The following is a 144,179-nucleotide window of genomic DNA, read 5'->3' as shown; positions in this document are numbered from 1 at the left end:
TAGACTTGAATATGCTTATTTCTTTTAACTCCGTGTGCTGTACATCACATTTCTTCCTACAGGAAGCAAGGCTCAGTGTGAAGCTTTCATATACTTTTTACTTTGCATAGTTATAATATAAAATAAATATTAGATACACTAGTCGCTAGAGCTATGTAAGTAACAAGATGGTCTGACACAACATTTATGTGGCAACAAATAGGAAAGAGTCATTGATTTCTTTAGAAGATCAAACCTTTCAATGAGCTTTGATGCTGGGCACTACTTCCTTAATACCAAGACAACATGGCATTTAAAACAATAAAAAAAGATGTCTCTTGGAATCTGAAAATGTGGTTTTATTCTTTTTCAGATTCAAGGGAAAACTGTAGATCATTATGATAGAATCCAAGAAAGTCTATTAAAATATCACACCTGCCATGCAAAGTGTTTGAATTATAAAATAGTTCTGCTCAGATGGATTTTCAGTGGTATTTATAATAATTTATAAAACATTAATTTTTATTGAGAAAAAAAAAAAGAAACAAAAACCAACAAAAACCCCCCAAAACAGAATACCTGGTGTGTCCAAGCTATAAATTTTAGGTTAAAACAGCTGGAGTATGTCACAGCTGAATGTATGTATTCCCATTATTTTACCTAATAAGCAAGGTACCTGGATAAATGTTACCACTTAGTGAGACACACATGTTAAAAATATAGGGACCAGATTCTGCCATCTCACTCAGAATAGGTAATATGTAATTGCAGTACAACTGTTATGATTTTCTTCTGACTTCTTACTGAGGTTAGTACTATACAATATGAACAGATGTGCCATAATTAGCCCTTAATAATATCATCTTCTTTAAGGAAGGCATTCAGATTAGAAATTATGCTTTCCACCCTGTGCTATTATTCTTTACTTTGAGATTTTTGAGTAATTGTGCATGCATGATCTAAAGAAGACCAGATGCTTCATGTTCTTTATTATTCCAAAATCCAAAGTAGGTATCATTGGCAATATAAAATAAGAAACACTTGTGGCATTATACTTATTGGCATTTTAAAATCTGAAATGTGACAAACTCATGAACTAAAATTTCTGAGTGTGTGTTTATGCAGTGTGTAAGGGAAATAAACCTCTTCCCAACACCTGTTCTACTGAAAAGCTCAAAATATGTCTCCTTCTCAAGGAGTAAAAAAATGCCATAGAAGACTCCTTTCAAGCAGTTAAGAGTGTGAGACATCTTAAATTAAATTCTTTCAGAATCTAATATGGAAAAGCTTCTTGAAGATCATTGTTTGAAGTAAAGGCTTCATTTCTGAGTCATCAGGTTTTTGGGGATGAACTCAGCAGTTTTCAGCTGATATGATTGGAAATCTAGCTATTGGCACAGTTTGCCCATTTCTGTGACTTTTCACTTACGCAAGTTAGTTATACAGGAAAGAAGAAATTCTGAGATTGTAGAAGATGTCCAAGGGAAGAAATAAAAGAAAAGGATTTTGAGATTTGTTTGTTTACTTGTTTAAGTAAGGCTGGACAGGATGTCACATGTAGTAGAGAAGTGAATAATAAAAATAATAAAATGTATAATAAGCGTTACAAAACAATTGGTTGCAAAAGAGTCAAGAAAATCATTCTGAGGGTGAATCAGAGCATCCAGAGTTCATGTCCTTGGTTTTAATTTCACAGAAAATAATGAAATGCACAGTAAGGAAATGCACTGCAAAAATAAATAGCTTGTCTGTGGCAGCAAATAGAAGAGCCACTACTAACGGAAACATAATTGTAAAGGGAAGGTGAGTTAAATAAACTGAGCACTGTTACTCCTTGCATTCATTGTCAATGGTGTTTGAAATCAAATAAAAAATGAAAACCAGATAAACACAATGTAATGGCAAAGAAGTTTGACTATTTTTAGCTTTCAACAATACATATTAATAAGGATATTTGTTTGTCAAGGTTTTACTTTCTTTAAGGTAAAGTCTTCATGGTCTGGGTTCCTAGCAGTGTGTTTCTGTAAATGTGGGCTGAGATGCCAAATGTTCAGAAGGTGTAAATCAGCAGATCTTTGTTAAAGTCAGTGGTGGTGCATAAAAACTAGTATATTTTGCTGGTTTGCATTACTTTTACATTATAAAGTGTCTGTATACTTTGGATGTTTAAAGGATCCATCAAACTGAGCTTACAGCTGCATTGATGAAGTAGTGCATATCAGCCAAAAACTTGCTGGGGAACAAGGCTTAATAATTTTTAGGCAGATAATTAACATCTCTGCCCAAATGAAATTAACTGTGTAAAATGAGAAGGGAAAATTCTTTATTCTGGGTTTTGCCAACTTCCCAGCATTTCTGCTTTGGAGAGAAAGCATGTAGCTAAATGTGTGTGCATAAAACCCCTAATTCTGACATAGCTGTGTGCAGCTCTGTGCAGCAAAACTGTTTTTACCTGTTTGTCACTAATGGTTGATGCAATAACGACAGATGTTCAGTTAGTCTATTATCTGTAGAACGTCATGTAACTAATAAAAAATCACAGGCTTCTGGATCTGATCAATTCTTTTCCATGTAATCAAAGAAGTATCATAACTTTCATGCTGAACTTGATTCATCAGTTTCAGTGGTTCCTGATAAAACTGGGGTTTTCAACACATATGAGCAGATATGCAGCTTAATAACTTTTTTTAATGTAGTGATTTTTTACTTCTAATTTAAAATTGTCAGTGTTTAATGTTGACTGTTATTTAGTCAAAAGGTATCTCAGCAACTTTAGCTGCCTTCCTACTCATTTTTTTCATGACTGGTACATGTTACAACCACATTTCACAGGGAATGGCTTTTATTTCAAGTTGCAAGTTGGGGGAAGACTTTGCCATTTATGGTCTAACTTTTTCATTTCTTAGAGAGTTCTTCCTCTCTCTTCTTTGTTCTCCACACTGACAGGTAGAATAAACTGGGATTCTCAGGCTGACAGTTCCCATATTTATTTATCTCAGCTGAAATTTTATAATGTTGCTGGAGAACCATCATCATTATAATTACTTTTCTGCAGTTTGACTGCACCTGCTTCCTTCAAGTTATATTATAAGGTCTATTTAATTGTTTAAGTTTTTATCTGTTGGGTGGGCCAAAGGTTTGATTTTGCTGACTCAAATCAGACTGTGAAGAAGGACTTTGACAACAAAAAAGGATCAAGGAACTCTTATAGGTCTCTAGACCCTAAATAGACTGAGAACAGAGGAGATAAAGATAATATTAATACAACTGTATTAACAAACAGTCCTCTCTTAAAAAATTGAGTAAAAGTTTTACCCCATGTTTCCCCTTATTTCATCAGGAAGAAGGTCTAGATGGTCTATGTGTTCCCTAATGCTCCAGTTTGTTTTGGACAGGTTAATTTTAGTTCAGGAACTGAGGCAAAGAAATACTTTTATAAACCTGATGTTAGCAACCAGCTAAGGATAAGAACATCCGAGTGAAGCCAGGACCAGGTTACATGGGGCGACAGAGAGTCCATGTGGCGCTACATCCCACTAGAGAGACTGAAAGGCTGCTTGTCTCCTGAGGGTTTTTGAAATACTAGCAGGACCAATATCTAACCCAGAGAAATTAGTAAAACAAGCTTCACATCAGTCTAGCTCTCTTTTGTTCACCAAGGCTGTGAAGTGGTTTTTTTTAGAAGCATGCAGTATAGAATCTCAGCTATTGTGTTTAGGAAATAAGAATCCATAATCCATAAGAGGATTTTTGGATGTAGCTGTCTAGAATCCTATTTTATTTATTTCTATACTGCCCATCTCAATATCCTTTCTTCAGAAGTTGAAAGACAATAACAAACACATAGCTGAACAAGTCCAAGAAACATTCAGGACACTTAATGCATAGAGAGAAACAAAGCAAGTGGAAGAAAAAGGAACAGCTAAAGAAAAAGAAAATTCCACTGGTGAAGTAGAAAAGCTCTACACTGACATTCATTTTCGGGTAAGGTTTTCAACATTTTATTTAACCACCATTAATTGGTAGATGTCATTTCTTGCTGGCATATTGAAGTCAGTGCATTCAAAACTGTCCTGAGCAGCACTGAGATCCTTCGAACTGACCAAAACATTACTGATTCCAGCCACAAAGAATATGCTTTATTAGGGCAGTAGGCAGAAATTCTCTGCCTTTTTCTTGACAGTTGAAGAAATTTTCTTATCAGAATATCATTCTGATCTGAACAAACAAAATAGAGTTAAATGTCCAAGCAGTAAGGAAATTTCCCTTTAACCACACTAACTCCTCCAAGAAGAAATACCCATGTTTTTTTGAAACTACACATTGGTTAAAAGATAAGGATAATTCAGAAGCTGTTTCATTTGATTCTATTTATAAAAAAAAATTGAATACTTCTAAATGTTAACACTAAAATAAGTAGACATTGCATATAGTTCCGTCTGTCTTTGTATCTCTCTGGCTGTCATGCCAAGAAATCAATGTCATTAACCATAACAATAACACATAGCACTGTGTCTCTCTTATTTATCAAGAAATCTAAGAGCTTTGCAAAAAGTCCTGATAACAGCTCTTGGTAATTGGAACATGCAGCATCAGCTTGTCTTTGTTAGATCGTTTCTTAATGCCACTCCACCATACAGAGAAATTTTCCCAGAAATCTCTAACCTTCACGGGCATTGTCTGATTTGAAACCTTAATACAGTCTGGGGATTTTCATACAGAGTTGCAGAGAATGCAAGGAAAAGTTCTGATAAGTTTTCTCTGTTGCTATGGTTATCTCTAATTCTATCTCTGTATCAGTTCACAGAAGAAAATTGAGTCTGATTTATTACTCTTTCACTTCCCTTCATTTGCCCCTCATTTGGGAGGGATTTTCATTTCCTTTAGTAAGCCTGAATCAAAACCAAACTTTATATGAAGCATCACAATATTTAGTTAAAATTTAAAAAAAAAATCACTCTTTTTCATTATTGGACATTTCTACACTTCTGAGTCCTGGATGAACAAAATAGTTTGCATTTTGCACTAACTAGCGGTAGTCTCTACAAGAAAGCTCTGCAGAAATTCTGTCTGTGTAAATTGCAATGACATTTTTCCTGATACCAAAACCCTTTACAATATAGAATTTTAAAAAGAAACCTTCTGTATACTTTGGGTGCTTATATATGTCTAATAGGAAATAGAAAACTCTTTTATGGAAACCCTGTCCTACCTAGTGTAGCTGAAAAGTTCTCTCCTATTTTAATAGAAATACTGTTTAACACTAGTCGTGGATCTGCTCCTGCTAGACTCCTGAGTACATTTAATAAATCTGAATTATAGACTTGCGTTTTGATTCTTCAGTTCATTGAGTCACTTCTATGGAACAAGATAACTTCACAGTGAAGTTAGTCACAGTGGTCTAAAATTACTGTCACAGATTAATGAAATAATGCCAGTTTGACCACTCGAACCAGCATTTTGTAAAGACTCTAGTGTAAGCTGTTCTCTGTCTTTTAAATAAATTGGGTCTATGTCTAGTGTTACTTACTCAAGTGTAAACCAGGAGCAATTCCATTAATGTCAGTATAGTAATATCAGTTTAAAATTGTCATGACAGCAGAATCCTTTGTAAAAGTCATAAAACCAGCAGTGTGCCATCTAGCATCAGGCCACAGATGTGATTTTTAAAGGGAAGTGGGTTGCTACATAAAAGGATTCATCCTTGTTTCAAAAAGTGACCTGATAGACCTTGTGAGTCAGAAGAGGTGGGAAAACACCAGTAATCTGATAAGAGAGGATTAAATCATGCTTTGTACAAGGAAGAGTGAACATGTAGAGGCTGAGAACAGAGGAGTGTTTATGGACATTACATATGGCTAAAAAGTTTTTTGGCTCACATATTTGTCTATGCAGATTGATGCTCAAAATAAACCATATTCAAAAAGCACCAGTGTCATTCCAAAGGCTAGCAGTAAGGTTGATATTATGATAAAGACAGCAGCACTAGGCTGCCTTTTTTTTCAAGTAGTTAAACACACACATACACATGCGTGCACACACACATACACAGAATAACTATGACCTCTTGGGACACATATAAAAGCCTGACAAGGAGATAACTTTTTCTTTGAGCAATGTACTCAATATGTTTATCAATCATCAAACAGCATTTCCTCGTCCAGCTGAGAAACGATTAATTCAAATACTTGTATGTGCCAGAAGTTTAAAATTGTGTTCTTTAGATTAATCAAACACCATTCCTCACATAAAATCATATTTTAAGAAGGCATAAAAAGGACACATTGAGGATAATACATGCTAGTAATCTACAGCTTTGTTCTTCATTGAGCAGTGAGACAGAGAAAGCTACAGAGAGCAGATGAACAAGGTGCAAAGGCTCTTGAGCAAAGCAGAGGGAGCAGGAGGTGCATCAGAGGGCCCTGTTCCCCTCCATGAGACAGCCCCATTCTGTTGTAGTCCCTCGTTTCTGTGCAGCAAGTGCCCATTTCTCTGAATGGTTTACACTTTGCTTAGACATTTTTCTATCCCACTGATGCTATAGGATAATTACCCTCTTTAGCTGTGATGACATTCATCTATGCTCCCCTGCCTCTCATGAAGGAGTGGCAGTAGAGCATGTGGCCACCCCTGCACTCCTTTGGGCAGAGGGTGCTGTGATATTAGGAGAAGAGCTACCACACAGGAGGCTTTGAGACAGTGTGCTGCTTCTCCCACAGATCTGTGTGTTTTGCAGGTCCTCATGACGTTTCGTTTATCTCCTTCTTGTTGCCTCAAATCTCTCATGAGGGAAGCATACTTTGAAAATGCCTCAAGCTGAACCTCTCAGTCTTCCTTGTATAGGCTTTCCTTGCTGAAAGTGTGTAATGTTTATTGCTAAAAACCAAAATATAATACTAGAATAAGGAAAGCGATATAAATCCATAAAACAATTGTGTCTCTTTTTCTCTGATTTACTATAGGACACCTACTGTGAACCTAAAGAGCTACAACTATGGCATAAATATAAGGAGATTTGAAATTATAATTACAGTCATATCAAATTTAATTTATCCTAAATTGTGAATTAAATAATTTACTGAAAATATAATTCCCTCTATTTCCTGTCAAGATACACACAGACCTTAACAGTATTGAAACAAGGGGAATTCTTAGGAGAAAAAATACTATGTAAATTCTGATATTGATACACAAAAGAATGTTGTGATTCAAATTGTCTTAGCCATGAAACTTACAGCTTTTCATCATCTGTGGAAATAAACACTCTCAATGGTAAACGAAAGCCATCTAATCTCATATTTCCCTAAAGACAAAGAATACAGAAAGATAGGTGAGGCTTAAGAATGCCTGCCAACATTGCCTGCATTCGATTCTGCGTTATATCTCTATTCAGTGAGTTTGATTACATAAACATTGCTGCCCTGAGCCTGTTCCAATTTCAATGTATGTTCAGATGTGAAATATGATGGAAGTAATTTCAGAACATGCATGTATTCATTATGATGCACTGATACTAGAGGTCATCTATATTCATGCCACTCAAAGTTGAGGTTATTATCACCGTGTAGATAGTCTAGGTTCAATACTGCAGAGCATTCCTAATGAACAAGATCATTGCAAAAGTAGGGCATGAAGTAATAGCATGTGAAGGTTACGGGTCCTCTAACAGGAGAGCCTGAAAGGCACTGCTTTTCTCGGCTAGCCATATTAAAAGAAGTGCTGTGAAAGGGCCTGAAGGCCAAATCATATATTTTAGGAAAGGTCTCCTTAGTTCATCCTCTTCTGTTGACTGAAGGAAGTTCTTTCTGATAGGGTATTAATATTAATATGTATCTTTCAGCTGTTTCTGCTTTTAATTAATTAACTCAAAGAGCAGCAAAGTCCAAAATCAATCTTAATGGAAGTTTTATATCTTAACCTTTCTCCAAGAGTGATCAAGGTTTTTTTACCTTTACAGCTCATTTTTATGCTCTTGTCTGAAATCTTCAATACAGAGATAATGCAGATGAGCAAGCCCTACCCCTATCTATTACAGGTTGTGAAAAAATAATTTCTGAAACTGAGTTTGATTAGAATTCATCCCCTGTAGTTAGGGGAGGAGGTTCCTGTTCCCAGAGGAACTTCCTCCACCGGGAAGTAGAGTGTGTGCCAGGCAGTGTACCATGATGAAGTAGGCTGCATTATATTTTACTATATGATAAGGTACATACATAAACCAAGTACTTAGGAAGGAGATAAATGAACATTTCTTCTTCTCACTTCTACACATTGTAATCACAGTCACAGATGTGCCATGTTTGGAGTTTCTAATGCCTTTTTACGTAATATCTAATGGTGGATATTTGTTTAGATTGTCTTAAACCAAAGAAGCATTTTGTCCTGGTTTAACCAGGATAGGGTTAAGTTTCCCCAGCAGTGGGGGGGAGCTCTAGCCGGGTTATTCAGATACCATGCCGACGTCACATCCTGGCAGGTCACATTTTTCCTGGCGCGGAGCGCGGTGCACTCGTGGTTTTGTACATCGTGCTTCAAACTGCTGTATTTGGTAGCTATTTTGCTCTGTTCATTGCTATCACTATTACTGTTATTGTTATTGTTGTTGTTGGTTGTGTTGCTATTGCATTGTTGTATTAAACCTTTCCTTATTTCAGTCTTGGGGCTTTGTATTTCACTCCCTTTGTGGGGGAGGGGCAGCGGCCGCGTGGTCTCAGACCCCGGCAGGGGCTGAACCATCACACATTTATTTTCCTGTGTTCCCAGCCTTAAGACAATATTTGAGTGTGAAAGGTTCTGTCATTTGGCAGAAAAACAAATAACAAGACAAAAATTAGAAGTAGATGCTAAACAAATTTAGGATTGGAAAAAAATGTTGGTTTGATTGGAAGCATGGTAATGCTTGAAATATTTTACAGAGATCTGTGTGGATTCTCTGTAATGTGAGCTTTTAAGCTGAAGACAGAATATTTTCTGAAAAAACAGTGTTTCCTTTCACACATTATTTACTTTTTTTTTTTTTGTGAGAATTACTTGGAGCAGTTCTATGGCCTCCATTGCTCAAGAGGCCCTTTAGGCCAAAACTCTTACAAACCTATAAATACAACCTCCAAGAATACCTAGTTATCTGTGAGTCTTTACTCAACAACTAACTTGCCTGTTCCTGCCAAACTCTTGCTGCCAGCTTAATCACATGCACACACGGACACATGTGCATAAGAAAAATCTACATAACATGTTGATACACCACAGGGCCTACAGCATGAATTTATGATTTACATATCATGCTAAATGGAGATATTCAGGGTAACTGCAAATCTTTCTTAATTTTTGCACTTAGTAGACTTAGTCCAGTTTTGTTGTGAAACCTGAGTTTTAGTCAATTTCTCTGTGCCCAACTGGTTACTTTTAATAACACAGAAGTTTCTGCAATGACTGTACATTTTTATACAAATAACTAATACAAAGTAAGGGATTTGACTCAAGTAAAGCTTTCCATACATTCTGTTTAATCTAGACACTTTAAGGCTTTCCAAAGCAATAATCTAGTACCAGTGGAGGATTAGAGAAGAAGGTGCTACTTTTTTGTTAAAGATGAGAACTTCATCTCTAAATTTGCAGAAGCATTTACTGACTTTCCTGATTAGAAGACAGGCAAAATAAAATTCCTTAAACAGGATGCTACATCTGCTATGCATCTGTTGCTGGTTTAGAGATTTGTAAAGATATCAGAAAACCTCTTTTATTTCCCTTTCTTAGTTTAGACATTCTGAGATGCAGTTAATAGTGCATCTGTGTATTCCATTATGAACGCTGAAATATGCACTGAACAGATAGCAGATCTGTGGAACTCTACACCAAAGGATGTTATGGATGCTAAAAATTTGTGTGGCTTCAAGAGGAAACCAGACAAATACATGCCAGAGAATCTATTGAGAATTACCAAATACAACCATACCTGACACAGGAAGATACTTAAGCTGAAATTTTTGGAGATTGGGAGAGCATGAAGGGAAAGTATCTTGCAGGTTTGGCCTGCCTTTTCTCTGCTTTAGGTATTTCCTCTCAGGAACAGGATCATGGACCAGAGTGACAGGACCCAGATGGACCTTTCTGTACAGCAGCATCACCATCTATCAAAAATAATTAGCAAGGCCCTGAAGGATCATCAAGGTCTGTTTCATAGCTATCCTTACTTCCATTGCAGAGGCATATAATTACAGCAAGTCACTGAAGAAAGCATTCAGTTGTAATATTTTCTTAGTATTCTTGCCTTTGAAATATACAAAAGGAAGGCACATCACACTCTTCCAAGAATCACCTTTTTTTTTCTTTCAGATTCTCTATATCCAGAAATTCTTAGAGACAAAATCATCTGATTCAAATTAGGGAGCCTTCTTGGAAGAGCAAATGTCCCCTTGGAGAGTACATTATTCGTTCTCCAGGGGACTAGGTAAGGCCATCTCTCATCCTGCAGATAAAGCAGTCCCCACTGACAATTCTGGCTACACAAAGTTATATTTTTTTGTGACAAAAAATTCAGGCACAGAAGCCAGCATTCTGACAGAATATGATAGAAATATAATATCTAGGGCCTAACCTAATTAAAAAGAGGCATATTTGGTCTTGGAATTATTCCATGTGGCTCTCCAGAGAAAAAACTAGTTTATGAGATCTGACAGTTTCAAAACCCATATGTTTTCTTCCTCATTGATATGAATGATGGTGAAGAAAAGATATTCAGGTTTGATAACAGCCCTTTGATATGTGCTAATAAAAATAATGCAGAATAACCTAGACAGATGCGTGTTTCTTCTTTCTCAGTGGTGAGAAAAATAGTTTTACTACACAGTACAACATTTTGCCCTACTGTGTGATTCTAGACTGAATTTTCAAAGCGAAAGGATGGCATAGAGAAAATTGTTTGTGAACTTGCGCATGTTGTTACATGTGTCAGAAAGCTTAAAAAACAAGAAAAGGCTAAGAGGCAGGGTTAGACTACCACTGCACTGCAATATATTTTGGCATGAAAAGGTGATTTCTGAAAACAACATTTTACTGTTAACTAGAATCTAATTAAGCCTGATTAAGCTACTAAAGGCAAAGTCCAAACCACTTTCCTCCCGTAGCTATGTTCCAGTGTTGATCTTGTCTGCCATTAAAAAAATTAAAAAGAAAAAAAAAAAATAAAAAAAAAATAGTGCCAAAGTTCTGATTTGATGAAATGAGCAATGGCCTTTATTATGTTAAAAGAGCAATCACAATATTGTCTTTACGTAGAATCTTCAGCACTGAAAAGGGTAAAGGAGATTTACTGATATTGGCAATGGAGGCATCCTAAGTCTCTTTGCTATTTACAGAAGATTCCTAACACAAGCAATTCTTATCATGCTTGTTTACATGAAGAATACTTACCTAGAACTATTCCCTGTCTCTTTGAACAAATATTTACACTTGCAAGTAGCTCTACTTGTGTGAGTAGTCTCATGTGTGATTTCAGTAGGGCTATCGACATGCTTGCAAAATTAGAGAAGCTTTTGTAGGCTGTGAAAAATTGGTACCTTTTCTACCTATTTCTTAACTTGCTAAAACTCTTCCTATGCACTCTAGTGTCTGAGCAAGACTTGAACTATTCAATATAGCCATATAGACATATTTATATCCATTAAAGCAACCTGGAAAATATAGATTGAGTGTATTTGGTTTAGAAAGTCTGGTTTTGCATTTTTTCTATTGTGTAGCTGATTGTTTATTATTGCAAATGTCAGCAGTAAACCAATATTCAAATATGCAATTTAATGGTATTTATCATATGAAAGAAAACTCTTCTTTTTTCATGTTGTCACATACTTAGAACAAGAAGACAATTTGTAGTGAATGCATTGCCATTCCATGGAATAATGTTCTCTGCCTCTGCACATTCCTGAATCTGCCAGCAATCAGATAGATTTTTTAATAGAAGATAAGACAGGCACTGCCATTCCACAGCAAATTCAAACAAGACATTGTTGAAATATTTGAAAAGAATCCATGAAATATACCACTAAAGATGTTAAGAGTCACATATATTCATCAAATTATTTCAGCTTTCATAGAGCAACTTTAGGTCTGCCTGCCAGATGTACAGGATGCATTTCCTCATGCAGAAAAAAGATTCTTTCAAAAAAGCAGAAGAAAAGCTATTGTGTATTCACACACATACGGAATTTAAGAGTGATAAATCATTAAGTTCCATTAATTTTAGTTTCTCTTTCTTTATCTGATCTTAGGAAATACTATATCTGATTTTCTCACACTTACGGCAACGACTGGGTATATATTGACATTTTAACATCAGACTATACACCTTATGACCTTGGTGGTTTCACTAGCTCTTTGAAGGATAAAAGGAAGGAATTCAAACCTCCCTTGCTGGATCAGCAGAAACCAGCTACCTGGCTCCTTTAGATGAATCTTCAGATTTGGCTAGATATTAAGCTAGGCATGGTAAGGTCCTACTTGTTACTGAAAATTAATCATAATACCATGATGAGTTAAATAGACTTATTTACCGTATACTGTTAACTGTGAAACCATCTAAATCTGTCAAAGTTTTGTTTTGCTCATTGATGGAAAATCTTTACTATATTGTTCCTGTGTGTGCAATTGCAATGGAAGAACCTGACTGAGACACACAAGGCCTGAATTAGATCAAGTAATTATCTAGGGATTCATAGAATAATAGGTCTGGATAAAGCCTCAGGGGGTCATTCAGCTTGTCCCTTTGTCCTGAGGTAGAATCAGCTATGCGTGTGCCATTCCTGTCCTCAATTATCTCTGTCTTAGACATTAAAGCTCTGCATTTTTCACACTCCTCTCTATCACTAAAGTATTTGGAGAATTATTTCTTTTCATTTTAATGACTTCTAATAATATATTATTTTGTCCTCGGGTATTTTGTGGGTTTTTGGGGTTTTTTTGGTTTTTGGTTTTTTTTTCCCAAGATCCCACCTTCCAAAGATAAAAGAATGCAGAAAAAAAAAAGCTTTAGAAAATGTAGGATAATAAGACAGTTATTACTTAAGACAAACTCCTACTAGTTTCAGTGACTACCTGCTATTATAGCAGGATTCTGTGAGCAATAAGTCTGTATTCTTCCCATACACTGCCTTCATAATTTGGTATGCTTTGATCACATCCTTGCCCTCCAAACTGATGATTTCCACCATTTTAGCTCTTCTTCATGGGTGTATATTCCACTCCTTTAACCATTTTATCTACTTTTCTTTGTGTATTCACTAACTCTGTTATAGCCTTCTTGAAATGCAGGCACTGGAACAGCGTACAGTACTCAAGATGTAGAAGATGCCTTCTCTATTGCTCTCAGTAATCTTCCTGGTGCTGTCCAACATTTTGTTGGATGTTTGGCTGCCATTGAACACTGAGATGGTGTTTTTGGAGAACTGTCAATGAGGATGATGAGTTATTCTTCCTAAACTGTAACTGCCTGTAGGTAAGAAAAGATTAATCATGTAAACAATATCTTTTCAGGGATGTTTCATGCTTCTAGCTACTCAGACAAGGTCAGGGTGGTACTAAAGCACAGTAGTTTTGTGCACCAATTCAATTTTCTGTATATTCCAAAGTGGTTTTGTAGAAAGAAGAGTTCTATACCTCTAAAGTGACTGAAAATGGGTGCATTTTTAAATAGCAGAATGTAAGAACATACTATTAAAAAAAAAAGCTTCTGAAGTTCAACTTTTCTGCTCCTACTAAGAAAATGAATCTCATAAAGGCAAGCACTGAAGCTCAAGAAGGAAATTAAAATGTCATGTTTTGTTCAGTCAGCTTCTTTGCTTTAAGATTCTATTTCTCATATAAATAGCGATTCAATACTATTGCTAAGCTCACGACAAGAGTCTATATTTTACTTCTTAAGAACTTTATGTTTTATTTTTTAAGAAGAATTAAGAGTCTCAACTCTGTCTTGTCTTTGAAATAGGAAGAAGTCCAGGAAATCTAACATTATTTGGCATATTTGGAGAAGTACCTTGTATGATGTAGGTGTGGATGGTGCATCTGTTAGCCAGTGAATCATGCAATAACATATTCCTTGTTTTCGATTTTGAAGATGATTACTGTGCCAAGACATATCAAATAAATGAACGTATCTATAAGAAGAAAAGTTCTCACTGTAATATAATTTACTCAGTGACTGAGTAGCAATGGAAGGGAATGGGATGACTGTAGTCCTGGGACTATTTCCATGACACAGAAGTGATATGGAGTTATTCAGGATGTGTAAAAGTAGGTGCTGACGTAAACAATATTCAGATAATATGAGTATTCTTAAAGGATAACTCTGTGAAAGTTTAGTGCCTCTATAGGTCTGATATATTGTCTCTCATGGATATTGAAAGTGGTCTGTCCCACTCAGCACTGATGGTCAAACTATTTTCATTCTCATTGTCAGGGAAATTTGGGATAGCAGAGAGTAGGTTTCCCAGCAGATGCACAGCACATTTACACAAGGCTCAACAAGAAGTCAGGAATTGATAAGGAATTATTATTCTGTCACTGAATGTGTAATGGAGGTCCCTACTTTCATTTGTCTTCTCTGAATTTAGGGGGACAAAAAAAAAAAAAAAGAAAAATAAGTTGACCTGCATTTAAATAGATATTTTTGTGGGTTCAGTTTTGGAAACTGTAAAGCTTAAAGATTATCTAAAATTAACCTTTTTAAAGAAATATATTTTAATAAAGGAAACAAGTAGTGAAGTAATAAATATACATTAAACAAGATTTTTCACTTAAAGTATTGCCTGTATTCTGGTAACTGGTTTTCAACATCTCAACTTAAGATTGTCCTGGGATATAGCTGTAGCTGGAAGAGTCTCATTCTGAACTTCAGTTCTATGCCAGAATAATTCCATTTCTTCCAATGACTTCTCCCAAAATGCAGCAGTAGAAATGAGCATACTACTGAGTTGTTAGCATGATGGTAATACATTTTTTTTACCATTTTATCAATCTACTATTTAATTAAAATATTACTTCACAAAGGGAAGAACTCATCTAGTGTTCAATTAGGTGGCTAACCAGTCACTTAGCTGATACCTATTCAGGCAAAAAAAAACCCCAAGATTATATAAATACCTGTCAAGGGACTCCATTAATAAGATGTAGATGCATTATTTATTGTCTAAATTCTGAATTTTTATTACTCAGTCAGAACATACCGGCTTTGACTTGAAGCATCATTTCATTTGTCTTCTAACTAGAGTAGATGCAAAGGACCAGATCTACTTTTAATGTGAAGCTCTAGTTTGCAGGTTGGTGCAAAGACACTTTATTTGAGGATAAGCTTTGGGGCAGAAATGTTGTGCTTTATATTTTTATGCTTTATAAAGCATTTATGTATATACACTTCATATTATATACCGGAGATAAATTTTGATCAGATGACTACTACTGCTGCATTTAGGAAGTAAGCAGGTGAAATTAAGCCAGCATGACTGCTCATAGGGTTTTGGCTTCTCAGAAACAGAAGAAAAGAGAAAAACAACAGCTGATTTCAGCCTGAGACCTTTTAGCAGCTACTTTCTAACTGGGTCCAGAGGTCATCATCATTAACGCCTCTTATTCTCTTCCACAATTAATAGTGAAATGGTGGTTAAGAGCAGATTCTTGAACTGTCTTTCAGTTGTGATTTTTTCCCTCCTCTAATAGTATCAGAGTGCTTGCCATGGTCAGCATGTCTTTCTGTGGCTGAAAGTGAGCCTTGTTACCCTGAGAACTTGAACTGGTTGTGTAGAAGTTGTCTAATATTGGATAGAGGTTTAACAGTTGAAACAGACAGTGAAACCTCTGTCTCTAAAAGGGAAGTAGAGCTTGTTTTGCACACTTCCTCTTTTAATCCTCTGTAAATTGTGAATACAATTTCAGCTGAGGCAACTTTGAATCACCCTCAGGAATAAACTACCTGTCTCCCTTGACTTTTTGTAGCTCTCAGCCTCATATTTTAGATTCTCTGGCTTGCATCTAAGCTATCTAACCAAAGTAAGTGGAAGATACAGTCAGCATGTCCAAGGAGCACAGAAACTCAAGAAAACAGTGTATGTTTCTAATCAGAAGCTATGGAGAGAGAGTAAGGAGATAAGAGATTTACCTGGCATTTTGTTAAGAAGGACAAAGAATATCACAGTTTTCCCTGATACTTTACATAAGACTTTAATTTAATGTTAAGAGAAACCACTAACAATATGCACATTGTACTTCTCATAGACACACAGCAATAAAACCAGCAGGGAGTGGGGCTTTCTAAAATATTGTTGTTTTGCAAGAGAGTTGGAATGCAATGGAATTTCAGGTAAAATCCTTTACACAAGTAAATACACCACCATATGTATAAGCTGTTTAAAGAGACATGTTTTATTTTACATCAAGTGTACCCTTTAAATTTCTCAAAATAAAAGACCTCCATGGCCAAACTTTGGGCTTCATCTGTTGAATTTCATTCCCTAATGTTTCAACACATTTGTTACTTAGACTGAAATGTTCTTCTTGCTGTTTGAGATTTGCAAGGAGGGGGTTTCAATACCAAGTGGAAGAAGCTTAAGCTAGTGTCAAGTTAGTGATGAAGATGCTGTTTGTAACTGTACAGAAATGCTTGTTTGTAAGTTTGTTAGTAAGAGGCTTTCAAAATTAAGCAGCTATAGTTCAGGGGTTTTTGTTTGTTTGTTTTGTTTCCGGGTTTTGGGGGCAGGGAGGTGTGTTTGTTTGGTTTTTGCTGTTTTGACGGGTTTTTTGTTGTTGTTTGGTTGGGTTTGGGGGGTGGGTTTTTTGTGTGTGTTTGTTTTGTTTTGTTTTAATTAGAGCTTATTTCTTGATATTGTCAATTTCTGAACTACCAGTGATGGAAGATTTCAAGTAATTTAGTTATACAGTTTTATATTTATATATAACTTTTTTAATCTATTTGCTTGATGTTGAATAGTATCTCCTGATTTCAGTACAAAAACATTTCTAGAGAAGTTCAATTGCTGCTTCCTTTTTCTCATGTCAGTATTGTATTCTGGCTCCAGTTTGCCAGCTATAGTGGTTCCAGTGGCAGGAAGCTCAGATAAACAGTCGATGTCATTTGTTTTGTCAACAGATGTACCAGATCTGGAGCAGATCGTCACAATGGTAATCTCTTCTTTCAGAAATCTCAGCCCACGCAGTAACATCCAGAGAGAAACTCTGCCTCAAGAGTTGAATCTAATCAGAGACCAAGCCAGAGAACAAATTCTCCTGCTGCTCACACAGCTATTTCTAAATGCAGAAGCTTATGTGACAAAACTAGCTACAAAACAACATATTTTTCAAAGTCTGATCACATGCTAAGGAAAATAACTTGGAGGGATATGTAGAAAAGCCTTGCTGCTGCTTGTTATTATACTGTAAGCACTGAATCTTGTTGCAAGTATTATGTACTGTAAGAAATGTCAAACTGTGAAAAAGCCTAGGAACCAAATGAGAAAACACTCATGTAATATAAGGGACATTCCTATAGTGAGAATAACTTTGTCTTTATTTTCCAGGCTGGCAATACTGTACTTCCATTTCATGGACCTTTTTTGTGTTCTCTTGGTCTCCTCCAGAGTCTCTGTAACAGCATTTTGTGCGTGGTATGGTTGTTTTGAGGATTCCAAACTTTGATCATCTTATGGCACTGTGACATACTATTGCCTTTTAGCATTGGTGGGAGTTAAGGGCCACTGGAATACAAAACATAACTGTGAGGAACATCCTTTTCCCTCTGACTCATACAATATCTATAATCATTGCATGTGAGTTATGATGTCATCCTCATCTTTCTGCCCAAGTTAAAGGGCTTCCACTAGAAGTGGAATCTTCTGTCAAGTAAAGGTCCACCGCATTCATGTTTAAAATTTATAATTCAAATTAATCTCTAGTATGCTGCTATCAGTGTCCAAGCTTACGGTTTCTTTTTATGGAAATCTTCTCCTGAGCAACTGATTATGAAGGATATCCCACCTGTGTGGTCATTATATTTTAAAGAGCAGACATGAAGAAACCTCAGTTATACACATAGATCTAAATCCATACTTTACATATACACATATATATGTGAGGATAGGTATATACATATGCTTATATAATATATGGATATTGTAATATGAACTCTCATCTGTTTGCTCAACTATATCATTGATAATCCAGAATGAATTTGAGCCTTCTGGGCTATATAGATAATGATTCCATTCCGACATCAAAAATCTCAGGACAGAGGTATTTTAAGACTTCTTAAATGATTATGCCTTAGCTGAAGTAATTTTATTAAAAGCCATTTAAGTAAAACCCAGAATGTGAGCTTTATCATTTAGAGACTTATTTAAAATTTAGATAGTAACAATTCAAAGGAAAGGAGAAACAGCCATCAGGGATTTCTAAAATTCTTTTTATTCAAGAAAGGGTAAATTCTGGAGGATACTCTGAAAACCTGCAACAAAAAGAGCATTCTGGTAGTGTTGCTTTTCCTACTTCTTGTAGCATTCTTAGAAATGACATATAATGAGAAAGGAAGAAAATCTTGGTAAGGGCTTTCAAATCCTCCAAAGAAAAATGGAGACATAAATATTTCCAAGAATATTTTTTTCATCAAATTTCATTCACTTTCTCTGTATTTTAATAGCCTATCAGAATTTCATACTTATGATAGAAGATTGGTACCATCTGAAATGAAAATTTAAATAATAAGATATAGTTTGAACAATTTTTGAACAAAGGGAAACCTATATTAACCAAATTTTTAAAATCTATTTTCTTGATGAAGGATACTATTTCAGAGCACAATAATTATACCGAAAAATACTGTATACAAGAATGTGATCAAGACAAGGCAGATTATCAGTAGTAGAAGCAGTAATAGCAGTAGTAGCAGTAGTAGTAGTAGTGGTTTTAAATTATGATTTGATTAGCCAACAGTTACACTTTAAAAAAAAGGATGACAAACTAATGAGTAAAATTTCACTGTTACGCAAGTGAAGCACTAGATGATTCTTTTATGGAACTGTCCCTAAGATTTCTAAACAGTGGATAGTAAGGGTGACAGCCAAGTCTCAGTTGTAGATGACTTGAGTCAGCACTCGTTCCCTAAAGGCTCTTCTGTTTTCTTCTTGCAGACAGCTCAGCTGTTGATGACTCAGGAATGTCATCAGGCAAACAGCTGACTGTCAACTCTTAAACACTGAAGGTGAATATCAGCACACCAGCTTCTGTCTCACACTCACCGTCTGCCAGGCTGTCACCTCACTCTTGCTGAGCTGCAATGAGATATTGCTCGCTCTGTCACTCCACGTGCCAGGCATCCTGTGACCAGGTCCCTCTGACACTTAGGTCACTTACAGGAAGAGGGAGCTAGGGGTTTGCTACTTAATGGGAGAGTACAGTCCAAAGATCCTTGGGGAAGGTCAAGACAGCAGTATCTCAGACCCACCATGTAATTCACCTGAATTTCACCTCTCATCATATGGCCCAGTGCTGGTGACTCAAAGGTTGAGAGAGGAGAAATTAGGATATCTTGAAAGTGTGTGCTGCAAGTTATTTCTTTGAGAAGTACTGAAATGAGAGATAGGACAGCATACTCCTGTGACCTTAGAAGCAGCATGTTTAAATATTTCCATGAAGCAACTTGTAGATTACTAGTTTAATATATTCAAATATGATTTTTTTTTAATGATGCTGTTTCTTAGTTTGTGGGGTTAGTCTCACTTTTTTCTCTACAAGTCACAATGTGATTTTGTTTGGTTTTGCTTTTTGTATTGGGCCTCAGCCTGTACAAACTACACTACAGAATCAGAACTTGTTTTTACAATGACTGCAACCTACAAAACCGGGCAATTGCAAACACTTCTGGAGTCAGGACTTGAGTTCTAATCCAGTCTCATCATTGAATGTGAGAATTATTCAGGGGTATTCACGTATCTGGGTTACTGTTACTTTTGTCAGCTTTGTTTGTTTACAACAGAAGCTCACTAGAAGAATGATTCAAATCTGATTCAAATCTCCTTGACTCTAATAGATTCCATCTGGAGGGACTACATGCTTGTAAAAGATTTAGTACAATTGGGAGGACCCTTTATGCAGGTACTTTAATGTAGCCTTCTGAAATCTTTAAACATTTCCAATACAGGTCTCTATTCCATTCACTTTCAAATGAGTTATTCATTTCAGTGAGATTACTTCAAGCCTTGCAACATCTTTTGCATGACAAAAACTAAGCTAGAAATCCAGATAGGATCCACATCACAAAACAGCATAATGTTTGGTCTAATGATTAAGCTAAGAGCCAGAAGGAGCTGGTTATGCAAGCTCAGAGACAATGAGCTCTCACTATTCAACATCCCACTTCTTCCACTGATTTATGGCAATAATTCTGTTATTTGGTTTTCAGTATTGCCATTAAATTTGTCCTCAAAGTTGGGCAACAACTCCTGTTAATTTACTGCAGATGGGGTTATTGCATGTGCAACCTTGCTTCTACATATCCTGGATCCTGAATAAAGTATTGACTTCATAACCACACTGTTCTCTTATACACTATATCTCTATAAATGTGAGCTTCTTATCTTAGGACACTTAATAACTTGAGACATACTTAACTCTCTTTAGTTCCCTGAGGGTTTAATTAGTTAGTGCATCACAGGAATAATCAAGTCCAAGACAAGAAAATCTAAAAGCAGGGAAACCATACAAAGACAACAGTGTAACAATATAAAGATACCAAAAAAAAAAAAAAAATCTTACTCTCTGAAGTAAGAGTTTAGGATTTTTCCTGTGATAAACAGATAAATAAATATATAAATAAATAAGCCTGTAATCCAAATACCTGAAGAGCCTTACTCAGACCTATAATTTTTTAACTCACATATTTGACAAATACTTTTAAAGACTTACACTTAAATAGAGTGTTGTGATTCTCAAAAGAATTTTTGATTAAGTACTTCCCACCTGCTTTTATTTTTTTCTTATAACTAGCAGGTTGCATTCTATCTGTAGCTCAAGTGAGCTCTTCAGATCTAGAAGTGTCAGAATTTAAATCAAATTGTTCATTTCTGTTTCCTTCTCTCCAACAGCACAAATAAGTATTCAATGTGAAAATATCTTCTTAGGCAGTAGTGAACCCTGACTGAGCTGGAAGAGCCTGGAGTTGCAGAGGAAATCACATCAGTCCAGAACACCTAGGGTTTGCAAAATACAACCAGCCTCTACATATCTCTGGAGTCCTGACTTCTGACTTTCCAAGCCAGGAACCTTCTCAAGAGTACACTGTGACTTCTGTCCAACCCTTTTCTGAAAAGAGAAGAGGTGTGTGAACAGAAGGGCTGGCATGCATACTGATATTAAACGGATATGGAACTGGGTCTTGTCCAGGGTGTATACCCAGTTCAAGTTCTCAGCCTTTTGGAGCCAGTCAAGGTCTAGAGCTGAAATCACCAGTCCCTGAACACTTGTGTTGCTTGTTCATGACATGCTTAGATGGTGCCAAGCATGTACCAAGGACATGTTTCAGTCATGGCATCCCCCTGCAATGGAAGGATTTGGTCAGAATGCAAGTCTGAATGAGAGATTACTAATATTGGAGATTGCAGCCTGATGTAGAAAAAATTGTCATGAAATGTGTAATCCCTCTTTACCTGTGTTGTTTTACCTGTCAAGTTTTATCAGTGAGATTATGATGGTTAGACTTAAAAATGTGTGTTTATATATGTTATGAAGTATGTGTTTTGATCAACATTTGATTGCCTGTGATACTGTAGCCTCACTGACTATGTCTAGTCAAAAGCTAACAGCTATTCTGGCTACTGTTAAACACCAGCTCTGTTTCACTGGTTGTCTTCCAGTAATTACCTTTCTGAAATCTCTAATAAACAGTACAATCAACGTTTTGTATAGTATCACCACAACTCTAAACATTTTGGGAACTATTGCTTTGATTTTTTGTCTTGACAACTAGAACTATTCTACCTTATAAACAAGCCACAAAAAGTGATATCTGTGTAAATGTTCTCTAAAATTTAAGGAGAATTGAAGGAATTGTCCTTGATAGACTTCTTTCGTATGACTACAGAAATAAATGTGGTCATTACTGCACTAAGAACATTGCAATTATTGCCCTGTGTGGGGGAAGTGTTCAAGTAACATTTATGGATACAGACAGACATACACATAAACACACATATATAAATCCATATTCAAACTATATACATATATATATGTAATATGTACACACACACAATCTGGTTTTGCAGAAAACATCTGTTACTGGTTGTGGTTTGACTTGCTTCCATGAGGCATTAAGTTCTTTTATCATAACCATCTGTCATTTTTGCCGTGTACACTGAATTAATTACAGAATTTTAAACAGCTCATTTAAAACAAACCACAAATAAAATTACTATCTGGTGAGAGCAGTTTATGAATAATATGTGTATTCCTACTGTGAGAACAGTAGCCACTGTTAAAATTCAGTCATTCAACTTGTCTCTGAACTTGTAGGGATATAATATTAAGTCCTGTAATGTAAAGAAGCTCATGCTGTTACAAGCAAACCCCAAATCCTTGAGAACTGCAGAACTACAAACAAATCAATGTAAAGGGAAAATAAATTTAATCCTTAAACTCCATTTCTTCATGCAACAGTGGAACATCAAGCCTTTGAATGGTACTTTGATGACAAATTAACTTTTGGCATAAGTAGGAATAATCCTGAGTCAATAGAAGTATACCGTTTGCCTTTGCTGATGTAGAGCCCTGGATTTACTTTAAAACTCCTTTTTCAGCACAGGTACAGGAGTCTTGTTTTTAGAAAGCTTTCCCATTTTAAACCTCTGTACATTTTAGGATGATTTTAAGTCTTTTTATTATCTCCATCAATGCTATAATATCATGGGGGAAAGAAGCATATTGGCCCCTGTACAACACTTTTTCATTCCAGTTTCATGCAGGACAAAATGGAAGCAAATGCAAGAACTGTGACTGTGTCTTCTATGTGTGAACATTCTTGACTGTATAATAAATATTAGAAATGGTCAAGCTATTTTGTTAAAAGAGAAGACACATCATTCTACATTAATTATTTCTGAGAGAGTACACAGTGGAAATATTTGAGTAAGTGCTTGCCAAGAGTCAGGGTTGAACAGTCTAACTCATTATACTAATTGTGTTCTTTATTCCTTTGTTTTTATAGTCTGTACCAATTACAGAGACATTAGTAAGATTAGATGTCCCCAGTTGTGCCAGTTATGCAACAGTACATCCTGATTTTTGATATGAATATGGTTTCAGTTGAAGAACATATCTAGTGGCTGTTACCCTTCCACTTTTCAAGACATAGCCTCCGACAGGCTATAAACATGTGGTTGGGCTACTTTATGTCTTCATTTTCTCTCTTATAAAAGCTCTCCACCTTCCCACAAATTGCTAAACAAGTAATTGTTTATCATCTGCAATGTGCATTATAATTTCATCACTTTCATTATGAATTTTTGCTGAAAATCACGGGTTCCTTTGATCTTTGAGATAAAAGTAAAATTCTTAGTAAGTATGCCTTTACTGGCATCTTTCCAGCTTTCTTTTCTTGTTCTCTATAACCAAACAACTGCAACCCAACATTTTAAAATATAGAGCTGTCATTATTTTAAGTACTCAGTCCCATTTGCTCTTAATTATTACACATTTAAACTGAAAATTCTCCATTTCTAAAGATGATATAGGCTTGTATATATTCTAATTAGGTAAACTAAATTGATTTTGACTACATAATAAAGTAAACCAAACAAAAATAATGCTAAAGTAGGAAGTAAGTGCACAGAAAAAGCTACTTTATGAGTACATTAAGAACTTTTAATACTAAAAAGTTAGGAAATGTCATAATTGAAGTTGCCTATTCAACAAATAATTTATAGTAGTCTTTAATTGCATGACCTTACAGTACTTTTTCTGCAACTGTGGGAAACACACGCCTTGAAGATATTACTCTGATTCACCTGTTAAAAAGGCCTGATGCTGTTTATTCAGTGATGCAAGCATATTTTTGGAAAAAAAAATAGTGTGACCATGTAATTAAAAATTGTATTGTAAAGTGTACCACAAAAGCACAACCCTAATTTAAACACCTCCTTTTTTGAATGACCTCATAACCCTGACAGCTGTCATTAACAGTTTTATTCTGGTATGTACTGTCTTTATTTAAGACTCTCCTTTTCAAGACTGATATAAAATTCTGTCATATAAAGTTCTATACAGATTACAGGAATAGTGTGAACTTTTATAACCATTTAAACTATGGTCGCTGATGGCTTACAAGGGTGTCATTGTCTGTGTAGGACATAATCAGATTTTGCCAGAAGGTGTCAGAAATATTTGCTCATTAGAGAGCAATTCCACTGGCTTTTCTTACACTGTTTTCTTATAGTACTTTTATCGTCACATAGAGGCCAAGTTCTCTTGCTGGCTTAGTCAGTCTAGGTCTTAAGGTTCACTCAGCAATGTCATGAAAACGACATAGCTATTCCACCTGAACATCCTGACTGGTCCACTGTGCCATCCTGTGCAGCCCATAGGCTTCATGGGTGTGTTCATACCAAGGAGTGTTGCCAGCAGGAATTTTCCTGGACTGTCCATGCTTATCGCAGGAATCGGGTCTGTGAGGTTTACAACACCTCATCTTCACATTTCAGTTTTTTTGAGTACATGGCTTATCTGTAAAGCAAGCCAGCTTCCAATGCCACCAAAAGCTTGCCAGCACAAGCAGCACTCCCAGACCTTCCCATTTTCTACACTGCTTCTTCTGTCACAGCAGCTACAGGTTTCTTCTCTCCAAAACTCTTCCACATGAGACCCACTAAAGGAGGTGACACATACCCACAGAGGACAGAATATTTGTAATCCTTCTCCCAGTGGTTTAGCTTTTATGCACTGCTTTCATCTGTAGCCTGTGGTCTGACTTTGCCTTTGAGCACTGTAGCCACAAATACTGAGAGATTCAAAGTTACCAGGCAACACTGGTCAAACACAATATATGTGCCAGTCAGCATCATACACAAACACTATAGCCCTTAAGCCAGATACCACTGAGACCCATGGCAGCTACTCAACAGTCCCTGCTGTACCTGCCCAAGCCCAGTCTCTCCCTGATGGTAGATACTGAACAGCCCAGATGAACTAATTTTTAACAAGCAACAGCCCACACCTGCAATGGGGACCCGCTCTCCCTCACCAGATGTACAAGAAGAGAATGGTCTGATGAAAAGCAGGAAGAAAACTCCTTCCAGAGTGTGCAGGCACTGCTGCCAAAACCCCAATCCTATGTTAACAGTGCTAATGCAAGCAATCTTGTGCTAACAGTGTTAATGCCAGCAATCCTGTACTAACACTGCTGTTGATACAAGGAGTCAAGCAGAGTCCTGAGGTGGCACAGGAGTGGCTGGATGAACACTGAGTACCGTAAGAGGCTCAGGAAGGCTGAAATTTCCACAGATTCTGGTACATAAAAGACAGCCAAAATATAGACTAAACATTTTCTGAAATGCAAAACTCTCCTGTCTGACTATTCCAGATGAAAGAGTCTCTAGCTTGAAAGAGGGCACCTCCGAGGAAGTTGAAAACCTGACTGACTCCATCTCTCTGTGTTGTGCAAGACTAAAAAGACCATTCTTTCAGACAAGGGCAGCCACAGTACAGTCGTGTGCATGTGGAGCATATAGTCAGCTATAAAAGACAATGACAATGGAGCTTTTTAGCCAACAGGTCATTATCTGTGCACACAATTAATATAATCTGTATGAACTGTATATTAATATAACCACCATGACAGTGGGTTGTAGTTACAGAAGAAATATTTGCATTTTTAACTGACAGATAAGTAGTGAAGGTCTTCACCTAGATCTGATTTTATTTTTCATGTTCTATTTATTTATAATTCTGTTGAGATATATAGTGCATAATGACTTTACATTTTGCTCTCAGATAAATATATTATGAGGCTGCACACTGACATTTGTACAATTTTATACCACATGGCACATACAGAATAGACTAGGGAAATTAGTCTCAGATTTATAAACAAAACTTCTTACACAAGTGACTCATTTTAGTTGAATGTGAATGGTCTTTAATGGGAACACATATGTTTATGCTAAATAACCTGTATTACCAACTGAGGTGGCACAATTCTCTCCACCATTAGGAAGATTGATTTTGCCTTGGAGTGCCTCTACTCAACAGAAGTACCCTTCAGGTAAGTTGAAAAAGTTATCAGGCATGTAGTGTAAATGAGCAGTGGAGATTCTGAAGATGGATGAAAACTGTAGCATGCCATTAAAAAGCATTTTCTGTTCCCTAAGATGTTAAACATTCAGACATTAAAAAAAATATAAAAAAATACTATGTAGCTGTGATGACTAAATGTTTCTTATAAATTGCCTAACAATTAAGGCATGGAAGAAGAATTCTGAAGTTGAGAAAAAAACAAAACAAAACAAAACACCAAACCTCAGAAATACTGAAATTTAACCTTTCAAATCATAAAAAATAGAAAGTATTTAATGACAGGTATAGGCAACCATAGGACAAGATTAATTCTGCTAAATTGCTAGCAATACCCCACAATAAATCTCACGTGAGATCAGATTAAGTTTAGATTAAATATAAGGTAGTTGTCAATATGGAGGATCTTGGAAGATGGTTTTTGGTTAATAAAATGCCTAAATGAATATGGAAAATTTGACAACATAATTTTTTTGGAGTTGTTTTCAAACACTGTAGTCTAGTTTCAAATAAGACACCTAATAATCATGCAAGGTCAAAATTGCTAACAAAAACCATAGGAAGGTAGAGAAGAAAGAGAAAGGAAGGACTATTGTACTATTTGTTTTTCATTTTTATATATTTAAATTAAGTTATTGGATTCTAGTTCTTGCAACCACTTTCTCAGAATCTCCTATGTCCAATCTTATCTCTCTGAGACCTTTTGTGAATTCAAAGGATGAAGTGTAGATACCCAGAGGGACTTGATATATATTTATACATACATATCAGACACATCTTTGAGATATAAATGTATTCCACAGGGCTGAATTACGCTTTTCTGTATGGACTTATCAGCACTTTGATTCAATAAACTTCAAACTCTAAACTAAACTGTAAACCCTCTGTTAAGAGATATGTCTGAGGTTTTATTTATTTATTTACTTACTTTTACCCTAAAATGTATGCACAAATTAAAATAGTAATTTTATCTCACTACCCTGTTTAATTTAGGTCCATGAGGTTTTGGGTGAGAATGGAGGAGCAGATAAAGAGGTAAAAATCATGTTCAGGCATTAGTTTGTTCAGACCAAAAAAAGTGTTTTCTACTCTTTCAGAAAACAGTCTTTTCTTTTAGCAGGTAACACTATTTTTTTTTTCATCTGTTCTAAATTTTTGAAATTGTTTTAACTTATGTTAAAACTAAGTGGTAGGAAAATAAAATACTCCACAGGTCTGTCACATTCTAAGAGAGTAATTGAATTCTGTGGAGGCATTTTTTTAGTTTTCTTGAGACATAGAAACCATGTATTTATCCTATTGCAAGAAAAAATTCCCTTTGCTTCTTGTTTTTCCAATTATTCTCACAGAATGAAAAGGGATTGGGGTGCAAGAGCAAAGAATGGGAAACTTGATGCAATCCCACAACTGTCCAACACAAAAATAAAGATCTTCTGTCCCAGGCCAGTTAAGTCAAACCTTATTAATTCTTGAAGATGGACTGTAAAGTCTACCTGTTATCAGACAGATCTCAAAACTGAATATAAGTCAAGACAGTCTCCATAAACAATTTATCATATATTGAAGAGCATGATTATTAGTTCAAACATAGACACCAAATCCACTTAGTGTTTGGAAATGTGATGGATAGGAGAAAAAAAGGTAATCTAAGCAACCAGGAAGCAGACCATATCAGATATTGAAACTCAGTTGTCAAACTTTGTAATAATAATAATAATAATAGTAATAGTAATAGTAATAGTAATAGCAATAACAGCAACATCCTAATATGTCGGTGTAGTCTTTGAATAGTACTGTAATGTATTCCTTATGCTAATGCCTGTAAAATGTTGACTGCTAACCATCAGTCATTGGCATGTTCATTTAAGACCCAGACATACAGGACAAGGACAACAGCTCCGAAGTCAGGAATAGGGACCATCTATATAGGGTAAAAAATAGACATAACAGAATGACAGATTTTTTAAAAAATCTTGTTTATTTGTATTAAAGAGGAACAATCTTTTCCAGACATGGAGGTCTTCACGCTGTACTGCTGATATTCACTTGTTATTTATTTATTTAAATCAAAGTGTGCCTTTGGACCTAAAACATATCTGCATCCATACTGTCTTCAAGTTTCACATGCAAAAAATATGTTTCATTTCTAAAAAGGCAAAGTAACCAAGAAATTAGCAATAATTTGCTGGACACCACTCCTCTCCTCTGCACCTCTTTGTTGAAGCACACATCAGAGCTCTGCCCTTTTGGAACTATTCAAAGAATTGTTCACAGAATTGAATCTGTATGTAACCACAGTCAGTCATGTAAGTAGCTGCCAGGCAATTTCAATGAGTGAATATTATACAATATATTTGTTATTATTTCTCATGGAGACTTTACCTCTCATCTTCTAAGGGGATTACTCACATTTTTACACAGAACAAGAAAAGATCTGTGGGTAGGAGTATGATCCTTTCAACATGCAAGCTTCATCTTGTATATTTCTTTAGAGTATTCCAAATACAAACAAGTCTTCAGAACCCAGTGGAGCATTGCATTAGAGACCTCTGAGCAAGCTGGTATGTCTACACAGTGAACTGGCATGCTGAACATACATATTTTTCAAAACAGCACAGCAGGATCAGCACAGTGTTATGTTCCAGATAAATAGATCTGCTTGTTAGCAAGGCTTATTAGCTCTGAGCAATCACAGGCATCTATGCATTTAAACATCTTGCAGCTCTGGAGTTTAAACATCTTCTACTAGCTTGGGGACCTCTGTACTGCAACCTGCAGCAAAGAGTAAATGCACCAATCTCCTTTGTATGGCCACAGAGCTCTAATACAGAGCCTGCAGAGCTCAAAATGCAGAAGCACCTCAAAATTTCCAAGCTTATTTCCCCTGCCAACAAAAAGCAATTTAAAGATCTCCATGATTAACGAACTCCAAAGACTCAAGTTAGCAAGTTGCTAGTCCTCAAGTTACAGCCAGTATTTTGCAGTGTATATTAGAAGTGCTACAATGTTTAGATCTACATATAAGATGGTGATCTGCTAGACTAATAACATTCTCTCCCTGTGAGACATCATTTTTCCATCCACGGAAAATATTTGATAAAAATGTGCAGATATCTACCATAAACAGCTATACACTGATTGTGTCTAGAGGAAATTCTACCTTTAATAATTATCCTGTATATAAATGTTAGTTCTAAAGCTCAACTTAGCATCAGAGAGGACCTTGGGTCCTCCCACAGTTTTTCTTCTACATCTATAAAATATGGATCTAATATAAAATGCATTAGAAAAGTTGTATCTCCCGACTCTATATGGCTGACTTTTACTAATAAGATTTTTTTTACCCTTAGCTCTTTTGGTTTAGCTTTTGGAAGATAACATGATGTACTTACTGTTATCATTGCTTAGTGTGAAAAACTTACTCCGCAATTTCAGAAGCAGCTATTGAACATATCAATTAATGTGCACATTTTATATCTGTATATTTCTGGGTCTTTCTAGTTGATTTATTCAGTCTGCACTCTGCATATCTGCAAGGAAATTGTTTTTCAACAAAGACATGCACCCTGATCCTCTGAACAACCACAGTTCAAAGGATGTGGGCCAACAGACAAGGAGCTTCAATACACAGTTGCCAGATGTGCAAGTATTTTCAAACACAACTGCTGCACTTTCACTCATTGTTAGAAAATTATCTCAGAAATCTGCACTAGTATGTATTAAAGAAATGTAGTACCTTTCATTCAGTGTTTTTTTTTCTGTATCCATGGAGTAGGACTAGACAGATACTGAAATATTCAACTTCTCTTGCTGCTTGAGTAGTTTCACAAATACATAACCCAGACACAAGAGCAGTAAGCTATTTTTCTTTCTGAGAGCACTGCCTCTGAAAGGTATCACTTGCAGGAATAATGTAAAGAGAATGGGAAATCTGTTCTGCTTCAACTACCAGCTCTAATTCAGCTTTCTAGAGCTATTGCTTTGATAATGCATTGGGATGGTGCTGGAATGCTGAGCCCAAGTCCCCTTACTGCCAGCAGTAGACATTACTGTGGCAAGTTGGTATTCAGTTTTGCTCAAAAACAGCATAATGAAATTGAACTTTTGGTAGGCAATGTGAACAATGTGAATGCTGATGAGTAGAGGTAAAGACTGCAAACTAGGTATTTCTCAGCAAAGGATGAATCTATAAGATTGTTTTTACACTTCTTCCTAAACTAGAATGGAACAAATTAAGTTTCTAAAAGTCTTTTCCAGAAACATAAATCCAGTGTTCAAAGTGGCTATTCAACTGTTTTGTCAGAGGTTATAGTAGAAAGACCTGCACATTAAAATTATTGTCTTCAGTTTCAGCAGAAAATATCCAAAAGAGAATTAAGTATTTGAAAGAACTTTCTGTATTTGACAGTAAAACAGATGCTGAAGCCAGCTATGGCAGTATTTTTACTTCTCTAACTCTGTCTTGTTTAAAGCTCTTCTCATCTTCATTTACTGGCATGGCCCTTTGGGCGTCCGTGAAGCTCTACTGATTTAAGTGACAGGCACAGAAGTCCACACTAGCAGATCCAGAGGCAAGATCAGGGCACAAGGTGGTTCATAAATAAATGTAGGAAAGTCAGGTACCTCTTGGGCCTGTGAGATTTGCAGCTACCAGTTTCTCATTTGGGAGAAAAAGATAAGTCTTAGCTTTCAGTAAATACAGAAAGTTAATATAACTGCTCTTCACAAAAATGTAGGTGTACAACATAATGATGAAAACTGACTTTAGTCAGTGTGGTGGTTTGACCTTTGTTAAATGCCAGGTACCCACCAAGTTGCTCTATCACTTCCCCCCCCTTCCCCCTTTTTTCTCAACAGGGCAAAGAGGGGAAAGAAAATTAGATAGGAAAAAAAAACCCAAACCAACCCTTGTGGGTAAAACAAAAGCAGTTTTAATATAAGCAAAGCAAAACAAAGGTCCACGCGCGGAAGCAGAAAGAAAACAGATTTATTCTCTGCTTCCCATTAACAGGCGATGTCGGGCCTTCTCAGGAAGCAGGGCTCCAATACACGTAGTGGTTGCCTCGGAGGACCAAGGGCGACCCCGCTCCCTTCCTCCTTTTTCCCAGCTTTATACTCGAGCAGACGTCATATGGTATGGAATATCCCTTTGGTCAGTTCGGGTCAGCTGTCCTGGTTGTGTCTCCTCCCAAGATCTTGCCCACCCTGTCCCACTGAGGGGGGAAAATGTCGGAAAGAGCCTTGGTGCTGTGTAAGCACTACTCAGCAGTAACCACAACACCAGTGTGCTATCAACACCCTGCCAGCTCCCAACATAAAACACAGCACCATGAGGGCTGCTTACAGGGGAAAACCAATTCCAGCTCAGCCAGACCCAGTACAGTCAGAATGAGCTAATTATATGCTACAGTTGAATAGGAGTCCTGGACACTGAGGCTGTGACCTTTCAGCAGGAACTGTGCTGTAAGGTACACCAGCCTACCCTCACCCCCCAGGCTGTTTGTGCTCCAGGAGCACCTGCTCAGCACCAACACCAGTGTTTATGCAGCCACAGAATGGATTGGATTGATTAACTAATTTATCCTAAATTATCTCTGCAAAAAATGTTTGAGCTCTTTTATAGCTGGATCAATTCCCCAGTTTGCTGCATAAACAGCTGGATGCAACTGTGAGTAGCAGCAAACACAGAAGCCAGCTTGATGGTGGGAAAAAGTGCCTGGCAACAAGGTCCGTATTAGCTTACACAGCCATGTCACAATGTGAATCCGCAACCTAGCAAAAGAGAAATGCAACCTAGGAAATATATGATAGATTAAGATGCTGCTGTGATAGAAAATGTGATACATCATAGCTTTTTTAAATTTAGTTATCTTAACTAAATTCTAAAGTTGCAACTTCTTTTGTAAATCTTAAAGAAATTTAGGATTAAGTTGGATTCAGTCATCAGCCATAACTACTACTGTCTGTTATTTGTCAGGTAACAATGGCTACGTAGCATCATTCAGTAAATACAAATTTAAACATATAAAAGAAAATTGCATTTAAATCAAGGTATATTAGGACATAAATATTTATATTACTATTTGTATTTGCTCCATAATGTTACATATAAAAACAGTGCATTTGAAAAGAAAAGCAAAAAAGGACAAAAAAATCTTCAGTGAGGGAAGCTGTTTATGGTACTTAAGTAGTAATGTGATAATTATCCATGCATAACCACTCCATTATAAATATGGAAATATTTAATTAATATATTAAATTAATCATAACACAGAAAGATATCAAAGGCTACATTGCTGCATATAGCTAGAACTTTGTGGTTTGTGTACAGCTGCACTGATCCTGGAAAAATTGAAGGTCAAATCATAACTAATGGTACTACAACTTCTTATCCAAATCCTCCGATATAGAAGGACAGTACTGAAGGCATGTGTCCCCTCACACACAGTGTTGAGGTGTTTTATGTTGGTTCTGAAGGGAGATGGGACCTTGGCTTTTCCAGATTAGTTAAACACTTGCGAAACACTTTTTTTTTTCTTTTGTTTTTCATGTTCCCAACTGTGGGAATGCTGATTCCTCAAGGTCCTCAAGAAGAGAGAAGTTAGGGTAAAAATATTCTACATCTTCCATACCTGATGCTTCTGCAGGGAAATCAGGAGAATGCTATGAATGAGCTATATAAATGTTATTTACATTGTTCTTACAATTTTAGTGAAACTGATTGATTTCTGCTCTCAAAAAATCTGCAAATACTCATTTACATCTTGAAATCAATCACTGTGCCTCCACATTTGCTTCATTTGTATCTCTGCTGCTGTTCTAACTAATGATTTTGTTGGAATGAATATTCGTGGAAACAGAGTTTTAAGTAAACATTAGGGAAAATTATAAAATTTAACTTTGTATTCATACTTGTACGCTTATCCTGACTGTCTGATTCCAGGACAGTATTGATTCATATCCTCTGACCTGTCTAAATTGACCAACTAAAAATTTCACTATCAAGACCTTACAAAGAAATGCCAAAACAGACACTTCAATAAAAGATGTCACTGCCAGCTGGTATGTTGTGCTTGATTTGGGTAGTGCTTGCATGAGACTGGTTCTTTAAGGTGAACAGGTTTCCTGAAGCTCAGCCAAGGCAAGACTGAGGCAAGAAAGCTGAGGCTGGAGAAACAGGTTGGGAGGGAGAAATATTGCTCTCATTGATTTAATAGTTAATTACCATGTTGTAGTTAATATCAGGAATTACTAGTACTTACAACAGAGGCATGATTTTAAACTTCCAGCTGGCATCTGAATTGTTATACAAGTGTTCCAGTCAGGTTTTTATCTTCTGCAGTTAAGTTTGTGATACAGATTCAGTTTCACATGCTTTTATTTTCTATACATTGTACAACTGCACTGTACAAATTATACCATGAATTTAACACACTCTACCATATAGTTTATGTATTATTCTATTACACATAGTACAGATCAATACTAGAATACCAATGTAATGGAAGTATGCCAAACAATGTCTTTGACTAAAAACCACCCAGCACTATACCATACCGTAGTACTATTCAAAAGGTGAAAATAGTGAAATGCAAAACAGATGTTCAGAGATTGTCAATGATTGTCCATTCATCTTTTCATGGAATATAAAGGCTTGGTTATGATATATAGCAATTTGAAGTGGCCTGAGATAGTTTATAAGAGAAATCACTTCACTCTCCCAATACTATTACCCATTGGGTCAGCAGAAGTGCTTTAGATTATTTTCTTTCTTAATAAAAGAGCAGAAGGTCAGTAGCTGGAGCTTTATGAGGCAGACTGGACTTTTGAAACTGCCTTCCTTGCTTGAACACAGTCATTCCAATATTGTGATTATTCAGGAGAAAAAAAAAAAAAAAAAAAGCAAGTGTTGAAGTGTTGAGGGTCTGTTTAATAAATTATGAAATAAGGATAATGATTTGCAAAGTTCCTACGGAACAGGTCATTTTTTTATTTCTGAGATTTACACTAATTATACTTATTCCACAATGACTAACAAGTCTTCATTATTACAGAAAGTAAACAACTCAAAGACATAAATACTAAAACTTAATTTAAAAAAGACGAGATTTGATGTATTTTTTTAAGTTGCCTAAATCTTTTCCTGATACTGCTGTTGAGAGTTATTTTCCATGATTTGCAGTAAGATTTATGCCACAAATTGAGTAAGTCATATGTCAGAATAACACATGGTACTTTAAGTCACATAATTTCATTTCTTATCATAACAACTTATGAATTTCAGAAAAGATGACACTGCTTGTTAAAGTCAGAAATTGTCTGTAGTAGCAGTAGTAGCAGCAGCCATTGCTATGACAGCAACATTGTCAACTTTTGCAGTTAGTTTCATGTTGTTAGTAGTCTGCTATGCTCTCTTCAAACCCTTCTGGGCCACCAAGCTGGGGCCATGATATGCATAGTTGTGTATCTGCCAAAAGAGTGTCCTTTCCAAAGAAGGATGTGTGAGTCTCGCTTTACACCTTTATTGCTGGAAAGGAAAGAAAAAAAGTAAAAATCATGTAGAAATAAATTAATTTAATTTGATTCCCAGACCTCAGAAAAGCACTATGAATGTGTGATCTTCCTCATCATACTGGTCTGATGATAGGCAAGAGGTGAAAGTCATAGTTATCTAATATGCTGTGTAACAATTTTTAGAGCATTCCCATTTTTACACAGGCCCTTCTTGAGGATGCTGGTTTAATAATATCATTATCTATGATTACTAGAGTTCCAGCTATACATAGAGAGCACTAATAGAATCCTAATATGATAATATAAATCAAGGCAGCTATTAAGGGAACGTGCACTTTCCTTCAAGAAGAAATGAGTTTATACATATGGTGACTCTGTACCTATTGGGTCCTACAGAGAGGCAGGGACCTCAGGGGGATCTGAGATGGTAAGGTGTGGATAGGCAGCAACCTCAGGGAAGGATCTATGGGAGGGCCTAAAGCAACAGTCCTACAGGGGATAATCTCAGGGTCTGTGCCAGTCAGATCACTAGAAGCCCTTTGGCACCATTAACTGCCAGTCACCTCTTTCTCCATCAGGATCTTCACCTCTACTAGGCCAGTACATGGATGACCCTTAATTAGGGTAAGCAGACCAGGTGAAAGTACCTTTGTTGCACGCCCTGGCTGTAAATTCATGCTAGAGGTTCCAGTTGAATACTGTCCATGAAATGATATATGCCAGTGACATACTTTTCAGACAGGCATACATGAGGCAAGATGTCAAAACCCTGCAATTTTTGGTGTTGAAAGGTAGCTCTTGAATTGTTAACATAAATGTTAACAATACGTTACATTAAAATGCATACATGTTACACGTTACAATAAAAACCATAAAGACAAATAGTTGTCTGTGGTAAAAAAAAAAAAATCAGTGCTAAAGAGATGAAGTTTATGGAATATTTTCATTGCTACAGATTTGTGAAAAACAAGTACAAGTTCTCAGTCCACCACATAAGATATTATTGTGGCTTTTTGGCCTACACGCAACTTCAGTGACAGTTTTCAGGCATTTGTACTTCAGTACTTGCTAAATTGGGCTGAAACATTCAATAGCCTTAGTATAGGCTACCTGCAGTTCCAAATTCTTACAGTGTTCTATTTTAATTATTTACAAAAAAAGTTATAAAACCATGTAAATTCCCATGTTTTGCTGTATGTGGATGGCAGTTATCAAAATAAAACTGTAGTCTCATTACCCTCAAATGATCTTTCTCGAACTAAGTACTCCCAAAAGAAAAGGGTTTCAGTAAAAATCACTCTATTTTCACAGTGTTTCCTTATGTATGTAACTTGCATTACTTGAAACTCATTGAATCCATATTCAAAAGCTGTGTTCAGAGCAGCATTCAGAAAAATTAGAATGCTACATGAGAAGATGAAAACTCTACATGCACTGAAAGTAATCAACCAGTCTGTGGATACTGACGTGAAATTTTCTGTTGTTTAATGTACAAGTTAGAAATGATAGCAAAAATGAAGACCAAAATCTGATATTTAAAGAAGTCATAAATAAGAACACAATTAATATAAAACCAAAACAAAACAGAAAGCAAAACAAAAATATACACCAAAAAAAAACAAACCAAAAAAAAAAAAAACCACAACCAAACCACCAAACCAAACAAAACGAATTGGGATTTTTTTTTTTTTCTCACTTATTTTACGATATTTTGAAAATTGTACTTCTTGGAAATTACAAGTATTATTGGGTTATAAACTTGTAAGCAAAAGACCTTCGTTTATTCATATTCATGAGAGATAACCAAAGAAAAGAAAGTTAATACCATTTCTTGTACTGAGTTGTCTTAGTGTCATCTCAAAGCTGGAAAGAAATCCTAATTTTCTTTATCTCAAAGAGTAAACACATTTTCTTTGATTTTTCTCTTATCTGAATAGTACTGAATACCCTTAATGGCATACTATGATATGGATTGTATGAGATACTTGCCATTCTGCAGTTATTTAAGTGTGTCATTATAACTCTGAAATTAGCTGCATTAATCATATAAATCTTAGAGAATATAACACTGTGATATGTACATTATGTTATATGTCGATTAGCTTGGAAACAGGGCCAATGACCATTTGCATAGTAATGAAGCATTCTTTCATAAAGGTGTCAAAAACAATCTAAAAGGCTAATGAAATTTTATTCAAACCACCTGCTGGTCACCTTCACTTCAATTAAATGCCTTTGGTGGAAATGGGAGAACCTTTCTTATTAAACACAAATTAGAATGCAGATAAACAAAAGGCAAGCAATAAGTAATGAACAGAATACAATGTGAAGAAATAAGACCACTTGTGCTGTATAGAACATTAACCATGATTGCCCTATAACAAGAACCACATTTTGTTATTGTTGGGGGATTTAAAGAACAGTAAAGCCACTTCTGTGTGTCTTCTGTCAGCAGCATCACTACAAAAATGGCTAAATCCAGAACAATAATTCTGTCATCCTGGATTTTGCATTTCAAACAGGATTTTTGGTTTCTGTAAATGGGTCAACGCCAGATCACAGAAAAGTACAAAGAACAGCAAAAGAAAGAACAGAACAAACAAACAAACAACAACAAAAATATTGAGAATTCAACCTTTCCCTTATAAACAAGAGAGTGTTTTCCTGGCTAAGACATTTTCAAGGACACAGATATTCAGAACTACAACATCTTATCACAGCCCATAGGCTAAGAAAAAATGTTGTGTACTTACTGTGTCCTTTTAGAGATATTTAGATTTTAGGTGGGCAGCAATATCAGTAATTTCCCATCGTCATATACTACCATCATGAGTCAATTTTCACTCAATATGAATTTTATCTAGGTATTTAAAAGTACATCATATCTTAACACTGAAAAACTTTGAGCAAGATCACTCAGTAAATGTTCTTAAGATTTTGCGGATTAATAGTCAGCTAAAGGACTTGGGAAGAAAGGGGTAAATAAATTATCACTTTTCAGGCACAGCCCACAGGGATTTGTGCCTGAACTTTCACTGTTCACCATATTGAAAAATAATATGTAGAAGGGTGTAATTAGAGATAACAAAGTTTCCTGGTGGTTCAAAATTACTGAGGATAATAAAAACAGCTGGCTCTAAAGAGCTACAGAGAATATCATGGTATCAAGAGACTAAGTGATTAAGTGGCAGATGATATTCAAGAATGATAAATTCAAAGTAACATACCTGATGAAAAGTAGCCCTAAACATATGCACTGGGTGACATGGTCTAAGCTACCTACTTTATACAGGAAAAAAGTTGAGTAATTGTGAACAGTGTTAATCCAAAAAATGGTCACAGTGTAAAAATTATTCAGAAAAGAATAGAGAATAAAACACTACACATTATTATACAACTGTATAAATCTGTGATGGCCTGTGTCTCGAGTGCTGAGTAATGACAGCTTGATCCCCACCACTTCCAGGAGGAAATAATTGCCTTTTCATAAGTAAAGATCAAACTGGAATAGGATGTTGAAAAATGAACAGTGAAGGGGAAACAACTATATAGTCATGGCAGGTGTGCAGAAATGGAATGATTATGCAATATTTCTGATAATGAAAGCACTAAAATTAATACAAAGAAATCATTATGTGGAGGTTTAAAACAAAAGCAAGTACTTGTTCCATACTGCAGATAGACTGTGGAAGAGCCTTGTAGCAAAACGAAGTAGTTAATGTCAAATTGTAAATAGATACAAAAAGCAATTAAACACATTAATGAAGGAAAAATTATTTAAAATTTTAAACAAAAAGATAATATCCATAACTTAAGAAGCTTCTAAGCCAAAGAGTGCTGGAAGATGGGTAAGCATTACTATATATTTTATATTCTTTGCTTGAGGACTGTTATCGGCTGCTGCCGTAAAGTAGATAACAGCCTTTCCTGGTCCAGAATTACTTATTTATGGTTCTTTATACTAACAAGTCATACGCCCTTGAGAAGAGAATTTATATATTCTTGTGGGAAGCAATTGTGAAAGAAAGAAACAAAGGGCCTCAACTTTATACGATCATGGAAAAACGTTTTTCTTCTTTTTGTCATTTACCTTTACACTTTGGCCATTTCAGAATTTTATCCTGTAATAGTCTTTATGAGTACTTTTAAAGTTTAACATCTATTACTACTGTGTTATTATTGTTTATATATAGAAAAAAACCCACTTATTTTAAGTCTTAAGTAGTGAAGTACTATAACATTTAGGGAAGCATTTGAATATGAACATTTTCCATGTTCTGGCTATGCATTTATGACTGCAAAATAAATAACACGTGATTCAGTTAGTTTTCTTGTGTGCTTAAAGACCTATTATTTACCTATAAATAGTTTTAGTAAAGAGATGCATATCTGAAATTTGTGTGTGTAATTTGGAGATCTGGAACAATTACATATCTGTTCTTTACTTTTTAAGTAGTTTGAAAATTCCTTAATCTGAATTTGGAAGAATTTACTGTAAACTTTTTCAAGTTATTTTGTTTGTTGCCCTGTTTGAATACATGAAAAGAAACAAAGCATTCCTTAGAATTTTAGAGAGAGCTTAATAAATGTGTACTATTATCAAAGGATTCTAGTCATGATATCAGACATGAGATTAAAATAATTGAGAATTTATAAATATTAAAAGGACAAAATTGATCTTTTCATGTTTTTAAGACACCATTACAATTAACAGAAAATGAAAAAGTGTCAGCTTGTAAAACAAAATGACTTCTACCTGGAAGCTTGTTCAGTGCTCCTTGAAGGGGAAGGAGAAGGAGAACATCCTGTCTTATAGGAGTTCTGAAGGTTGGTATCTGCATGAAAAAAATATTCGATTTTGCAGGCTGTAAGCAGAAGTTTAGGTGTACTGGATTTGTCAGACTACCATGCCTTGACATTTTGCCCAGAGTTCAAGGGAAAGTTACCCCAGACTAAAAAAGTGTTTTAAAATTTCTGATGGAAAGAAAAGAAGAAACCAATGATTCTTTCTAGCTCTATTAAGGCTAACTTCAGAAGCGTGTAAAGAAAGATAAGTACTTAAATCTCCTTTTGCCTGTTTCTTAAAGTACTGTCCCAATAACATAGAAATTATAATAAAATTAACATAGTAAATGGAATATTTAGTGAGATAGTTTATTGGATTGGTTCAAGTATCATTTCCAGTTCTTCTTTGTTTATTTTAAATTGCTTCTAAGCAAGCATTTAATATGATCCAATACTGTGTCTAGGCACCAGTTTTTGGAGCATTCCCTAAATTCAAGTCTGATCCTGAGACTGAATTACTGACAGGAGAAAAGAAGGGGTGTTCCCACCATTTCCCTTATCCTGTCATCTCTGCTCAGCAGTTGCTCCTTAATGTTGCTTAGTGTCCTTCCATGGTTAACTGATACACACACACACCATCTGAGGCACCAGAATACAGTTTTCTTTGTCACAAATATTCTCTCACAGGCTTGTACAAGTTTCACTACTTAGTAATCTTGCAGCCAAATCATCGTTAAGCACAGTCCATTGATGCAAATGCCACCAATTTAATTCACTCTATTTGCCCACTATGAAAATGTCACCATAATCATATTGTGATAGTGGAGATATTTACAGAATATCTATCTACATTACAGCCTACAACAGAATGGAAACTTTTCCCTCAAGTATGGAGAACACTGACCAGAAAATACAGAAATCTGTGTGCTCATAGCATTATAGTTAGTATGCCTGCTCTGTAGAAAAAATGACATTCTTCCTGTCTACGTTTATCCAGGCTTTACAAATGCTTGCTTAAAGCAAAGGAGAAAGCACATAGTAACTCACTGGACTTTTGGTAAAAAAAAAAAAAATCCACAGGATTTATATTCACCTGAAGCACAGCAGCACATCTCTCCAGTTCAGTTGCAAAATATGTAAATTCCAGGCAACAGAAAGCGATTAGGAGATGCTGGGATTACCTGCATTATGAGCCTACTGAAAATTACATTAAGATAGACACATTGGTGGTGAGGAATATTAATGGATTTACAAAAGAAAAATACTACATATTTCCCTCAAAATTATTCCTCAGTTTAACAGCTCTGAAAGGAGTAAGAGAAAATATGGACACAATCCATTAAAAGCTGATCACCAATATAGAAGAATATTTAACTATAAGCTTCTATCTAGCACAGAAGTTTACTGAAAACAAGCCTAATTAGCACTGGGAAAGTTTTCTTCCCTAGAGGTTACTTACATTAATGGAAAAAGAAACAGAGATATGTGGAGTATGCTCCAGAAATGCTGCTCTTATCAAAAGAGCAACAAAATCAAATTATGTTGTGGTTCAGTGACTGCAGAAACTCTTAACTAATCTTTAACATCTGTTTTACCACTGTCTCTTCCAAGGCATTTTTCAAAGCCTGTTCTGCTCATTCTGAAAGCTGCTCTGAAAACAACATGAAAGACTCAGTCCTGAATTCATCAGCTGGATTCTCTTCTCTTACCAGTTTTACATCACTGTAACTCCTGTGATTATACTGGGGTTGGTTATGAATTGAAAAAACATGCAGACCGAACACACTCTGATATATTTTCTATTTTTGTTCCCTTTCTTCCTCATATTTGTTACATTACTCCAAGTGAGATGGGGGATTCCCTTCTCCTCTATGTACGGATGGAAAAGAGACAAACAGTATACTACAGATTTTACTGTCTGAGCACATAAAGGGTGCTGGAAAATGCATTACCAACATTTAACAGTTTTCTATCCAAAGCAGAGATAAGAAGCTAGATAATTTTTAGTGGTTATTTAGATGCTTACTTTCCACTGACATTTCAATATTGGAATAATTTTAAATTTGAAATTAAAACTGAACTCAGATCACCTAATGTTTCTTCTCTCAATATTTTACTCACCAGAAGTTTTCATTAACTAGAATGATGACATAGTGTATAAAAATATCTTTCATGGCAGAAATAATTAAGGAAGGAAATAGAAATATTCCAGCTTCTTCATAAACATAAGCTTTTGAAAAATTATGGCTTGGCATCTAAATTAATTTTTGGAATAGGAAGACAACAAATAGAAATAGAAAAACATTTGAAACTGACTTTTTTTCTGCACTGGATTCACCACATAAATAGTATCTCCATATCTTACATGTTTTAGAAATGCCAATAAATCTTAGGCTTAGTTGAGACAGATTTGCGTTCTGTGGTTCTACCTCTGTCATGTACTTCCTTTCAGTACTGAGCACTAACCAATACTTTAAGCCTAAAAAATTGCTGCTGATGATATCACCATTAATCAGGAATGATTCAGTAATCCTGGCACCTTCACTCACACAACATCGTTGATCAAACCAAAAAGGTTAGACGTGTAGCAGATGAAAAGAAGTATGTTTCCATTGCATTAGACAGACACATTATCTACAGTAGCAATAGGTAATATCATTACCGTCTTCACAAGGTAACATACTATCTTCTCAAAAAAGCCTGGGAGTTTAATGCTGCCAGTAGTCATTGCTTCCAAGGACATCCAGTTACTACAAGCTGGTGTGACCCCAGCTTGTGAAACCACATACTGCTTATTGTCTGGGAGAAGGATGTATGTCACCACTAAGCATTCAATTTCTGGTTCACAAAAGAAGGATCTTACAGTGTATTCACATACTAGAAAATTACATGTTAAAAACTTGGCTGGCAGCACCTCCCTTTTTGATCATTAACTAATTGCAGTGTCTTTCTTTAAGGAAGGCCTCCTAACTGCTTTTTGCTTGTTTCTTTGCTTTCTTGTTTTTTAGCAGAGAAAGAAATTCAACGTTTTCTTTCTCTTTCAGGAAATAAAGACTAACCTGCAAGTTATGCTCAAACAGGCCTCTATATCTGTACTTGTACAGTGAATGAGAAAGGAGCAACTTTTATCTGCCAGATAGTTTAAGAAGTTCATGGAGCTTAATGCCTGATTATCCCATCATTTACACGTTGAAGATCTTAAATTGTGTGTAAGTGGTGACACACAGATGGGCTACCTTCATGTTAAATCAGTGGGTCTGTGTAGAAGGACCATTGCTTACCATGCAAACAAAAAACAGATGCAGTTTTGAAGTTTCAGTTGTATCAAGGAAGGGGATAGAAAACGGAAGCCAGAGTTCAAAAATACAACCCCTGAAGTGAAAAGTCAGTGGGTGCATATATATGTATGTATGCACATGCATGAATTCATGTGTTTACACAATAATGAGGTGTAGTAAAGTTGACTCATTATATAAGGTGTGCATTATTTTACTATAATTCACAAACTTCAATAACATCATGGAAAAAGCAAAAACAGAATCACGTTTTTCTATCATATTAATGAAAATAAACTCCATCACAGAATCCTCAGGAACAGCTATCAACGACAGGAAATTGTTAACATCCCATTTAAAATACGTTATGCAGACTTCTTACTCCTAAGGAGCTCCAGTTAGGGTCTGGTGTGACAGAGTAGCATTGGCTCAGCCTGGGGCATTGTGGGGGGGTGAGCACATTTCTCTTCAGGTTTTTCCAGATGTATGTCCATACACATATGTTTCTTATAGGGTAGGCTTATGCTTTTCAATCCAGGGTGAAAACCTAAGATGACAAAAGAGAAAGGTCTTCCCTTTCATAAGCACTCCTAGTGTTGACCTCCGACACTGAGAGGCACTTGAGGCAGGACCCTGGCCAGCCCAGTGACTTCCCTGGAATAATGAGGAAGCAAGAGGCAATCCCAGTCTGGTTCAGTCAGTGTCTTCTGTATCCTGGCACATTTATGTGGCCCTGGTGTGATGTCACCCTGTCCTCTTGTATTCACTATCTGTACAGAAATCTAGAAGATTTCAGATTTCCCACCTCTAGCAGGCAGGATCCACTGCACGAGTAGAAATGTAGTACTTCAGCTGCCTGTTGCCTATGTCCCTACCCCTACACCAAAGAACTCTACACAGTCCAGCACAGTACTGTGCACAAGCTGGGAGCTGGTTGAGAGTCAATACACAAGCTGTAGAGCTGTTTCACCATATAAACCTACAGCTTCTTGAGTATACCAGCTATAGGGTGATCATTTAGGTCCCTTGACTCTACATACAGTAACCATGTAGCATGTAATGGATAGCAAATCAGCTGAAGGTAGACTATTAAACACACAGAGGCCCTGAATTCCTTTACACCCTCCTGAGAATACACTTAGGCAAAATGCTGGAGTGGAGGAAGAAAAGGCCAGGTACAAGACACTACTTGTAGCCATTTAGTGTGGGATCATGTTTCTTTCTTGCTCAGTCTTCAAGTATTGCCAAATCCTTTACCAAATTCATTATTTTCTTCTGATTTTAATTAATGCTTTATCATGAAACACACTTTGTAAATTTTATGTTCTATTAGTTAATGTTACTTATTACTGTTTATTACTGTTGAATGGGCAGCATTTTATTAGACGCAACAGATCCAATCCTGCAACTACTATGGCCATGAAAAAGATAAAAAGGGGTTTAAGAAACATGCCTGCAATAACAGAGGTCCTCAGAGGAGAAGGTAACTAATCCACCTGACCACTTGCAGTTTCTTCCAGCTCATGTAGGTAGAGAAGGTATAACCATGCTATGTTGCACTCTGACCATCCTAAACAGTAGAAAACATATTACGGTATATATAAAATACTGTTAAACTTGGAGCTGATCTGAATTGCACTGATGGTCAGATCCTGAAAATTTAGAGGCTCAGTGGCATGTGGGCAAAAAATGGTTTCCGATAATCTACTTTAAAATTGCATGTATGTAAAGGATAATAATTTAAATTTGACAGTAGACTTAATTCTGAAATTTCCTAACTTTAAAACATTTTACAACCATAGTGTTCATTTACCATTCTTATCTTTTTGGTAAATTCTAAACATAACAAGAAATGTTCTAGCCACATATACAATGGCACATGAAAAACTGCAGCACTGAGCAATATTCTGCTCTGCTTTGCAGTATACACTCTACAAGGAGAAAGCAGTAAGTGCTCGTTAGCAAGTTCTTAGTGATTTATGATAGTATGCTTAAGATGAGAAAAAATAACAACCCTACAAAACAGCTATCTGCCATGGAATTAAAAACGACCTGTTCATGAAAAATAATTAAGGCACTTTCTTATTCTTTGTTTCTGTGAAGTCATCTGAAAAATGAAAGGACATATCATGTATAACAACTTACAAGGGATTCCGTTACACTTGCCACAGAGACACTCTCCAGACAGTCTGGCACCTTCATAAAATGGTGACAAAAACATCCGAATGGCACCTTTAACTGGGCGTGAACTGGGGCACAACAGACACCAACACCCATAAACCCACACTCAGAGAAAATGTTATCACCTGGAAAATGCTTTGTGTCACAGGGACGTCAGTCCAGTCCAATGATTTGGTCACTCATTGTGCCCAATTTCTGGAGCTGGAACTATCTTTTTGCTGTTCTTTTTGAAGTCTTTGTTCCACAGTCCAAATACCTAAGGATTAAAGAGATCAGGAAATTTCTCTATAAATGATTGATGATTTTCTGATATTTAGGTCTGTGATACGCAGTACTATCATTTTCTCTTTCAGCAATATTGGTAAATGAAAATACAATATTCCTTAAAAAATTCATTGCCATCTTTTTGGCATACATCCATTTTTTGTTTTAAAAGGTTGCTTAAAAATTTTAAAAAGATAATCTTAATTTCTAGGGGTATGTTAAACTATTGGAAGCATTGCAGTAAGTAAGCAGAATTTTTATATGCTTGCAAGGTATCCTGCATCAAATTTTGATGCCACCAGGCACATAGCAGTCTGACATTTCCCAAGAAATGGAAGAAAAAGGCTTCTTGCTTATAAGTCAATTTGGGTTTGGGGCTTTTTTTGGAGTGGGGATTGGTTATGTTTCCATGATGTGGAGAAAAAGAGAAGAGAAAGCTAAGTGGAAAACGTAAACACTCTTTAGAGTCCCATATGGGCTTCTTTCTTACTGTAAATGATAAATCTGGGAGATTTGTAAATATTGTACAATTTTCTTTTTTCTTTTTTTTTTTTCTTTTCTCTATGGAATAGCTAAATCTTTAATATGTCAGAAGTACATGCACTTTCCCACAAAGAAAGAAGCATTAAGCTTTGAGTACATTTACAGCCAAAGAATTCAAAAGCTATGACATGGAGTAAGAACAATTATCATGTTAATGATAATGGTGTAGAAAGTTTATCATGTGTCTGTGAGTGGTGGAATTTTAGGACAGACAAACACCAAGTTATCTGCACGAGACTAGCCTCTAAGCCAAATAAATTCCTTTGTATGACTTTACTAATATTAATGGAGTTGTATCAACAGTGAATATGATCCTCTTTATTTTGGTGCCTCAAGGTCAAACAAAGCATCCTTATCATGCAGCAGACACAAACTGTATTTCCCTTGTTTGTGAAATTTGTGGTTTGCTTTTTCTCTGTACTTTAATTTCCTTGCAATCTTTGGATGCTGATTCTCGTATCTGAGATATAGCTTTCCCAGGTACTATACTAAATTTTCTCAAGCTAAATCGTATGGAGCAGTGGAAGTTCAGGCTGAAATGTAGTAGAACAAGCAAGGGAAAGTCAAGTAAATATAATTTTGTAATTACTAGTAAAATGCCACAGGCTTTTACTAACATTGCAGGGTGTCAGGACTTGTACAGTAGGGCTGATGGTTGGACTTGATGATCCCAAGGGTCTTTTCCAACCTGAATGATTCTATGATTCTATGATTCTATGACTTGTTGGGCTTATCTGGGCTTGAATTCTTTTTAGCTTGTTTTAGCCATGACAAGTGTGCAGTGGTTAGATGACTATTGTCTGCCCTTGTTTTAGCTTTGGGCAGTTATGTGGTGTAACATCTTGTTAATTACTGGATTGGAATAACAAGTAGTTAGTCAGTGTGGAGCGAGCTGTCTATGAACCTAGAACAAAAACGCAGTGCAGGAAAGCAAAGATGCCGCATGATACCAGGGACCCCAAACTGTAAGCACAAAGCACAAGTGGTCAGTTACTGATTGCTAAAGGAGTACAGCCTTGTAGGCCAGTGACCGTACATGGACCCAAGTGTGAAGGAGAAGAAATCCCTGTCATATTTCTCCCAGCAAAGGAGTCAGGATGTTGATAACTTGCTGTAACTCCCATCCTACTCTTTCTTATTGAAGCTGTTGACTTTGAGATCTAAGGAGACATTTAAAGGGTGAATTTACACTGGAGGAAAAGATTAGATACCTGAAAGCTTATATATAGAAATCTTCAGTGTATGATTAGCTGTAAGAGTTAGCATCATTGTAATTGTGCTAATATTAACTGGTAGGCGATTTGGTTAGAATGTCCAGACCTTATTAGACTAGCAATAAATTCTTGGATGTGTTCCCTTTTCCCTACACAAGATCAGCAGCAACTTCTAAATTCTCATACGCAGTAACTGTCGTAAAAGAACTGTGAATCATATCAGAGGATACAGAGGAAGGCAGAGATAATTCAGTGCACCAGAGGTCTTTATTTTGTACAGAAATGATGATAGCAAGAATGATAATTTAGGTATATATCCACTGTCTATTTCCATCTAGTCCTCCTACTCCTTTCTCAATTACTGTAGTGCTTTTCTGCTTAAGGGTTAGTCACCCATTTACCTAGTTTTAGTTAGTTTTAGTTTAAAAAAAATTTCATCAGCTCTTCTCTGGATTATTTTATGTAATGTCAGAAGCATCCACAGTGCTGAAGTTTAATATGTTTTGTACTTTCTGTGTTGATATAGCATGCTTTTTCACCTGCACAACTATCTTTAACAATTTTGGCTTGAGAGAAAGCACAAAAACTTAAAAAGCTATAGAGACAGCCACACATTTTTATACTTACACTCCCCTTGAGACAAAGGGAGATTGGAGGAGTCACAGATATATGAACTCTGGTTGTACCTCCACAAGGGATCCATATCAAATTTGGAACTCCTTAGGTTCAACTCCCAATGGCCTTACCAAGACAGTGAGGCAAGCAGAGATATCAAGGGGCATGAGCCTGAAGAAAAGAGTTTTTAACAATAAAAGGTTTTATTTTAAGAAACAATGCTGACAGCAAAAATGTATGCTAGAGTTTGCCAGTGGTGATGGTTATTGCTGCTGCCTGTTATAGCTACAAGTTGGCTGTTTCTCTCCCAGATCTCACACAGTGAAAATAACATCACTTATTTTTATGCAGTGTGCACTGCAACTACAAAGGAAATATGGACATAAACGCATGTTCCTCAAAACTCTTTGTAGCTATGATGCTCACAGAAAAGCTAGATGATGATTATTTGAGTAATTTGCAAGTATTGCTGTTATCAGGTTGATCAGTATTAATTTAATATTTTCTTGTGCTTCAGCACATGTATTTTATCCATCCGTTGTCAGTCATTTTTGGCTGAAAGGTTTTAGAGGAGGAACTGTCTTTTGATAATTTATTTTCATTGGATCTTATACAATGAAGGTACTATTATCAACTCAAATAAATGATAACACTTCCAACATCACTGAAATAGCTGTTACCCACCCAAACAGACTGCAAACAAGTCTTAATATACCAAACTACATAGTAATCTACAATTTGGCAGCCTGAAGAATTCTTAGTATTTTTCTGCTTACTGAAATGCATCCTGATGTTTTTCCTTATGCTTCCTAGCTTAAAGAGGATTCTGTACAGAACTGCTACGTTCTGCTATGCCAACAAATATTGACAAACATTTATGCCATCTTGCCCCTTCCCTCATTTCATAGACTGGCCCCCATGGTTAGCAACCATTGTGTCATTGGTGGCTGGAATCACTGAGACTGAGGCTAGTCATCTCTTGTCCTCCTTTTGCAGAAGCCTGTGTTGATAACATCAATAGAAGATTCCACTGAATCCAAAATGATTCCACATGTGAACATAGGGCTGAAATAATCTCTTAAACTAAGTTTTCCTTAACTTTACTTTACACAGTGTATTTTTGTTCTTCCATAGAGATATCACTCACTCAATTTTTTCTCTTTATCTGTCAAAATTCAAATGTGTTATATGTTTTAAAGAAATTAACTAAAGCATCCTATTTAATTTCCCTAACTGTGTTTCAAGGCTAAACAAAACTCCCAGTGTTCTCTTTTTTGATCAAAATTATATTTGTCACTGTTCCCCATAGTTTCCTAATCCAAGCATCATGAAAAATCAGTCAAGATTTGACCAGTAGAGTTTACATCCTGACATATAAAAATAAAACAAATGAGCACTATAGATGAAGACTTTTACCAAGGTAATTGAAAAGTGTTGAACTCTGAAAGTGAGAAGCTAACCCCTAAACATTTACGTGCCTCATTTTCCTCCTTTTTTTTTTTTTTTTAAATAGTAATAAGATAAATTGTTACTAATACCCTGACATCTTTTCTATCATACCCAGAACAACAAAATATTCTTCTCTAAATAGTTTTTTCAGATGAAACTGAATGATGGAGCACCTCAATTTTTTTTAAGAGCGCTTAATTTTGAATGTAAAGAATTCTTGGGAAAAAGTGACTGTTCCCCCAAGATGCATCTTGCCAAGCTCTATGCACACAATTATTTTGTCAGTCAGAATTCTACTATTTTCAGTATCCACGCTTTAATTGTGGACAAGACCCTGTTACCAATCATAGTTTATTTTACAATAGCTGTGTTGCCCCGCATGTATTATTGTATTATACTGTCAAATAAGTACATCGTGTCACAAACCCATTTTCAAATTGCAGACAAATTGCTATCTTTTGGACAGCATCACAAGTACTGTGGTCTGCAGAGACTGCAATTGTGGAAGCAGAAGAATATATGTCTGCATTACAGTTTGCTCTCTTTTTTTTTTTTTTATTCTGTGAGCACTGATGACATTGTGGCTGAAGTCAAGCAAGCTTCAAATGCCAGTATTGAAGTTTAACCAGTGCTTTGATTCCCTGACTATCACACATGGCACATAAAACAAACATACAATATTAGCTCTTTCAAGCTTTTTCAAAGGATTGTAGAAAGCCAAAAAATGATTGCTGAACAGATTCCAAATACACAAAACAAAAGTAAATAAAAATAGAGCTGGGATGAGAATGACTAACAATTTACTCCATTGAGAAAAATGATATTTAAATAATGGTTAAACCTCTTAGAAGAAAAAAACAGCCTAGCTAGGATGAAGTTTGATATACCTGTCTGAACTGCTGCTAGGTTTGAAATCATAAAAAGAATGCAGTGTAGCCCAGTTCTCTCTGATTTTTCGTATTCTTGGTTAAGAATGATTATTAGGCACTCTATGAGATGTTTTTGAAAGTCTCTATACTGGAAGAGACTTCCTTCTCATTAAGAGGTTCACAGCCTCCTGAAGTTCTTCATTTTCTAAATACATTCAGGTCCATTAACAGCTCTTGTTTTATACAGCTACACTACTACCACAGTTGCAGTATAGAAATACTCTAGCTGAGTTTTCTCTAGATAGTTTGGAACCAGTATGCAAGCTAGAATCACAAAAAAGAGATGAGTTCATGATATTTTAACATAAATATTTGCAATTTTGAGTCAAGAGTCTGTCTTTCATTCTTCTAGGCTGTATCAGTGCTGAGAGGAGTCATTGGATTCTGCAGTAATACGAAAAAGGAGCTTTTCCTTTTGTGAGGGTATTAATAATATTAATAACAGTTTTTCTGGTCTCCTCTAACCTGCATTCCATATTCCTGAAACTTACAGAAACTCAGCATCTTTTAGACTATTAATCTGCTCTGAAATTTGGTTAAAACTAGCAATTTGATTTTAAAATTATGAAATGCAATGAACAGAATGGCAAACGCATGAGAAGGTAAAGAGCACATCTCTTAGACTTGGCTAGAGGAAGGCAACAAGTTAAAACCAGCAAAGGGAGCAATATGCTGTGATAACAGATCCTTCAACCAGAAGCACCTGATCTGCTGAGCTGAACACATTAATTAATAAGATATTAGACAAAGAACATTAGCAGAAACAGGACATGTAATTTGACCTACCCCCATGTGTTCTGCAATTTTTAGGAATTTGTCTTTCTGGTGTATCAGCAGTGACACATACTTGTGTTTGCATTGTAGAAGAAGAGAATGGGGGTTTGATAAGAATTCCAGATTTCTGAATGGCAAGCACTCATCTAAAAAGAGGTCTCAAATGCACTTTATTTAGACTTATAAACTTTAATATCCACAAAGGGTTTTGAAGACGAACACTGCTTGACAAGTGAAGCTCTCTATATATGTCATACAGCTGAGACAAAAGAGCAATTCCATTTCACAGAGGACTCCAGCATTCCAGAAATTAAGCTTCATGTTAAATCTGAACAAAACCTCTCCAAGATTCCAGAAAGTGCCTATTCAGATTTACTTAAACTTTAGGAAAACCAAACCAAACCAAAAATCAAACACACACTTAAACACACACAATATACACTTATCCCATACACTTTTCAACTGTAATTTCATAATATAGTAAAATACCTGGGAAAAAAGCTTACAAAAATTTTTCCATAACAAACCCCTAAACTCTTTCATTCTGAATATGTCACAAAACAATACTTATGTATGTTTTATGGCAAATTTGGCATATTTTTACAGAACTTTTTACCTTTGACAAAACATTCCATCAACATAGCCACAAGCAGTTCTAACAACATGGACCTTTCCTAAAAAACTACAAGATAATTTACTTTTACAAACAAAGACAGATAACCAAGCTTAACCATTTTATCTCAGAATTTTCTTCCTAGTTTTAGGATGTTTTCCAAATCAGTTCACATCTTACAGCTTTACCGATGCTGTCACTGGGAACAATTGAAGATACTATTGCATGATAACACCAACCTCAGATTATAGGGTGATTTCAATAGGTGACTATTGAAATAAACGATACATTTCTGGTAAACAATCATGACCTAATATAAATAGAACTAAGCTCACTTCCTCTCTTAAACATGTCAACAAGACTAAAGTTGAAAACAAATGAAGAAAATTGAAGCGTTTTGCCTGTTAAAGGCAATGTGTCTTGGAGTGCTTGTAGGAAACAAGGCATGATTCATAGGATGACATTTTGTAGCAATGTCTCAGAACAAAACTGTATTTTAGAATGAAAATACAAGTCTATCTGCAAAAAAGCATATCATCCATATAATCATTTTACATGCTGGTATGGTCTCTATAGGCTTGTAGTGAAATCCTTGGAGTGTCATCATATCACTTTGGAACCAGTAATGGAACCATTGCACGGCCTCTATGGATTTGCTGTGAAAGTATTTTGCTATTGCAGCTTCATATTGTAATGGTTTCATAATGGAATCCCCTTAGGGTGATATTGAAATCATCTTGCCATCATTAGCTCACATTGTAAATGGCACCATAATAGGGTCTCCATTAAAGACTTGCATTAAAATCTTATTGAAATTGTTACTATGTTATAGTCCCACCAAACTGTTTGGGGATATAGCTTGGAAAACTACTAGTAATGTTCACTAGTTAGTTTTCAAAATGACCTTTACTATTTTTAATACAACACATTTTGTTTGCTCTTTTTACTGTTTCTGTTATCACTATAATTCGTATTGTGCCCTAGTACACTTTAAAGACTTTGTCTTTTGTTAAAATAGTAGCGGCTGTTTTTTTAAACCTATCTGTAATTTTTAAGTGGAAGATGTTTCTTTTAAGAAGCACCGATAACAGTCTTAAAGAAATATAAAGGAGGTTTTCAGAGTACTGTCAGAAAAGCAAAGCTTTGTATAATTCTTTCTTCTCATTCATGTGACTGAAAAATGTGACAGTTCAAATCCAGTTCTGCTGAAAGAGAAGAAAAAACCAAAGCAGTTCAACACAGACAATCTCCTGAATCCCAGACTACTGAGCTGTTTGTTTTTATATTACGGTAGTTGCAATCCTGCTGTTAAAGAGACACCAAATCTCTCTGGGCTTTGAAATATTTGAAACATCCTTACTGAAAAGGGTGTGGCAACCTTGTTTCAATTAATGATGCAACGACCTGAGTAGTAAAGGAGAGCAAGAAAGAACCATTATTGTAGATATAGCTAGCTGAGATACAACTATGGAGAGACGAGAACCTCAGCTACTCTACCTACATAACTGCTACTTGAATATAGATTTACTAAAGGTTGAAGTGAGATGTTTACCCATATGCTTTACATACAACGTACAGACAGATATGTTAGCAGTTTCAGGCCTGGGAACAGAGGGTGCAAGATAGGGATCACAGTTTTATTTGTGGTCTATGTTCAAGTACATTCAAAACTGTACTGCTGCCAGGCTGGATGGGTTGGGGTCAGGGCATTCCTCCAACTGTCTCATAAGGCTTCAAGTGTTTGACTGACTTGATGCAGTTCCACTGTACTGAAAAACAGGCGTTCCAGTTTTCAGTGTCAAAGAGGCCTAATAGCAGTACCTCACTGGTGTATTTTTCAAGATGTGCATTCATGGTTAATATTAATCAGAAATGAGGAATGTCCCAGAGGATCCAGTATTAGACCTTCTTGTGAGGATTAGTTGTGGCAAATTACTCAAGGGATAAATAATGCATTTAAATTACTTTAGGTCTGAGTAGTGGTAGGGAAATCTTAGCGCTCAGTAGCGCTGTCTGGAAATATGTAGTATAACCTTCTGACTACTAGAGGTAAAAGGAGGAAGACACTGGAAAAAATCAGAGATGCTAGTAAGAAAGACAATAAGCACTACATTATTCAGGTTTTGGTGATGCTTTACTGTAGGTGGAAATTAATTAATGCTAAATTACAACAGAATTCCTAAGGGATTACGTTTTACAACCCCATGAATACCAAGAGAATTCATCATGATTAATGGTATTACTGTAAATACCAGAGAAATGAAGAGATATTTGTTGCCTGTTGCATAGCTTTGCAATATTTCTTTCATTCCATTAGGGGGTCTATTTACAAATACATACACAGATATCACACAAAAAATATGTTTGTGCACATATATATATAAAGACACACATATATATACATACATACTTATGTGTGTGCATAATATATGCATGTATGTATATGAAAGAGCTGTATTATTTTTATTTATATTTAGTATATGAAGGAGGGGTCTTATTTTTATTTATATTTAGTTTTCACATATTTCTAAATGACAACTGTATCTCCAAAAGGAACATATCATGTTATACACACACTTCCTCGTCCTATCAGTCAGTCCAAAAGTGATTCTAGCAAAAGCAAGTGTTACTAACACTTTTAGCCCTGTGTTAGAGAAAGGCCTGCTGGTAGCATGAAATGACTGATCTTGAATATGACAGCGTGAGAGAGCTTCTGAAACTTTTTGTCACACAGCCAGACCTGGAGATTTGGGAGGTGGAGGAGAAAAATCTTGCAACTCAGAAAGAAATTCCTGGAATCTACACCTCAACAACCTGGAGTTTTGAAGGAAGAAAACAGGATTCATATTCAGAACTGTACATCTTTCATTTCTTTGCAAAACCCATCTGTCTAGAAACATGAGTTTTGGTTCTGCTTTTAACAATGTCTTGAGATCTGTTCTTAAAAAAATAAATAAATAAAAAAAAACCCAGACAACCTGCTCACCTTTATGTTCTTAGAGTTGGTTTCTGAAATTTATTTTTCTAGACAGTATTTTTCAATTACATTTAAAAAAAATTCACAAAATCCACTATTTTATTTCCTACCAACCACCTCTCTTTAATTTTTTCCTCCCTTGTCCCCACGTTGTTAAAGTGCTGTATAGTCTAGGCTTTGTGGAATACCCTCAGCCAGTTGCGATTTCCTGTCCCTTTTTTTTCTTTTTTACTGCTTCTTGATAACAAGGCTGGTCTGAAGCAAACTAAGTGATTTAAATAATGATTGTTAAAATTATTTCAACGGTGAAAATTGGGTTACAAGAATTTATCAGATTTGCAACATGAAATGAATTCTTTCTTATGAGGTTTAAACCGAATTAAAACACAAATGATATAATTTTGGTATGCTTATCAGGCAGAATATTAATTCTGGTTTTGGTGTCAGTATTCATTTTTCATTTGTATTCTTTACAGAGCATTGGGCTCAACAGATACTTTTCAAGAAAGAGACCCAGTTGTGTGATACTTGTGCACAATGGAAGGAGTCAAAATGATGAGGGTACAAGCTGAGGCTCTCTTGAGGTACTTAGCTCATCAGCTAATAAAGAGGTAAAGGAGATTATAAAGCTCACTTGTTACTTTTGTTGGCTAATTAACATTTAGAAAAATTTTATTCCCAAAGGCAGGTACAGCAATGATTAATTATCATATTTTGATTAAGTCAATGATATGATGTATTTTCTCATTATATGTAGTAATATTCAGCCAGGCTTCACAGTTAACCCCAGGCTAAGGTCAGAGACCAGTTACCTCAACATGGATAATACTTGTAACCTGTATTCAGTCTAACATATCCAGATTACCATCTTTCAGTTTTGTTTAAAATTTTATTTTGCAAGAAATAGTTAATTTTGTCTTTAGATTTTCATTTGAAGTCATATGAGTTTCTCTTGCAGTGTAGATAGGTTTTCATCGAGCACTGACAAGATTATAACAAGATTATACTATGATTTTTTGTTTTGTTTTCATAAAATTAGACATGGCTCTAATTTTACAAAGTCTGTGATCATTTGGACACTTTCTTAGCTATCAGAGTTGAAAAGTGCACTGTTAAAAAAGATCCTTGGCCTTTCAATTCTTCTTGCTTTAGAGCCCCAGGCTGGTCACAACTGCCATTATCTTATCAACCATGAGATTATTTTCAATATTTTAGCTGGTAGGACTAGCAGTGGATTTTTTTTAGCCCATAGAAAGATTTTAATTCAGCTGAACATAGTGGCAGCTGCTACTTCTGCCTTCAGCTACAATTGCTTTAGCCCTAAGAAAGTCTTTTTTGCATGTTAAATATACAACATGAGTGCCAAGTTATCTTCAGCCTTTAACAAGGTTTTAGTTTTTTCCCTGTTTATTGTAGTGTAATATAACTCTCCATACAAAGCAATATAAGCAAAGCAGAGCTATGAATGGTATCTAGCCAAAATCATGAACTTCCATCATGCAAATGAGAATACCTAATTAAGAGCCAATGGTCAAAATTTCCATAATGATGTAGCCAGATGAAATGTGTTCCAGGTTCCCGCAGGAATCTGGATAGTCTGTCTTGCATTAATGTTGATTACAGAAAAGCACCTTGCATGAAGATATTTCTTTATAACACTAGGGCTAAGACTTCTTTCTGTTTTCCTGGATTTTATTAAGTAAAATCTTTAAAAGTTAGTTGACTTCTCTCCCTGAGATCTACAGCAATCTTGAAATTAATGAAATGTCAACATCATTATACAATAGGAATGACTAAATGGATTCATCAAAGCTGTTTATGTATTATGTAACATTTTAAAATTGTGTAATTTGGCAACTGGAACAGAATATTTTTATGCCTTTTTAAATTATAGATTATTCCTCAGAGTGAACTATTTTGGATATTGTATCCAACAAAGGTTATCAAAACAAACTCTAAAAGAGGCAGTTTTAAATTAATATGTTAAAATTGAAAGATTCATGCCAGTGAGATAACATAATGATTTAGTGAACAGAACAAATGACTATGACCGTATCCAATATGAAATCTTTTCCAGATCTACCACCCTTCATTAATTGTAATGAACTGAATCATTTGAAGCTGTGATGTAGACCATTAAGTGATTTTATGGAGCTCCTTCAGGTCAGTGTAGCAGTGAACATTTTATATTATCCCACACTTAAAAGCATGTGCCTGGAATCATACATATAAAAATAATTTTGAATATCTATTAGTTCTGTGTTGCAGTGGTTCATTCATATAAACATAAAGTTTATACACCACCACCCACCTACTCACTCAATCAACCCCCCAAAATTATAGAATCATAGAATCATAAATAATTTGAGTTGTAAGGGACCTTTAAAGACCATCTACTTCTAACCTCTCGGCCATGGGCAGGGATATCTTCCACGAGACCAGGTTGCTCAAAGCCGCATCCAACCTGACCTTGAACACTTCCAGGGAGGGGGCAGCCACAACTTCTCTGGGCAACTTGTTCCAGTGTCCCACCACCCTCGTTGGTGGGAATTTCTTCCTTATATCCAACCTAAATCTAACTTCTTTCACTTTAAGACCATTGTCCCTTGTCCAAAAAGCCTCTATCCATCTTTCTTCTAAGCCTCCATTATATACTGAAAGGACTCAATGAGTTGTCCTCAGAGTCTTTTCTTCTTTAGGCTGAACAATTCTAACTCTCTGTCTTTATAAGAGAGGTGTTCCAGCCTTCTGACCATTTTCGCCCTCCTCTAGACTTGCTCTAACGGGTCCATGTGTTTTTTATACTGGACACCCCAGAGCTGGATGGGTGGGGGTCTCACAAGAGTGGAGTAGAGGGTCTTCTTTTTATGCAGCCCAGGATACGATTGACTTTCTGGGCTGTGAGCACACATTGTTAGCTCACATCCAATTTTTCATCCACCAGTATCCCCAAGTCCTTCTATGCAATGCTGCTCTCAATCCATTCATCCCCCAGCCTGTATTGATACTGCTGAGTGTCCTGACTCAGGTGTAGGACCTTGCACTTGGTCTTGTTGAACTTCATGAAGTTCACATGACAAACATTTCAGGTTTTCTTTTTCAACATATTTACTGTGGGTGTTTGTGTGAAGGATCATTGGATTCCATTCATGTGTTATTCTCAGTCTGTTAAATTAAATTTTGGAAATACAGGAAATAAATTAATGTGATTTGCAAAGATGTCTCCTCCACAGCATAGAATATAGATCTTGTTTCCAAAGCCTACAAAACTTCTATCTATTTTCCCCATGACCAGAGTCTAGGGGAGTCACATGCATAACACCACATGATTCAATAAAGTGATAACCGTAAATAATTTATTCTCTGTTCTAGTTACCAATGAAGTAAAGGACTGATAAGAAACATCAATCATATTATTTGGAATCATAGTAGTTTTTTTTAATTACAGAAGACAGTAGAACTTTTCCTCTGTAAAATATATATCAATCTATCATTACATATTAACAGTATTACTACTGGTGTTGTTTATAGAGCCAGTCACAGACCATGACTGCTCTAAGACAGAGAACATAAAAAAATAGAAAAAACTGTCATGAAGAATTTATTATCAGTATTTGTGAAGCTAATACACTTACATGGATAAAGTAGCCCATGCTGATCACCATTTACTCTCAGCAGGTTGTTTCAGGTACTTAAGATGGCTGTGCTTTGCAGGCAAATTTGAAATATGAACAAGAGACAGTGTGATACAGAGAAAAACATGGGATGCTCAGAAGACAGTGATAAGCAGTGGTGACCCCTGCCAATACCATAATGTATGCTGAGTTTTGTTTGGGGCATTTCTGCAAAAGTGTCCTGCAGGAGAATTAAAGGAGAACAATGAAGTAGTTTTCCTGATGTTTATGATGGTGATATTGAGGAAAAATGTGTATAGAAATGTATTTGATAACCCTGCTAGACTGAAGCTGGCAGAATGGGCTAAACACTGGTCTCCCAATATTTATGTGAGAGATAAGTAAATAAGGTAGTACTACGTCATAAAAGACTTTGAAAATGAAGACAAGAAGTTATATATCCACTGAAAATGTTTACAGAAGTTCACTGAGACTGTCACTGTATGTGCTGTTCAGCACATACAGCGTGGAAAATTCAGACATCAGAACAGTTAAAAATGTGCTCACAGTGGAATATTAGAGGAACTATTTAAAGATTTCTCTTTCCCTCCTAATCATGTTGTAATATACAAGGAAAAGAAAACCTAATGACAAATACAGAAGGGCTGATGAATATAACAGTAAAGCAGAAGAACATTAACTGCGGGAAAAAATAAAACAAAACAAAAACCACAGGTATATCTACTAAGACAGATACACTTCTACATACATGGATAACAAAATTGCAAAAGTTTCTTATTCTTTGGCCGATATCTCTTTTGATTTAAAATGTACTTCCATACAGTATTCCAATGGCTGACCTGTAAAGTTTCTGTCCATATAGGCTGCACTTGAAATTGATGTTTTTAGCATACAAAGGCATGGGGAAGAAATATATTTCTATGTATTTAGGCTGAAACTGCAAATCTCTAACAATACACATCTTAATTTTACCACAGTATTTGCCAAGGTTTTCTCTGTCATTGGCTGCATCACTATTATAGTGTTTACTAATAGCTCTATAGAGGAACAGCATTTCCATAGCAACAAATGAACAATACTAGAGATATTAATCATTTCTACATTATCTGTGTACGGTTTGCTGTAAAGCTACATTTTGTAGTTTGATAATTGCTAGACTGGAGTGATTGTACATTATGAGATGATTAGCATAAACACTTAAGAAGATGAAGAATGCCTGTTGAAAGGAGAGAAAACTGAAGAAAAAGAGGTACTATATTGCAAATATTACCATTAAGAACCACCAAGAAGAACTAGCTTTAACATTAGTTACTTCCTTTGGCATTAGCCATCTGCTATGGACTCATCCATGGAAGAAGATCTTTCCTAATATTCACAACATGAAGAGATACATCTTATTCAACCACCCAATTTCTCACTGAAAATATCTCTTTCAGTGGAAAAAAGTCAGTAGCTGTCCATCTTGGTGAACTCTTTCTGGTATTAGGGCACTTGAAGACACAGAGTCATCAATCATACATTATATAACTGTAATCCAGGGCCTTAATATGTGATATTCCACAATAATTTTAAGTGACTTTAATTTTTTGTAAGCAATCCATAATACTGAAACTAGCAGTGTTGTGAATACAGGAAGATACATACTTCTAAGGCTATATTTTAGGTTTGTGTTTCTCAAGATATTTAATTGGGAGCACTGCACCAAGTATGTTTGATATCATGACCTTAACGCTTACTAAATATGGTGGATTTCGCTGTAGTGTGTTAATGGTAGAAATATCTAAGTTTAAATACCTTTTTTTATTATTATTTATACACATCTGGAAAATAACTATAATGGACTACTGTAGAGATTAAATCCAAACTACTACAAGTTTGAAAAGAAATACTGCAGTCACAAATACGTAGTGCTGCAGAGAGAAGATAATTTTAAATGATCCTACCGTGATTATTTCAATGTGGGCTATGTTAATTACTCAGGAACTTGTTAGCTGTATTATCTGAAGGTGTGGAACAATGAAGAAAAAGGGAAAGGAAGGGAAGGGAAGGGAAGGGAAGGGAAGGGAAGGGAAGGGAAGGGAAGGGAAGGGAAGGGAAGGGAAGGGAAGGGAAGGGAAGGGAAGGGAAGGGAAGGGAAGGGAAGGGAAGGGAAGGGAAGGGAAGGGAAGGGAAGGGAAGGGAAGGGAAGGGAAGGGAAGGGAAGGGAAGGGAAGGGAAGGGAAGGGAAGGGAAGGGAAGGGAAGGGAAGGGAAGGGAAGAACAAAAGAAAGAAAAAGGAAGGAAGGAAGGAAGGAAGGAAGGAAGGAAGGAAGGAAGGAAGGAAGGAAGGAAGGAAGGAAGGAAGGAAGGAAGGAAGGAAGGAAGGAAGGAAGGAAGGAAGGAAGGAAGGAAGGAAGGAAGGAAGGGAGGAAGGAAGGAAGGAAGGAAGGAAGGAAGGAAGGAAGGAAGGAAGGAAGGAAGGAAGGAAGGAAGGAAGGAAGGAAGGAAGGAAGGAAGGAAGGAAGGAAGGAAGGAAGGAAGGAAGGAAGGAAGGAAGGAAGGAAGGAAGGAAGGAAGGAAGGAAGGAAGGAAGGAAGGAAGGAAGGAAGGAAGGAAGGAAGGAAGGAAGGAAGGAAGGGAAAGAAATAGCTCTATAAACATTCTGTGTTTACAGGTTTGGCAAAATGACTGACCAGTATTAACAATGGCCCTCTGGGTACATGGAGTCTTAGGAGCAGATGCAGCAGATTTGTAAGGAAGTTCTCATATCCTTTATAATGGTGCAAAACCATAGCTCCTCTGCCGTGATCAAGAATATGACATGATTGAAAGGGAAGCAGAATCTGGACCATGTATTTTATTTTTATTCTAATCAGCATTGTTTATTAAAAATAGGGTATTGGGGTATAATACAGAAGAATAGAATATTGTTCACATGCAGCTGCTAAGTAATCAGAGCCTCATTGTCTGAACTACGCTTGAAGATTTCATATGTATGTAGAAAACAAGTGTGACATGCTCAACATTTAATAGTTTTGCAATAAATATCCTGCCTGGGTTTTTAAGTTCATTAAAACCCAAGCCCAGGATTGATTTAATGATGAGAATTTAATAATGAGACCAGTTTAAGTCTATAGGAACTTCGATGATTGTAATGAGCCCTGCCAATGACCAGAATAAATCTCATACAGCAAAGTTAGAACAGTTTTCCAGGTGCAAGTTAACCCTACTAAACCTTTCTACGCAACAAATCACCCTTTTATCATTGCTATCTATTGCTTTCTAACAGAGCTCTTTAAAGACAAATGTACAAAATCAACTGTGTTCTTTTAAAAATTTACATATTTTTTATTTACTGTCTTTGGTTTTGTGTTCTGGATTGCTTCTGTTCTCCTCTCTCCTGCTCTCACTGTGATTTGTATAAAAGGTCTGTGACTCTTCCCATCCCTGATGCACTTCTCCCATCTGCATTTTGCTCCCCATGAGTAAAAATTTTCTGGGAGAAATGCATCAGTTGAAACTCTCTTCTATGTTACTAACACCTTGAAGAATATACAGTTTCTAAAGTCCCTGAAACTTTTCCTGCTCATTAAAAGAAAAGGGATAGATTAGGGTTATTTGCCTATTAGTATTCACTGTTTTGATGAGAAAATACAAAACATTCAGTTACTATTTATTTTCAAAGATACAAAAAATAATGCTATATGGCTTGACAAGGGTTAGCTATTTAGTTTAAACAATCAAACAACAAAAGCAAAATATAATTTTAGAAAATACTTGTTGATCTCCTTTTATAACTGGGGAACTAAAGTACGTAACTGTGAAATTACTTGTCCATGGCCATTTCAAATTACAGAGCAACTACAAAATGAAAATTTACTTCTGATATCATAAACCTAAGATGATATTTTTGTTTTCACAGTGCCTTAGAGCTGTCCCTTTCTCTTTGGAACATCTCTAGCATAACCTATGGTTTTAAAGCATTACCCAGGTTCCCTATATAACAAAACAAAATGACAAAAGAACCCCAACCAACCAACCAACCAACCAACCAACCAACCAAAAGAGCATTCAATAAAGCATCTTCTGTTTCAGGACTAGCATACAGAAAAGACAAAGTAGAGGTTAAACATCTGGCCAACAATATTTAACATCTCTACCTGATGTTAGTACCATTTAAGAAAGTTGGTAACTGAGGCTTTGAAAGGTTAAGAAAAGGTCATGAGAATCTTACAGTCTTATTTCATTACCTTGTTCAAATGGAGCTATCATTCAATGAAAGAAGTGTCATGAGGATGTAAGTTTTGTGATCAATCCATTGTTCCTTGCATCTAGTCTTTTGCAGACATTATTTATATGAAAGTTTTATAAAGTTTTTTATCTGAACTTTGATATCTGTCTACTATGTGACATTTTTTTAAGCAGCTCATGTGACCAGAAGTCTGATATTACTGTGCACTGCAAGTGCCTTTATGAAACCTGGCAAAAAGATGTTCCACAAGGAGCTACTCAGTTAGGGACACTGCGTGTTGACTACATTGATACAGGCTTTCAAGTGCTGCATTCAGCCTCACATTACAAAGTCAGATTAAAGGGTGGATTTTCCAAGAATAGTTTGATCACTGCTCTAGCTGGCTGCATGGATGAGTGTATTTATGCTTGCTGCATTTTTAATTGGGTTCCTCTGTCTTTCACAGAACTGCTAAGCTTGGGATTTTCTTGGGCTGTGTCATCAGCTTCCTTCATGTATGTCTTTAGTTTTCAGTACAATAGCTGGATACCATTTTAAGGGCTACTATAGTAGATATTAAAAACTTATCAGCTGTGTTAAACCTGTGAATAACCCCTTTCACATACTAGAAACATGCAATTTACTGTAAAAATGTATATGGATACATAAGAATCATGCAGTGTAACTTAATTAACTTTTGTTTATATGGCATAAAATTTAACTGTCAGTGTATATTTACACTCATTCAAAGCTGCTGTATGAGAGAACTATAAATTTGTTTATCTCTTCAGAAGTCTCACATCTCATCTTTAGTATATATTTTAAAGCTAATTTTTCCATTTCTTCATGGTGCAATTTTGCCAATACCAGAACAAATTTTTTTTTTTTTTTTTTGCAATATTATCCCTTTAATTGATGTTTCTTCTTTCACTTATAAGCATTTTACTGATTCACTGAGATTTTGGCAATTCCCAAAGTTATATTACATAATGCTCCCCTTACCTTCATACCTGATGTCATTACAAGATATCATTGACTTTTAGCCTTGCAGAAAATAATTTTTTCTTTTTCTCTTTTTTTTTTTTTTAATATACTTGTCTTTTAAGGATCAAAGCTTTCTAGTAACACAGTTATGCAAAGATTTCACTAAGAAATTTGATAGCTTTTCACAGCAAATGATGCACTAAGGCATTGATTTGCTTTTCTCACTGCCATATGTTAAATTAAAGGATAACTAGCTGAAACTGTGTTTTCTTTTAACCATTGCTGGTAGCATCTGGAGTTGTTCCTATGGTGTTCAGAATCTAACCCCTTCTCCATGGAATCTGGGACTCCCCAGTGGTACCTCTTCAAAGGCTTGTTCTTCTACTTTTGAAAATTTTCTTTAAAGCTACTTATCTGCATTAACACAATTTTAAACTAAGTCTTCTAGTATATAATGTCAAATCCAAATATCATTAGGAAAAACAGCATTACACTTTTGGGATTTAATGCACATTTGTCAATGTTTAACTTTGCAAGAAAATAAAAAAATAAAACAAAAATAATATTTATAATAATTTAACAAAATCTATCTTGTACTTGCTCATACCCATACTCTTTATTTCTTCCTCTTTCACCTTCTTACTATACATCCAAATGGATCCCTCACCAAAGGCACGAGCTGTTGTCCTAATTTGAACCTCCCATCTCCCTACACAAAGACTCCAGTCCTAAACCCTCACTCTCAAACAGTTTATCCCTCCGCTAACTCAAAAAATTTATCCTTAGGATTCAAACCTTATCCCAAAAGACCTTGATACCTAGCATGTAATATGGAGAACAGCTGATCCATGCACTTGCAGTGTGTGTATATTCAGAACAACAAAATCACAACTGCTGTAAACAAATTCTGCATTGCCAGAATGGTGATCCCAATTCAGAAAAATCATGAGTTTTCCATCAAAATAGGTGTCTTTCACAAAACTCTTATTTTAAAGAAAATGCACTGAAAGACAGGTTTCAAATTCACAGATATATTTTGATTCGAAGCATTCATATGAACTAGTTCCAAGTCAGAAATAGGCATCACTTCAAAATCTGATTATATTTTAACTTTTTCTTAAATATAAAGCCCTTAAAATAGAAATTTTAAAAAGTTAAAACTATTGAAATGATCAATTTCAAAAAAGCTTCAAAAAGCTCTTTCTTTCATGTTGCTTCCTTATTAAGCTTTGAGATTTTTTTATGTTTTTATGATTTGGAACTGAAAAGATTTCTGAACCATCCATAGCTGTCCTTATTATATTTTTCTAACCACTTTCTGTCTATCTGTTCAAAAAACTACAAAAAGGTTTCATTATTTCTTTCATTGTCACTTTGGAAAAACAACATTTAAATTAATATAAAGAGGCATCAAACAGCTGTAGGCACACCTGAAGCCTGCTTTTCGTATGCATTTCCATGGCTTTCCAAAGAAAGCTTTATTTTAGTTAACTGGGTGATAGGGTAGTAGACCTGTGCTGTAGAATCTCAAAATCAGTGGAAACATTTTGAAGGACTTTGGAAAAGTAGGCACAATACCACTGAAGTTAATTGTCAAGAGAAGTTTAAACAACCATGATAACACTGCTTCAGTAGCTGAATCATCTAGCAATTGTTTACTGTCTACTGGCAGAAATACCTGTTATTACAAACCTACAGGAGTTTCATTCTATCTACAAATATTGCACTAAACATTGTACCATATTGTTCTCCTGGCCAATGCCAAGACAAATTTTAAAAAAACCCAGTATCTCCAGTCCGTTTCTTTTCCCCTCAGTGTGCCTTTTCTACCCACAGCTTCCTGTTTCCACAACTGTCCATGGAAAAAGTACTTACACGTCCATCTACAGCCTTCACAGATATGTTTTCAACTTACAGTATATCAACACCATGTAGTCCCTTCTTTCCACACAATTGTAAAGATTCATACTGTTATAAATATTTACAGCAGAATAAGTGCCATTGCTGACTCAGTCTATCTGGCATTTTACTTGTACATTCTCTGTGAAAACACAAATAAGTTCTATAATCATGCATTGCTTTGTTAGTGCAAAGAATAATTCTAAATTCCCAACTATTCAAGGTCTTTTAGAAGTCCTGTTGAGCTGGCAATGCTTCATAATGTGTTTTCCCCCTCCTGAATCTAAATATTTTTATTATTACTCTTTAGAGACATTGCTGCTGGGTTTTGTTGTTGTTGTCGTTGTTGTTGTTGTTTCTGTTTTATAGTGATGCTGAATTTAAAATGAAAATAGATTTCATTATTTATTCATAGGATTTGATTCACCCTGATTGTTACATTATTTTCAATGTTGACAGTTGTTGGTGAATAGTGTGGAAAGCTAGAGGGCATTTATTTGACCATGAAATGCCATAAACAATAAACTGATGTTGTCTTGTCTTCAGCTGGGGTTTTTCCATCTTCAAAACAAGAAATTCAAGTAAAAATAATTAAATGAATCTTTGAGTTTTATACTGCCCATGTGAACTTCATGTCTTGCTATACCACCTGTAGTGTACAAATATTAAATCTTACTAGGGGAGTTTGGATAATCCCTGTCAAGATGCAAAAACAGAAATTTGATATCAAGACTTATCAGTAGAGTTTTTTTTAAAGTCTCTTCTGTCTTTTTTAAAAAAAAAAAAAATGATGCATGGACAGGAAGCTTGGATAGTGAATGCGGAGAATTAATAAATATATGTAATAAAAATAACAAACATAGAAGTCAGGAAAAATAACAGTGTGTATATTAAACTTTACTATTTAAGCAAAAGGAATGGTTGGTTTCTGTTGGATAAATAAAATGTGACTTTAAACCATATTTTTATTATTTCAATGGATAGGGAAACAATACATGTAAGCTCCAGAATATAATTTTTGGACTCTAGCCAAAGAATAAGTTGTTCAGCAATACAACTACACAGTAATATATTTAAATATAAGAGTTACATTGTTGATTGGTGGTTTTAAGGATGAATGAGACTACAGGACACTTTAAATTTTGTCTCAAAGCCACTGCTTAGATTTGAACTTCCTATTTACATCTGTCATGGGCAAAAATCACTCACGTAATTTAAACCAAAGCAGTATTTTGAATTATTAATGACACATACTTAACAGGCAATCAGTAAACTGTACATTCAGGACCAATGTAATATAGCAGATAAACCACAACGCTAGACAGTTACAAATCATTAATAAATACTTATGAATTTCTAAATGCCTTTCTTTAGCTAATCCCAGGTGGTACTTGTCACATACACACACGCAGCCACACACACACACATGCACACCCAGACACATTCTCTAATGGGCAGCCTGCGCCACAAGCACCCCTCCTTGTTGGGCAGTGTGGGTTCCCCGACTTGCAGACCTGCCAGGGGCCATACCCAGAACCCCCGCATCATGCCCTGCGCTGCCCCTCTGCCACCTGGATGCACGTCCCCTCCTGGCAGCCATGCTGGTGCCACAGGGCAATGGATGGCAGTGCCAAGCCACAGCCAGGCAGGGGCTTCTCCAGCTGCTATGGCTGGTCATCTTTGACACGGGCAGTTTTGACCAGACACCTTCTCACAGGGTTTTGTTTACCTGATCCACATACACTGTTTGTGCTTGCAGTTGTAACTTAACAGTATGGGTTTTGCCAGGGTTAGGCCATAAAAGCACCCCTGTAATATCTCTCATATTTTAGGGTGTTTGTAGTCTGAAAACAGTATCCTTTTGTGTTGCAATACAAACTAAGTGCCCACAATAAGAGCCACCATCAGTAATCATTAATATTATGAAATTACACTGGTAATAAATCATGAAACAGAGCTCTTTTATGTTTTGTTTTACCAGTTAAAAATTCTAGGAAAGCTGTTAGGAAATGCCATAACTCCGAAATTCTCCACTTGGATGATATGCTCAGACACACCTGATGCACAAATAACTCCTGGAGGAAAGAATCCCAATACTTACATCATTCCATGTGGAAGCATGTTTGTTCTACTTCTGCGTAGGAGTCTTGTTAGTGGAGGGCTCATATCAAAATATTTCACCCTGTGGTTTGACCCTGTCTTGTTGCAGTGCAACTTTGGCTTCAGATGAAGTTGCATAATTCATGCACATTTTCTGAAGTGAATGGTGGATTTAACGTGCCTGGTAGCCTTCATCTCACTGAAAGGTAAGTTTACAAATGTGGACACCTGTAAGTAGGCTCCACCTACAGCTGCTCAAAAATGTTTCAGCAGAACAATGTTCAACTTCAAAAACGAAGTTTTGTTGAAATCGAGTTCTTCTAAAGGAAGGTTTCAATTTTGAAGAAATTTTCCACAGGAAAATGTCAAAATGAATCATTTCATCTTTCTTGTTTCATTCTGATAATGCCAAAACATTTCATTTCAAAAGTATCACCCTGTTTCATTTAATTTGACATTTAGATTATATGATAATATTAATTTTAAGACAGTGTGTTTATACACTAATACATACACACATTACATATTTTTAAATATGTCTGTATCTGAATTTCTGACATTATAGCATTTCTATGTTATCAAAACAAAGAGTTGGGATGTTGTAACTGGAATTTATGATTTATGTGCTAGAGACAAAAAGATTAAAAAAAATAGGAAAAAATATTGCTATCTCCAATTTGCTGTGGTAGAATTTTGCAAAAACTGTAAATTGATATTTCTGACCAGTGGCACCAGAGAAGCCCATTTTTTAATGCAGTGGATGCTGGCAAAACCCTTGCAACGAGGTAAACAGCAAGACAGTTACATCTGCAAAGCATAGCACAAAGACAACGCTTTGGGTCAGTATGTCTCAGTTTAAAATAATCTGCCCACAGTGACCAGTCACTTTTAAGTCATGGGGAAAAAGCTCGATGTTTCATCAAATTTCAGAGCTTTGTAGATCCAGAGAAAGGATGAATTCATGGACATCATGTTTGTTTACCTTTCTCATTAGCTTAGCTAATTAGGTTCAGATGTTAATATATATTAAATTATCCTTTTTCTTTTGAATGCCTGTGAAGAACACTCAAGAGACATGATTAGAGTATGAAAGCCTTTACGCACAAAATGTCTGCGGTCATGACCACAGCAATTCAAGCTCAGACATATCAGCCATCCGGGGAATCTCACAGCTGCCTGACAGGGATCAGGCAAGAGGATGTATTAGGCAATAAAATCTCAAAGGTATATTCAGTCTTTGGCTCCACTCCCTCTGCCAACAAGAGTGAAAATGAGTACTAGTTCCACTGTGGTATACATCTGCCCACTGGTTTCATAAACAACAGGTCAGAGAATAGCCACCACATTTGGAGGATTTCACTGACTATCCGCTTGGAGCCAGTTTGTCTGCTGATACACACTACAGCAATCGAGATCATAATTAAGCTTTTTTTATAGTAAAGATTTTACAGTTAGTTAAACAATTTGGAAACTGCCTGATTGATTGTTTAAGGTAGTTGCTGGAGTGCTCTGACGTCTCAGATGAGACATGACATTTTTATGCTCAAACCCAGTGAAAGTGCTAAGGAAAGTTCACACCACCCTGAGTGTTACTTTCTTCAGTCTGACTGTAGTCACAGAAGAAAAGTGACTTGCACACAGTGTAAGCTGCCACCAATTGCTACATCCTCCTGAAAAATTAAACTCTAGCTAATATTTTCAAAGGCCATAGCAAAACACCTCCCCTTTAATTCCATGGCTCCTAAACTATTGACTAATTCTTCAGGTACTGTGGCAACATTCAGCCACTCACATTTCTTAAGCACTGCATTCTAATTGGGTATACAAATCAAATACATTAATTTTAAAGTTTGATCAATCAGATTTGCTTGTGTAATAACTAAAATGTTTCTCCAAATAGCCACGAGGCTAACTCATGGAGCAAGTTAACCTCAGCAGCAATTCATGTTTAATTTCTCTCACTACCCCTCCTAACATTGTTATGAAAGCTATTAAATTAACAGATTCCTGTGACAGTGTTTCATTTCTCATTGTAACTAAAAGACAAGCAGCTAACACTGCAGAATTTTCATCAGCTAATGCCTTGTAGTAAATCCATTAGAAAGCCATTGGTACCTAATTGCCTAATCACAGCAAAGGCCTAGGAGTGACATGACTGTAATGGGATTAAAGTAGATTGTAGTGCACTGCCTGCATTCTCTGATCCAGACTGGAGATAGCAACAACCTTGCAGGTCATTCCAGTTAATTTAACCAGACTCGAAAGAAAAGAAGGAAAAACTGTTTTGATTAAATAGGTAAAAAAGTAGACACTGGTATGTTTACACCTGGAAGAGATAAAGTGGACATTATGGGTGGAAAAATACACCATTAACTTGAAAGTAATCTAACATATCAGTGAAGAGTTATTGACAGGATCGAAGTTGGTTGTGTACAAGAAATGGTTGCATGTGGTGTGGTGAAGCAGGCAAAGTTCTAAGTGTGCAGAAGACACTGAGTTATCAAGAATGCACCCCTTCAGTCCAGAGTAATTTGGCCTCATGATCTGTAGCTCCAAGGCCAGAAGCAGCCTTCTGCCTGATGAATGCCATCCTCTAAAGCTATACAAACTGGAAACTTAAGGAAATGGACTTACAAACATTGATTCGGTGACTCTGTGAACTATTAGACTTCCTTGCAGTGGATGCTATGGAAAAATGGGAGCTGTTGCTTTGTGGAAAGCTTTTCAGGCAGGAACAGTGCTTTGAAATCTGTTGTGCCAAACACAGATGGATGCTCTACTCTAACCTTCGTCTTAATATGATAAATATTCTCTACAGACTTGCTGAAGATGCCCAGAAAATCAATTTGCCCCTTTCCATCAGAAATCTCTTTCGGAATTTCTCTTTAGTTACTAACATAAGGTGACTGTGTCATGGTCACCAAAATGTGGAGGATACGTGTGAGCAAGGCATAAGTGTATGGGTGAAAAGTCACAACAAATGTGCATATATTTAATTGTCGTAACTACAGACTCTTGGTTCAGCTTCCTAGTGTGGACATATCCAAAGTGATCTGTCAATGAGGCATTATTATTCTAAGAACTGGGAAGAGACCCAATCTTAAAATAAAACTGTGGTATCACATGGTGACTATTCAAAATATTTCAATTTATTTAAGTGAGGCTGCAGTGTTTAAGTTAATTACTGAAATGTATTATAGTACTTTCAGAAGAGGAGCAGACTACAAATCTGTCTTTCAGTCTGAGCAACATTATTTAGACTTGCTTCTTATTCCTTTTGCACTATAATGGCAGCTGTGCCTTGATCAGTGCTAGTTTCAGAGCCTGCTAAATAATATTTGTAAAAATATTATTTTGCAGAATAGGAAACTAATTTAAACACTGGCCTTCACCTACATAGGCCATGTTCAGATCTTTTAGGCAAATGTCACCATTGTTTCTAGCACATGTTGTACTAATACCCAAACTGAATGTTTCACTGAGTATATTTTTCCATTTTTCATATTGTACCCATCTTGGAAATTCAGAAAATCACAAAATAGTTCAATCAGGTCATTTCCATTTGATGGAACACATCTCAAAATTTTAAAATGTTTTTAAAAGGTGAAGAATCAATGTTTTCTGAATTTTTGGCAGGCCATTTTACTTGGATCCATCAGATAGTGCCTTTAACTATAAAGATTCGGTGCAAAACTTGAGATTCTCCACTGGGCAGAAAGTATTTCTTTAAGAAAATACTTTTCTTAAAGTATTTTCTTTAAGAAAATCAAGCACTGAATGTATTTTATCAGCAATGCTAGTCTATGATGAAAGGAGTAGAGATACATAGTGGTTTAGAAACAAAGAATTAAAGGCAAACTGTGGGACAGAGTGAGACATATACAGAATATTGTCTTTGACAGGCTGTCTCAAACTGGGCATGTCACTCCTGCAGCTACTGGGACCTTGTGAGAGCATGTCTTCAGAAGGAATTCCCTCTTCTAAAGGCTGTGGGACATGTTAGACCTATTCTGATTCCACGCTGGTGTAAGTGACATCAAATATTTACTCCTCATGCAATAGTCAAAACAAAATTACATCTAATGAGTAAGACTTGACCAGGTTGCACCTGCTGGAAATCTGCTTCTATAGTTTTAAATTACTTCTTTGTTTACTTCAGCAACTGAATAATCTAAAACAGGCACTCTGGAAAGAAACATGAAAGATTTAACTGTACATTTATGTGTTCATCTCCAGTCTTCAAAAGCTTGAAACTGGAAATTTGTGTGCAAGATTCAGTGCACTTCTTCAGAGTAATTGGTTGTACTAGATCTGAAGAGTCCAGGTGTCACACAGTGTAATTTGTGTCTATGGGTGATATTATTGACTATGCTTATGCTCTAAATACAAACTGAAGTGCTGTCTAATGCTTTTATCATGACATCTCTCTTCATAAATGGCCTCATTATTTCTTTTCTGTGCTTAAATATACAGAAGCGATATCCTTAAGTGTACTTGTCCAGTAATAGAGATTCCCATACCATGGAAGGAAGAGACTGTTTTCCACAATTTATATTATTTTATTTAATAAACAATAATAAGAAAACAATTTTTAGGTTGTAGCATATATTAAGATGATAAACAATAGTGGTAAAGCCATCTATATAATTTTCTTACCTTTCAGAATAAAAAAATTCAAACACTTTTAAACTTTCCTCCTTACAATAACAATTTGGCAGTCTGACAGTGCCTCTGTATTGTTAGAGATATAGCTCTGAACACTGACAAAGATGTACCTCAAAGTTAATCTGAGTAGACATCAAAATATATTATGAGTTCTTTATATTTCAGAGGTATCAATAAACTATAAGCAATCCTCCAGCCCTACAGCTCACTATCAAAGACCTCCTCACCAAGCAGAGAGTAGTGCTATCCAGTATAGGAAAGGATAAAACAGGGCAGCTGGGCTTGGCTTTGCTCCCAGTGACAGGAGAACATAGGAAAAACATTACCATTTTTTTGTCTCAAAGTCATTTGGGTCACAAAATAATAACAATTTAAAAAATCCTACTGGGAAGCAATTAATTGGACTGATTTCAGCCTTGGGAAAGAGATCTGTGGAGATGCTATTTCAGAAATCTGGAGTTAGCAGATAAAGATACAGGCTGGTAGCAGAGTTGAAAATAAATATCTGCATTTCATTCAAAAGAAGAGAAAGGAGATGAGAGGAGAGGAAGGGGAGAGGGAGAGGGGGAGGGGGAGGGGGAGAGGGAGAGGGGGGAGGGGAGGGGAGGGGAGGGGAGGGGAGAGGAGAGGAGAGGAGAGGAGAGGAGAGGAGAGGAGAGGAGAGGAGAGGAGAGGAGAGGAGAGGAGAGGAGAGGAGAGGAGAGGAGAGGAGAGGAGAGGAGAGGAGAGGAGAGGAGAGGAGAGGAGAGGAGAGGAGAGGAGAGGAGAGGAGAGGAGAGGAGAGGAGAGGAGAGGAGAGGAGAGGAGAGGAGAGGAGAGGAGAGGAGAGGAGAGGAGAGGAGAGGAGAGGAGAGGAGAGGAGAGGAGAGGAGAGGAGAGGAGAGGAGAGGAGAGGAGAGGAGAGGTTAAACTCCCTGGAAAGTTTATCATTATGAAGAAAGATATTCAATCCTTTGCTAGCCTTTGAAGACAATTAAATAGTTCCTTAGCAAAAATTGTATGATAAAAAGTTATCATTGTTGCAATTATGTTTTTTTACAAAAGATATGTAATTAATTCTGAATATAGGAGGAATCTTACAAAAAGGTGTCTCCCCACTGTGAAATGTAAAGCACTTTCATCCTGAAACATCAAGATCTTACTCTTGATCTCAGCACAATAACTTCTAATTGCCTGTGCAACATCCAGCTCTCTATTTTCACAGTTGCCATGTGCTCCTTCTTACTCGCAGATTTGGAAACTGCACTGGGAAAAGATACTCTATCCAGGCTGCACAAATTTCAGAGTTAATACACAAATTCCCTTGTTTTGGTTGGTGACATGCACCTGCATTTTGCATCTATGTTTAACATCAGTAGTGACTGTGACCATATCCACCAATGTATTGTAACCTCCACAAAAGAACTTCATTCCTTCTTCCCATTTTTTTCAAAATCATGACTGAAAAGGTATGCTTTGCAGCATGCTGGGGAGGTCAGTAGCTTCAGTCACAATTACCCTGGAGACAAAAATTAAGAGACTCTGATGCCTTACTGAGAGTGCATATTGTTAGCATTGTCATTAGTTCATGGACTTGCAGGGGAGATCATACCCTTCTGTGTAAAGTCACATAACTGACAAAGAGCCCCCAGCCTCCTCATACTCTCTATACTATATCACTGTGTTATTCATTCAGCAGTTCACAGCTGGCCTCTGCCGAATATCCGTTAGCAACTAACCAAAGGCAGCAAGAAGAAATCCTTTTACGGTATCCCAAAGTTTTAAAGGTTAAGCACCATTGTGTGACAAAGAGAAACAAGACGGAGACAGTATGAAGGTATAGTGGAAGTGTGCTTTCTGACTAATGGACTACTATATTTTTCACTAGCTGGACTTTTAAAAGTCATTCAGGCAGAATGCCAGATAGAAATACAACGAAGTGTGAAAGCAAGGAAGTTACAGAGAGCAACCGTGAGAATAGATGTTGCAAAGGCAAAAAGATTGTGTGTCATTTAGTCAAAATATCTCAACTGGCCTTTGGGAGGTTCTTCCATGTCAAGTCTGTATTGGAGCTTTTAGTGATGATGGGTCTTCAGTATGACAACAGATAAAAAAAAATATAGGGGAAAATAGCTTTTAAAGAGAGGGAGATATTTTTATTTCCCTTGGGCACCATGGTAAATAAATGTTATACAACATTTATTTCACTCACATTACCTACCATCTTTTTGGGGGGGAAGGGGGGGTGGGGGGGGAGCTTGGGAGCTTACAGTCTGTTGTCTGATGAATTCCTCTGTCAAACTCCACTAACATTTGTCCAAGCGCAACTGAGGCACAACATAAGGGCAGGAGACTCACAGGTTGAAGGGAGAAGGCAGGACTGATTAAACTGGTACTCTTACTAAGGGAAATGTCCATGTCCCCATGGAGGCTGCTAGTAGATGACTAAGTCACTAGACTTCTTGTAGAAGTCTGAAACATGAGATATATTTACTCTTTTTTAATCTTTACTATATATTTAAAACAAGATGAGCAAAACAAGGTAGAATATGATCCAGCTAAGGAACCATCATTGGTAATGGAACTGCTGAATCTTGCTTAGCAAGGAACTTATATTGCACAAGCAAAGAATCAAAAGAAATTACTCCAACACATAGTTTGCAGGGAGTCAATATTGGTCCAAAAAGCAATCAGCTGGCAGTTTGTTAGTCACTGTGGAGTGCCTGAAGTCAATCTAACCTAGATATGTTATTCCTCAAGAATTTTATTTAGCACCATTTTCTCAGAAGTGAAAATCATCTGAAGGGCAGAGACAAAAGATTTACATATAATGAAAGTCACCAACATATGCAAAGCTTAAACTGCATATGAGCCTAGGAGGACTATAAAGTAGGAGGTGGATTCAAAGAAATGTAATTTGTTCTTTCTTATTTTGTGATGAATAGCTAGACAGCAGTTAAAATACTCTACAGAACAGAATTTAAGATTTCACTTGTGGTCACACTTCATATTAAGCAGCTGTAAAAGTAGAGTTTATAACTGACTAAGAGTAATAGATAATTCAGTAAATTGGCTTATCAAAGAACAGATTTTATAGAATGTTTATAATTACTATGACTTTTTTGATATTCTTAAAGAAACTCTGAAATGTCTGGAAGATAACATTGGTTTATTATCTCTGGAACCTTAACAGAAATGGTAATCTTTCTTGTTAAACCTAATATTTTTATAATGAGCAATATTTTAAAATGAGTTTAGAATTAGCAAGGTATAGTCATTATCAAATAAACTACAATTAAACATTTCCAAGACAAGCCTGTCAATGGTCTTTGTTATGAAATGAGGGGAAAATTGTAAATATATTCTTCAAAGCCTAATCTTTCAGCAATTTTTCCCCATCAGAATACTCAGAATCAAAACAATTCCTCCCACTCACCCCCCCACCCCTCTTTCCTTCTCAAAAAAAAAAAAAAAATCCTATGAAAAACAACCCTTTTTATATTCCATGAAAGAGAAAAAGAACTAAAAAAAGTTAATAGCTGAGAAGACAGTTGGAAATTATTCAAGGTTTTTAAGTAAACAATTATTATTTTCTAACTGAATAGATTCATTCACATTTTGAGGAGGGGAGAAAAAAAAAAAAAGAAAATGCAAAAAATACATAAATTCCTATTCCCAATACCAGGAGGCTTTCACAGTAATGCTCTTTGGTCTCAAGAGTTTCTCATTCTTTTAAGACATATTTCTTCATGCTTCCTGAAACCTTCTCTCCCTCCTTGCCTAATTTTAACAAAATGAGTTAATATACTACACTGAAACAGTGTCATTTATCATATTGAGAATAGAGAGGGATGTAATTTCTATTTCTTGAGTGTGTTTTCAAATAAAAACCAGTAAGGACAGATTTGCCCAAATAAAATTTTCACTAGGTTATACATTCAGAGGTCCGGAGGAACATAAAATTAATAGAGAAGACTCAATGAAAAGACATATAATAATATTTTTTTTTAAACTACTGCACTTTTATAGTCTTCTTTTGACTGAGAAAAAGACAGTACATTAATCTGAATAAAAGACCAAGAATTAAGGGCTGTGGGAAACAGAGGAAGGACCATGTGAAACTCTTTCATAAATGTACATGCCAGTGAAACTATAAGAATGTTACTGAAATGAGAATAGTGAATCTGCATCTGCAGTGACTGTGACATTACTTCTGGTTCTTCTATCTCAGAAATTACGAACAAAAGGTGCTAAAAAGGAAAAAAAATCCACTTTAGCACTGAGGAACCCTTATTCTGACCTTGGAGGGAAAGGAAGACAAGGGCTACATCTTCACAAAAATGTCAATGCTAAGGCTGAATGAAAATTTCCCACATCCTGTTATAGCTTCATTAACTTCTGTCTCTCTTCCATAGTTATGTTTCAAACAACCTGAATGCACACTTTCTTCAGTCAATCTCTGGATTCAGAGTGGAAATAAATTAAAAAGTATGGACATGTTCTTTTGGACAATTTTTGTTCTACACTTATGAATATGTAAGACGATTCCTTGGTTCTCTGTAATCCTGGAGTTATTTTAGGATCTGTCGTAAACAAATAGGGACCTATGAATAGATACTCTGAATCTCACACCATGTTTTAATTCTGAGTGCAGGGACCATTTGACTAATTTTCTGTCCCACATTTTTGGTGAGTATCAATCAACAACTGCTGATGGAAAAGCAGGCTGAGCCTTTTCCCTCTAATAGAGGACTTCGTTTCCCCCTGTCAAGCAAATATTGGTAGCAAAGGAAGAGAAGCAGAAAACTTCCGAATGTTGGAGCAATTTTGTTTCATTTCTGCATTCTGCAGACAAAATAGTAGCACCTCTTTCCTGTTCTTCTTCATATTCTTCAGTTCATTCTCCTATTCCTGTGACATGGAGAGTGAAGAAGAAACACCTGCAGTATTTGCTTCAAAAGGCCTAATGGAAAGACCTGTAGAAGTTTTGAGTAAAGCAGTTTTGAAGATGATTGGAATGGATTGATGGGATTTGATGTGCTCACTGGGATCCAGAACTGATATGCATAATGCCCAGACTGGAACTGCAACAATTTTTTCAGCTATGAACCTAACCCAGGCTTGTTCTTTACAAAGACCGATCCTATGTAAGAAAACAATTTTGGAGCTCATTCAAGTACTGGAACCATAGTTTTAATGACAAGACTGTATCTCTGTTAAGAATTTCCTTATACTGCTAGATCTTGAGAATATTTATCATAATCCAGACTTGCCTAAAAATATTGCTAGCACTTTCATGGTTCTTTTAAATTTACTACTCTATCTGCTTTCTTGCTTTTTCATGCTGCACTGCTGTTTCCAAGAACACTCCTTGTTGCTTTTGTCACCAAATATACTCAGTTTAATTCATTTTCTGATATTAACTAATTGTAAGAACATTGTAGGAATTCCCACAGATCTGCTGACCAGTTTGAATTAAGAAACTATTCACATTTTTCTTCAGGACTAAAACATTCTTGTATTAGACCTCAGGAGAGTCTCCTGTGAGGAGGAGTTCAGTAATGTAATGGTTGACCCTACACTACATTACAGAAATATCATAATGATTTCTTTTACCTTTGGTGCTTATTCCATGAGAAAATTTACCAAATGAGCAGAACCTCAGAGGTCATGACGTCTACATCAGAATATGAGCTGTTTCCTGGATTTCTCTCTACAATAACACACTTTTTAACTGAAAATTATTGGTAGTAGAGACATAAGCTATGAATGTGGTCCAGGGAAATCTGCTGATACAGTGAACTCTGCTAGCCATGTTGCTGCTTTTCAGTGTCACTCTAGCACTGCAGCTTTATAAAATTTGAATTTTTTCTGCTCAGACACTGTCCCACAAGTGGCAATCATACATATGTTTTTCTCTATCCACAAAAGGCAGTATTCATAGATTTATACCACTCAGACAAAACATACAAGTGAGCTAATCGGAAGGAGATATTAAAGAATAAAGTTGTTTACTAGAAAACATTGAGATCTCCTAAGCTCTTTCAAAAGATTAGGAGACTAGGGACTTGAGCAGGATCACAAAGCCAAAAAGACTGAAAAAACCTCTCTTTTAACAGGACATTTGTGCGCTAATATACAGAAGGAAATTGCCAAAGAGTAAAATATAACCCTTGTACCAGTAGCTACTCTTCATATCTAGCATCTAGTGAGTTCACAGGCTTTATCCTTCTCACATTACTTAGCTCAATCATTTTTTTTTTCCCTTTGGGTTAGGTTTGCCTATTTTATTAGTTTTCTTAAGCTTTTGTCTTCAAGTCTAGTGTCACTACATGAAGTCAGAGAGCAGCAATTTTCAAACTCAATAGTAATCTTTCCTCTCTTGAGGATTCAAAATTTCTACTAATGGAAGCAGAATCATTTCTGAGGGAATATTTTGAACTGTTTAACAAGAGTAAGGAATGAGCTGATATTCATTAACTTCCAGATTTTTCATTTGAAAGTAAAGAATATAAATCACTTACAGAAGATAGATGTGAGAAAAGTACTACACAGGAAGGTACTTAAACTCAGAAAATTATTTCTAAATGATTATGCAAATTATTTTTTTAGAAAAGAAAAGCTATCTATCTTGTAGCATGCTAAAAAGGAATATGCTGGATGATATACATTAGACAAAATATTATTTATTTGCCTTGATATAGATTAGATGAGTCAAATACAGATAAAAGCATAAGTAATCTAATATTCAGCAAAATAGAAAACCCAATACCACTTTGAGCATCAAAGAATGCAAATGCCCATACAAATGCATAAAAGATCTTTTGTCTTTTGATTCCATAGTCTAGAGAATTTGGTGAAGGTACAAGACCTATATCAAAGTGGAATAAGAGAAAACTGGACAAAGGAAAAGCAAGAATTCATATGGAATGTTTTTTACAAATCGCAGATCTCTTTAAATAAAAGTTTGGAAGACAAGTGAGATTGTCTTTTTCCGTAATTGCCTCAATTACAGCCAATTCATTTAAGACAACTAGATGCATTTTTGATGGTGTTTATGATCATACCTGTTTGTTTAAATGGCATTTGTTCATGAAAAAAGGCATTTTACTAGGATCTGGTGATACAAAGACTCATCAGCCTTCACTTGGTATCTGCAGAATGATGGAAGTGCTCTGTCCCCATATATAAGTTTTTGCTCTGTCACACAATAAAATTGCCTGTTTCTTCTTGATTGAGTTTTAGATTCAAAATAAGAAAAGTTTTTGTAAAAGGACATCACAGACTCATACATTTCAAAAAGGCTGTTTTGAAAAAGTTGGGTAGGAAATGTATTAAAAGTCAATGAGATGAAGAGTCCTATGTGGATAAGACAAAAGATAATGATCTTTGGAGACTTTCACCTTTCTATCCAGCAAATCTGAATTCAGCATAGTTCAGTGAAGCACCAAAAAATGAACAGTTGTTTACCGGCCTACATAATACAGGTCTATGTGTCTCATCAATGTTGTGTAATATTTTTATTACCTAATCCACCAACTTAATTGGTAGAGCTGTTGTTGGTTGCCTCAACAATGTCATGTCCATTTCATACTGTGAAGTTTGCTTGGAGCTGTTCTGCAGTTCTCAGTTTCCTCACAGCAGAAGTGTTATTACAAGTGTTTCCCTTGAGGGAATTTCACCCTAAAAGTGCAAGCTGAGTAGCAGGAGTCCTGTCTCTTGTCCTTTCCACACATCTCCTTCTCCCCTAATGCATTAGAGTTTGTGCATTACTCAACAGATATAACTCATACTCAATCCTTTTTATAGCAACTCATTTCCAGTTCAAATAGGGATGCTTGAACATCAATTGCAATATCTTATCTCAAGTCTATGAAAAATTTATCAATCATTCATCAAATTGTGCCTATATTGAGGCAACTTTTACCAGCAGCACATAGAAAGCAATATGTGGTTTGTTTCTCTGTACAAACATTTTGTCTTTCATTTCTCGAATACTCATCAAATTATTTAGAAAAATGAAACAAAAATTCTCTAGATCATTTTGACACCTCATGAACTGCAGCGCAAGATGATAGGATGCTCATGAGATTGTCTCTGTATGTTTGCTCAACAGGAAAAATATTGAATACACTTTCTACATTACTTCAGTAGCAAAATTATCAGTGATGTCTTTCTTGAGACATCATTGCATGAACACTGTATACCAAATTAAATAGAAAACAGATCAGTACTTCAATTTCTCACACTTCTGGTGTTGGACTGGTATGCGTGTTTTCATATTTTACCTTAGCTATATGCTCAGTTCTCAAAAGACTCAAAGACTGATTATTTCATTAAGGTCATAAAAATACAGCTGCTCCTGACTTTCCATGTATTTGAGAATATTCATGTATCTTGTTGCTTCTCTTCCTGTGACAATTAAGTTGCCAAGCTCAACAAGTCTGACAAATGTTCTGAGGTGATGTTGCTCCATTTATAATTCTGAATTTCATTCCCAATTTATTGAGACAGTATAGAAAAAAATAACAGTTTGTTTCTCCTGTTTTACTTTCCTAGTGCTGAGTTGTTTTATGGGCATTGAAAATTTAGAGAGATGCTCAGGGACAAGAAGCATCAATCAACCTAAATGTCAGCCAGAGTACACATTCTGGGGCCTAAAGCCCCCTGAAAACACAATGCCAACTTTGGGATGCATTTACAACAGCAAGTATAAAGCACCAACCCAACGTATTTACAGCTGCTCTTCCCGCTATTGTGCACTTGTAAAACAATATTCAACTAATAAATTTTAAAATTTCTTGAAAATTAAAAAAAAAAAAAACAACCACAAAATCATGTAATCACATTCATTCAACAGTACAGAAGAAAAAAGTTGTTCAGACCTTTTTTTCTCTTGTGTTTTTAAAATGTCAACTATTTTTTTTGTTTCCGTGAAATCTGTTCTCACACTAATAAAAGCAAAAACAATGCTCTTCAGTAAATCTGAATACTGCTTTTTAAATATTGCAAACCGATGACCTATAGACAGGTGAGCTCATGCTGCAAATCTGTAGCTTTTTACAAACCTTTATAAACTCTTCTGAATATACAGACTGAGTATTCTGCTGCACATTGACTCTGCAACATAAATTTTTACTTTTTGAGGGAAAGGATTTATATATATTTACTTGGACTGATTCATTAATTGATCTGGGTTAATACAGCAAGGCTTCTTCTGACTATATATTTAGTGAGAACATATTGCCACACACAGCATAAGCCCTGAGAGAGATGTATTTATAGAAAAACAGCCTTCTCTACCCCATTTGTTATACAAAATACATCCACACATATACAAAAACCATGAAATGCAGAGAAGTGTGAACCCCATATATTTTAAAAGGTTTTTCCAATGTAGTAGTTCTAATTTCCTATGAACTTAACATTTACAGTTCAAATATTATTACTGTACTATGTTCTGGACAGTTCTAAAAGCTTGCAGAGGTTTGATGGTAGATTTATTTATTCTTTATGTATCTTCTGATAATCAACACAAATCGGCATTATAAATAAATAGCATCTTACACCTTTAACTGGGAAAATTGGAAATTCAGAGTAATGTGTGCCTCCCAGTCTACCAACAGAAATCATCAACAACCATGCTCTAGTTTCCAGAAGAAAAAAATGCTTTAGCCGTTGCTAAGTTACACTGAATACCCATTGAATTACACATGAAACCTATGTTAATTCCAAATACAGTCATTATGAGTGGCAGTATTACAAAGAATACTGAATAGATTCGAAATAATAGAAAACCAAATTAAAGAACTGCCATCACCTTTTCCTACATTTTCCTCAGCCTTTCTGGACTGTTTTCAAAGATAGCTTAGCTGTCAGGTGAAACAAAACAAAACAAAAAAAAAGTAGTCTCATTGGTTCTTTTACAGTACAAACCAGTTCTCTGTCTCTGTGGTACAGGGAGCAACTAAAATTTCAAAGTACAAATCAGAGAATGAAAACAAGGAAAAACAGCTGGGCTATGCTGATATATACACTAAATTCAACCACAAAACAGCTATATTTTTCTATGTGTTTAAAACATGTTCTAACTTGTCACTGTTTCTTCTGCCACTGTTGCAATTACACCTTGGACTGAGACCAAGGAAGTTTTAAAGTAGGACACTTCTTACCAAGCAGGTGATGGTAATTACTCTTCACTGCTATAGCCCTGATGCTCCCATCCATGGCTCTGTGATTTGGAGCAGCACTGACACTTCTGCGGCAGGCCAGAGCTGCACTCACTGACAGTACTTTTCTGTGTAGGAGAAATACTGTATTTAAAGAACTCAAGGAAAAGAAATCTAAACTATGAAATCTAATCTAAACTAATCACAATGAAGCTGTAGAAATTTGTCAGTGGGATTACATGTCGTAGTTGCTCCCGTAGTATGGTCTGAACTTGATGACCGAGGAGATCACATCCAGGACTGTGCCTTATGCTTTGGTGGCTTGCCTAGATATATCTGTTTGGACTGCCCACAAAGCCAAGTAAATGACATAGGACATTTATAAATTGCCAAATGCATATTCTTAGAAACATAGCTTAGAACACTCCCGCTGGGAGCCAGAAGTGGAAGGACTTCCTATGCTTCTCGTAAGGGAATGATAAAGGTTGTTATCCAGCTGTATATAAGACATATCCTCTGTAAGTACAATAGCTCTGGAGATGACATTACTAATGCTCTAGTTAATAACTGCATCAGTGCATATCATATCCTGTCTTCCTCTTCAGCTAAAATTCTGTTGTAGCTGAATTGAACATTGCTATTTCCCTCGTAAGTGACACACCAGCATCTGTGATTATTATGATTGTGTTGCTGGCAGCAAAGCTGTAGCCTTTATGGGGTCTGCGCTCTCTTTGCATGATATTTCAGACCACAGTTTTTACTTCCATGGACTACACATAGCTGCATGAGTAAGAGTGCTGTCCAGAGCATAACAAGTGTTAGAAAAGACCATTGTCTAATAGTTTCCATAAGATCTCTTGTGCTCTACCAGTATAATTGCATCGTATAAGGTTGTCACTGATCACTCACATGTTAGAATAGAATAGACTATTTCAGTTGGAAAGGACCTACAATAACCATCTAGTCCAGTTGTATGACCAATTTAGTGCTGACCAAGTTAAATCATGTTATTGAGGGCATTGCCCAAATGCCTCTTAAACACTGAGAGGCTTGGGGCATCGACCACCTCTCTAGGAAGCCTATTCCAGTGTTTGACCACCCTCTCGGTAAAGAAAAGTTTCCTAATGTCCAGTCTAAACCTCTCTTGACACAGCTTTGAATCATTCGACTGTGTCCTGTCACTGGATTCCAGGGAGAAGAGATCAGCACCTCCCTCTCCATTTCTCCTCCTCAGGAAGCTGTAGAAAGCAATGAGGTTGCCCCTCAGCCTCCTTCACTCCAAATTAGACAAACCCAAAGTCCTTAGCCGATCTTCACAGGACATGACTTCCAGCCCTTTGATAAAACTGCTACAGCAGCCCCTCTTCTGAAAAGTGTGAGTCTGATACTTCTTTCTCATTCTATCAATCACCCAGCTCCATTGTACTATGTCACAATTTACAGCTCTTGGTTCTTAAAAGACTTGCAAAAGAAAATCTCTGATTAGACCCCTCTCACTCACAGCAGTAAAGATCAGTCTCTGTGCTTAAGGAGTTTAGCAAACAGAGGTTAAGGCTTATCTATTTGAATATAATATTCAATCAGGCCATTGGTAGCACAGCTGATAGCACAGACTGCAGATGGCAGATGTGCAAATCCAGTTACTCCTAAATTTTTCAAAATGTACACCAAAGCATGGCGTAGTCCATGATTCAAAATGAGAATATCATGTCTGTGGAAATTGCCATAATTTGACTCACTGCAGTGCTGACAAACATACTGCTTTGTTCAGGTATTTAAAAGCATGACTGTAACAAGCTATCAGCAAATAGAAGTTTTCTCTGTGCTCAAGTCAAGCAGCTGCCAGTTCTTGTCAGAGCTCTCCGAAGTGCAGCACTACCTGCCACGGGTTCTTCCCAATCCTGCCTTGACTAGTTTGCACAAATGTAACATTTCCACTTGCATGTCTGTATTAAGTTAATAAAATATGTCTCTTGACCATTTTTAACATTTTACCATAATTCAGAAATACATTTCAAACTGATTTCACTGTTAAAAGTCAGACACAGTCAGGTTTTTTAGGCAAATCTGTCTTTTTCATTCAGAAAATCTCTGAGAACTTGCCTTGGGGCAAGGTATCCTGACCTTATTTTTGTCTTTGAAAGGCATCATTTCTTGCTCTGTCACTCCTTTTTCTCTTATTCTATGTCCTGACTTATTGGCAGACACTAATAAACACTATAGTATTTTAAACACATTTGCTCCACCTCTTTTGTATCACCTCCCTCTGCAAAAGCTTACAAGATCTCCAGTCAAGGTTTATCTTTCACACCTGTCATTCAGTTTGGAGTGACTCTTCTGAGATTTTAAGATGAAAATCTGAGGGCTTTGTGTTCCAAACACTGAGGTTTTGTTAAGAAAACTGTAGCTTTTTCTGTCATTTGTATGCAGCTGGACCTATCTAATTGCTTACTACTAGTAGCTTATGATGCCTACTAGTAGTAGCAAAATGTGTCTTTCTGTGCTGTTGCCTTGACATCTCTTGAACTCTTCCTGCAATTATGCTTGTTTTATAGATGCATAGGAAGTGTCTATCAGCACTTTGGTTATTATTATATTCTTTTTTCACTGAATTTCACATTGGGATTTTGTTTCAGAAGCAATGGTGTCCTTCAGACTTGGTGCAGATCTGAAGTAACTTATTTCTTGCTTTCTCTTCACTCTTTCAGCACCTGTCTTTCCATTTCTCAGAGATGCTCTTTGGACTTCATTAACTTCAGTGTCAATTTTAACTGGTCGTCCTCTCAAACAAAACTTCTAGTTCTTTTGGATGGTGTGCAGACTATTAAATGCTTTATTGTTTTCATTATTTTGGATCAGATTTAATGCTTCCCTTTTCTAAGGAATGATCAAAGTAATTCATATGTGCTACTCTGATTTGCATTTTGTTGTGATATTCACTTTTAGCTGACATTTTCTGCATTTGTAAGCACTGTGATTAAGTTCTTTTGTGCACTTTTCTTGTGCTACAATGTACTAAAATGTCATAAAAGTTACTTTGACTTCCATCAGACCTTCTAGCATGTCATTCTCTGGAATATCTCTTGTGCAGTTGAGAACTGTATGCTGAATACTCTTTTGAAGTGCCATCTTTGGAGTGGTGAAAGTGGTTACCTTGCTACTTTCTTCTTCCTGATTTATCATTACACTTTGAGTCTGATTAACTTGTTCATTTGGGAATGATGTTGCAATGTAGCAAAGGAAGACTGTCTAGTTTTTGTATTATCTTGTTTTAAAGGTCTGCCTTATCTAGTACTTAACTTCTTCAGTCATCAATCTTACCTGCCTAGATGGTTCTTCCATTTTCCTAGTAATAAATACCCAGATACCTTTAATGCCCAAATTTCTTGTCCTCTTTGGCCCTAGGTATTTGTGGCAATTCAAGTATTACAAACAACACTGGCACCAGAGGTATAGAAAATTTGACTCGTCATTGTTCTGGTAGATATCCCATACCACATAATGCCTTGTCAAATTATTATTTTGTTTATTTTCATTTACTTATGTTTATGGATACCCTTTGTAGACTCCATGAACAGATCCATTTTTATTTACTGACTTGATTTCAGGGTTGGTTTTGCTACATACTTATTATATAGATATCTAGTTATCAATATTTTCCTTGAATATAATATTATTGTTCTATGTGGACTGAATACACAATGAATGTGCCAAATCACATCAATACAAATGCTAGCAGCAGTGTGTTGTGATCTACCTTTTTTCTTAGACACAAAATGTTTCAAAGACACAATTACTTTGATATTTTGAAAATCCTGAGGTTTTCCCATTTTAAGATGGTAACCCATAACTTCACCATTCTACGTTTCTTAATCTGCCTTGCAGCCAAGAAGGACATAGCATGGCTGTTGCTGAGTTCCTCTTCTGCAGTGCATTCTTCAGTTACATCCCACTGCATGCCTTGTATTATTCTGTATATTTGTACTGTGATATATCATGACCATCTTCCCTAGTTTTGCACTTGGACAGTAAGATGACACTGATACTCACTACAAGCCTGTCATGTCACTGCCTTTTCTGTACTTTTGTTTGGAATACATATAGAATATTATACTGAACCTTTTGCTCCCTTCTATTTTCTGTGCTTGTTTGCTCATAACACTATATGCATGTCTTTATTGGCATTAGCAAGGATTCTCATCTGTTCTTCAGATGCCTTACGTACACTTCTGTTTTTGAAAAAAATTTTGTTACCAGTATTTTTTTCACAGAATCACAGAATCATTCAGGTTGGAAAAGACCCTTGGGATCATTGAGTCCAACCATCATCCCTACTCTACAAAGTTCTCCCCTACACCATATCCCCCAACATCTCATCCAAACGACCCTTAAACACATCCAGGGATGGTGACTCCACCACCTCCCTGGGCAGCCTATTCCACTGTCTGACCACTCTTTCTGTGAAAATTTTTTTCCTAATGTCCAGTCTAAACCTCCCCTGTTGCAGTTTAAAGCCATTCCCTCTTGTTCTATTGCTAATTACCTGTGAGAAGAGACCAGCACCAACCTCTCTACAATGTCCTTTCAGGTAGCTGTAGAGAGTGATGAGGTCTCCCCTCAGCCTTCTCTTCTTCAAACTAAACAGTCCCAGTTCCTTCAATCGCTCCTCATAGGATTTATTCTCCAGGCCCTTCACCAGCTTCGTTGCCCTCCTCTGCACTCGCTCCAGCACCTCAATATCTCTCTCGTATTGAGGTGCCCAAAACTGGACACAATACTCCAGGTGTGGCCTCACCGCTGCAGAGTACAGGGGGACTATCACCTCCCTACTTCTTCTGGTTACACTATTTCTAATACAAGCCAGGATGTCATTGGCTTTCTTGGCCACCTGGGCACACTGCTGGCTCATGTTCAGCTCTTTGTCAATTAGAACCCCCAGATCCTTTTCTTCCAGACAGCTGTCCCCAGCCACACTTCCCCAAGCTTGTAGTGATGCATGGGGTTGTTGTGGCCCAAGTGCAGGACCTGGCAGTTGGCCTTGTTGAAGCTCATCCCGTTAATGTTGGCCCACCAATCCAATCTATCCAAGTCTCTCTGTAGAGCCTCCCTATCCTCATGCAGATCGACATTCCCGCTTAACTTGGTGTCATCTACGAACTTACTGATGATACACTCTATGTCCTTATCAAGATCATCAATAAAGATGTTAAACAGAAATGGTCCCAACACTGAGCCCTGAGGAACACCACTTGTGACCGGCCACCAACTGGATTTAACCCCATTGACAACCACTCTCTGGGACCGTCCATTCAGCCAGTGCTTGATCCAGCAGACCGTTCGCTCATCCAGGCCATGGGCAGCCAGTTTTTCTATGAGCATTCTATGGGGAACTGTGTCAAATGCTTTTCGAAAATCCAGGTAGACAATATCCACAGCTTTTCCCTCATGCAATAGTCAGGTCATCTTGTCATAGAAGGAGATCAGGTTTGTCAGGCAGGACCTGCCTTTCATAAACCAATGCTGACTAGGCCTGATTCCCTGGTTGTCCATTATATGACTTTTAATGGCACTCAAGATGACCTGCTCCATGACCTTCCCTGATACCAAGGTCAGACTGACAGGTCTATAGTTTCCTGGATCATCCTTTCTGACTCTCTTGTAGATGGGTGTCACATTTGCCACCCTCCAGTCCAATGGGAGCTCCCCAGTTAGCCATGACTTCAGGTAAATCATGGAAAGCGGCTTGGTGAGCACATCTGCCAACTCTTTCAGCACCCTTGGGTATAACCCATCTGGTCCCACAGACTTCTGTGCATCCAAGTGTTGTAGCAGGTCTCTGACCACTTCCTCTTTAACTGTGCTGACCTCATTCTGCTTCCCCTCCCCATCTCCCAGCTCATGAGACTGGGTGTTCGGGGAACAGACAGTTCCACTGCTAAAGACTGAGGCAAAGTAGGCGTTGAGCACCTCAGCCTTTTCTTCATTCTTTGTTACTATGTTTCCCTCTGCATCCAATAAAGGAGGGAGATTTTCCCTAATCCTCCTTTTGTTGTTAATTAATTTATAGAAACATTTTTTATTATCTTTAACAGCTGTAGCCAGGTTGAGCGCTAGCTGCACTTTGGCTCTCCTAATGTTCTCCCTGCATAACTTCACTACATCTTTATAGTCTTCATGAGAGACCTGCCCCCTCTTCCAAAGGTCATAGATTCTCCTTTTGTTCTTGAGATCCAGTCAAAAGTCCCTGTTTAGCCAGGCCAGTCTCCTTCCCTGCCTGCTTGTTTTTCGGCACGTGGGAACAGCCTCGTCCTGTGTCTTTAAGACTTCTTTCTCTCTTGAAGTATATCCAGCCTTCCTGGACTCCCATATCCTTCTGGGCAGCCTCCCAAGGGATTTTGTTAATCAGTCTTTTGAACAGGTCAAAGTTAGCCCTCCGAAAGTCTAAGGTGGCAGTTTTACTAACCCTCTCTTTGTTTCTCCAAGGATCAAAAATTCAATCATCTCATGATCACTGCACCCTAGATGGCCTCCAACCTTTACTTCCCCCACAAGCAATTCCCTGTTCACAAGAAGCAAGTCCAGGAGGGCACCTTCCCTTGGTTCACTCACCAGCTGTATGAGGAAGTTATCCTCCACACATTCCAGGAACCTCCTGGACTGTTGCCTCTCTGCTGTGTTGTGATCCCAGCAGATACCCGGGAGGTTAAAGTCCCCCACAAGAACAATGGCAAGTGACCACGAGATTTCTCCCAACTGTTTATAGAAAGCTTCATCCACCTCGCTGCTTTGGTTGGGAGGTCTATAGCAGACTCCCACAGCAAGATCCACTTTATTGGCCCTTAACCTAATCCAAACACCCTCAACCCCATCATCACTATACTTGATTTCTGAGCTCTCATAGCATTCTCTAACATACAGGGCCACTCCACCACCTCTCCTTCCCTGTCTATCCCTCCTGAAGTGCTTGTAGCCATCGACAGAGGCACTCCAGTCGTGTGAGGCATCCCACCACGTTTTTGTGATAGCTACTATGTCATAGTTCTCATGTTGCATCATGGCTTCAAGCTCTTTAACACTTTTTGAGTTTGATTTCATTAAGTTTGATCTCCTTTACTATTTTATACTAATCTATGAAACCTATGCAGACAGGTGTCCCCTTATTAAGTTTCACAATAGGCCTTTGTTCCCTGCACAGAAAACTTTTCTTACTAAGGATGGTATTTCTGTTCCAGTGAGCTTAACTTTAGACATTCATTTCTGCAGAGATTGCTGTCTATTTGTCCACAAGGAACTAAGCCACAAATGCTCACTCAATTACCTTCTTCTATTTGGATCATTTCTCTTAAGGGGCTTCTGATCTCTCCTTCCATAAGACCCATCTTTGATGGTTTCCCACATTCATGGTATGTTTGGTTGGTTTGTTTGCTCCTGGATCTTCCTCTTTCCTTTTATTTTTTCAGCTTTCTGAAAGAAGTATTGACTTCCACAGGACAAGGGAAAATATACATTTTTTTTTCTTAAAATTATTCAAATCAAGTTCCTTGTTAACTTCACAGAGGTACTTCATTCTAGAAGACTTTGTGTTAGAAACAATTATAGAAGCAACATTACATTTTGCTATGCAGTTTGGTTTGTTTTGGGATTACCAATATGTCTATATCAAATAGTTTTTTCAAATGAAGACCAGATTTATGCAAGACAAAGAACAGAATATGAGAAATTAGAAAACTGGTTGATGAGAAATTATCCAGGTGATTCTCAAAATGAGAGAAAGTAAATAAGGAGATGCAGGGGGAATGTATAAGTGAAGGAAAGAAATGTTAAAAACAAAACCAAAAACAAACCAAAAACAAAGAAAGAAAGAGTATACCAGCATTAAGGACGAAAGCTGTTCATATGTTCTGGGTACTCTTGGTATAACCAAAAAAAAAAGCCCCATAAAGGAGATGTTATATAATTTGGTGTAATTTATAAACTGAAACAGGCTACTTTAAAAGATCAGATTATACTGCAGGGATTTCCTGCCATTCCATTTCCAATCTCTTTCTAAAATATGTTCTTATTCCACTTTTAAAGGCCAGCAAAAAAGGACCAATTTAGTGTTACCTTTAGCATTTGATATTTTGTTGCCACATGATTTTTACATACATACTAAAGTGATCTAAGAGTATTAAGTCCTGCATTTTACTTATCTCCCAAATTGTCCAGACAAATATTCCCACCACAAGGAAAAATAAACTAGACATACTAGATTGTTTCACTAAGTCAAATCCAGAGAAATTAGGCTTTCTCTGTCCAACTCTGGAAACCTTTATCCAGTAGAGGTTATAACTTCCATTATGACAAAAGATTATTTTTGAAGTCCCACAGAAAATAGCTCATACATCATACTATGGGAAAAATTTTACAACTACAATCTGTCGACAAAGCCTGAGAGCAGCTAAGGGACACTTCTATTTTCACTATTGCTTTCAGAACAGTAGAAAGAAGTTTTTGGGTAGGTACAATATATAACATTTCAATATACTTCATATTTAATCTAAGGTTATCAAATTAAAATCTTAGTTTTTTAACATCAGTCCTGCTGTGCATTATCATTTCTTTCAGCAGATGAGATCCTTGAAGGGAAGCTTACTTCCTTACATAGGCCAAATAACTACCTGTTGTCTGTTTTGAATGGCATGTCAGATCATGATCTTTGTTTATTCATTATTCCTCAGATTTTACAATTGTGATTAATTTTTAATCTACCATTGTCTGAACAAGACTAAAGACCAATACTTTTTCTACTTCTTAAGTGACAGAAATGTCTGAGTGCTTCAGACTAGTGCATTTATTGAGTCCATTTGTTTTCTACCATCCTGTAAGAAATACCTTTCTTTTTCACACAGCTGGGCATTTCAGGAACTACTGTATCAATAAATAAATAGTCACACTTCCCGCCCCCACCCCCAACCAGTCCCTCTGGGTTTGAAGAGTTGCACATAACCTCCCTGTAATAACTGAATTTCAAAACATTGCTATTATAAACCCTGTTTGCTTTTTCTCCTTAGGACACTGACACATGCAATTTCCCTTTCTTGATTGTAGTCATTGTGTTGGGGTGAGAGCCAGAGCACAAGCAAGAGACTGCCCAATAAAATATCATCCTTCCTCTATCATTCTCACTGTCAAGAATATCTGGGATGAGTGCCTTGGCTTTGTCTTGCAGAATAAATAACAACTTGATTCTTTTTTTAAGGGTATATTTTCAATTACTTTTCCCAGGTATTATTAGAGAGAGATTTCCAACTCTTCTCAGCAAGGCAGAGCCAGAAGAAAGAGAAAACCCCTAGAATTATGAACATGAAACTGTATGTTATTGAGCAAACAAACACAAGGCATTGCAGTTATTGCATGAGAGTCAGAGAGAGAATGAAGCATTGAGTGGGATAATTTGTGGAAATGCCAAGTAGTAACTCTCTACATTCATGACCTTATCCAAATTTTAGCCCTGGCAGCCACTTCTGTGAATGATTCAAACCCCAGCTCAGATTCATCAAGTTTTAAATCAGTGTATCAGTGGGAATATAATCAGCACCCCTTCTTCTGTCACCAGTATTTTCAGGCTCCTTGCTTAATTATCCTGATTGATGTACAGTATTAAAACTATTTTTGTGTCAAGATCAAGGTTTAATAACTGTAATTTGACCATTCTTTGAATACCACCAAATAAGATGCCTTTTTTTCCAAGGCCGATTTGCTGTCTTACTATCCTACTGTATCATGTCCAATTACTCACACAGAGACAGCTCTACATGACTGCAGCTAGGATTAAAACATATTAAACAACATCTAACCATTTGTGCTATTACTTTCCAATTTGCCAGGTGCAACATAAAAATGCATGCATATTGAGAAGTGTAAGAAGTGATGGCCAAACTATGAATCCACAGCCTTGTTTGATGTTTTCTCAGACATTTGTGTTAAACAGGACCCTACTGCTAGTTTTCATAAAGGACATTGGGATGACAGATGTCTTTTTTCTGAAGTGAATTTCCATTATCTTTTGGTTTTTGTGCCTTTGGCATCAGTTTAGTGCATGACAAACAGTAAAATGGAAAACAAACTTGGTCAAGAAAAGAACACAAGAAAATGAGAGAATGAAAATGTGGAAGAATGTAGAAAGGGAATAAATGGGAAGATAAGCATACAATTCAAAGAAAAATAATTCAATGAAATATCAGAAATTAAAATAAAGGAAAAAGAAATTTTGAGGACTGTGAAGAGCATTTATTGAGGAAACAGTAAATAAATTTGGCTCACCCTGAGTGAATTTCCCAGCATGGTGAGATATCTTCACTGGATTCTACAGGAATTTCAGGCACAAAGGGATATCACAGGCATGTTATCACAGCCAGAAGCTTTTCTTTATCTAGACTTTGGGTGTCATGTGTCTATTGGCAGAGACAAATTAATTTTTTCTAATAATCTTTTCTTTTTGTTGGTACTGGTTTGCAGAGGTTCTTTGCATGCCACGCCCTTTGCTGAGGACACTCATTCATTTTCAATAAAATTAATGAAAAGCCCATGTCTTGAAAGAAAAATATGAAAGTACTATAAAATATACAGATATGTGTTTTCATGTCTGTATGTACAGGTATCTGTACTCAAGGATAGCAAATGTAACTGTTGCCCTCATTCCTATTTTCATTAGCTGCCTGTTTGTATGTCACTTTCTTCTTGCAAATGTTTTCTTCTCTTCCTTGTCTTCTTCCAACTTCTGGTCATTCTGCCTCTTTAAAATACCTCTGACAGGTACCTTTACCTCTTTGGAAAATATTCCAAACACTTTTGAGTAATATTTTTGCACCAAACAAATAGTCTCAAAGTCACAGTGTGGTATCAACATGGGCACACTGCAGCCTGTCTCCTTTCAGCCTGGAATTTTGTATTCCAGAACTTTTGACTTCCACAGCCTCATACTTACTTAACTTGTTAATTCTTACCTCATAATTAGGTTCCACTCATCAGGAAAGACGCTTTTTGGAGATGTAACTTGTGAGGACTTCATGAGTCACTAAGATTGGAAAACAGACTGTAGAGAAAGAAGATTTTTAGTCTATGTTGTGAAGAGTTCTCCATGTATGTGAACACTACCCTCCAGGAAAAAAAAGAAAGAAAAAAGGAATGAGATACAAGCATGGAGACTCAGTGGAATTGTGACCAGATAATGAGGTGGCTGGTCTGCACAAGAATGGGCTGAAACTACATTTACATTTCCCTAAGGATATAAGAATACACATTTATTAGAGAGGGTAAGCTGTCTGTTCTGTCTGCAATGAGCAATTTATGCACCTGTAACTAATAGAGAAGTATGAAACACTCCATACATTTGCATTGGTAAGGTAAAATTCTGTCATCTCAGTTGAACAACTTTTACTCTTTCAGTGTGGTAAACAATGGAGTTTCTTGGCCTGTTAAGAAAAGGACATGTCTTACGTCAGATTCTGTCTCTCAATTAGAATCTTACTCAGAGAAAAACCTTTCAGCAGAAGGTACTACAACAAAAAAAAAAAAAAAAAAAAAAAGCCTAAATGCCTATAGCGTTTCATTCTTTTCCAAGAAATTAATATCTTGGTGAGCAATGTCACTAAACTTGAATTTTGATTGGCATTAGACACAACATTGCAGACATAAGACTATGTATTGAATGCAAATTTTGTTTGGATGGCATTGAAGTAAACTCATAACATGCTGTTATTTTGTGATTTATCAAAAGTTACGCACAAAATAATTTACTCCATTAATTCAATATTTATCACAATAAGGTAATTATGAACTTTAATAGGCATCATTTATTCATGGAAACAGATTTACACAGAATTTTATTTCCTTTGATGGAGACTACTCAGGTATTTATTTTTATTATTATTCATATTGTTCCCTTGGAGGTAAATTGTGCTCTGCATTGTAATTTAATACTACATCTGTGATAATCACATTGAGAGGATCTACATTTCAGGCTGAGATAGATTATTACAGGAAAAGCAATGAACCACTTCCTGTAACAATTCCTTTTTATATACAACTCTTAAATTTTTCAAGAAAAGTATTGACCTTAAAATTGAGTTATCATCAGTATTTACCTAGTGCTTTTTATTCTTAAACTGTTTTAAACATCAAACAAGTTATATATGGATATATATGGACAAATTATCTGTGGCAGAATATGTTTAAGTTGCTCAACATGACCTTCAGTGGAACAACCAAAAAAAAAAGAATTTCAGAGGTGACATTTGCCAGTATTACTTCCTAAAACTGATTTATTCAGATAAGAATACCTAATTTTAAATCAGATCTTGAACTTAACCAAATAATAATAATATATTTATTTTCTTCATCATGAAAGGAAATATCCTTGACTAAGGTAATCGTATTGGGAAAATCAGTTTAACTTCTAAACAGAATACCATGAAGTCTCTGACTGCATCTTGGCTATTTTAAGAGAAGGAAGAGAAAAAAGGATAATTTCTAGTAAAGGGAACAACAACAACAAAAGAAAATAATCCAATTTTCTAGAAAGGCTGATTTGAAAAGGGTTGCTCTTCATTGTTCATGATTATAATTTAGTAAACTGGTGATTTCTGAGACTAACACAAAGAATACTTCATGGCATAAATGCCATCGTGATGTATTCTTGACTATATGCATCTAGTTCCTGACCACCTGTGAGGGAAGATCTGTGTGAATTAGTGAGCAGCATGGAGTTGCCTAATACTGTCCAGGAAGCCTGAGGCAAGTGTGGGGTGTGTTTATTCAGCCATGTTACTTATGAAGCACTTAGTCCACAAGTTTTCTTCAGGAAACAAGAAGGCAACACAACACCCCGTGTTGTGTCTCCTGTGCATGTTCAGTGTTTAGGTCTAAAACCCTGAGATAAAGACCACTGCAAACAGATACCTTGACAATAATAGATTATTTGAGCACCCGGAAGAAATCGTTTGCTCACACTTTGCAGAAGCTGGTGATGTTACTCTCCTGAAATCAATCTGTGTTCTGTAAATAAATTGTTAATAAACACGCCTGCTTATTGGCATCAACCAGAGAAACAGATAAAATCCCCAGCCAATTACTCTGCTGTTCTAGGAATTGGGTAGTTGGCTGATTTGCAATCAGATACACAGGCTGTCTGTCCTTCGGGGGTTCTTTGTGGGAATGCTTTCTGAACTGCATACATATCACCCTATCAGAAGAAAAAGGAAATAAAATAAAAGCACCTCAGCAAGCCGCAAGGATCTAGCTTGCAGAGTGTCAAAGGGAAAGGCTCAAGGTGCCAAACTTTCATGCTCACTTTCCTGAGAGACAAAGAATTTGCTGCTACTAAACCAGGTCTGTCAGAAAAGGACAGCTCATGAAAGTGGAATGAGAGAACAAGTCTCTGATGGCTTTCCCCAACCAGTTGAAACGAAGTGTTTGATTTCATCATTTACATTGACAGCAGTTTACACGACACTTTGTAGATGGGATTTCCTGCTGAACCATTTCTATGCAAGGTTAGCAGATTAGCAGGAGAAAGCTTTTATTCCTGCAACTGCTTTGCTTATGAAGAGACAAATATGTGCTGAAATTATGTTGCAAAAACTGGAGCTCAGCTTGCTGGGTGTCTTTATAGACAGTTTTATAAGAAAGTCAAACTTTCTACCTAAAGAATTTTTCCCAGATCTACAAGTTCCCATGGAAGTCTTGTAAAAAATACATTTTATTTTGCTACCATACTGAGAAAATGATTCACTATGAATCATTTATTAAATGAGTTTATCCTCCTTTTCTGTCTGCAGAATGTCTACAAACGTATCACAAAATTCTTGCATATATTTGTTATTCTAAATTACTCGACAGGTCTTTTGTGTGTGTGAATTTGTTTACTCTGTAGGTTGCAATGCAGATTGTGAGATTATAATTTACCTATCAATTTGTGACTGGTTATCTAAATCAGGCAGCTTTCTTTTGTTTCCCTGGTTGTCAAAGTGTTCTAGTCTATGCAGGACAAGTCTCTTGGTATGGACACTGCTCCATCTGAATTTAAGTGTGCAACTTCTTGCACACATGATCAGTCCTCCAGAATAGAAGCAGAAATCTGCTGTGAAAGCATATGGTCAGAAGTTTAATATGGTGGGGTTTTTTTTCTTTAATTAAATTTTTCTAAAAGCAGATTACATCTTAATTTGCTACAGGTAAGAGGATCAGAAGCCTTTTTACATAAAAATCTGAATACTATTATTTTTTCATTATGTGCTTAGAGTCTCTGTTGTTATAAAACTCTGTAAAATTCCCTATGCAAATAATCTGGTAGCTAGTGAATTCCAAGTACTGGATGTGCATGCTTGAGGGAAAAAAATAAAGGTAAGTGATTTCCACCTTGATGTTAAGCTTCTTCTGAGCATAGTTCAATAAAATGCTAAGGGAAGTTGATTCATATCATGTCTTAGATCAATGGAAACAGATGGAATCCCCAGTGTCTGCTGAGTCCCTTTTCTTTCTAGCATCGTTACTTAGATATTAGTCACAGAAATAAAATATTTTTCATTAATCTAAAGCAAATAACAGTATTTATAGTAAATTGAAATTCTGGATTCATCATTTTAAATATTACTTTAAAAGAGTATTTTATATATAATAAACCTGCATTATCTTGCTGTGTGTGTCTGAAGCACTTGGCATAATTGTGATCCCAAATTCCTCCTTGAAACCTCTGTAGAACTGTTCATGGAGACTGTTAAGAGTCTTATCCAAAAGCCAGTGAAACTGAAAGTTTAAGAACTGAATCCCATTCTTGGTCTTTTCATACTGATATGCCACTATTGATTTTAGCGGATGAAAATCAAATGAGAACTTCATTTATTTTGTCAGTGCAAGCTTTAACTTGACACACATGTGCAAAAGAATGTTCTTATTTACCCCAGGGAGGTAAAAGACTTTGTGGTAAGAGGAAGCAAAGAAAAAAATCCTTTATCACTGTGAGATATTTATCCATTGTCCTCAGAGACACTAAACTGACCATCACAAGCTGAGCATTCATATATTAAAACTAACAAAATGTTCATTTTAAAAGCTAACCTGAAACAAAGGGAAAACACCTCCGTTGAAATACTGAATGGATTAGCTGTGGACATGAAAAGAGTGGGAGCAATGCATTGTTTTCTAGCCAGGGATTTAAAATTTAAGTGCACACTTAGGCTGTGGTGGTTTCCAGGTCTCATTTGCACCTTCACTTCAGGAGAAGGAGGGCTGTCAGGAAAACAGGCCTAGGAGTATTATCCACAGTAATAATAAGCATAGGTTGCCCCAAGGAGAAAGAAAAGGAAATTAGGAATATAGCATACGTTAGAGCTCGTATATACTGCTGACTGAGAATTAGGCACTGACAGGCTGCAACTCCAGGGGAGCTGTCAGTAGCTCCACTAAGATTTTCTAGCAGGTGTCATTGTAAAATAGTAGCATCAAATAAACTGGAGACAGGTTAGAGGAAAAACTGCAAAAGCTGCAAAATGGAGGAGATATATTCGTGTGTGCATGTGTGTCTGTGTGTATGTAATATCTTTGTTGTCTGTGCTATCTGATTTAATAACTAACCTTTCTTTCTATGCAACGTCTTCTTCCCATCAGGAAGTAACTTGAGGCACAATTCCAAGATCTGTGGGTTTTTTAATCCATGATGGAAGATGCAGAATTAAACCACAACAACTGCTGGTTCACAGACACCTTCTTTGGTACATAGAAACATCTTAATGACACAGAGTGGCCTAGGGGAGCACAGTGAGCATTTGGGTGTGTAAATGCATAGCTGGGCACACGCACCAGCATGTTCTTTCAACCCAGCCTTGATATATCACTACTGCTGAGTCTAAACTAAAGGCAAACCAGTGTGGTACTGTTTCAGTAGCGACCGTGTATATGGCTTCAAGGGACAGGTTTGTTCTATTTTTAGGCTCTATTCCTCATTTTCTAATTTTCTCTCATTGCAATATAATTTTATTGTGTAGGTTTTACACTTCTCATTCCTCCATTACCTTGCCCTTTAGACACTATTTCGATTTGTGTTCTGCTTGACTGGATCCACAGTATCAGATGCCTTCTTGTCAGACAGTCAGTAGAGACTCCAGTTTTATTGCCCGTAACAAATAAAAGTTATCTTTCCACTTTAAAGCCTATCTGTGACTTCAAGAGTCTACAAGTTCAACAGCACACTGTTGGTGGAAGGCTATAATACCAATGAGCAGATGAGACAATTAGACTGTAACCATTTTTTTAAAGGATTTAAGGTCTCTTTACAGCCTCTGTGAGCCATTATTAGTATTTTATGACTTTACCTTGTGATGGAAGGACACATGAGACAAAAGAGAGTTTTTCAGAGGTTTTTTTGGTGGAAGATCTGATAGGAAAATCCACACAAACTTATGAAGTACCTGTGTTATGCCTGTGAAGCAGCTCCTTGCTTGGAAAATATTGTCTAACGAAAACAGTCCATTCTTGTCTGTTTTCTCAGTAGTAAACAATTTTATAATCCAGAAATCTGTGTTGCAATCGTTCCCTTAGAAATTGTACTCACAGGACTCCTTTCAGCTTTGCTGAGAAGTCACATGTATTTTTTTAAATTAAATTAATTAAAAGTCACTTTATTATCTTCATTTTGTGTCTTTTAAAGGAAAACAAATTATGTTCTCAATCCTGGGAAAAAGGGCGGAGTTCAAGAGAGAAGGAGAGATCGTGTGAGAGAAATAAATGCCAAAACCAAAAAAGAAATAGACTTTTTAAAGGACAGAAAATCGAGCAAACAGTTTTTATTACAGGCAGCTAAATCTTGACTGGAGCTCCCAGCATCTGGAGGACCCTAGTCAAAGGTTGCAGATAGGCAGGTCAGGGAGAAAGGTGTTTTGAGTCAGCACTGCATTGTGTTTCCACTGACATGTTTCAGTATCTACGGACAGCAAATTGTTCAGATAGCCAGCTGTTTATTGACACATTACAGAGAATTCACTTTCATTTTATGCCTCCTATAAGGATATTTCCAAATAAAGCAACAACATCCTGCGGGTTACATGGGGTTCTTTGGCTCATAGGCTGCTACAAGAAAATTGTACATTTGAGGACTCTGAGATGTTCAGAGACTTGAAGGCAGCTTCACAAGCTACAGTACCATTTAATGTTATTTTTCCCTTTAATTTATAGGCATCACAAACTCCAGAGTTCAAAGCTTGTTCAAGCTTTTCAGCTTGAAATGTTAAGAGCTTTACAAAGCAAACATGTTTTCATCCTCAAAGAATGACATTTGAAAAAAAGTATCTTAAAGGCTAATAGTACATTTAGATTTTTGCTTATATTTCTAGGCCAAATAGCATAGCATCTATTTTCGTAGCACAGTGACAGAGTGCCAGTGTTTTAATTTATTTATTTTTGGGTAAGAAAAATTGAAGATAATAATTTTACAGTAAAATATGCAATCATAGAATGACTGAAAATCTGATGTTGAGAAAAAAAACTATAATTGCCTATTATCTTACAATGAAAATTGCTATTTCCTGATACTTCTAATTACTACAAGTAAACCTATTCAGCTCTTTCGAATAGCTGTGTTAGGGCATTGTAGTGTAATATCTCAGTAATTAACATCATGCAAATTAGGAGACAGACAATTAGGATACTGCAAATAGTATGATGGGCCAAAAAATACTTTTTTTAGGGTGTGGCAGAAAAATTTGCCTGGTTTAGATTAGTCAATTGTTGTTCAGAGGTGGATGGTACCATCAAAAGGAAGAAAATGGATAAAAAGTCATCTTATACTATTGATTACTAAGAGTTAAAAAGTTACCAAGAAAGGAAAGTAAAACTAGATGAATTTAAAGGGATAAAGTAGCCTATTAACATCATTAATAGATTCAAAATATCCTTAAAGTTTAGAATGTTTTGATCAGAATCCTGTTTCCAGTACAAAAAGGAAGCATCACCTTGTGGGAATCATGATCCATTTAAAAGAGCTATTCTCATCTGCTAAAAGGAGAAACTGAGAGGAAAAAGGAAAGTTCTCTAAACTGATAAAATATCTGAGCTAAAATGAAAGGGTGATCTTAAGGGACCCTTGCCACTGTTCATTCTGTACCAGGTAAATGAGACCTGAGACAAACTCCAATGCATTTTCAACATCTCCTTAGGCAAACATACCTGCAGACACCTTCACCCTTTTAGAAACAACCTTGCTCAGCAAACTACATAACCAAATTTTGTCCTAAATTGGCACTCAGGGCAAGCTTTAGTAAGTCTACTGATTTCAGCACAAGTATAAGAGATGATAATCTTTTACTTGAGCCAAAAGACAGCAGCAAGATGCTACTTTGCAGACCCACTAATAATATATATCATTGACCAAAAAGTTGTCATAATTTCACATCAGCTGATGGCCTGTTTCTGATGCTTTTAGAAGAGTGGATTAGTGGAAAAGCAAATGAGTAAGTGTGCATTCCCAATAGGTATAATAATTCATGGAGTGCTTGGAGAAGATGAACAGCAGCGAGTGTTTATTTTGAGTGTTTTCATGAAAAAACAAAAAACCAAAAAACCAAACAAACAAACAAACAAAACCAGAAATAATGTTGCTAGCAATGGTATCTGACAACAGTAAATATTCTAACCCACTTGTCAAGGGCTGAAATGGCAAGGTAAGCTTGGGATGTGTTTTACTATGATATTTGTTTTCAAAAGAAACAGAACCAATGTTTGATGACAGGTGAACATTATTTAGATGATTTACTGAAAGAAAGAGCTCACAGGAAGAGACTGGAGAAACCTATTCCGTGGAGATCAGGGATGTCTGGTAAGAGAGACAGGAGATGGAATTTTTTTTAAAGAATCCATCCACAGTGAGGTTTATAGTATGCGGGGAAAGAGAGGAGTGATGTCATATAGACTATTTCTCTGCCTCATGGCAGGGTCAGCTACAGCTATGTTATTCCAGAGAGATGTTTGACTAAGATGTGTAATGGATATTTTGCATTACTCCTAGACCTTTCATCTCAGTAATTGGTTATTTTTGTCCTTTTTTTTTTTTTCTGCGACTGGAATCTTTCTTGTTGTGCTGTAAGACTATATGTTATTATCCTACACATAGTAGACCTTGAGAATAATTTATCCCCTCCATCTTTACATATCTGAGTACCTTTTTTATATAACCTTTCCAAATAAATAAACCCATTTCTTTCACCCTTTCCTCACAAGTCATTTTCTAGACTTCTAAAAATTATTTTCGTCCTGAATTGCAGCATGCTAAAAAGCTCGTACTGCTCTAGCACACGCCACTAAAAACAGAGGCGAAAAATTATTTCACAAATTTTACAAAGGACACTCATGTTTATGCACTCAGGGCTGACACTTCCACCACTGCATGTCATCACTAATTCCCGTCTAGTCTATGGTCTGCTGTAAAGCACAAGTCTTCCTCTGGAGACCTTCTGCATAGACCACCATTCAGCACTCTCTACTGTTGCAGCTCATTATTTTTGCTACTTGGTACTTCCTGAATAACAAACTTTTTAGTCAATTTTTACAAAATCTTAGGGTCGTGTAAAAACCTGTTCTTTTCCTCTGAATTTCTTGGTAGCCCACTCACCATGGTATCAATAGTAAACCTTGCAAGTACCATGTCTTTTACAAATTTTAATGAAAATAGTGGCAAGTTCCACTACCTTCTAAGTATGACTGGGACATGACATACTGTTGATCATACAATACTGATAACTAAATGGCTTTGAATTCTATGACTACACAGAACACACATCCATATTCTTTGAGTATAATTTTACAAGTGCCTTAAAAAGAAACCCAAGACAGAAACACATGCATGTTTACTCATACATTGATATGTATGAATATGATCCTGTGTTTTCTTTTTTCCAGCCTTCTGGAATGTCTTGATATAAAAGAAATAAAGTCCAATGGTTTTGAATTGTTATTCCTTAAGCATATAGGTTAATGTTAATGATGTTTTAACATTTATTGCTTTTCCCAGGGAAGAACGACTAGAACCAAATTGTTTTGCCATTGACTAAAAATGAGGACAGATTTCAGCTTTAAAAACAGAAGGCTGAATTTTCAATATTGGCTTTTAGATTTGATGAACGAAATTTTGTACTTTCAGACATATAGAGTTGGTACTTTGAAAATGTGACTTTTGAGATATTTTTGATATCTAATCAAGCTTGAAATTTGTAAGTGAAATGGCTGCAAGAAGGCAGAGAGTAAAGGAACTTCCATATTTTCTGAAATTCACATAAGCATGGACTTAACATGAAAATATGGTTTTGGTCTAAAAGCTAATATAGGAAAGTACATGTCTTTTTCTAGAAAGACATATTTGGAGTGGGGAAAATAATGGAAATCTCATACCACACAAAATTTATAGACAACTTCTTTTTTTTAATTCTGATTTAGAATGGAAATCAAAAACTCTGAAAAAAATTCCTCCATTCCTTTCCTTCCTATAAGTCCTCTTTTAATCAAATCAGTTTTAATTTATTTTTATATGTAGTATGAATAAAAGCAGATAAAATTTGTTCTACAAGAAGAAAAAATCAAATAGTCTTATTTTTTAAATTCTGTAAAAGGCAGAGTTGAAGTTCTTGGAATGTATTTCCTTCTTTTTCTTTAAAACTTGGTTATATTGACTTTGTTCTTTGAATGATTTTGAGGCATTTAAATTTCATTTTTCCTAAGGGAAACTAGCTTTTTCATAAAAGTTCTAATCATATCTTCTGAATAACCAACACAACAATATTCCAGCACTGAAAAGACAAGAGTATTTTAGAAAGTAAAAATGGGCTGAAGATCAAATCAAAGAATCTGCATTAGAATTTCAATTTAGTTTCTAAATTGTCAGAACTCAGATCAACCTTCTTTTACATGATGATATAAGAAATCAAAGCACACCTTCCAAACTCTTGTCTGGGAATTATATCATTACTATCCATGATACTTAGAGGAAATTTGATAAAGAAGCCATTTAAAAATAATTGTAAAAATGACAAAATCATTCTTCTGCATTCACAGAGCATGCTAGCAATGAAGAGAAAATTAATTTATATGAAAATCAGAGGAACTCCTACTTATATAAGCAAGAAATTAAAATTAAAGATCAGCTAAATCAGGATATAATCTTATTAAATGCTTATTTTTGGACCTTTTAAGTAACAGGAGAGGATAAGTGAAGAACTCATTTGAAGAAAAAACTATCAGTAACTTAAAGAAAAATGGACTGGATCAACTGCAGTCACCAAACAATCACAGCAGATTCTCTCCTGAAAATCAAAAGAAGGGGACAAAAAAGAAGAAACAATTTCTAAGTTAAAGTCTAGGGTAAACTAGACTTTAGGTGCACAAAGAGAGATGGAATTCGTCTTAACTGACACTGTATTTATATATTTGGCATTTGAAAAGTAAATGGTGCTGTATTCATTAAGTGGGATTAACTACCTGTCACAATTTTCAACAGCTTGATATTGTTCTGAGAGTCAGGGGGATTAGAAGTGCCTGTGACACCAAACTCCAAAATGTGTCCTCTTATGTTTCATTTCCACATTGTCATCAGATTATATCTCTGAATAGGATAGATTTTTGAATAAAAGACCTACTGTTTCCTTCTACCTTTAAAAAGCTATTGCAAAAAAACCTTTCAGTTTTGCAGTAATAAGAAGCAATCACCTCACTGCACACCCACGTACTGTAGTTACTCTATCTATAATGTTAAACTGGCAAGCTTTGACAATGGTCTACAAAAAAATGTATATTAAAAGCCATTGTTTACTTTTCTCATCACTTTTATTTTATCTGTATATTGGAATTCCAGAAAATAATATACTACAACCACAGGCTGAGATAGATCTTTCTGATATATACCTAAATTGGATTCAAAATTCACGACTGGAGCAGGTCAAATGATCTCTCTGGAGGATGCTGATATCTTCGAGGTTATTTCTCATTATTTCCTATGGGGTTGTCTTCAAGTGAGTACACATTCAGTTTTAACTTTAGTGTTCACATTTTAGCTTTTTACCAGTTCCAAAAAGGCAGGAAAGAAAGAATCATTCTTAATCAGAGTCACTTTGCCTGTTTTTTCCATAAGACACAAACAATTTTTTCCTAATCTTTTCTCTTTTGGCTGGAAATACAGCTTTGTACTTGTTAAGAAAACATTTCTTGACTGTAAGAAAATGCAATTTGTGTTGACAGATAAAGAATAAACTCCACTAGCTGCAACAGTCTGGAACTTACCAAATCTCAGTCTGGAGAGGGAGTCCAGAGAAAGCATTTCAATGTAATCATTCCATCCTGGAGATGAAAGCCTATATGCTGCATAAGAAATTACATCTGTGGTCTAAAAGCTGCCTTGGTTTTAATATTTTGGTCCGTTTCACTGGGATGAAAATAAATGAACAAATAAGGCACAATGGTTCATCCTCAAAATGTGTGATGCAGCAGTTCAGATCAGGATAGTGGTGGTGATCTGTCTCCGTAACGCAATATTTAGCTGAAGTCATCCAGGTCTTTTTTTAGTCAGTAATGCTCTTGAGAATACATTTCATCATGAGATTTTCATTATGGCTTTGGATAGACCAAAGTAATGAAACAAAAGACTTCTTCATAGCATAGCCTCGAATTATCTTCCTACGCTGCAGGAAGTTGAAAGACAAGTTATGCAGAACTTAGTGTATTGTGTCAGGGAGGTTATGTAAATATTTGCTTAATAGCTATGTGCCATGCAGGTTTTGTAAATATTTGTTTGGGTTTCAATGTGACTTGGTGTGGACCCTCTCAGCTGTAACAACTTGTTTTGAGAAAATATTTGTGTGAACTCTACAAACCAAATGCCTGTTGTGCAGCTCAACTTCACACTTTTTTCTTGGCCAGACCCATGAATAAGAAATATGGTGTTGCCTGGAACAAGGCTTGTCTTGCATTTCTTCAAGTATTTCTGAAAAAAGCACTGTGCTGGAAATGTTACAGAAAGGTAGGTAGACTTTTAAAAATAAACATGAGAAAAAATGTGAAATCTCAGACAATGTGTTTTACATGAGATTAACCAGAACTGTCATTATGAAAACTAGAATTACAGATACTTTTACTTAAATTACTTAGATTATAAATTGTAATAGGCTGTCTTTTGTCTGGTGTTCATAAATCACCTAGCACAATACAGACCCTGCTTTGTCCGTCAACCCTTAAATACTCACAAACAAGTATTACATGGCAGTGTAAACACTCAAAACATTACTGATTCATTTTGGGTTTTACAAAAATAATTCAAACCACATGGATTCTAGTTTCCTGGGACACCACTTTCTGGCAGTTCCATGTATTAGGGTGTTAACAAAGGCAGCTGTTTGAGGTGACTGAGGAGATTCAGAGCACCAACAAGACTGAACTGATTCGAGGTAGCCAAGATGCATCAATTATCTGAGTTACCTCAGAGAAGCCTTACTATTTCTTTCATGATTTGTAAGAAACTACTGAACAAAGGAGAAAAAAAAGTCTAATTTCCACAGGTAGAGTCAATCAGTTGAATGGCTGTGTATATAAGATATTCATATGTTCAGAATAACAGAATCTGTCCAATTTAACTTTCTTCACTTTGCAAATGATGTGGGTACAGGTTATGAATTTTACAAATATATTTTTCTATTTACAGTTCCTCAGTAAATAGCTTGTGTCAATAAATTTTAACTCGTGATTCGTTCATCAGCTGATCACTGAGAATATTCATTATTTATAATATATAATTTGTCCTCTAAATTGCATGGCATTATTTATGTTCCCCGAACAGGTGATTTATAAATAGCTTTATAAATAAAATTAACTGTATTTTCCCTTATCAGATCAACTGCAAACTTTACTAGCCATTCAAATCTGTCATCCAAATAACAACCTGCAAATTGCACTGTTGATCCCCACAATTCCGATAAAATTGATGGTGCCTTTGTTGTTTATTTTTTATTTAGAACTGTTGAAAATAAGCATTTATGTGTTAGAATGTAGGTAAATTACTGAATGAGAGAAATTACAACCAAAATAGTCTGAGGTATTACAAGTTCTATTTTTATAGAAGCAATAATGTGGCTCTTGTACTGAGGTATGTGAAAACATTATAGGGGAGAAATATAGGGTAATTTGAATGAAGCTTAAGATTTTCAGGGCCGTTATTGTGTTCACAAAAGCAAACATATTTCTCCTCTTAGTTTACTTTGAGAAAGATACTTTTTTTTTTAAAGTGTGAAACATTTTACAAACAAAGAAGGGGGCAAAAAGTTATTGTGGGGAGTTGAAAATCACATAACAACAAAGCCTTCAAATTACAGTTTTCTTTTCAGTGCTGCCTAACCCGTGAGCAGTAACAAGCGATGCACAGAACAGCAGGGCTTAATCCAAAAGTCACTGGTCCTGGGGATAGCAATGTCCCTGAAACAATGAGAGGAGGTGGCACAGCTGTAGCATTTCCCTCAGACTTTCATTTTGCAGAGGTATTTAGAGCAACAGTAACAGTGGCATCTGGGCCCTCCACCTCAACTGCACAACACAGTAGGGGTTGGATACAAAAAAAGAAATGGGAAGCAGTGTACTTGGTTGGAGCCCCACATCTCCCTGGCACTTAAATACCATTGCAAGTGCCAAAAGCCCATTCCTTTGGGATTCCTTTAAATAATAAAAACAACAAAAACCCTCACTATGAAAAAAAAAAAAAGTTTTAATTTAATTATTTTTCTAACAAAAAGGGACAATGAAACAACAGGGATGGAAATGCAACTAATTTGTTGCAGGGATGTGCATTATTGAAATCACCTTGGGTGCAAGGGAAGGCAGCAGCAGGAGCAGGCTGCTCTACAACGGGAAGTATGCTGGGAGCCAGCAAGGTCAGCAGAGTAGTGCCCTCAGTGACAAGGGGTGCAGTCCCACAATGCCCAAACAAGAGGAGCAAGACAGGTTTGGTGACAGTAGCCAAGTAACCTACAACATGTGGCAGACTCAGGACCAGAGCTTAAAGGTGGTGCCTGAGCCAAATAGCAGAGGATGCATGGGCAGAGATCCCAGATGAGCTCCTCACAGCTTCTTTACACAAGTTAGTTCTTTTAACAGAGGTCTGATCCAAAGTTGCGTAGATAGATGCACCATATCTTAGCACACTGTTGACAGTGATGGTTACAGGCAGGTCAGGGCATTTAGAGTCCATCAGTGTACTCAGGAGTCTGGCAAGCACAACCAACTTCTTGTGTATTTTATTATGTAATTTTGAAATCAGGCTTTGTACTGAGTGCTAAAGGAGCTGGGCAAAATGTTTCAATATTTGATCGCCTTGGTAGAGTCCCTTCAAGTTCTTTCAAAGGTGATTCTTTTACTACAGTTTGGGGGCTGCTGAGTAAACCCAATTTGTTTTCTGCCCACCTGGCCCAGACCTCAGCAAAGTAAGTTAACTGTCAGAAATATGGTGAAAAGGAGACTTTGCTGAGAGATGGCAGGCAGGCAGTAAGGAAAAAATAAGAGGCAAAGCTCTCCCATCTATTATGATCATGAATAATGTTCTTCATGAATATGGGCAGACATTGGGATGAGAGATGGGGAAAGCATTGCCCTCCTCAGACTTCCATATTCCTCAAGCCAGTGGAGAGACCAGCTCCTTCCCAAACATAGAAATCAGCTCTACCTATGACTTCCTTTGCTCCCAGATGCACAGATATTACTGAATGATGAAGCTGGGTTTTGAGAAGATTAATCTTTCCTCTCACCAGTTTAATGTCGAGTTTCATGAATGCACCAATGGCTGATTATGTGTTCTCTTATGACAGGTAAATACTTTGTCATGATTCTCTGTCTGTATCATTGCGTACTGAACTTTGATTCCGTTACAGAGAAGAATTACAAACTAATTTTAATAGACCAATAGATGTGGTTGGGGGAAAAAAAATAAAAATCAAACAAGCATGGGTGATGTAGTAAAACTATTCATGCTTTCTGCACCTCTGAATGTATTATTTCTTTTGTGCCAGGAGCTATGAAGATAAAACACCTCTGTTAGCCACTAAATATCCTGAATTAATAAGAAAAACTCTCATCTTTAAGGTATATTAAATGTCCTATAGAAATGTTGATTAAAATCATGTTTGGTGACTGGGAAGCTGATCATATAAACCAACAAAACCAATTAAAAATGTAAAAAAAAAAAAAAAAAAAAAAAGGACAAAACAAACTCCAGCACAGAGTAAGGAAATTACAGCATATTTGCATATTTTTCTAGTTACTATCAATCCCAAAGGGGGGAAATTGTATTAGAGGTCATTGTGGTAGAATAACAATGCAAAGGTTACTATTTAAGTAATACACAGAACACTTTAAAAATGATCCAAAGCAACAAAACAGAGGCAAATTAAAATCATGATTATAGGAGAAAACAAATACAAAAAGTCAAACTGAAGCAAATATTTCAGCCTAATGTGTCCATTGGAAGGTCATGGTAATTGGTTTTGAAAGGTTCTATCAATTTTGCTTTTAGGGTTTAATTTTTCATTTGATACTGTAAACCAATGGTATGCCACAGCCCACTACTGAACCTCTGAGGGGCAGATCCAACTTGCCTCTTGGGCTGCAAGAATTAGGGGCTGCAGCACTCACTCATTCCCAAGCACAGTACCTAAAAGCCTGGTGATCTAAACAGTTGTTCCTATAGATAAACTAAATGCAAACAACACTGCATTGGGTTGAGCTTGGGAAAGGGGGAGCAAAGGTGTTTACCCTATGTGTTTAACTGTTTTTTTTTCTGTTTCCCAATACTTAAATCAGTAATTAAATGTTTGAAATTAAGTTAAATTCCCCAAGTTGAGCCTGTCCTGTCTGCAATCATAATTGATGTGTGATTTCCTTGTCTTTTTTTTGATCCACAAGTTTTCTTGCTCTTGCTATTCCTATTTTCTTCCCTATCCCACTGTGGGGAGGGAGTAAGTGAGTGGCTGTGTGGGTGCTTGACCGATGGCCAGGGTGTATTGGGTTTGCGTGGCAAGGTTTTGGTAGCAGGGGGCTACAGGGTGACTTTAGTGAGAAGCCGCTAGAAGCTTCCCCCATGTCCAATAGAGCCAATGCCAGCTGGCTCCAAGATGGACCTGCCACTGGCCAAGGCCGAGCCCATCAGCAACAGTGGTAGTGTCTCTGTGACACAGAGGAAGGGGAAAAGAAACAAGAACAGGGGAAAAGAAACTGTGCAAAGGCTACTGCAGCCAAAGAGAGGAGTGAGGTTATGAGAGAAACAACTCCGCAGACACCAAGGTCAGTGAAGAAGGAGGGGGAGGAGGTGCTCCAGGTGCCAGAACAGAGATTCCCCTGCAGCCCCTGGTGCAGACCATGGTGAGACAGGCTGTGCCCCTGCACCCATAGAGGTTAATGGTGGAGCAGAATCCACCTGCAGCCCGTGGAGGACCCCATGATGGAGCAGGTGGATGTGCCTGAAGGAGGCTGTGACCCCGTGGGAAGCCCACGCTGGAGCAGGCTCCTGGCAGGACCCGTGGACCCATGGGGGACCCATGCTGGAACAATCTGTCCCTGAAGTACTGCACCCTGTAGAAAGGACCCACTCTGTAGCAGTTCATGAAGAACTACAGCCCGTGGGAAGGACTCACATTGGAGAAGCTCATGGAGGACTATCTCCTGTGGGAGGGACCCTACGCTGTAGCAAGGGAAGAATGTGAGGAGTCGTCCCCCTGAGGAGGAAAGAGTGGCGGAGACAACATGTGATGAACTGACTGCAACCCCCATTCCCCATCCCCCTGCGTCACTTGGCAGGAGGAGGTAGAGAAATGGGGAGTAAAGTTGAGCCCAGGGAGAAAGGAAGAAAGGAGAGGTAGGGGGAAGGTGCTTTCAGATTTAGGTTTTATTTCTCATTATCCTACTCTGATTTGGTTGGTAATAAATTAAATTAATTTCCCCAAGCCAAGTCTATTTTGCCTGTGACAGTAGTTGTTGAATGATCTCTCTCTGTCCTTATCTCTACCCACAAGGTTTTTGTTATATTTTCTCTCTCCTGTCCAGCTGAGGAGGGGAAGTGATAGAGTGGCTTTGGTGGGCACCTGGCATCCAGTCAAGGTCAACCCACCACACCAGGGCCAACACACCACAAATACACATTTTTTAATTCCTGAGCCACCTAATTAAGTGTGTGGACATCATTCCAGACAGAGATCTGCTGCTTTTGCACATTCATATTTTTTTTCCATAAAAGCAGAAGGAGTTACAAGGAAGATGATGTTTACATGTTTTTTTCTGGTTATAGAGGCAAATGTAAACAAGACACAGGAAGGATGAAGGAAGTCATAGGTTCTGGAGCTTAGTTGTAGCTACAGGCATCTGCAGGGTGAATGATGTTAAGTCACATGTTTGAAAATTTGACTCTTCTGCAGGAGCTACTTATTTCTCTCCACTGAATATGTAGGACACCTAGGATGACTATTCCACTACCTTGCACACCTCAGGTGCTTAAGCTTAGGCACAAATAGAATATTGAGAAGTGCTGACCTACAGGAAAACAATAGCAATGTGATCAATCTAATAATCCAACCCCTTGAGTGTTCCCTGGACTTGTTAGGAAATCCACTTGGGATCCTTAGTCCAGAAATCCTGAACTGAAGAGAGGTAGTAGCACAAACTTTCCTTATGTGATCACAGTAGGAATAAATTTTGCCTCTGAAAACATAACTGGTCCTTTTCTACCTAATATCCTAGTTACTGCAATATTCTGCTAGAGCATGAGATAAACCAGTTCAATTAATTCCCTTAATGTCTTACAACATACCAATTTTACTTGGAAAATACTTTGGATAAAACATTGGTACTGTCCTGGAAACCAGGACACAACAAAGACCTCCCCAACAAGTTGGTGAATATCCAGAAGTTTAAACTGCTGCTTATTCTCTCTGCAACAGTTTAGCAGAATTTTTTTTCCTCTAAAAACTCTAAGCCTGTCTTTCCCACATATCTGACTTCTCTTAATGAGCACTAAGCTGTGAACTTATAACTTACTGGATAAAGAAGAGACACTCTTTGGATTTCTGTGCACACCCACAGTAATGAACCACACAGTGCAGCTGCATTAGGATGATGAGACCCTCAGTTCTCTCTTCCCTGGAAGCAAGCCCAGGCATGCATGCATGCACTTGTAAGTGATCCCTGGTGCAGGCAACTGCAGCTTGGAGACTGTGGGGTATACTGCAGAATGCACTTATGTTGTCATACAGGCACAGCCTTTTAGGCTTAAGCACTAGCTACACCTGCATTGCACAAAGGAAGCAAAACTGCCAGCTACTAAAGTAATTTGAAGACTGCAAATCCTGAGAGCTTAGAACCCAAATTTGATTTGGAACTCCACTTTTTAACCAGTATAAACTTTTTTAAAGTACACTCATGTTTTGTGGTGGGTTTTTTTTGTTGTTGCTTTTTTTTCTTTTTCAATCTGATCTTCTCCTTCGTCCTACCACAAGTGATGTAACCCAGCACTAAGGTTCAGTTTAACAACTGCTTAACTGTATAGGCAGATGAGGCTAAAAACATCAGCGATTGAAAATAATAGTCTGATAAGTATTTCAGGCTAAACAGCTATAGAATATCTGGGTAGATACAAGATGTTATAAGTTTTGAAGTCAAAGTATAGAATTTGATTCCAAAACCAAGTTGAAATATAATTATTTTCTTCAGTAAACAGTATTAGTTAAGTTTTTCTACCATGTTGGTTTGAGTTTTAGGTTAAGAGGTTTTCCTCAGCTTAGAGCATCTGTTATAAGCAATTGGAATGAAATGAGATTTTCAGACTATTTTAATAAAATTATTTCTTTTAAAAATGAAGACAAATGGAAAACCCTTGAGATCACTTCATGACAACTAGAATTATGAGAGGGGAAGATGGCAAAGGTAAGACAAAATATTCACATTATGAATGATTCAGACTTTAGAGACCAAAATTTAAATGCAGAGAGAAATAGCACACAAAGAGTTCAAGCAGAGAATTTCACTTAGTGCTATTGCCAAGTAAAGCCATCAAAGCAAATAGCTCAAATGAGTTTAAGAGACAACTCTGCATGTCTGAGCAGGGAGGGAATCAAAGGATATAGTTACTAAGCAAGTAAATGGGTGTGAGATAAACTTAAAGGAAATGGCTTATTGGGTCAGGTGTCCTTTTCTCTCTCTGGCAGTGGCTTGTGTCCTTGTTTCCTAATCTTTCATAAAAGGAGGATTGAAAATAGTTATAAGGAAAAGCCCCAGAAAGACTATAATTAAAATGTACTGCAAATGTTTTAATCTGACTGGCTCGTGTTTTGATTTGGGGGTTTTACATTAATTAGAAAGACTATAAAGGCTGCGACAACCATTTCATCAAAGACAAAGGCTTAAAGAAGAGCCCAAGACAGAGATTCCTTCTTAACGAAAACACCATCAATGTGTGAACTAAGAAAATTTTGAAACTGTGGGTCTGAAGAAGGAAAACTACATAGAAGTGAAAAGTAGAACATCAAAACTATAGTTTGGAGAAATTAGCCTAAACTACATAAATCAGAGACTAAAGTCTCCGTCAAAATCCAGTCTACCTGAAGAAATACTAAGCATAGGTTGAAATACTAGATATTATACATCAGTATATAACTTTTAATTTGCATCCTAAATGAAACTAATTTGCATGTTATAATTACCTTTCCAACTGTCTTTTGGGAGATAAAAACAGAGCTATTAACAAAATTTCAATGTATCAGAGTTTCTAGGCTAAATAAATTTGTTCTATGGTATTGCCTAGCAATCTTTCCTGAAAGTGGCAAAACGCATAAATATGCTTCATTAAACAAAAAGAACTGGAAACATTTGAGGTTTAAAATATTAGCGCTTAAAGAATATTTTGTACCAACAATCATTTAAATGGTTTGCTTTCAAAAATAAAACTGCAGCTTTATTTAATAGCTTGATTACATACTTGCTTGCAATGTTTGGGCTGTTATAAGCTACACTGTTTAGTGCTTACCCACAAAGTGCATTGAAAACAACTTATTAAACCTTGGAATGCTTTCACAAAGGATAATCTGTGGCCATCAGTACTAAAATCAATGTTGCTCATGTAGCCAGGTGAAAGTGGGATATTCTGGGATGCTAAGGGTTCTAAAAGAGCTTGCTCCTTAGGCTGAAGCTAACTGGGATCTATCTTTGAGATCACCAGATCATTTATAATCTTTTACATCACCTACTTTAGCCATACAGATTAGAGACACAAGACTGGACATAATTGTATAGCAAGGGCCTACATGATTTGAGATTAATTTCTGAATTGTAGATAACATTTTCTGTCTCCTGTGTTGAGTTTTAGTAGTTGGAGGGATTAGACCACTGGAACACGTGTCTTGCTTGCTAAACAGTTTTTTTGTGTGTGTGCAGAATATAGTTCTTTCCTGCTTCCAAAACACTGAATACTGCTTCTAACTCAGAAGAGAGAGATAATCTAAACCACAGATTAATTTTGCAGCCACTCAGTTGGGATCAGATGGGATAGTCAGACTGACAGACACAGGATTTCTTTTTTTCTTTTTTTTTTTTTTTTTTTTAAGGAATAGAGTATTGTGTGTAGAAGACTTCTATTGCAGAAATTTTTTTTCTTAGTGGAACAAAACTCAATCTGGTTAATAATCAGGATATTTGTGGTTTTGGTGGTTTTTTGTTTTTTTTTTCCCTGGGAAAGAGAAAAGATTTCATTTCTGAGATCTGCATAGAGAAGTTCAAAAAAAGCCATGCGGGAGGCTGAGGTGATCTATAGTGAGAAAACTTGTAAAGTACATTGGTTTTTTATTGACTAGCTAATTTAATGGTTCAGGCTTACTAGAGATGTTCAGAGAGAGGTAATTTTGGTTTATGGGGATTTTTTGTATTTTGCTTTTCCTCAGGACTGCAAAATTCATCAAGAAACACAGAGCATCAGGTTTTCCCAACTGGAGCACCAGTCCACTTGACTGAAAGCCCTCAGTGTTGATATTGGGAAACTGGTCTTTTAAAAAACAGCACAAGTGAACTGAAAGAAAGTAGGTCTGACTGATAAATTGCTATCTTTCCATAATACCTTTGTCAGAATTAGTGTCTGCAGACTGGTTTGATGTTTACGGTATGATATTCTCTAACAATACTTTGAGAAAATACAACCAATTCCAGACACACTGTGCTGAATCTTGCTATCGTGATTTAAGACGGTAACTTATGACCCATGCAAGAGAGGAGAAGAAAAGCATACTTGAAGCACTCCAGTCAGAGTCTAGTGTAATCACTTAAGCTGCCAGCAACGGTAGTTTATTCTGGTATGCCAGAATGAAACAGATGAAACATGCTCACAGACTCCCTTTTGCCAGCTCTGCTATGAGGGTTTAACCTCCAGCAAATGCATGAGGCAGGCAGCAGAGCAGTGGTAATATCTTAAGTAGCTACAGTGATCTGCTTCACTGGGCATGAGTGAGAATCTTTAGCTCATAGCCAGGCTGAGTATTTTTGCTGTTGGAAGTATGCAATTCTGTGTGCAATAGCTGATGAGGGGAGAGCAGAAATATAATTTTTTAATTAACTTCTTGGTGGGAGAGTAAAATGAGACCACAGTATTTTCCTTATTTTCATTTCGGATTTGAGATAGGTTTGAAACTATGCCTCTACACATACTCTAAATGAGTGATGTACTAATTCCCTGTGCTGGCTAAAAGTCCTCCAATCCACATGATCTGATCTTTTGTAAATATAATTTGTATCAAGAGAACCCTTGAATATCATATGCTTGCATTAAAAATTGCAGTGCGTTACTTGCTCTTATATCTCAACCAGAGAGAAATACTGGGTAAAATCTAACAAGGCACTTTACCACAAAGTAAAAGTAAATATATATTTTTGTCCGTGAATAGATTAATCTTCACATATTTTTTTTTCAAAATAAGCTTTTTAGTTTAAATCCAAAATGCAAATGTACATGAATATATTAGAACTTACTTTGCACTCTGTGTGGAAAACTCAAATTTCTTTCATATGGATTTGCCTGTAAGTTTAAAATACAAGCCTTTCTCTTTTCATCTGTGTTGTCTCATAATTCCCTTCTCCAGTGTCTGTCTCAAAGATATAATGTAAAAATTTTCATTCAGGTTCCTCAAGGGCAATGCTTAGAGATATGCAAGCAGATCTGTGTTGCTAACTGTTGTTATGAAGCTTTATGATGTTACACCTTCAGCCCAAAGAGGCTAGTTGAAGTCATATCAAGTTTCTAATTCTGATGCCAAAAAATAAAAATAACATTAAGCAAAAATACTTTGTCAGCTTATACTGAAAATGTATATGATATCTCTAGAGAAAAGGTCAGTTTTCATTTCTTTGTTCTTCCAAGCTCATATTATTTGTTACTGTTGATAACACTCTAAAGGTATTTTGAATCCCTGTGGCTGTGATTTCCTTTGACAATGCATGCAAAGCTCAGACAAGACGATTCAATTAAACAAAGATCTGAAGCTGTCAGTATAGGAAGAAGTTGAATAGTCTTTCTATATAATTAATTGTACATCTGAAGCAAACAACGAACCAGTCTGCAATATAGGAATATGCTTTTTTCTTTAATACAATTGTTTTGTTGAGAAGTTCTGCATAGCTCTGTGAGATTCAGTACATCCAAGAAAATGTAACAACAAGACAGATAATCTATTTAGGTTTGGTCTTTTGTTGTTGTTTTATACCCAACAGTATACAACTTTGTTACTTGTTCTATAAAGATTAGTTGTAGAAATTTGAAATCACCTGAAACCACAGGGTCTATAAGGTTATACCACAGACTACCTCTCTTGTTTTTGTACTGCCACTACAGAGCAGATGGAAGAACAAAGAGGATAGAAGAACACAAAAGAAAGAAGATCAAAGAACAAAGTGGAAATATACCTTTCCAAATATATTGAAAACATGATGTCTTTCTTCTCCCCACAGTTGTTCAAGATGTGGGATACTGCACATCCCACTTGAGGATAGAAATATCATAGTCAACATGATGAGAAATACTTCTGAAAAACATGGGAACATGATAGAGCATCTGCAGGCTCCAGGCTGTCCAATATCCATCAGTGCTCTCTTCATCAGCAAGCAGTGTTGCACATTTGTATATTGAAACAGTGGCACTGAGGACCCAAGAACTGCAGCTTTGGGAAGGGTCACCTGAGACAGGCTCTAGCCCTGTCTCACACACTGCACACCCACCAGCAGCTGCAGCATGTTACATGTGCTCCTGGAGCACAGCTTCCAGTTAGTTTAAGTGGAAAGGAATACAGCTTGTGTGCTTAAATATCTCTCTGGGATGTGAACCAAACCAACTGGCAGGCTTTTTCACATGCATAGTGTTACTCCACATGAAAACATGAAAATCCCTTAACAGTGCCCAGTACTGCGAGGCAAGCTGGTGAATCTTGTGGGATAATGTGGCTGTTGTTAGGATGCGATGCAGGTGTTCATACTGGGTCACATCAAAGGTTCAGTTAACCTAGAGTTATGTCTGTGAAAGTGACCACAGCAATCATGCTTCCTTGACACACTTGCATTTCACTGCCTGCAATGGACATTTGCACCATAAATGTCCTAATTGCTTCCTAGACTGCTGTAAATTCTTGGTATTCACAATAGTCTGTGGCACTGAATTTCAGAGTTGGAGTGTTGGGTGAAATTGTGACACCTTTTTTATTTTAAACTTGTCATGCAGCGATGATTTAATCTGAAGCTTCCTGGATAAGAAACAGTCAACCATCATTTTTACATGCCTTCTCATGGTTGTACAGATCCCTATCATGTTCCCCCTTAGCTGTCTATCTTTCAAATTAAAAGATCCTAGTCTGTTCAGCAGCCTCTTCTTGTACGGAAGCCAATCCGTAACACTGATTTACCTTTGACATCCTTCTCTAAACTCTTTTTTTGCTAGTTCTGTAGGAATTCCTAACATTTGGTATGCTTCTTTGACTGCAACTACTCATTCAGCCAATGCTTTCATGAGGCTGTTTTTTATAAACCCTGCACTTCCTTACTGAATATTAGCAACAGTTTCAGATCCCCTTACTGTACATGTAAGGTTAGAATTGTTTTTCGACATAGTCAGGTTTTTATTTTTATTGAAACTGAACTCCATTAGCCTTTTTATCACCCAGGAGATTTGTTTAGTGTAACAAAATGCTTGACAATCATTTCCAGTTTTCAGTGCCCTGCAGGGTTAGTACCAATAACCTCAGTCCTTGTTCATGCCACCTTGATCTCAAAAGTCAGAACCTGACTTGAGCCTTACTCAAAGAAGATATTGCATAAATATTTGTTTACAATGATGTTTCAGTGAACACTGTGTTAATTATTTCCACTGTTATTTTATAATTTTTCTTAAAAGACATCTTCTGGTTAGGATGTGATGGGGCAGTAAGAACACTATCTTAATATCCTTTCTCTAGAGCAGCTTTTTATTTATGTTATAATCACATTATTTCCTTTCAAGATAAACACTTTCAAGACTCTTGGCCTTTCATTCAGAGATCTTTTTTTTCTCATACAATTTCTGGCACAGAAAGAAAATTACAAGCTCAGCCACATTTACTGCATTTTGTCATTGTTATTGCTTCCAGACTAACTTCTTCTGAGTGAGAAATTAGAAGGGCAGATTCACAGCAATAGCTGCACAAATCAGAGACCTTCAGTTCTGACAGTTCTAGGGTCTGAACTTAATGCACACTGAACTACATCATTAAACGCTGTAAATGGGCATGTCTCCATTGAAAGCAAAGGAGAGATGTATCTGACACCTTAAGACTGTCTGACTCATATTGATGACATGTCAGATGTCACAGGACTCATCCAGAAAATAGCTTGTCTTGAATATACTTGAGAGAATATGGTAATTTTAACTAAAAATGTAAATTCATTTAAAAATAGTTTGGGGAAATGTCAATTTCCAGTTGGTGATGAGGTAGTTGTCAACTCTGAATCATGAATTACTATGGAATGGAGACAAACTATCAGAGATACATTTTTCTTTTATATGGACACTAGCTATATGGAATGTCAAACTGTGTGGATTGTGGTTTGCTCCTGAGAAAGAATGTAGTGCTAATAAGTCCAGGGCATCATGACAGCTCAGTTCTCAGGGCTTTCAGAACACTCTTGATGAATCCCTACAAGTATCAATCACTCTACACCACTGGAAGTTAAATGTGCAGCAACGAAAGAGGTTGCTGTTCAGACTCCATGAAATAATTTGGTATTCTTGCTTAAATCACTCTGACTATAAGCAATACATAGAATGGAAAGAGACTGCATTAATTTATCAGCCAATTAATCTGCCAACAAAAAAGAATTTGGGCAAATCTCATTCCTAATTTGGAAAGCTTTTTTATTTGGTTATTTCTCATGTAATAAACATGTCCCTGCAGCAATGTCCTATGGTGTCGTTGGTCTAACATCTTGTAGAGCCTGTGGGAGGGCAACATAAAGAATAAACAGATGATGCTGCCAATAATACATTTTAGACATAGAAGAAAGTAGCTGTAGTGACATGTTCTTAGCCTGCTTTATGAGTCCTTCTCTTGGTATATAGGTAGATTCACACTGCTAAAAGGGTAAGGAGGAGCTATGACCCTATGGCTGATGACAACTAGCTATTTAGAAAGGCTGCATTTGACTGTTTCCAGTAGCTCTTGTGATTGAATTTTATGTATTTATTTCTGTTGTTTCTTACTGCTTGTCTGCATTACTCTGATGCTGATATACCTGTGTTGTCTTTATACTCACGATGTGCTAGTTTACATTGTAGTTGACATATGTTTATTTCCATTGGGTGTCTGATACTCTCTCCTGTTTTGCTGTTAATTTGCATGCTTATTTTCTGAGATTTCTTTCTACCTGTACTACATTGTCCTGATAGATTTCTCCTGACAATATAATTTTCTTGGGCCTTTAAAAAAATACATTCCAATATTTCTTTTGATACTATTGTGCTTTATTACATGCCCCTGTTTCAGCTAACGCACCCTGGTGCACTGTAGGGAAAAATCCTTTTGGCCTATTGTATATACCTTTTAAATTCTTATGGAAGGTGACCGTGTCCTCCTTCTGATGTAATTTCACTGAGTTATTTAGCTCTTTTAATATTTCCTCATAAATCAGCCTTCCCATTGCCTTTTTATTGCTCATATCCCAAGTCCTTCTCAAAGCTGGATACAGTTTTAGCCACAGTGAAGAGAAATGTTTACCTTTCTATTTTTTACATTATGCAATTTGATTGCTTTAGTCTTTTTCTTTTTCCCCACCTTATTACATTGCATCTTCACCCGCAGTCTTCTCTAAATTTGGGGATTAGGTCCTTCTAAATATTTCCCTCTCCATTAGAAGTCTATATGAAGATATTTTTTTTTTTCCCTGTAAGGCATGAAGTCATCTTTTTCAGACTGAACTTCCTGCCTCTGACCCTTTTTGATTAATTTCTTTGGCCTCCTTGTCATTTGTAACATCTCACATTAAATAGGGTCTGAACATTTTAATTAATGTGCTGTTTACTGCTTCATCCAATTCAGTAATAAAAAATGATGGTTAAGATGTTAAGACTATTCTTGACAAAGGGCAAATGTATTTCAATACTAATGTAAAAGACTGAAGCTCAGGAAAATTACTACACATCAAAAATACATTTTGGATCAGAAAAGTAAAGTGGTTTGCCAAGAGAGGCTATGAGCCTTTGTTTCTTTCTATATAGAGTGAAGAAAACAAACAAAAAAATTCAAGACCTATTGGTAATATAAATCAGTTAGAGCAATGTCATACACTATCACCTCTTTTATCTCACAGAAATGTGAGCTGAAGTAATGAAAGTAATGAACAGTGCAAATGTGAAGTATTTATAGCGGTTTCTTGGAAGCCTTGCAGTAGTATCAGGATGGTGGTACAAAGTATCAAGCAGCATTACTTGGCAGCTTGGAGAAACCTGGGTCTCAGTGCAGCGTTACTACTTCTAGACTTCTCAGTAGCTAAATCTCAGTATCCACCATAACAATATCAGAACTTATTTCCTTTTTTTTTCTTTTATCATTGTTATGAATGTCCCTTTCTCTATTATCATCAACCTAAAATATCAGTGTCACAATAAACCATTCTAATTCCCAGCCTCTATCATCTGGGCATCAGTAAAGTCATCACACTGTTCTCCCTTCTGCCTTTCTAAACCAGTCTTTTTTTTTCATTCACTAATATAAATCCAGCTTTTTTTTTTCCCCTTACTAAGCTTTTTTGGTTTCTTTTGGTTTTGGTAGCATTGAACTAAGCACTTAATAACGGGGAAGGAAAAAGGAGAAAAATATGGTGGTGTCCCAGGTTCTTCTTGGTTTTAGAATTCTTATTAAAAACTCAGTCATCTTTTTGCCATGTTTGTTATACCTCTGTAGACAAATGAAATATAAATGTTGTCTTCATGGATATTAAACCAATAGCAAAGTGTCTTGATTGAACTTAGGTCAAGTCTGATCAAAAAAACCAGAGAGAGTTCCAGCATTCCCTCAGGTTTCATCATGTACAAATATATGCATCATATTAATCCATATACAGAGAGATATATGGATTTATATATTACAGATGTATACATACACACACACATACTTACATCATGTACAGACTAAAATCTTCCCCATCTTGAGGACAATGATTTTGTCATTGTGGGCCTTTGGGCAGGATACTCAATTGATGTAAATTGCTTTGACTTCATCGCTGATCTGATGCTTCCAGAAAAGAGGCAGTGGCTGAAAAGCAGCAGCCAGCAGGTAATGCATGAGAGACTGATGTGTTCCCTGACTGTTTTACATGAACAGGAAAAACCTCCATGGACAACATCAGAGCTACTGGTATCTGTTGGTTTAAAAAAGGTTAGACAGGTAAAATACCTTTAAACTACATACACAAACCAATGACTTCTGTGTGATTTTTGATTTCTTTGAAGTTCAGAGTAGTCTCAAAGTTCATGAAACCACTCACACCAATTTTAAATGACTTTTTTTCTTGAGGCAGAAAAAAAGAAACAAAAAAAAAAAAAAAAGAAACACTAGAGTACAGTTCCTTACTCGTATACTATAGCACTGAAACAAACACATTTTATAAAATGAAAGCCATTCTAAAGAATTCCCTTGAGGAGATAACAGCCACACAAGGCAGCTATTACTTGTACTCACAATTGCATCAATCTTTGATCTTTATTGTTACGGTATTATTTCTATTCTGGTGCTATAAAAATGTTCCTTGTGGATTTTCCTTAAATAATAAATGTGCCTACCCTAAAACTGCTTGGAAAAAGAGACAGTTGCAGATCAGTGCTGCAAATAAAAGCTAAGGAGCCCCTTTATTTAATTTCATTCAGAAATGACTGTGAGATTGCTATCTTGAGAGAGGAGCAAAAATTAATTTTTCACAATTTCCTTTTTTGATGACAATCTGTAGGATGCAGAATAGATTTTATGCCATTTCCTGTTCTTACTACAACTTTCATCCTGAGAATTGGGACTGTGATAGAATTTTAATTTCCAAATACATCATATGAAATATTAGTGGCCTGTACTTTATGACATTTCCATTAAGTTGTATTTTAGTTTTGATACTTTGTTAATTAATTTACCTAAAGCTTGTTAGACACTATAAATGAGGGTAAAATTAGAATGTAGAAGGAGAGAAGGCTTTTCTTATTTAGCTTATGTAAAAATTAGGGTAAAAACATTCAGAAGATTAACAAAAAGATGGTGAATAATAATACAGAAGAAGAGGAAATTCTTACTGTCCACTCAGCTTACAGCTTACTGCCAAGTAGACACAGGAATGTTTAAAATAGTCTTCTTTATAAGATATTACATTCTTCTGAGGACTTAATTTTACACTAATTTTAGGAAATAGAAAAACAAAGATCATATGCATGCAAAAACCATATTTTCATAACTTTCTTCTTTTACATACATCTCATTGTTCTATAGATTGCTTTGTATTTACAAATGTTTTACAAGGCACAAATTCTTTTCTGTATTTCTTAATCTACATGAATTTAATGATTCTGGGAGAATTGTACATTAACACACTACTTATCTGTTCATTATTTCCTGGTTTATGTAATGCACACCAAAAAAAATGGTTAGAAAAAGTGACAGCCTTATGAATTTAATCTGGGAATTTTCCATGTAAAATGCATTATGAAAAAAAGTATTATTGTAAAGACACCAATATACACCTTATTATAAATTCCCCCCCCACCCCAAATAAGTTTGAAATGCAAGCTAAAATGATGACTTTAAGATTCACTCTACTACTGGATGCATGGGCAACATCAAGTCCCATAGATACTTTAATGCAAACCTTGTTTGCAGCCACTTCTGGAGCTGCTTATCACACGGATGTTCTTAGTGGTATGCAATCTAAAACATAAGACCGGATATTAGGAAGCATTTCTTTACAGAACGGGTAGTTAGGTGTTGGAATGGGCTGCCCAGGGAGGTGGTGGAGTCCCCATCCCTGGAGGTGTTTAAGAGTAAAGTTGACTTAGCACTGAGGGATATGGTGTAGTTGGGAACTGTTAGTGTTAGGTCAATGGTTGGACTGGATGATCTTCAAGGTCTTTTCCAAACTAGACGATTCTGTGATTCTGTGATAAAATGACTTCAACTGCATAAGCAACAAAGTCTAGTGTGAACTGAGATCAAGGTTTTGCATTGATTTTCCTCCATTCCACTTCCACTGGAAATACCAAGACACAAAGATCAGAACAAATTATATAAGTTTCACACTCCCATTACTTCTCCAGATTCAGTGATGTTAGTTGACTTCGTCGGGAGGAACATCAAATAGCTGAAAATTTAGTTGTGGTCCCATACAACAATGGATGGCTTTAGGACAATATGGTTAACAATACCTTGTTGAACATACGGGAGGAAAAATAATCTTCTAATGTGAAATATTCTCTTATCAGACTTCTTTTCATGCTGTCCAAAAGGACACATTTACCTTGAAAGATCCCTAATATCTCATTTAATATTATATCAGTCTCTTTTCCATTAATAGAAGGGAATCAGTCTCCAAAGTCTTCAGTATGCCAGTTTTATCACTATATAGCTCTTCCAGTAGGAGGTTCTTCATTTATGAGTGAAGAGTAATCTCTGCCAACATGCAGAGAGATAATTTAGGCCTATTTAAGTCTCAAAATGATGATCCAACTCCATAAAACCAGTGTGCGCAGAGTGGGATTCTAACTGCTTTAATAAAAAAGGGAAGTAATTTCTTGCAAAGGCCAAAGGGCTGACAAACGGCGGACAGGCAAAGGTGTAGTGTTCCTACATTATTTTAAACATTGGTGGGGTACACCTTTTTTTCTCTTCCTAACACCCCTCTCTCACTGCACTAAAGTGAATAGATCCCTCTTCTTAACTGAAGCCTGTTAGTTTTGGCTCCTAACAGCCTCTCTCTTAGCAGTTCACTTTGATCTGTGTAGCTCAGACTCATTATCTAGTCATTAAAGTAAATAAAACTGAATTCCTCCCATATTCAGAGTGCAAAACTGCAGGATGCTGCTGTAACATTAGGCATAATGGTACAGAATTATCGCTGTAATATTTCAGTAATGTGCTACAGAGCTGTCACAGTCAGGAAAAACCACCAAACTGAGATGCAGAAAAAGAAAGCAGATCCAAAAAGTTCAACTGTAAATGTTAGAAGGACTTTTTTTTAATCTTTCTAAAGGAGTAAAACTGAAAAAGCTGAAGTGGCAGACTGAATGAAAATTTAAAGTTTCCTGTTTTAGTTTTGCATTAAGCATTTGAAAAGTTCATTGACTAAAAGCAAAAAGGAAAAAATATTTAAACTTAAATTGCCCTATTTTGTACCTAATAAGAGAGATTACACTTTACATATGCTGGATAATATTTACGACAATGTTTCAATCATTGTATTTTTGGTTTTAGAGCAGATGAGCAGAGGACCCAATTTTGCACTTGTGCTTATTGGCACAATCTGGAACTGAGCTTGAGAACTTGCATAAGAATTGCAAGCAGTGTCTATAATAGTTACATCTGCAAAAATGGAAGTTTCATTAATGTCAGGAGGAAAATCCATCCCCTTAAAAAAAAAAAAAAAAAAAAGGTGTGTGTATATATATATATATATATAGGTCATAAAAATATCCCAATTTACCATGTCCTTCCATGATCCTCTAGATACTCAGTGTTTAAATATATCTAAAAAGATGTAAAAATACTTGGGTAAGTTGATATAACTGCTACCTAAAAATGGATAACAGTTATATCTCATTTGAAAACTTTCATCTAGAGTTTTTACAAGCTTCTTTTACCAATGTTTTTGCACTACACCAGCTTGTCACCTATCTACACTGTGTTTTGCCTCAGAAATTCCACACTTGAAATGCAATATAACATAATGTTTCAGTGTTTGTTTCAGAGCTGGATACACCATCTTTCTGAAAAAGCCTGCTTATAGGCTGCTCATCTAATATACGCTTAGTAGGCTTTTCATTTTCCAAAACCTGCCACAGGAACAGCAATGGATATTTATGATAGACAGACTCAGAAGATAAAGCCTCAGACACTATGTGAAACTCTATGTGGGGAGACGTTATCTCCCTGTAAGAGATACCTGAGCAGTCCATCTCTTTTACACTTCTGTGTAGAAGCGACGCTTCTGTATATCTTGTCATGCTAATAAAGTATCATTGACTGCAATTGACATCACATACAAAGCTGCAAAAGGACAGTAAGAATAAAAACTTCACTTATTTAACTTCATAGCTAGCAGCTTGCTAATGCAGTACTTTGAAGCAGTAGGAAACAGCACACTTTCCAGAAAAAGACAGGTGACATTCAGATTCAGAGCAATTTACTGGTAGTCAGAATGCAATTTTTCTTTGTATGAGGACAAGCTCATAGTCATACCCTCTGGCTCCTTGTAATATATCTCTGCTAAAACACTGCAAAGGAACTAGGAGAAATTAACATCCCATCATCCCATACATTGTGTTCTTGCCTGTATGCATATATATATATAGGCACAAGAAGTAGAGTGATATAAAACAATGCACAAAAAGGAGAACACAATTTTCAAAAAAATTATGAAAGCAACATTTTTTAAGTTTATTATGTAGGAAATTCCACATGAGAGCACCAATTCCCAAGTGGACTGAAAAGTTCGCCTAGAAGTGCAAAAATGAGTTGGTTCAGGGGAAAAGAAAGTGATATGTGGTAAGATACTAATGTTTTCTATTCTAACTTATTCTATGATTTGAAACTAGTTTAGAAAGGTTTCTCTTTATTCTCACTTTAATTCCCAGTGTGCTTTTCTGAGCCTCCAGAGGCTTGAAAAAGTGTGATCTGCTTTGACAAAAATAGCAAGCTACTTTTTCAAGGGGTTTTCATTTTTCTAACTTCCATTTTAATACATTTTGCAAGATATGAATACAATAGCTTAATAAAAAAAGCAAAAGCCAGTAATCTTTTTCTATTCAAGTAGTGTCACTCATCCCTTTAAAAATGAGGAAAATCCTAATGGTTGAGTTGGAATTCATAGATTCATGTAACAAGAAAAAACATGATAATGTTCATATTTCCTTGCAGGTAGACATTAAAAATTAAAACAAAAGACATTTGTCAAATTATATCAAACAACATGCTTTAAATCTTATCATTATATTAAAAAGGATGCTCAGATAAAACATTGGAACTTGATTGTTTTGAATGAAATGAATAGCACGACTGAGACAATTACATTGCACAGGCATGCCGTTTTGAGAAGTTGAAAAGATTTTTTTTAAAAATGTCCTGAAGAAAGTAACTGTCCCCAGGTCCACTTTACTGCTGCAGAGATCTGTTGCAAAGCACACTTTGCTCTGCTGCCCATATGGAATCTGAACTTAAGCTCAAATTTTCATACAACCCGTTTTCAAACCGCCTAGAAAAAAGTAGAGTACATGCCTGCAGTAACACTTAAGCATTGCACTAAATGCTACACCTTCTCCCTTTCCTTCCTCTGAAAGAGAAAAGTTGTTGTGGTGATTTACTGTTGTATCTAAATTAGTTGTCTAATGCTCCTACAGTGAGTGGAGTGGAGTGGAACTCAGACTAGAGCCTTCAAGCCCTTCATTATAAAATGATCCAATTTGATAACAAACGAAGTATAGCAGCTTGAAATTTATTATCAGTTGTCTTGCTTTCTGAGGTAGCTGCCCAATAAGCAGCTGACTGTTTACATGCACTAAATTTTGAAAACATAATTAGTACTTTATCATTGTGAAGTAGTTTAGCAACGCTTTGTCTTGCAAATTCAAAATCCAGTTTCCATTAGATTAAGAAAAATACAATAATATATTTAAAAATTTATCATTTCTAAGAGAACATAAAATGTTAACAGACTTTCAATGTGACAAAATAAGAAATATTGCCAACATAAGACAGCAATTTAAAAAAAAAGAAAAGGAATGACATGCCATTACATTATTTTTATCTAATTAAATAATAGAGTTATACTGGCATTCTAAATCTGCTTATTCTATTCTTTTCTGGTACACTACTGCTTCTTAAGATTGCATTGTTCATGCTCCTATTAAATTACATAGAAATATGTTAAACAGGACTAGAAGTTTTGGCAAATGTTTAATAGGTATAAATATTCCAGTAGATTAATAAATTACATATATATTATTTATCACCATGACACAGAAGAGTTTAGACAAGTTTTCATAAATTTGCTTATAGCATGCCTATGCACATGGTTATAATACGTATAATGATACATCAATAGAAATTTTTAATTCTATTATATAGTTTCTCGTTGCTTGAAATTTATTACAAGCATGATATAACCAATGCATTTCACAATGTACATATACATATCTAATATTATAAAGTAAAAGTACTCTTTTTCTATTTATACTCAAAAGCACTCTGAAGAATTTAAATAATTTAATTATTTTCCTGCCAGATTTCATACTATTGTTATGCATAACTGCTCTGTCACCTCTATGGCCCTGATCTGTTCACATTCTTTTTTCCCATTGTACAAGAAGCATTCTGTCTCATATTCAGGAAGTGTTATATCAGTTTCTGAAAGAACTGAGAAACTACGGAGACTAAACTGTCAACAAAATATACAAATTATACACATTCTATATTATGTTTGTGTCACATAGAAAACACGCTCTTTTTGCCTTACTATGTGAATGATCTCCTTGTTAAAAAACAATGAGCCAAACAAAAGAAAAAAATAGCTATACTGAACAGTCTGAGCATCCTTAACTCTGAACATTTCTCTTGGATGTAGTTTCATAGCAGTTTAAACCCACATAAACTGGCACTGCTGCTGCCATCCTTGGATCCTTATCTTGTACTCTGTCCTTTGCCAGCATTAATCATCATCTGGTCTTATCGTGATTCAGTATAGGCAGTTAAACAAACAGAAAACCACTCATTGTTTTTTCTTGTAAAGGTTAGAAGAAATGAATCTTCAGACCTGGACTAATTTTGGCTTTTTCTGTGCAATCTGAAAAACAAAAATATCATGACAGAAATAACTTCCTCTACTGTACACCACCTTCTATTATAATTCTGGCTTTTAGTCATCAGTGCATGTGATCTAGTCTTCACAACCACAAGTCACTGTGTCTGGGACTACATAAAACAGTCTGGACATACTTCCTGGTGTAAATGAAGGTGTATGATCAGCAGTTGAGGTTACTACACAGTTACAATCCCATGATTCTGCATATTATATCTGGGGTAGGATTTGTTTGCCCAGGCATAGGTAACTAGTGCCACCAGGGACATCCTCATCACATATTCCTTAAGACACCCATGCAGGTTTAGCAGTTATGACACAGACCTGTGAAAGCCGTTCCATCCCTCTGAAATATCATGTGGGATGCCATATGAAGTCTAAAATGGTTGTAGACACCAGTGTTTAGCAACTAAATCCTACCACACGTCTTATTGAAGATGGGAGTGCACTTGACAATGCTGATGAGAGTCATGACCCCTCTTCCTCCAAAATCCCAGCAATTGCACACCATACAATGATGAAAATATCAACCATTGGAAGAAACACTCTGAAACCAGGGAATTCATTATTGACAGGTGACTGAAGCTGAAAATAATGATCAGTGTAACAATCTACATGCAAAAGAGAAATTCTAGCAATGGTCTAACACTGCATGCTCCCATGGTCTCTTCCAGAGATTAGAGAGCATCCAGTACAGGGCTAGATATGTTGGACAACCCAGATTTATCTGCATTTCAGAGGGAAGGAAATAGAAAATTTGCCACTAAATTTGGCAAAAAATTCGGAAGCCCCTAAACCAAAGGAAGCAGGTACTGGAGACCAATGTGCACAGGTAAGCATATTTGGCTCTGAATGTTTGAAGGCACATCATGCAGAGTCAAAATACAAGCTGTTAGTGACAGAAATGAGATATCTGAAGGCAAGAAACTCAAGACAGCAAAGTAAAAGGAGGCAAAAATATTTTGAAAAAGTCTGAGCCACTGCTTGGTTTTACAAAGAACAGTCAAAAGAAACAACAACATAGAATTAAATATCCCTGAACAACAAGGGATAGAAGTACATCTCACAGTGAAGCAAAGATGTCAGCACAAGGTTGGAGCTGAAGATCAATACTTTGAAGGATTTTGATGTTAACTAGGCCACACAGTAAAGCCACATGTTCATGGTAAACTGAATTCTGGAAAGCTCTGGACCTACCCATTAGCAGAACTTGTTAAAAGCAATTTATTGACTTTGAGCAGAGTAACACAGGTTGAAAATGAATGTTAAGGCAAGAGCCAACAAAAGTTGATCTTGTGAACTTAGTTGGAATGTTAAAAACAGTTCTTGTTTCTTGGAAAATAATTCTCTTTGAAAGAGAAACAAGTTTTTAAAATGTTCAGTAAGACTGAAGTGCTAAAATGGCTATCTAACAGTGGCTGCACAAGTTTCTTAAAGTCTGTAAGTCTTATAGAGATAATTACATTACTGTATATTACAGTATCTGAAACTGGACTAGATACTGTTGCTTAAGCAAAATTAATACTGCCTGTAATATTCTTGTTATATTACATAGCATTAGCAACATGCAGCAGTCATTAAATTCACCATTGTCAGAATTAAAGCCTTTTTCCTATCCCTCACCCCCCAAAACTGAACAAACACAACTTCATGAGTCATTTGTCTCTCACTCACAAAGAAGAAAAAGCAAAATCAGGCAAATGCACATGTCATATCCTTAATGACATAATATTTCTTGGAAGCTTTAGTAGTTCTCTCCATCTCTGATGTTGAAGATGCACACCACTTGCTGTACCTCACTTGTTACTTTTTCACATCTAGTCAGCTACCCCAATTTCCTTCCTTCCTACTTAAACTGGCATTTCTAAATACTTAGTATACTCTTGAGCCAAGATCTTTTTGGAAAGAATAAAGTCCAATATCCTAGTGAGAGCAAAGCCTGTTGTATTTTCCACTTAAAAGCTTCCCTTTGTGTCCCAAGGATCCCGGGTGATCCATACAAAAGTACATTATCTCTTGCCATTGTTTTATCTCCTAGTGTTTTGTTTTTTAAAAAGCCTTTGGTTTAACTCTGTGCATTCAGGCTTGATAAGATTGTACAGAAAGGTGGAGGTCCAAATAGTATTTATAAAAATATTGTACATAAAAGTGGAGGTCCAAGTAGTATTTATAAAAATAGTAATAGAAATGCAGACTGCGGGAGTTCCTTAAACTGAGGACGAAAATTTTTTCCTCAGAAACAGATTACAAAGAAACGAAAAGAAAATACCAATATTAGATTAAACACAAGCAAGTAGAGGAAGTATGGGTAAGAAATGGGGTGGCTCCCTGCTTTACAAGGGACTGTGGGCACAGTGTGGGGGAGTAGCTGTAGGACCTGGAGCATGCAGAATTTAACAGGTAATGTGAAGCCAAAATGCATGCCCTGAAGCATTGCCACCATCCAGCACACTCTGCTGTACTCCAGTTTAATCCTCTGGGTCTGTTCTCAGAAGAGCTTTTTCTGAGCAAAAATGAGCATTATATTGAATTCTGACCTTTTTTGTCTTAGAAATTGCATAGATTGACAGTACCCTTTTAATCCCTAGTTATCTTTCCTGGTTTTCTGAAAATAAATTTCAGTCTGTGTATTTCTGAACAGTCATCTTTTGAAATTGTTGTATAGCTAGAACCCATCCGCCTTTTCACCCTATGAGTGAGTCTTTTCTGGGTTATGTTGCTATGAATCAAGGCTCATTATTCTGAAAGGTCTGGAGTCACCCTGGTGTAAAGCAGTATAAACTCAGGGGACTGGAGACATAAATTCTTTCTCTGATGGCTGGCTAACTGTGACAATAACAAAGACAAAAAGTATGCAAAACTACATTATTTTGATCTTTTTATGTAGCCTGCAGAGTTAAAAGAAATTGAACTAAAAAACAAGACATTTTTTCAGATAGCTTATACATTCTTTCTCTGAATCTTTCAGCAAACCTGTCTCATAGCAGAAATTAGACTGTTTTAGATCACGATATTAGAAACATTCAAAAAAATATTATTTCGCCCTAATTTCACTGAATAATTGTATATGTGAATAATAGGGCATCTTATTAGACTGGTTCTCTGCCACAGCTCTGCTCAAGATTATTTTTTTTCTTTTAGGAAGTCTCAGATATGAACAGTAAGGCATACTCTCTCTTTTCCATTTCCTTCAATTGGATTGTTGGCAGAGGCTATAAGCCAGGTTTTGCGAGGCTTGTCTTGATGATGGAATTAATCACTGTACTATGATTGTTCCAGTGTCAAAGAAGTATGTAATGTGAGGCCACCCTCTCATTCACTGCGGTCTATTGACACCTTATATTTACTCATATGACTTCTAGGAGTCTTTTTAGATAGACATGGCAATGGTCATTTTATACTACATGTCAAAAATTTGGGAAAGGGCAAGCCTAAAGTTAAATTTGGCTTAATTTGCTCGGTACATGCCAGTGGTTTGGATCAGCTGACAGTCCCAGCCAGGATGTGGGCATATGTCCTGGTTTAACCAGGATAGGGTTAAGTTTCCCCAGCAGTGTGGGAGGAAGCTCTAGCCGGGTTATTCATATGCCATGCTGACGTCACGTCCAGGGGCCAGAGCGCGGGAAGAATCGGTGATTGCGTGGGGTTCACGCCACTGGGTTTTTCTCTCACTGCTATATTGGTAGATATTTTGCCCTCTTCATTGTTATTACTATTATTCTTATTGTTATTGTTGCTGTTTGTTGTGTTGCTATTGCACTGCTGTATTAAACCTCTCCTTATCTCAGTCTCGGGGCTTTGTATTTCACTCCTTTTCTGGGGGAGGGGCAGCGGCCAAGTGGTCTCAGACCCCGGCAGGGGCTGAACCACCACAGCATAAATAAGGGACTGTTGCAAATAGCAGCAGAGGTAATTCTTCTTATAATGAGGCACCAGGCCAGATTTACATTCCTAGTGTGGTAAATTTAATTGGAATTAGAAGTTTAAACATTGAATAAAAAAGTCTCTTTGCACAATAGACTTCTTAAACTATGATTTCATTGCAGCTTCTTTGATTCCTTTGTTTGCTGCAGCAACGTGGCATCATTCTTCTGGGCTTCTCAGAAACACTGTGAGAAATGGCAGTCTTCAAGGTACTGCAGAGGGGAACTAAACTGGGGCTGTTATTTCCAGAGTCTTGGTTTTGCCTGTCACCCACATAGTTTCCTTAGCAATAGGTGGCTCTCAATTCTGCAGGAGAGGTAAGTCTTGAGCAATTCTTCCTAGAAAAACTCAGTAGTAACAAAGAACATGTTAATGTTTGGCAGCTTTGAGATGCCAACCACCTGCATGGCTCCTGGTTTACTGTGTAAACTTCAAATGTGGATATACTCAACAAAAACAGCAATGGGCCTATCAAAGGGATTACAACAAAGCTAAATGGCTTGAAATTTGGATCCCACTGTGGTATTATTACATTAAGCTGTATCTGAAGAGTGCTCAGGGAATACTACTTTAAGATCATCAAAATAGAATAGAAAATAATACTATGATTTTTATAATCAATTTTTATATATGTTAACATTGTGGGGTTTAGTTAGTGAAACAGTATTTCACAAAAGAGTACTAGGCAGTTATGTAGAGTTTCTTTGTCATATTTATGGAAGAAAAATGGAAAAGGTGATGAAATTACCACTAGTTTACAGGGCTGTGACATTGGAGCAAGGGAAAAATTGTGGTGTGTCTGGCTGTCTGAGGTAAGCACGTTAGCTGCTGAATGTGTAAATTGCAAAAATAACTTAGAAGCCAAAAGTGAGAACAAATGAGCAAGAAAGTGATCTAATCTCTGTTGGAACACATCACCCATGTGATTTGCAGGGTCCATTGGAAACAAAGCAGCAGATGAAGCAGGAGGAGCATTTGTGATATCAGCAATGGAGAAAAATCAATAACAGATACAGTCTGAGTGTCAGCAAAACAAAGGAGCTTTCCATTACTCTCTGAAAAACTGACACATTGAAGCAGGGAAAGCCTGGAATCTCATTACAGTAAGATTCTTTGAGCTCTGTGCACTGCCCACATTAAATGTTTAGTTACTGTCATATGTAGTTTTATTGCAGAAAAAGCTTAACTGTAATTCTTACATTTTTGAAGTAATAGCCTTAAAAAGGAGTGTCTATTTTGGAGACAAAGATGTAAATGTAAAACATTGCCATTTGTGGAGCAAATCAGAGATAAGAGACATGCTTGTCTTGTAGATCCTGAGAAAATATGAAATCCAGAAATAGTCTTATTTAGGACACAAACTGTTCTTCCTCTCACCAGAGCAGCCGCTCCCTAAGTGCTCCCTAAGTGCTGTTGCAATATGAGTTGCAGAGTGTAATTAACTGGATTTCACAGTCTGCTAGAACTGCAGGCAGCCAGCGCTTTGAGCTGAAGGAAATGGACGTGGCAGTCCTGAGCACCTCCATGAAATCATGGTAATGAGACCCACCTGTCAGAAAACCTTCAGTTTCAGTGAAAGAGGATATATGGGAGAACCACAAATAAAGCACTTTTAAAAAGATTTTGGACTGGAAAGGCGTCTCAATGTAAGCCAGGTAACTCTCCATGTGAGCATAGGTCTTTGTAAGAACATGAAACTCTTGGCTTTGTTGGTCCTGGATAGACTGGAGACACTTGCATCTGACTCATCCATTTTTGTTTTAGGCAGTGGACAACAATCACATATTTGAACCCTGTACACAGTTGTTTTCTTCTAGGTTTGCTCTCTACAAACCTAAAAGAAAATAACAGGCAGAGTGATAGACTTTAAAAGTAACATTTGCTACATAATTATCTTTCAGCTATGTCTGAAATCACTACACTGGAGATGTCTGTGATAATTGATTAGGGAAATATTGACTGTCTGTTTGTTGGGGTTTTTCCTTTCTTTTATGTGGAATACTCACAAGTTTACAGCATATTTCAAATTAATGTCTCGACTAACAAGCTCAGCTTTAAACCTGAGCATCCAGCAAGTAGTACAACCAACAAATAGAGTTGGTTGGTTGTATAAGAAAGATACTGAAGGAGATGGCAAAGGTACACTGAATCATGGTGAAACAGAAGCTGGGATTAGTTACTGGAAGTCTCTCCAGGGATTAAAAAAAAAAAAAAAAAAAGCAGAGTGCTACATTCACCTTAGCAAGAATCAAGTGGGTAGCAAGAATGAGATATGGAACTACAGCTAGTGGTAAGAACCAGGACAGACCGTTACAAGGCCTGAAATAAACCCTCTGTGCAGACTCAGAGATTCATAAAAGGTATCTACTGGTACTGAAGAGGTTGAGCAAACTACTATCTTATGGAATGACAAAGAAAATTGGTTTACAGTTTTAGAGAGCATATGGTGTTAGAATAACAGGCTTACTGGGCTTCACCACACTAGAACCTGCCATTTTTTGACCCAACCCTGAAATGGAGTAGTATCTTTATAGACAAAAATACTATGACTAAAGCAGATTACAGTCGTGAATCCTATCTCAAAATCTGAGACTGTCTTCAATGTTGGTCACTGTTTATATTTTCACAGAACCTGGAAACTGTTGCTATCTATGGAGATACAGTTTCTTTCAGCATTATGTGTAAACAGTGGTAAAAGATGATTGCTGTAGGGTTTGGGTTTTTTTTCAGAATTTACTGTTTAATATTACATACTACATTTGAACTCAGGAAAAAATGTCTTTATGCAGTGGCACCTTCTGGAAATATTAGAACATTAAAACTCACAATTCCTCTGAGGGCCAGAAGAGCCATGATTTTTCAACACCTATTTTCTTTCGGCTGGGACCAGACTTGAGCCATTCCAGGTGCACTGTAGCTGTTTTAGACCACTGCTAGCTTGTGCCTACAGAATGAAACCTAAGAGAAAAAGTGACTCTCAACTGTGGAAAAGGAGAGTAGGGGTTAAATTTTTCTCCACTGTTAACCAAGCTGAAAACAGCACAGCTCTTGATAGGTGTATTTTTTTCCCCCCTATGACTAGCTTTTTGTGTCAGAACTTGTCCCACTGTTTGTGTGTTCACACAATTTCAGGGAACAGCTACCTGTGATATAAAAACATAAGCTTGGTGCTTATTTTCTAATTAAACCTCTTTAATCTGACCCAAAAGTTGCTTTCAGCACCTTTTTGGCAGGAAACTTTAATTATTTTATCAATCATAGGCACAAATCCAAGATATAAAGTGTCATGGTTTAACCCTAGACAGCAATTAAGCACCACACAGCCGCTCACTCACTCACTCCTCACCCTTCCCTGTGGGATTGGGAGAGGAATCTGAAAAAAGGTAAAACTCATGTGTTGAGATAACAACAGTTTAATAACTAAGATAAAGTATAATAACAACAACAATAATAATTGTAATGAAAAGGAGTAGAACAAAGAGAGAAAAATAAAACCCGAGAAAAGACAGGTGATGCACAATGCAGTTGCTCACCACTGACTGATGTCTGAGCAGCAATCCACCCTCCCAGCCAACTGCCCCCAGTTTATATACTGAACATAACGTTCTATGGTATGCAATATCCTTTTGGCTAGCCTGGGTCACCTGTCCTGGATATGCTCCTTCCCAGCTTCTTGTACATCTGCCTTGGGGGCAGAGCATAGGAAACTGAAAAATCCTTAACTTAGAATAAGCGCTACTTAGCATCAGTGTGTTATCAGCATTATTCTCACACTGAATCCAAAACACAGTACTGTACCAACTACCAGGAAGAAAATTAACTCTATCCCAGCCAAAACCAGGACATAAAGTAAACTGTATTCAGATTCGAGTAGCTATGGCTACAGCATGATATTACTTTCTAGTAATGGGATAAAAATTCTAAGCACCACATAGGAAAAAAGAACACCAAATAGATCCAACAAAAATACAGTCATAAGTATCCCCCTGGATACATTCCTGATCTTTGGTATAGGTAAAATAGGTTATACCCCCAGTTTAGGTAAAATAGGTTACACCCCCAGTTTACATAGATTGTGTTGCATATTTTTTTCTCTGAATTAGAAGATGGTTTCCAAGGCTTGGTTATCAGCTCTACGTCCTTCTAAATGTGAAAGTGGTATGAAAAGAAGGCGTTGTAGTAATGCTGAAGAACATGTGCCCACATTTTTTCTAATTATGCTAGATTATGTGGCTTTCACAATGATTGTTACTGAGGGCCCAGAAACACCTGCAAACACAAAAGAGAGTTTACACTCCAAGTTCACTGCAGGATGACTTCAGTGTATGTACTCATAAATGGTGTAAATCAGTTAAAAGCACCTGAGCTGTAAGAGTGCAGTTGATAACCTTTGTTTTTTCCTTTTCATTTTCCCATCAGTTCATGCCAGGTGCTTAGTGTTAGAGGTCACAGCCATAATAGATCATCTCTTGTTTCCTGCATACATTTTTTTGTCCTTCATCACAAAGTAAGCATTTGATGAAACTAATAATGTCGCAAATAATGTACTGCTGATTCTTGAGAAGATAATTAAAAGAATGGTACAATGACTTTTACAGTTCAAGGAATAGACGCACTGATAGTGTTATAAATCAAATCACCACTTGGCAAACAAATGTAAAATAGTAAAACATTGCATGAACAGGTATTTAATATGTGTGCACTCAGAATATCTGAGAGGCAAACTGAAATGTGTTTTTATTACAGTTATGGGAAATGAAAGCTACTTTTTGAGAAAAGAAAAAAACCTCACAATGATGTGAATGGAAAGCCCCCACCCTCCCATAAACACAAGAACAATGGGAGGAAAAAAGGTAGGATAGCCTGAGCTTTTTTTGTTTACCTGATTGCTGTCACTGCTTTACTTCAACATTTTTTAAAATCTTTTCTTTGTTTCTTGTAGTTATACTGGATGCATCATCTCTGAATCCATATGCTTCAAAGGCAATGCAGGCATGATATGGATGCAGGAGGAATGTTATCTAGACAGCATCTTCAAATTTAAGCTACTAGTTAGGCTACAGAGAAAGAAGTCCTAGTGGTCCAGGTGAGGTAGGGTTTGGAAGCAGTTCCCAATGTTGTGAAGTCAGGCCCTGTTACCGCCCATATTCTCATGCAATAAGTTATAGTTTGTCGAGGGAAATCATTACCATTATTATAAAACTCTGTAAGTGCATTTGTTTATATAGATGATATAAATGTAGAGTAAAATGATCTAAAAATCACAGCTACTTTGATAAACATGTATCATGAAATATTTGATAAAATCTTTTTTTTTTTCTTCAGAGAGAGCTATTGAAACTTGATAGAAGAGCTTATTCTATGGGTCATCTACTGTACATTAAATCAGATGGAAATTTGTATTTCTCATGGTATTTTGAATCCCATACTTAACTACCTTGTAGACACATTTAAGACTTAATTATCATACATTTCTGAAGCATTTGTCCATGAATAGGAGAGGGATAAAATAAATGCAAAACAGTTTTAATATAATTTACTACTATATTTAACTTACATAATTTGAACTACACAAAGTAATAACAGTATTGTTTACATGCATGAATACACATATTTAGGAACTAAATCTGGATCCAATCCGAAAATATTAATACATGAGCCAGGCCATATATTCTGTCTTCCACAGCATGCAATTTTCATTCTTGAACACTAGCAGGGGCTTGCAGCAGCATCAGAAGGAACAAGGTGAGAACAGAGTGATCCCCTCCTGGGTACATCCTCCTGACATATCAGTTGACTGGTTTAGAACTTATTGGAGAAAATAATCTCATGTGTTTCTATGTGGAATTTACTGGAATTCAAGACAGGAAGTTTCTAATTGCTATTATAAGCTAAAGTACCTTCCCCTTCTTCCCTTTCCAGCCACAGTGCAGCTGTATGTTTTGTTTATGTAGGAATATATCTGGGATCAGAACTCCAGCAGATACACTAGTTTATTGAAGGCAGCTGAAGATCTGGCATTAGGTATCATCTGAAAATTTGGATAAATAAAGCCCTCATATTTAAAAAAAAAAAAAAAAAAAAAAAAAAAGAAAAGAAAAAGGAAAAAAAAAAAAGAAAGGAAAAGCATAACCACACTTTTTTGACAGTACTGTGCATAAAACTAAATGGTGAGGAAAAGCTGCCTGAGAGCATGTCTTTCACTGATAACAGCATTTGTAAATATATCATAGATATAACATATTCTGTAGTGAATATACGGTGGTTAAGTATTTGCACTCCCTGCCATAGAAAGGGTAATTGTAGTTCATTAGCAGTCAGTTATTAGTACAATGAGGTGGACTGAAAAGAAAAATGTAGATTCTGTTATATAAGAAATTTGTCCTTCCCCAGAAACAGGCATGCTGCATTCATGAGATGAAGAAGAACAAAAAGATTCTTGAGAATTAAAACAGTTTGGATATCATTTTGTAATCACAAACTACCTTGCAGTTGAGAAAAAAAAAAGAAGAAAAGAAAAAAATCCAAACAATATAGGTTCAATTACTTATACTGTTCTGTTAGGATATAACAAATCCTGGAGAAGAGTGTTGGAAGTTATTCTTCTGCAGAGAGTGAAATATGATCATCATCCTCTGGTGTATATCAAATTTATAAGCTGCTAGAGAGTGAATACCAATACCAAACTATTGTTCAATAGAGATTTTCTGAAAATAAATAAAGAGAATTAGGAGAATGCCACGTATCTAAAGAAAGAAATTGAAATGAATATGTTTAAACAGCTTCTTGAAAGTGTGAATTTTCAAAGCAGGCACCTTTCTTGGTACAATGTGATTTCACTGTCAACACACTTCTAAGTGGCTTAAAATATATTGTCCTTTCCATAAAACTGAGAAGTCCCTGAAAGATTATGAAAATCTGAATTCTGTTTCTTCTGACCAAATGTTTGAGGAACAGGAGGTGGGCAAAAGTCAGAATCCTAGATGTGACATTTATTTCTTGACACTTGTTTTGTGAACGGCTTTGGGAGTTAAATCCAATTCTGAATGTCTTATCTCTCCGTTTTAGGATGAATTGAACCACACATTTAAATTTGGAATGGAAATGTTCTTAGATGAAAAAAAATTCCTTATCACCATTACTAGCTGGCCAGCATAAGCTAGACTGTTATTTTTCAGTTAAAAATTCAGACTGGAGAATAAGATCCTATAGAACAGATTCTCCCTGTATGTAGAAGGTAAGGTGGTGTGCTAAGGACAGGGGGAATATTTTAATCACATTTATAGAAACGAAAAGCAAATAAAAAGTTAAATGTTAACAATGATAGATAAAAATATTAAAAGAACTATTATTTTTTTTACCAAAACAAACAATATCATTCTAAATTCAGATGCTTCAGAAGCAAACTTCGTGAATCTAGGCCATCTCTGATATAAGGTATTGTATCTGAAAGTCTGAGAACATGCTACAAATATTCCACAGGTAAGAGTTGTAGGAATTGTTTGGGGTTTTTATTGGTTACATGAATATTTAGTCTGTTGGAAACCAGTATGAGTTTACTGTTAACTTCTACAGGACCGTATATTTCAATCACATATCACAAATCCTTGCCTTACTGTGCTATTGTCTGAGTGGCTGTTTTGTTCCTGTCTTGCTCTAGCTTTCAGGGTTTAACTAATGTAAGCACCATGCACAGCCATAGGAAATCACTTAAATTATGTATGATTTTCTTCCACAGGTCTTAAATTACTATGTTCACTTTTATTCTATTAAACATGGAAACTAAAATGTCCCCTTTAACACATGCTGCATATTGCCAATTTAGCATTATAGATGATAAAATGCTTCTAAGGAGCTTTTCTACATTCTTTCCCTGAGATTTCCTGATCTAAAGCTCATGTGGTACATTGATTCTATGTACATCTGGCTGATGTGTGAAGTTGACACACTTTTAAATCTGTTTTCATTATATATGGACAGAGCTTTGATAACCATGGACTAATTATGTATGTATCGAGCTGACTTCACCCCCAGTGTATCCCTGGGATGTCCATAACCTTGAGAGAAACCCACCTCAAACCTACTTTGGCATAGGGAACTCTGTCAAGCTGTGTTGGCCATGGTACAAGCTGCTCAAAACAGGAGAATTTGCACAACACCTTCAGCAGGGACAACTTTCTTCTCTGTACTGCCTGTTGGTGCAGGTGGATAATGCACCACAGGCGGTAAATCACCTTTGGATGGTAAATGCAATGAGTTGTAGCATACTGGCCTCCTGCTGTGAAGCTCTCTGAAGGTGAGGAAGTGATACTGCATTTGTCTTCCTTGTATCATTTGGAAGTGAACATTTGTAGCCCCTTTAGTGAAGGTTATCTGATGCAATCCTTACAGAAAATACCCTCAGTAATCTGAGGAGAAACCTGTAAGAGGCTTTTGCTTTGTGATGAATTTTATTCCCTGTGTCCTCACAAAGTTTTTATGAGATACATTGCTAATTTGAGAATAAGTATTCAAGGAATAAGTGAAGGGAGGCTAAAAGTAGGTGGTGGGATCGTAAGTGGCAGCGGTAACTTTGACATGACATGTGAGCAAGAGCCACAAACTCTTTCTGTATGGCTACGGTCTGTCCATATAGTCACTTCAAGAGTATGCTTCCCCTTTTAAAGCTTCCTGAGTACAATAGGGAAGCTTTGGGAAAGATACAGAAAATCAAGCCTTCATCCCCATATTTCTTTATTCCAAGAATTCCAAAGGACTTGTTGTTTTGATCTTACCTGATTCATCTGTTGATTTCTTCAGTGACGTTTGGTTACTAAAATGACTTTTGCAACACTTATCCAACATGTGCAAAGAAAGAATAAATGGCAAAAGGAAGCTGAGGCTAAAATTTCCACTCTGTTCCTTCCCTCATACTGCAGTGAGCTGCTAGATTCTGAAGTTCTTTGATGATATTCAAATTTGTACCAAGGATTGACCTCTCACCTATACATCTAAGGAGCATTTCTGAATTCTAACCACAACTTCTACATTTCAACAAATGCTTATCCCTGTGGAATACCTGAAATGTAGAAGATGCAAGACTACTGTCTGCTTTAATTCTGACATTGCTCTGTTATCAATTCCAAGTGTTTCTCTTTGAGTGTTTTATTTGCTTTTAGAAGTGAAATGTGAGAAGTATTTGGGATTTTATTCTGGTTTGGAATGTAAAGTCTCACTCAAAACTTTCTCACTCAAAACTTTGAGAGAACTGTTGTCAAACTGTAGCTAAGTTATGCTCCACAGTCTGATAAAATAATCCTTCTATATCCACAGCTGACATTTGTACAGGCATGAAACTTACCATGTCTTGTGCACCTGAGAACTTTCTTTGCCTACAATACCCTGGCTCTAGGAAAAGGATTCATTTCCTGCTTTTCTTGTCTATCTTCTCTGTGGCTTTGATTATATGACATCCTTCTCTTCATTATGTATTTTATCCACTAAGCATAATAGAATAGGATTTGCATTTTACTATATATATTATTAGAGTATGTAGTTATAGGAACAAAAATACTACTATGATACAAATCACAACTACAATAATAGTATGCCCACTAGAGTTCATAAAGGACAAGCCATTGATTGTTTAAATGTAGTAGGGACCTGCCAATAAACATATAATCAAGCTTATTAAATATCTTTTATTCTTAGGCCACCAGAGACTGAAATCAATCATAATGCACCATGTTAAAATAATTATCTAAAAACATAGCTTTTTCAGTCCCTTTATTGGCATCACCAGAAAATTCCTCTGCCAGCACAATAATTGTCCTCAGAACAACAGATTAGAACCCTTATTTGAGAATTAGGAAGAGTGTGAGGATTACATGGGGAACTAAAGCATATATATCTATAAAAATAATCCTTTTATGGAAGAACATTAAAAAAGAACATTGCCAAAAATACATGGAACTTATTCAGCTTCTGTTAAAAAAATAAGTTAAACTAGCCATGAAAGCCCTATTAAAAAATTTACAAAGTCCTACTTTAAGTCCTATTATTAGCTATTAAATCCAGGTTAATAATTTACATTACTTCCATGTCATTTTATATCCAATACATTTATTTTTTGTTTCCTATTCTAAACTTCTGGGAAATTCAGTTTTTTTATCCATGTGATTGCTTCAGCATTTTATGTAAGGATTATTGCCATTAATTTAAAAATCTGTGGGTTTTTTCCTTGTTGATATAGAATGTTATATTCACTTAATCCCAGAATAAAAATTGCCATATAGGCAAGGAAATGCCAATACAAATACAGTCAATGTTTGCCCATCTCCCTTGAAATAAGTTAAAGGTCATAGTGGATTGGCTGGTAATATCATGGGACTTCTAACCGAAAAATGTATGCGGGACAGAATAAATTTATTCATCTAGGTTAGTTTCGCTGCATAATCCTTGTGGCATTTTTAGTCAAAGACAAAAGAGAGAATAAGTAATACCTCTGCGCTAGCTGTTATCTGTGCCAACATCCTTATCTGAGGCAGGTTTTTCTGTCAAGTTTTCCTTCAGAAGAGGAGCCTTGTTCAGTGACTGCACAGTCTTCAGGTTTTGAGATGGTTGCTTCTGACCTCAGTGCTCATGTTTTGCTCCTTACAATGTCAACATTTTTAATCCTTTTTCTAACTTTCATTAATAACTATAAATTTTATTTTTCAATACCTGATTCAAATAATTATTTATCTTCAGTTTGAGGATATATAAAAAAGTTAGGGGTCTTTTTGGTTAGTCATTTTACAAGCCACTTAGTTTTGTTGTCAGTCTGGATAGACTCACACTAATAGAATAGACAGGGCCAGGCCACAGGTACAAGCCGTGGCAAGTGATCATCATACAGGTAAAGCATTAGAAAAATCACCTGACAAAGTTTTAGTCCATACCAGCCAGTGTGCTCAAACACAATGCCCAGGTAGGGACTGGATGTAGCTTATCCAGTTGATTAATAAAATGTCATTCTGGATAATAACCTTCTCTAGTGACAGCAATATTTACTACCTCGTTGGTTTTTGTCCAAAATACATGATTAAGAAACTATGGACAGCACATCCCTCTGTTCTAACTCCATTTGATGCCTGAAAAAGATTCAGTTTTAATATCCCTCAGGATGCTCAAACTTGTGCCAGAAAACTGGTTTAGAAAAAACCTCTGTGCCAGTTATCTTTAGATTTTTCTTCAGCCACCTCTGAATTTCAGTAACAATTTTATATCGTATTTGAAAGTCTATTCCACTAACTTCCTCATATCCTATGATAGGAACTCAGATATTTTTTCAAATTAATTTTTAGTGTCCACTTCTATTTAATGTCTAAAAAAATATTTGGAAATATTCTTTGTTATGAAAATCACTACCTGATATATGCCTCAGAAAAAGGAGTCTGTACTGAGAATTATTTCTGACACAGAAATTTTTTTTTTGTGGTATTTATTGAAGTCATACCCAGATTTTGAGGTGCACATCATAATAATGTATGTTTAGAAAGCACATTCATCAGATGCACTGAAGTCTTATCTTGCCTTTTATAGCTGACTGAACCTGATCCTGACTCTGAATGCTTCCAGATATCAATATGGATTGCAAATGGAAGTCCAACGTAGTTTCATTCTATTATTGTTTCATTTGGGGACCTGTGTTGAATTTATACCCACCTAGCTTTAAAGTCATATGTAAAAATGATTTCATTTAATTTCAGGTCTTTTTCACACTCTTGGTAAAACATTAGTACAGAAGAATGAAAGCCAACATTTTTTGTTTAGAGATGTTCAAATGAGTCCTCTCTGCTATTTCAGTTCTCAGGTGTTTACTTCGCCTGAATTTCACATCACAGCCTGAAACTCAAAAAATCTAAAAGTCAAGGCAAAATCGGAAAAATTTTTGATCCAAATTGGGACTGTAACATATGAAATCTCGTGGAAAAGACAAACTTCTTATTAGGATAATGTCACTGTATAATACTAAGCAGTTAACTCCAATGTTTTTTATAGAGACCTCAGCCTGCTTCACCCCATGAAAAACAATGAGCACAAGAATTTTTAAACTACTTTTAAGGACTACAACAAAAATTTATGAAACCCATTTACACTGAAATGTAAAATATTAAGCAGAGATTCTACTCAGTTCCTTTTTCTATTCACTGATATATTTTTATAAAAAATCCTTACCCTGTTTATAGTCTTATACATGGTATTAATGTCAGTAATTCTTATCCTTTCTTGGAAAGAAAGAGACATTTATTGAGAAGGACTTGAGCAGTTGTTTGTTGCTGGAATTCAGTCCTATTTCCTGAAAACGAAGAAACCAAGGACAAAAGAGAAAAAGGGTAGGGAAAAAAGATAATAAATAAAAAACAAAGGAAAAACAGCTTCAGCTTTGGTTCTTGATTCTTACGTACATGGTTGCTGCTAGAAAAAAAAAAAATAGGCATAAGATGTGGTTTTATCAGCTACTCCAAGATCTGACAAAGTTATGTCAATGTCATAGCATTCAAGGCATTGCTTTCAACTTCTTTTTTGGTCACAGGCT

At 36.3% G+C, this 144,179-nt stretch overlaps 1 long non-coding RNA gene across 1 annotated transcript; it reads right to left on the bottom strand.

Moving 5' to 3' along the window:
* Nucleotides 1-34,678: 34,678 nt before the first annotated feature.
* On the bottom strand, nt 34,679-104,460 carry LOC141954184 (uncharacterized). The gene is made up of 3 exons (XR_012632121.1): nt 104,360-104,460; nt 39,557-39,635; nt 34,679-34,813 (listed from the first exon to the last, which is right to left on the bottom strand). It is a non-coding gene; the product is annotated as an uncharacterized LOC141954184 (long non-coding RNA).
* Nucleotides 104,461-144,179: the final 39,719 nt, after the last annotated feature.

Source organism: Strix uralensis, chromosome 1 (genome assembly GCF_047716275.1).
Source record: "Strix uralensis isolate ZFMK-TIS-50842 chromosome 1, bStrUra1, whole genome shotgun sequence".
In the NCBI taxonomy this organism is placed as follows: domain Eukaryota; kingdom Metazoa; phylum Chordata; class Aves; order Strigiformes; family Strigidae; genus Strix; species Strix uralensis.
The sequence above is the reverse complement of the archived record's forward strand: the minus strand, read 5'-3'. Positions and strand labels throughout refer to the sequence as shown.